Below are 136219 nucleotides of genomic sequence, written 5' to 3'. Positions count from 1 at the left end.
CCCATGTAACTATGAAACATCGCTACTACCGCCAACATCAACAAAGCAAACAAAATATTTGTCGACAGAAGGAACAGAGTTTTCACACACATAGTGCTACACAGGTATTACATCGATTTTTGATGTGTCTTCGCATCTCAGAACAATGCCATCAAGGCTCGCGGGAAATATACATCGCGCCCATTGGCATCCAGTGGTAAATGGTTCAGGGGGAGGCACGATCATGAGCATGTTATCATTCCTCTGGACGATACCCATCACGCTGACTGTACTGCCTTCTTTGATGTACCTGCAATAACAGCAAAATCAAATTCGACGTCATCACATAGAGCATTACATATGTTCATGTCCACATGGTAGCTGGAACTACTGGGATGATTAAAAACAAAGTCTAAGAAGCATGCCAAATGACAATATACAGGTCATATCTAGCATAGATAACCCACAATTCACTTCAAATTCATCTTTACATCCTTGCATGCACCAGAGACATGCTTGTTTATTTGGAAAAAAATGTGGACAGATCTTATTCTCTCTTTAGCCTAAGTATGCTCGACAACTACCGCAATTCAAATAGATAGACAATGACTAGGGTGCATAAGAGATAACAATAAGTGGCAATTATAGGTTACATCAAAACCTCCATGTGCTTTCTTTACTTAATATTCCAATATATATTATCCATTAAAGGTTCAGAGGAACTTTTACCAAAATATTCGCGGCCACCAAATGCTATCCTTTCAGATAACATCTGTCAAATGGGAATGCTATAAAACGAAAAATTTCAGTGTCAAATGCTGGCCAGATAGCTCTAAAGCTAGAGTACTTACATGCCTGAGACACAAGGCCTGCTACCACTGGAGACAATGCTCATAGCTGAGGCAGAGCAATTAAAAACATATGGCAAAACAATTCCAAGGCAGAATTTTACAAGTAAGGAAATCAGTTTACATGTTGAATACGTGTTCTTTACGGCTAGTAGAGAAGGGAAACAAAGATATGCACTCTCCTACACAGATGATCATGATACAGATTACATTAGGCTATAAGACGAATATTCAGGAACTCTTTACCCTTCTTTCAGTCGCATCACACGATCATCACTTGAGAGGTTCCTCTCCCCCAGCCACCTGATGAACTCGGGAGACATATCCTTATTTGATGGATTAACATCAATGATAATGGAATCATCCACGTAAGGAGTAACCCGCGCACCATAGCCAGTCTTGACCAAAGCTCTCAATCCAGACTGGAAATCCGAGATGTAGAAGTCCACAACATGTCTCTGTCATTAAGCAAGAAGAAATATAGCATTTAGAAATGCCAAAACCCTTAAAAATCTGTGAGAGCATGCTGCTTTACAGCCCCAAAGATTGTCGTAGCAAAACTCAAAAGAACCAAACTTGGTCGAGGGTGTGAGATCCAATCAAGATGATGATCGATTTTTTGTAAGTCTATTGAAAGAATAAGCCATAAGCCAGGAAGTGATGCATCAAATATTTTGATGAAGAACGGTGTCAAGAATTACATTCAGAAAGAACAGGTTTCCTACGTGGATTATAATTCGAAGAAATGAATCAACCATGGGAACAAATTAAAACATGACAATACGATCAAACATACAATGATAATTAACCTACTTATAAAAACAAATTAATGATGCTTAACTTACTTCTGCTGATCTAAGTCCCCATGTAAAACGACGATGTTTAGGATTGGCTGCTTTCGAATCCCAACCTCTATACTCATACAAACTTGTAGATGTATAGACACATCTAGGCACTTTATGGAAAGATGACTGAAGGGGCACATTACCACATGTGATCACCTGTAAGAATTACACATGATTATAAGGTGAAATCGAGGGAATCCCTACTTAAGGGAGAACAAATGAGACGGACCCAAAATTAACTTCCTTCAATAATGAGATGAACACACAAATTACTGAATACAGCTTCCAAACTTGACTGAAATCCACATACATCAAAATGCCAAATTCACCAAAGCTTTGATTCATACGCTCTCTCTCTCTCTCTCTCTCTCTTCCATTTCGTACTTAGTATGTACCCACATCATCCACTCTCTCTCTCTCTCTCTCTCTCTCTCTCGCGCGCGCGCACCATTTCGTGCTTAGTATTGCAAGTATATACCCACATCATCCATGAGACATGCCTAGGTGTCTACATTCCTCATCCCTCATCGAAGTATAGGTCCATTTTACCAACATAGGCTTCCAAAGCTTCATATAAAGGACACGTAACTTCTCCCTCCTTTCTTCCACCTATGTATATACCGTAAATGTATTGCCATTTCTCTTAAAAGCTAATAGAGCAAACATATCTCATGTCCATATTGTTAAAGAACTGTTCTGACCACCTTCCAAATAGAAAGTCTTAACACAACATTCCAAGAATGTCAGCCATCCGCACATCAGAGTGCACCTGGGTTTCACTCTTTAATGGTTAGGCTCAACAACCAATGTCCAGATAGAAAATTTCAGGAAAATACATCCACATCATCAGAGGGCACCTGGGTTTCACTCTTTAATGGTTAGGCTCAACTACCAATGTCCAGATAGAAAATTTCAGGAAAATACATCCACATAATTCCAGCATAGAACATGCAAATAAAGATCCTACTTGACCCATAAGGGCTTTGAAAGTGGCATACCCCTGAGACCTTCACAAACTGGCCGTTTTTTGCAGTTCTGAGATCGCTATCAGGATAACGCGCGATATAGTCTGTGATAGCCTTTCGTCCCCTGCAAGTGTTCCATGTGAACAATGTGGCAACCAAGGCAAAGAGGACCACGACCACAATTAGAAGAATGGCATTGTGAACAGCTCCAAGTATAAAACCACCAGCAATAAATCCCATCACGAATATTAGAATCACCGACCAGATTATCGACTTCGGCAGGTTCCTCAAGAAAGATGATTCATTATCTTGGGTTAGAGTAGTAACGGCTTGAAGGTGAGCAACAGAGCTTTGAAGTTTCACTGACCCAACAGATTCAAGTGGTCCAGACACTTTTCGAGGGGCCCCGGATGAGTTCAGTGGACCTGAGGAAATAGGACCTGATGTGATGAGACCTGTGGTTGGAAGAACTGGAGGGATAGGGCCAGAGTTTTGGCGCGTAACTCCACCAGATTGAGGACCAGAAGACTTTTTTATAGGTTCTCCATGTTTATTTAGTGGCCCGGAATTCGTCTTCTTCATTGAAGAAGAACCGGACATCTGACCAGAAGTTACAGGACCAGATGCAGTGTAGCTTGCCCGACCAGAAGTATTATGCATAATAGGACCGGAGTGTGAAGCAGCTCCACCAAAAGATCCAGTCCTCGAAGGGGCACCTGCAATAGGCCCTGATTTCCTAGATTTGGAGCCATCTGTAGGGATGTCAAACATTTTACCCAGTTCTCCAGATTTTTTTATGTCACCACCTGTATAGGGCATGGCAACGGAACTCATGGTCGGAGTCTTTTCCTTCGGCTGCTCTGGCCGCCCTGATACGTATAGGCCATTGCTTAGCTGATGAGATGGAAATCTAGAACCCATCCAGCCTATCTAGAGAGGCCACGAAGAAACCAAAGTATATGCTACAGATCAATAGGAGTTCAAGTATCAGCAAAACGCCTGCAGATAAGAATGAAAAAAACATGCTGTTTAGTAGACTTAGGGGAGACAAAAGTAGAAGTAATAACAGGCAAACCTAGTCCTGAGAATAAAAATGTCAAAGGTAAACACCAACTCGACAAGCAACTGATGACAAGAGAATTTGAACAATGAAGAATCATCAGCTGAAGAACATCTGCGAACTACCATTTGAAGTCACAATTATAAAACTACCAGTCTGGGCGATACAATTTTGGAAGACAGAAAAAAACAGAACGAGGAAAATGATATCTAAAAGCTTCAAAAAGCACAAAGCAACTAAGTACGGCGACATATGAAGCCTGTTGTAATATTAAAAGTACATATATAGGAAAGTATTAGTTGGTAAAGCTTTTGGAAGAGGCAAAAAGCATGTAAAATCAAGTTTATCACGAGATCCTATTTTCAAACCAGTTCAGCAGAAAACAAAAGATAACTGAAATAGTGAAGTGTGGAATAGCAGCATTAAAAACCTATGACCAGATCAAGCACACGATTTGACAAATCCAAATACACAAGATTAAACAATAATCACGGAAGAGGACTAAGCGCCCACCAAACATAATATAAGAGGCAACCAGTACGATATCCGGGAAATAAAGGATAAACGTGCCATGTGCTTGACAGTATCACCTCCAGGATAGCCAAGTGTTTCTCACAAAAACGAAAAGGCCAAAGAGAAAAAGAACCATATCCAGGAATAGTACATGGTATACTAGCCAAACCAAAAAACTATAGTAAATACTAGATAGTACATTTTTTATGAGATGGAACCACCTCGGCTCATAAGGTACTTACTTCTTCACAAGTAAAAAGCCCGCAATAAAAACTCATTTTGGCCACTTCTCTTCCAAATCTTAGCAAGCAATAAGAGTAATATGTTACTTGCGATTCCAGAGTGGAAGAATACGGTCCCCTTATAAGATTCCTACAGAAGAATTTCCCGAACCAAAATACCAGAAGCATTCCACCCCACTCCCCCTCTCCCCCAAAAAAATTGCAAGAAGCTTGCTCAAACAAAGCAGATCTGAAGCGAGATTACAGACTGAACTTGTAAGCGTACCGTTTGGATCGAGAGAGGTTTCGAGCAATACGTAAAGGAAAAATCCCCAAAAGAATATGCTCAAGAATGCGTCATCTCTCCGTTCTATACCCGAGATCCAATCATTGAGTTGAAGCATTCAACATTTTTCAACGCTGAGAATGTCGCATTCGCTATACTATTTTTCTTTTGCCATTTCCAGCAACACCAACTAAACAGGAGCTCAGATGGGGAAACGAGAACGAAAAGAAGTGGCCACAGTAAAAGTCAAAGAGATAGAGACCAGAATGCTAGATAAGAGAACTAAGTCCAAAAAGTTAAAAAGGATGGCTCTGAAAGGACTCACTACCCAACTCAAGCCAAAACAAAAATCAACCAATGACCAGATCTGCATTTTGAACACACCCAGTAAAGGGAAACAACATTAAAGAAGATGGGGATGGACAAATGCGCCAGAAGCAGCCATAACCCGGCGAAAGGGAAGACCTTTTTCCCTTGGGGAATTCAAGACTTCGAAATGCAACGAGCCCAGGAAAGGAAACAAGAAAGCGAACGGACCATACCTGCGAAAGAAGAAGAAGACGACAAAGAACGGCGAGTATCCTCAAAGGAAGACGGCGGGGGGGGATCAGAGACAAGGGAAGTGGGTGGAGCCGGAGTGAAGGAACTGAGATCTCGTCGACGACGCCACCACACTCGCACTCACAGTCGCCATCTCCATTCTGTTTTCCTCTCTTTCTCTCTCTTGCGAGAGCCGCAACAACTGGTGGTTGTCTTGTCCGGCAAAAACCACCAAATAACCCCCCCAGGTTCTCCCCTTTTCCTTAAATTTTTAAAAACAGAGAGAGAAAACACCTTAAATTATTTTGGAGTGAGGAGCTGTTTCTCCTGAAAACACACCCTTCCACCTTCTCTGTCTCATCATGTTCTGTCCTCTCTCTCTCTCTCTCTCTCTCTGATCCTTTTCTGCTCTCCAAGGACCAAAGTGACCTGATCGTGCTGTTGAATTGTCGTGACTGCCCCTGCTCGGTGGCATGACCGGGGGTTTCTTGGAACATTCCTCGTGGAAAAATGATGAAGTCGACAGCTTAAAAAACTTGGCTTGATGATCGGTTCCAGCTAAAGAACATGAGGTTGGCAAATTGCATACTTTTACCAACGCCATATAAAATGACGGTGGTCATATATATCAAAACTGATTCGTTAAACGGGTAAATAACGCAATAAACATATATCGAATGCGACGTATTACTTTACAAACTCGTTCATAAAATATTATCATATCGCCTAATGTGCGCGGACATAACTTTTCTTATCTTATTATCTAGCATTTACTCATGAGATTATCACAGATGGTTCTGATATTACTGTACACAATTCACTGTTTCAATGGGAATTTTTCGGGTCAAATTTCGAGTTGTTTGATTAGGGGCGCCCCTAATTTATCAGATGATGGTGTGCCTTGCTCAGTATCGAAAGATTTGACCATACATTACGGCATGGAAGGAGCCCAGACTCCCCCACCTCATATATTTAGTTGCTGACATCACGTGGCTCTGGCAATTATATAGATCTTGAAATGTACATTTTTCCCCCGGGTTGTAGGAGACGATGTAACCGTCGTGTGTTGTGTTATGTGGGTCGATTGCAAAAACAAAGCTTTCGAAGCAAAGAACCGAGGAGGTGGGCTTCATTGGTGTGTGCAAAAATTAGACAAAATGTCACTTTTTCAACACAATAAAAAGGAAGAGAGTAAAACCCTTTGAAAACAGCAGACTCACACGGTCACTGCACATGAGAGAAGAACAGATCAGTCAAAGCTAATTTGATAATTTGAAACTCGAGAGGCAAGATGACATACTCAGTAAATACCAAGACTTTCTTGACTGACAACATGGAGACAGTCTAGTCTGTCTTCAAAGCGCGAAATCTACATGAAATCCCCCACCCATTACAGAGGCAATAGCCTTATAAAACATGAAAATAACGAATTATCTCCAAGCTATACACAAAAAAAGTCAAAAACGAGAGGGAGAAAACGCACTTCTCCATGTTAAATCACCAAACTCATTGCACCATATTATCACTATGAAACATTGATATTACCTTCTCACATTAAAAAAGCGAACTGTGTATTTGCCTGAGAACAGGAGGACGAGTTCGTGCCGAGTCTGTTACACAGGGATTACATCGATCTTGGATGTGTCTTCGCATCTCAAAACAATGCCATCGAGAGTTGCTGGAAATATAAATTGTGACCATTGGCATCCAGTGGTAAATGGCTCAGGTGGAGGCACGATCATCACCATGTTGTCGTTCCTCTGGACAATACCCATCACACTAACTGTACTGCCTTCTTTAATATACCTACAGTAGCACCAAGAGTAGAACTATATTCAGAGCTGATTATGTGCGTATGAGCAACAAATCCTTCATAGCATCAGCTTAAGAACCGAGTCAATAGGGGTATCACTTCAAAAGGATATGCTTTCTGACAATATATGCGTGTCAAGTATATAATGAAGTGTAATCTGTTACTTATGGCCTGACGAAACCAAAACCCATAAGTATATCCTTACCCTTCTTTCAGTCGCATCATACGATCGTCGCATGAAAGATTCCTCTCCCCCAACCACCTGAGGAACTCGCGAGACATATCCTTGTTTGATGGATTGATGTCAATGACACTGGAGTCGTCGACATAAGGAGTAACCCGTGCACCATAGCCAGTTTTAACTAGAGCTCTCAGTCCAGACTGAAAATCCGAGATGTAGAAATCCACGACATGCCTCTAACATTAAACAAATAAGATGGTGCCATTAGAAATGCAGAAATATCCACACAACAGAGAAGTGACAGCATGTTCCAGATTCCAGTCCATTGGGACTAGAAATAGGCATATGTGGCTATTGTAAAGACAAAAGAAATTGTCAAACTTAAATCAAACTTATTTATGATGAATGAAACTTGGTTTTAAATTCATCATATATGAGAATCGTTGCAAGCTGTTTCAACCACACCATTAAGGCCACCACAATGGTGATCATATTGACTCCTTGCCTCGTCAGAACATTGCTCTGTAGAATGAGTAAAATGTATAGCCAAAAAGCCAAATGACCAAGAAAGATGTTCGAGACTTGAGACATATGCACACATTTTACGGAGAAAAAACATCAAGCCATGGACACATTTTGAACAAACTATTCAATCACGAAAAGGATTCAAAAGAATGCAATGAAATACACAAGGAACATATAGAAACTCACTTCTGCTGATCTAAGTCCCCATGTAAAACGACGATGTGTAGGATTGGCTGCCTTAGAATCCCAACCTCTATACTCATACAGAGCCGTAGATGTATAGACACATCTAGGAACTTTATTGAAAGATGACTGAAGAGGCACATTACCACATGTAATAACCTGAATGAATTATGCATGGTTAAACAGTGTGAGAGTATACATCAAAGTCATCTAACAGAAGAAGTGAAAGAGCACCCTAAAGATGAACTTCTACAATAAACTTGATTGTGAATGCACAAAATACTGAACACAGTTGAGTAACTCAATTGCTAAATATCATCATCGATAAAACCACTAAACTGACTGAGAGTTTAACTTGAACGTCCATGAACTCTCTCTCTCTCTCTCTCTCTCTCTCTCTCTCTCTCTCTCTCTCTCTCTCTCTCTCTCTCTCTCTCTCATATCCATTCTGAGCTACTTGCCTACACCAGGCATAATCGCATTACCCACCGGACTTGCGTACGTCTATTTACTCCCTTGTCCCCTCATCAAGGCAGTCACGAGAACAATGCAAGTCCCCAGAAGCTATTAGATAAGGTTCTTACCCATTGTCTATATTCTTAAAGTCCTCATATGTAAGTTTAAACACTCAGATTTGACCATGTTTCCAGCTAAATGGTCTAAATACAATCATCAGAATGCGCCCTGCATCTTTACACCAAAGTGCTTAAACATTCCCAGCTCCAGTGGTTAGGTCAGTGATGCTGTTATTCCATCTTTACCACCCTCCCCACACATTTAACTTCCGACCTTTCTTCTGCTCAGGGTAAAACTGTCAATTTGGTGCATATAAAGGTACCTCCGATTTTTGCTTCTACAAGCATACAAGGATTGCTTAGCACTATCCACAAGGAGAGAGAATTGCCCATGTCAAAAAACCAAAAATGATTTGCAGAAGACTGGCTTGTAGAAAAATCAAGGTACATGCCATGGTACAAAAAAATTATCAGAAAATCAAAGAACCGCAGGAAAACTCCGTACTTTACAGAGATATGAGATAACCATTCGGGTAAATGAAGACCAAAATGAAACGGCACAAATTAATGAAAAACTGTGCCCATCCCAATATGAAAAGTTAATTAGCACTCTAGCATAGCAAGAGTAATGCATACCCCGGAGACTTTCACGTATTGACCATTTTTCGCGGTTCTGAGATCACTGTCAGGATATTGTGCAATGTATCCTGTGATAGCTTTTCTTGCCCAGCAAGTATTCCAAGTGAACATTGTAGCCACCAAGGCAAAGAGGACCACGACTACGATCAGAAGAATGGGATTGTGGACGGCTCCAAGAATAAACCCACCGGCAATGAATCCCATCACAAATATTAGAATCACTGACCACATAATTGACTTTGGCAGGGTCCTCATGAAAGAAGATTCATCCTCTTGGCTTAGAGTGGTTACGGATTGAAGATGAGCAACAGAACTCTGAAGTTTTACTGATCCAACAGAGTCCAATGGACCAGATACTTTTCGAGGGGCTCCAGATGAATTTAATGGCCCCGAAGAAATAGGTCCAGATGTGATCAGACCTGTTGTTGGAAGATTAGGAGGAATAGGACCAGAGTTTTGACGCGTGACTCCCCCAGCTTGAGGACCAGATGACTTTTTTATAGGCTCCCCATGTTTATTCAGAGGACCGGAATTTGTCTTCTTCAATGAAGCAGAACTAGGTATCTGACCAGAAGTTACAGGGCCAGATGTGGTATAGCTTGCTCGACTGGAAACATTATGCATGATAGGGCCGGAGTGTGACGCAGCGCCCCCAAAAGATCCAGTCCTCGAAGGAGCGCCGGTAATTGGCCCTGATTTCCGCGATTTAGACCCATCTGTAATATCAAACATTTTACCGAGTTCACCTGATTTTTTTATGTCGCCCCCAGTATAGGGCATGGCAACCGAACTCATTGTCGGAGTCTTTTCCTTTGGCTGCTCTTTTCGGCCTGACACATATAGGCCATTGCTTAGCTGATGAGAAGGAAACCTGGAACCCATCCAGCCTTTCTAAAAGAGCCTAGGAAGAATTTCCACAGTCACGCACAGCTCAATCCAAGTTGAAGTGCTACAGAAATTTCTTCTGAAAATGTGGAAATATGCAGCCTTTAGGAGCACTTCCAGAAGATTGAAGCCGAAGTATCTTTGAAGAGATCACAAGCTAGACCTAGTCAACCATACATATGTGAGGATGAGAATGTTGAGAGCAAACTCAAAGGAGTATCAAGTAAGCTCGACATGAGACTGCAGATGGGGGAATGCAAAAGAAGCATCAGAACAAGAAAAATTTGGAAAATACAATCTCAAGCTACAATTCAAGCTAAATGAAGAAGCATGTGCCCCGGCAAAGCTAAAGGATCGGTAAATCATAGCACTATCCTATCCTCGAACTATCCAGAAGATAGACAAAGGTAAAATGAAACAAACAAAAGTTAGATAGGAACATAAGAATAACGTTTTAAGCAGAAAACTTACCACCCATAAAATGAAAGATCAAAAACTTGAACAGACACCGAACAAACTTAAGCAATCAAGAAGCAGAATAACAGGCGAAAATCATTATTTCCAGGAGGCCAAGGGCGAATTATCAAATCACGTGGAATTCATCACTAAACAACTGACCAAGCAAGCAGAAGCTAAACAGAACGAGAAGAGCAGATCTGGAATTGGCATCACTCCCCATGATTTAGACTTGAAAAAATCGTTTGGGTCGAGCAAAAAAAAAAAGTCTCCTTTAAACAGAAAAAGAAAAGGGCACATAAAAGGAAGAAAAAAAAAGGCATAGGGATACATCATCGCCAAAAAGATATGCATTCTCCTTCAAGTCTCATTCTCGAGATCCAAGCGCACAGTAAGAATTAAGCCGAAGCAATGAAAGATAGAAGGGTGAGACTGGTCGCATTCCCTGCATTCACCCATTACCAGAAACCCAACCGGAGCTCAGATTCAACTACCCCAAAAAACCATGGAATCAAGAACAAGTCGCCGAGCTAGTCAAGAGGCACAGCCACTAAGATGGGCACTCACTGAAACCAAGAAAAGAGAGGCAGAGCTCCGGACTCGACGAATTGGGCGTCACCCAGATCTGCAAACGGGGCAACAAATGTGACAAAGAATCTGATCAGCTGTGGCGGGCAAATTCCGCGCGACAGCAGCAACCGATTTGTAGACCCAGAGAGCCAATCAGAGCCGCGCAGAAAATGGAGGACACCCAACAGCAACAGCAATGGCTGCTAACTAACCCGCAATGAGAGAAGGTCGAAACGGATTCGTACCTGTAAAAAAAGCAAACCTTTGCGGTCGGGTGAAGTGGAAGTAGGAGCGAACTTTTGGATTCGCAGCGAGTGGGAGTAAGAGAGAGTGCACAGAGAGAGAGAGAGGGGGAGAGACAGACACTGATGAATCCGACGAATCGCAGTCACAAGTCGCTCTCTCTCTCCTTCAAACAGCCGCAACAGCTGGTGGGTTGTCTCGTCCGGGGGCTATATAGCGACCCTGAGCAAAAACCACCCCACCAAACTCCCTTAAAAAAATTCATTTTTACTCACAACCATAGTCATTACAACACATGCAGACACTCGTTTCTCCTTGTCCGGAAAGTTGCTCTAAGTATGGACACGTTCGCACATTGGAGGGTACGTGCAAGTTGCCTCGTTCACATGTATCGGAAATGAGCCGACATATGTAGCCCCTAAAGTTACACCGGTCTTGAGACACCGCAATTTGTCCCGATTTGATTCGTTTCGAGCAAATTGCTTGCGAAAGAACAGAAACCAAAGTTCTGGGCGACTTGGTTTGGTCCCCCGAGCATTCACAAGACAAAGGCACATGTTTTTTAGGGATATGTTGTCACTTATCTTGATGAAACGGCAGGCTTTTCAAATTCAAAGTCGAGGCTCCTCGATCGCTTCTCTTTGGCAGTTTTGTCATGCTTTTGTCGTTTCTATAATTTTTTTTTCCACCGTGCAACAACCGAAATGTGATGTGATAACTAATGATAAGCCCGTTAATGAAAGGCAATGTGTAACTGGAACTATAACAATGTTAAGAGATTACGACATGGTATCACTCGCTTTCAAGTCTTGCCAATTGCTTTGAATCGAGGCATTTCGAAAGAGAAAGAAAATTCAATCCAAAATCACATCGAATTGAAATCTAGGGCTCCGTTTGTTTTGTGAGAAATAAGTAATTTGAAAAATATTTTCCTAAAAATTATTGTCTGTATCGCTTAAATAATGGGCCAATAAAAAATATTTTTATTATTGACGATAATTTATGTCTATATATTATTGCTGATAATAAAAATATTTTTCGTTCATTTATTTTTGCAAGCGATATCAGTAATTATTTTTTATAAAAATATTTTCAGAATCATTCATTTTTTGCGAAAAAATAGACCTTTAAAAAAAGAAGTTTAGAAGTCTAGACAAACGGAAGCTTGAAATCATGCCCATCATGATTAGGTGCTAAGTAGGAGTAGGAGCACAAGTTACGCAAAGAGTGGAAAGCCAACCTAACGTGCTACCGCCTGCATCATTATTAAAGCTTTTTCACTTCGACTATGCATATGCAATCTTGCTCATTTTCCTACTACTAAATACCAACAAAAAAAAAAAAAAAATACCAACAGCAACAAGCGTTTACCCAAGACAGCTGGATGATGGGGGGGAAGCAGCAAAGCAAAGTCAATTCCTCATGATTCATTCACACTACATTGATCGACTAACCACCGATCATGTCACGACTCTCTCAAAACGATTCCAAGGTCGTTTCTGAATTGAAAAATTCCACGCAGTAAGTGCCTTGAACGCTTTCGCACCAATACCCACATCTGATGCGGACCGGCGATCCGCCGGTCTTTTTATTAGTTACCTCGGCAGCAGAGAGTGACTCAGCGTAATCCCAGAACCTGTTCAGCATGAGAGAGCCGATCCAAATATTCACATACTAGAGATGGACAGAACGTTTGTTTACATGATTTTCATTTCGGACGCAACATGATGATTCAGCATTCCTGCATGATTTTCCATTTCGCCTCGCTTAATTCGTTGCATCGCGAGACTGGAGAGAAGCAGATACATGCAGGAATGCTGCATCGATCTTCCCATCTTGCGTCATATCTCACAGGAAAACAAACACTGGAATGAGATAAACCCACACGAACATGAGCATTGCGTATAAATTAAACTTATGGGTTTACACTGGAAGAAAAGATTTCAAGTTATGTACAAACCATGCAAAACAAACATCTTACATGACTATAAAGCAGTACAAAGAAGAACGACACATTTCGCTCGGCCGGCGAGCATCATGAAGAACACCAGAGTCTTGAAAAAACTACGCTGCCTTCTCCTAGCAATTAACCAGGTCATCTGTACAAGCTCCCTTCTGACCACTTCGCCTGTCAGTCAGTTGATACATCGGCATCCTTTCGACTTCGTCTAGTTCCTGTGTAAAAATGTATGGATTAGTTTCATGACTCCGCAACAGACGGTTACCTAAAACATTAGCAGTCCAAAAAAGAATCGGTTTTAGTGAGATGAAGAAATGAGCGATATCACAAACTAAACATTTTCAATTCGGTACACAAGAATTGCAAGCGCATACATATTGGAAAAGGAGTTTGTGTCTGCTTGGAGAGCTTAAACATTCAACAGCATATCTCAAGAGCGTACGTATCCGAATCTGAAGACAACAAACGTGCAGCTAGTCGATCAACCTGCCATATCACCACCACCACACACACAGTGGACTCCCCCCCAAGAGGACAATTACACCCTTCCAAAACCAGTAGGCATAGTGGAAAACAGCAGATCTTTCGACGAAAACACACTGCTATACTGATCATATCCAGGGAGCAGGGTGAGCATCTAAAAACCACACATTTGGTCCTCTTAAGATCTGTCTTAGCATAAAGACATCCTAATTATCATCATCGACAACCTGGGACTTCGAACCATAGTCCAAAACTCAACCCCCCCCCCCCCCCCCCCAAAGTTCCTAGATCATCGGAAAACCCAACTCAACCGTTAAGCACCCTATCGAGCAGAGAACGGAACCCGTCCTCCAGCGCAATTAAAGACCCAGAAAGTTGACTTGATTGAGATTCAGTTGAGCAACGCAGAGAAGAAAACCCATTCGACACAATGAAGTCACATCCAAAAGCCGCATCAATTCTAATAGACTAGATTTCGCCAAAGATTAATAGAACACATTTGAACACATTTCAAATGTCGCTCCGAATAGGTTGCTAATCATCACAAGGTCACCGAGACACGAACCCGACCCAGAGAAAGGAGAGGCCGCGTCACCTCCCGATGCGAGCTCCGAAGCAGGGGTGCAGTAGCTTCATCCTTCCTCATCCTCGGATTGAGATTCGGTATCCGACGTCTGCGCAGCTTCCTCAGGATAAGCAGACGGAAGCGCGCCTGCAACAAAACATTCGATCAGCTCAAGCAAACGAAACAAGAGGGAATCACCGATTGCACATCCCAGATTCACGAAGACAAGCAACTAATCAAATCCAAATCGGAAAAAAGACCTAGAGGGGGCGGGTGCGGAAGGAAGGAGGTGGGGGGGGAACTACCGTGGATGAAGAAGGAAGAGGAGGGCCAGCCGTGGGGACCGGCGGCGGAGGCGGCGGAGGAGGAGGAGAGGAAGGGGTCGGCGAGAGGGTGGGGGTGGGAGTGGGAGGAGTGGGAGGAGGCGAGCTTGCCGATGAGCTGGGCGATGCCGCGGGACTTGGAGCGGGGGGGGACCCAGTAGGAGGAGCCGGGGCGGAAGGGGAGCCAGTCGGGCTCGGAGCGGCGGACGATGAGGTGGTGGATGACGTCCTCCAGCTTGCGGAGGAGGGGGTCGGAGGGGTCGCCGCCGACGTCCGCCGGGGAGGAGGAGGACGAGGAGGACGAGGAGGAGTGGGGGCGGTGGGCGAGGAGGCGGGAGGAGGACGAGGACGAGGAGGAGGAGGCCTTCATGGAGAAGGCGAGGGTGGGGGAGGAGGAGGAGGAGGAAGGGGAGAGGGAGCGAGCCATCATCATCGTCGTCGTCGAGCTTCACAGAAAGAGAGAGAGAGAGAGAGACAGAGAGAATCTTGGAATTTGCTGGAATGAGAGGAGAGAGAGAGAGATAGTCGGTCGCTTTTTAAGGCAGAGTTGGGTTGGGAGGATGACAGTGGATCCTCGGAGAAGTCGCGAGATTCCGGAGGAAATTGTCCCCAAAATTTTTTTTATAAATTTATTGTATTTTTACCAATTCAGTTCGACATCTTTTAATTATGCCAGTTGAGTTATAAATATTTTTATATTTTGTTTAATTAAGTTCATTCGGCCAATTTTAGTTGGAAATCTCTGACATAAATATCAGCATTGGCCTACTTACATGGCGCCACCGACATTAATGTAGACTAGTTATTCTTTTTCTTTTCTTTTCTTTCTCTTTCCTTTTTCTTCTTGTCCTTCTTCCTCTCGCCTGCGAGGTCGGCCTCTGGCGAAGCTCGTCCTCGAGTGAGCCTTGCGAGGGGCAAACAAAGCTCGTCCTCGCCAGTGGCCAACGAGGCAAGCTTCACCAGATGTTGGTGGCGGCAATGACTAACTAGAGGAAGAAGGGCAAAAAAAAAAAAGTAAGAAAAAGAAAAGAAAAAAGAATAAATAAATGCAAAAATCGAAAAAAAAATTTATTAAAAATTGTCTATGCTAGTACCGACAGCGACACGTAGGACGACTGCACGTCCACATTAGTGATTTCCAGTCAAAATTGGCCGAATAGACTCAATTAGCAAAAAGTGAAAAAGTGTAGGACCCAATTGGCAAAATTAAAATGTTTGTGACTGAATTGGCAAAAATGTAATAAGTTTATGATTTTTTGGACAATTTTACTATTTATTTCTCGGAAAAAAACTTTTGAAAATCCTTATGAATGGGTCTATTTCTCGAAATTCTCCTAAATCTTAGATTTTAATTTAAGATATGTCTAAACTTGATCTCTCCTATTCAATAATTGGGAAAATGACACAAACAGTTTCTGAACTTTGGCTAAATGTGCAATGTAATTCCTAAATTTTTAATTTGTTCAAATGTGATTCTTGAACTTTAACCCAACGTGCAATGTGAAACTTTTAATTTGTTTGATATCGTCTATGAATTTTTGGTACATGATCAATGTAGTCCCTGAATTATATAAAAAAAATATTTCAAACATTTGTTTTTCGGATAAAAAAGCCTTTTTCCCGATTATCATGATGTATTATTAGTCACAGAATTAAGATGCCTAAAATTTTTACATATTCACTTACCAAAGTGCACCAGATTACCATGTGACGATGCTCGTGTAACTCGGCATAACAAATTGTAACTTTATTTGGACCGTTAAAATCGGAGGTGATTGTACCTGTTTCCGTGATCACAGGATAGCACGCCTTCGCACATGGCATATGCCAAAATCAAAGCTTCGTTTTAATCTGTGGGCACGGTGGAGCTCGGACCGTGGGCGATCGCATACAACGCTTTGAAGAGGCCGAGGTCGATCGACAGTATTCTTCATCAGGGTCTTTCTAGATGTCGCACGGCCTCACGATTTATCACCCCATTCGATCCGCGACCGAGTTTAACAGCCACCGATGAGAACATGCCAGTGTGGCAAAACTCGCAATCCGAAATTGGGGGAACATTGTCATCGGTGGTAGCTGAAGCGACACCTCTATAGTCATGATCATCGAATTCGTATAGGGCATTGCTAAGAACATGTCTCTGTTTTATCTCCGACTTGCTCAGCACTCGAATCGAACCAAAGTGTTTGCTAACTTTCGTTTCATGGTGTTTGATCTTTCTGTGAGCAATGTCTGAATTATTCGGTTGCCATCATGACTTGTGTTTCGACAATCTTAATCCGTTCGACGTCAATGGTTATTACACAAATTCTTTGCGCGTTTTTCTTGTTATTGTTCTTGTTCTTTTATTTTTTCTTCAAAAGAGCAGTTCTGAATTCTTGGTGGTTGAATTGAATAGGCGATTGAATTGAAGAGGGTCTTCAAGAATGGTGGAGAAGACAACAGGGAAAAAAGAGGAGGTGGTCGCCGGAGAGTACACCATCAATCTCCACAAGCGCCTTCATTACTGTGGCGGGCTTGCTTGGTTTTTCATTTGGGACAAGAAAGAGAGATACATGCTCAAAGATTGTACAGAATGACAGAAACAGAAAACAAGAAAGACAGAAGGAAAGAAGAAAACGCTTGAAGCACTAGCCAAGGGAAAGTGTAAAAAAGCACAAAGAGTCTATAAACATTTCCTTTTTACAATGATCCTGGCCGAGGAGCACAAGCGCAAGCTCCACGTTCAAAAAAGTCCCGATACAAAATGAGTTATTTTTTACTCCTGCCCTCTCATCACCATATGTTTGTATCGGTTTATATAATCAGATTTGCCAAAGCATCAACAAATTACGAAAATCTGTACTGTGACCAACTCTCTTTTACAGCTGTTAAGTTTTTGGAACCTTACAGTGTGTCGCGCGTTCAAAGAGGATAACAATTTTTGCTTCCAAAGTTCAAGCACATGTACAAACCAACCGACCAAAGGAGCAAATTAGACCTGGGATGAAGAAAGGAACATAATGAGATTTAAGCAAAACAAACCATAACAGTTGAAAGATCACCGACAACTCAAAGAAAGAATCGGTGTGTCTTGTATGGCAACATGAACATAAATTGGAAGGATTCAACAGCAGAACAGCAAGAGGACCCGAGCACAAGACTATAAGTAACCTTTGGTTATATGACTGCCCCAGTCCCCAGAGATTTGACGCTAGATCTCTAGATTCTACAAGACCACAACTACATAGATTACTGTGCGCATGCATGTCCTCAAGTCAACTAAAAAGTCCACGTCTAAGAATTTAGAAGATGAGAATGCATTCTTACACGATATTATTACCAGATTTATTCAAATCGAGAACCGTATATGTTTCTCTCATGACATGGAATCATCTCTATTCCATTTTATAAGGTCCAGACGATGCCTACTTCACTTGGAAATAAAGCTAATGAGAATCAGTTCGGATACATGTCACCCTCAACTCAATAAGGCACTTTTCATGTTATTGCACTTTTCTTTTTGCTATCAGCAACTTCGTGAAAGCAGTTCAAATGTCTTTGATGGAGACATCCATCCACCCTGGCCCTAACACCCTTCCCCCCTTTTATCTTCCTTTGTTTCTCCATCACTTCTCTCATATGCAAAGGTAAAGTCAAGTCTCATGAAGTAATTAAGGTCTTATAAAAAACTTACACATCAACGAACCAAAATAAATTAAGACAGTTTCTGTTCATTAATTTAAAACTGAAGACACAATTAGACCTTCAAGCACCAGTGAAAGATAGAATACTCACATATCAACATGAACAATATACTCACAATTATCTTTGAGCTAATAAAGGCCCAACATTCGTAACTCCGTCACATGGCTATGATCGAGTTCAGGGACATCCTTCATTTTTTCACGGTCTTCCACTACGTATTCCTGACATATAGAATGAAGGTCATTCATGAACACGCTCAATAATTTACAATGGGCACTGCCACAAAGGTTTAATATGTGATATGTGCACGTGTGGAATATGGACTTAACCGGCAAAAAGCCAAGCACATATTGATTCAGCTCCCACAGAAACGTGAGAGAACCAGAGACCGCTGAATTTGGCTAATCAAGGTTAAAGATGTTTTATGTTTCTTCCGCCCTTCAACATGTACTTAATTGGCAAAAGGGCAAGCATTTACTGATTCAGCTACCATAGGAAATGATAGAAAACTATAGATTGCTGAATTTAATTGAGAACAATTTTATGTATTCACAAAACAATAGAAAACCCAATTTGAAACTAAGAGGAATTCATTGTTCAAATGGTAACATGGTAGGTCATTTGTAAAATTCTTGTTATGGCATGATATGCATTACTTTGCATTTACATGATAGAGACTAAATACTGCCTCTCAATCCAATGATAAACGCTCTCATATCATGATTATGACATGCTCTGCTTCTGTATCAGTGAACACCACTATCTATCTTTACTATCATCTCTGAAAGAGGTTTGATAACTAAAAGAGCAATGAATGCTACCCTGCTGCGACAATCAATATGTAATTCATCAGCAAATTCAATGTTACTCCGAAAAATTTAGTAGACCTTTGTCAGTTCTTGTTTGGCAAGAACATGATAATGGCGTTCATTGATCCTCTGTCCACATATTATCGCTATAAAGAAGCCATAGAGCAAACCCACCAAAACAATAGCCAACACTGCACAATTAAACCAAATGTGTACATTAGAAGATTCTGGACCTCAAAAGTGATGCTTAAAGAAAAAATGACAATAAGATATCCCAAAGATCAGATGAAGCAAATTTATTTTTCGGATTACTCTACCCATGCCAGTTAAACTTTTCCCACAAAAGGCAACAATTTATAATTTTGAGATGCATTTATATGTCTGCAACATTGTCCTTTTAGACTAAACACAGTGACATGAAACCCGTATCTCTTCTAGAGAATGTCCTACTTTTGGCTACAAAAAGATTCTTTTAACTAGAAAGAATTCAACTTAGATGTAGGGTGTGGAAAATTAAGTCGCAATGTAGCACACAACAAGGCGTAATTCCAATATTTTATACAATTAAAGTAATATCACAATTAATTGCAGATAACTAACCCATACGAATTTACGTTGGTTCAGAACATTGCATGCAATAATGCCATATTCCAATCATACTCAATGATGTATGGATGCTTATTTTTCTATGAGAGATGGAAGGAGGGAGAAAAATGTTCATTGGTAGAGGTGCCGTTACCAGCCATTGTGTAGAAGCCATATGGGTGTTCTTCGTAACCAAACATTTCCCTTAATTCCTCCCCATAGAACTTGTATACCAGCACACCCAAGGATGCAACAATCTGCCATGAAAATGCTATTATAGTTCACTTTTGACCTTTATAAATCACTAAGGATGGTAAACATCTGATACAGGTAGAGAAACACAAAATTCTACTCAAACATCTTATAGTTCAACATGTGATGTGTCAAAGCATTAATTGCATTCCTATGGAGTCAGGTTAACATAAGCAAAATAAAATCAGCTCTCCTTACGTGACGAAAAGGATAGCAGATCGTTTCAACTTTCAAAATTATCAAAATCTGAACTGAGCATATTTTACCTTGCTGTAGCCATCTTTACAGAAATTGTCTGACTTTATGTCATAGTTGAAAATTCGCTAGTCTTTCTAGTCTATCCAGAATCAGCAGCATCAAAACCACGAATTTCTACCTACTAGACGATAAGGCTTAGGAGTATGGTATTTTCAGACTACATAGACCAAATTGCTTCCTGAAAAGTTGTGCATGACTGATTGACAGTGCTTCAAAAGAAAGCAGCAAGTGGTTAAATTCAGTTGCAGCATTCAATGTTTTTTTAAGGAAGAAGGGATGAAAGAGAATAAGCAGACTGTGCACCTGCCCTATCAATGTTTGGATTAAGGCCAACTGCAATCTACAATTAAATGATTACTTATACAGGAAATATATGCCAAAACTAAGTATAAGATCAAAGTTCAACTTAAAAGTGAAAGATGAAATTCTATTTAGGCAGTTGAATGCTGAAAAATTAGTATGAGAGCTTCGTTGTTGTAAATATATTTATCCACGCATGGAATTAACTGAGAAGTAAAGTAAAATGCAACGCTTGTTGCCACTGCTTTCAACGGAAAATCCAAAGCATTAATATACCTTAAAAGCATATTAGTCCCAATAGATGAAATAAGATTGATACACAGAAAGTTAACAGAAACGAATGATCATTTATTCTCTTCATATCGTTCTTGAATAGAAAGATTCGGTTCATGTTGCTAGTATAGAAGGTTTTGCATGCACATGCCCTCGGATGATGTTCAGCAGGCTACCTTCCAACCATTTACTTTCAAATGCATAACCATCAGACGTAATGCAAAACGCATGTGTCGTCCAGCTCAAACCCTTTAGTCGTACAGCATAAACCCATTCAAGAATCAACCTTTAAAGTTCAAGTTCGTTACCTCTGGAGCAGACTTTCAATGCGTTTAATAATGTTATAATACATGCATATGGATTGATCCACTTGTTCAAATTCGAAGCTGGCAAATTTTGCCTAACAAGTACCCAAACTGGACAAAGCCCTTAAAAGTTTGGACAAGTACATTAACTTTATGGGTCTTCACTGTCTAACAGCAATGTTAGGTCTGTCCACCTTGCAAATCATACATCATAAATAAGGTACATCAGAATCAGTTCTCAATCGATGTGCTCCCCAAAAATCATTGATGTATGGTCAAGTTTGCAAAAATGCAGAAGCATCAATTCAAAACCAGCAATGAACAATATACCTTCTCTAGACTTTACAGTACACAATAATAGACTCACAATAGAGCGAGTAACAGTGTGAAATTCACACCATTCAAATGTATGGAGACAACGCCATAATTCAGAAAAGTAGCAGGATAACTAGCCTAAGAGGTTCCGCTTTCTTTCATTTTAACAAACATATCAAGTTCATTTGGCAAAAATTATTATACCAGCTGAACGACTATAAATATGAGCGCATGATCCCGAGCGACGAGGAATTGGAATTTCAATCTCAGCCACCAGCGATCGGCTGGAACATTTGCGCGAAGCAGGAAAACTGCCCTGCACTCTGTACAGTGAGAAAAAGCAAAACCCTCCTGGCATGGTGGACAAACAACTCATAAGTAAAACCACTCCACACGAGATTTACAGAAATTACACTAATTGAATACATCCAAAAAACCAATCTACAGAAATGGCATTTTATAGAAGCTAAACAAAATCTAATCTATAACTCTCATCTCCAAGAGCAGAAAATTGCATATCATCCCCTTGGCAATCACACCGAGGAGATTTCAGCAAAGGAACAAAAAAAATCACCTTAGTGGCCCTCCAATTATCAAGACATGATCTATGGACATACTTTTGGGTTCCTTTGCAATGGCATGGAGCAATCAAGTCCTCTCCTGAAAAATTAAGAAAAAAATAGCTTCAACAATTTGTAGCAAAATGAAGATGGTCACACAAACTTCAGCAATCAACTTCTTTTTTTATTTGCCACTAACAAGTCCCCTCCACAACTGTACCACAAATCTACATGCTCACAGAGAGAGAGAGAGAGAGAGAGAGAGAGGTGCTTTCCCACCCTGGTGACAAGAAAAGACTAAGAATATAAAAGGATATTAATAAAGGTAGCAAATAGGGACCTCCATTTTCAAGGCATATGCGACACTGTGGTTGGTCTGTATGAACCAAACAACAGGTTTCATCGACATCAAGATTTTCTAAATCATCAACAGCTACAGCAAATTCCCCTCCAACAGTTGTTATTTCGGATGAAAATGAAGATCCTTCAGATCTCTCCACAACATCAGACCGCTGCAAAATGGGTTCATTTTCTGTAGCATCTTCCCTATGACTATCATTAGCTGCTAATTGCATCGCGAAGAATAAAGAATCAGGACTGGACAGCAACTATCATTGCGAGCCCTATGGTTCCCGCTGACCATTTCAACAGCAACTCAACTACCTGGAAGTCAAAAGGAAAAGTTACAGCATCAGCGAAAGAGGATCGATTATAAGTGTCAAAATTTAATTGTACTAATTCATCACTTCATCTGCGGATCAAGATTCACTATTCGCCCCCACTGAACATCAGACAGTTGATGTCTCAGTTGATTCGACCCTGCTTTGACGTGACTTATCATGAAAAACTGAAAGACATGCCAGTGAAAACTCAAGGCTACTCTCGAACGACCGATTATTACTAGAGAAAGAAATATCTCCAGCTTTTTTGCCAGACTTCTTGAATGCCGATTTCGCAGCACTCAGCCTAGAACTCAAAGAAACCGTCGGGCCTCAGACGTAGTTCTCTACGCCCTGATACGGTGAATACGCAACTAATATCTACAAATGCATGCGGCACGAAGAGCTTCGTGAGCCGCCTAAAACCATGAAGGCCTTTCACCGAGAAGGGAAGAAATCCCTGCCCATCAATGGTTGGCCATCCGTCCCTAACAAGAGGAAATTGGATGGATCAATAGGCGTCGCCACCCGCCACTCCCGCCCCAGAAAAATTAACCCTCATTAGGATCAATCCCATCGCTAGCTTGTCCGCATATAAACAACCTTCGTAGCTAGGAGAATACGCACGGGGTATATACACAGGCCACCTCCAGGCATGGACGATGATCCATTGAAGAGGAAAAAACTCGAAAGAAAAACGAAAACAAAACAAGAAACCAAGGCCAGCCGCGTTGCTCTCGATCGGACAAAAAAACCGAGCAACAACGACATCGGAAATTCCCCCGATCACCGAACCGCGGAGGAAGGCCCGCGAGCACGTCGAGGCGGGCGGGAACGCAATGCAGCACGGAGTCAACGCAGAAACCGAAGCTCGGCGCCCCCCCCCAAAGCACAACCAGAATTCAGCTCGGGAAAGCAGTGGAGAACGCGAGAACGCGGGAGGCTCACCGGGGGCTGACCTGCTGGGGGTCAACATTCGGGGGACCTTGACGGGGTTGCACCGACATGGACGGATCGCCTCGCGGGTGATTCGGAGGACAATCTCGCGGCTGCGCCGCGGGGGAGGGAGTTGAATCCTAGGGTTTCGAGATCGACGCGAACGAGAGAGGGAGAGATTCAACGACGCGACAAGGAAGAGAGAGGGAGCTGGACTTCGGACAAACCGAAATGGGAAGGATATATATGGTAACGATGGAAAAATCGGGAAGGTCGTCGCCGTCGTTCTCTCTCGAGGATGACTAAACTAATAATAATAGCAAGGGCGGTCGTAAAGTTACGCGGCGTGTGGCGAGTGATCAGATGACGGACCAATGGATGGCAGGCAAGCAAAGAAAACGTAAAATTGAGGAAAAAAAAAATTTGGAAAAAATAAGGAAAACACCACCAAAAACCCCAAACTATGCCACTCGTGATAAATTTACCCTGAATTTTTTTTTGTGACACGAAAAACCCAAAACTATGCCATTTATAATATATTTACCCCATATTACTTTGACCTTTGACCCAAAGGCATTTTCGTCTTTTTCCTTTTTTTTTTTCTTTCTTTCTTCTCTTTTCCCTCCGCCATGGCCAGCGGAGGGAAGTCGGCAAGGGCGGCCCTCACCGGCGTTGGGGTTGGGCAAGGGCGACTCTTGCCCGACGCCGGCAAGGGTTGCCCTCGCTAGATCCGGCGAGTGCAGCCCTCGCCCAACCCCAACGCCGGTGAGAGCCGCCCTCGCCGGCTTCCCTTCGCCATGGCTGGCGGAGGGAAGAGAGAAGAAAAAAAAAAGGAAATAAAAAACATAAAAAGAAAAAAAGACGAAAATGCATTTGGGCCAAAGTATTGTGGGGTAAATACATCACAATTGGCATAGTTTTTGGTTTTTCGTATCATAAAAAGAATGCAGGCTAAATTTGTCACAAGTGGTATAGTTTGGGGTTTTTGGTGGTATTTTCCCAAAAAATAACAAACATGATTTTCCCAATTTTTGCATTAAACATAGAAACTCTCGCTTTTTGGTTCTTGTCGTTTCTTGGAAAACACCCGCTTTTGCCGACATACATGCAACCCTACTAGTAAAAGAATCGAGACATGGGGACGAAGAATATCAAGTCCGAAGTTTGATCTGCGTGAGCATGGCACACATTTATACATAAAAGAGAGTAGTGAGATATAAAAAAAACTATTTAGACGTGAATAAATCCTAGTATGGATAACCTATGCCACATTAGCCAACTTCGCACGAACTGTCAGGGCGGGTCTCGTGCGATCCGACAACTCGTGTGAAGTGAATTGACATGAGCCGGAAGTATCTAATAATTCTTTCTTCCCGATCAATCTCTCGAAAATATAAATATTTGTTTGGGTAATAACACAAATGATTCGTGAACTTTAAACCCAATGTGCAATGTCGTTCCCGAAATGTATCCCTAAACTTTCGGTAAATGTTCAATCTAGTCCATAAACTAAAATATCCAATGTTATCCTGCCATTAATTCAAGTTTAGAGATGACAAGGGATTAAATTGAATAAAAATTTATGGATCACATTGAATAATTTAAATTTAGAAACGATATTGCACATTAGAGCAAGATTCATGGACCGCGTTGCATAAATTAAAATTCAGAGATGACATCGCAAAATGAGGCCAAAGTTCATAAACAGGTTGCGCTATTTTCCCATATTTTATTTTTGGTCGCTGTTATTTTTCGGTGTTTGTTTATGGGTATAACAGGACATATTGGACTTTATTTTAATTTATTTTTCGTAGCGTAAGCCGTTGAGTCCAGATTCATTAAATTTTGGACGTGTATGCCCTTGAGATCTTCTCTGTTTCCGTTGTTGCCCTCCTTTGGCCGTTCGAGTTTGAGCGACCGCTAAAGTAATAGGGGTGAGTAAGATGGACCGCTCAAACCGGGATCGGATCGATCGGTTTGGTCCAGTTCTCGGGATAGGTCCGGTTCCCGGTTCTTAAAAGTGGAACCGGTTTCCAAGCGGTCCGGTTCCCGGTTCTAGGATGGGAACCGGATCGGACCGATAAATATATATTTTTCTAATTTTTTCATATATACAATATTTAATATATATATATGAAAAATGTTTAATATTGATCCCATTGGAACCGATTGTTCAAGTTTTTCATATATTATAGATATTTTTCCAATTTTTTCCATGACCTTATGAGATCAAATCAGAACTATAAAGGAAAAAATGAAGCAATCGATTCCCAATTCACAAATAATATTTAATATTTGTCCCTTCAGTCCGGTCCACGGTCCCAAGACTAGCCGGTCCGATCTCCGATCCTAGAAATTGGGAACCAGTCATCTCGGTCCAGTTCTCGATTCTTGAGTTGGACCAGATCAGGCCCGGAACCACTCACCCCTATAAAGTACAAGGTTAAATGGGCGAAGCGTACTACTTATGCTAAGCTGGCCCAAGGTGCCGTATACAAACAATTTGTCTTTAAGAATTCACTTGAAATTTAAGTTTAGGACAAAATTCACAAAAAAACCCTTAAACTATACATTTATCCTAAACTTTCTTACGTGACACTAAACATTTTGGAAACTGGGGATCGAACCGGTTGGTCTTAGGAAATAGAACCGGTCACTTAGGGTTTAGTTTACATTTTACTAATTTTTGTTAATGAATTTATGTCAATGAAGTTTACTTAAGGTTTAGTTCATATTTTATTAATTTTTTTGAACAAATAAAAAAAAACAGTATATGTAGTCGGTTCGGTCTAGTTTCCCCTTGGAACCGGGAACCGAACCGGCTGGTCACCGATTCCACTTTTAGGGAATAGGAACCGGATTGACACTCCTGGAAAGCGGATCCAACCAACCGGTTCGGTCCCGTCCAAATGATTCCTAGTTTGGGCGGTCCGTTTTGCACACCCCGACTAAAAATCTCAAATTTGTGTCCGTGTGAAAATTTTGTTGATGAGAAGCGTTAAAAATCCACTTACATGGACATTAGAAAGCAAACGGTGTTGACATGGAGCACACGTGGCTTAAGTAAAATAAAAATCAATGTTGTTTTTGCTGAAAAATCATTCAATGAAATTTTGATGAAAGGTAAATGTGTCACATATATGCAAGTTTGGTTTACGGTGGTGGGTATGGTTTGGAGTTTTTGATGTCGAAAAAAAAGTTTAGGGTTAAATGTGCTATACTAAGTATTATTTAGGGTTTTTTTGTGGCTTTTTACTTTAAGTTTAAATAGACAAATTTTGTTGACTCGGCAGCTTTGATGAGATATTTTTATTCACTTAACTCTCTTCAGCTCTTATTTTTACGGGATATAAATTTTGTTGACACAACGACACTCGGTCTAGGGAACTACTTGAAAGCTGAGGGACATATATAACATCGAACAAAAATCTGGGTAGCTAATTCCGATAACATTGCACATCAAACAAAAGTACGAGGCTTACAGTATCGTTATCCAAAATCGGAACGGTGAGGTTAATAAGTTAAAACATGTTGTGATGAACCCTAGAGTTGCATTAGAAGCTAGATTAGCACTTTAGATTCTTAATTACAGCAAAGCCTTGCTCGATCGTGCATTAGGATCGAGGCCGACCAACTCACTCACAAGTCACTTGCTCGACAATGGGCTCGCAAGGACTCAAACTTGCTCTGTTAGAAATATATTACTAATTTTGTGTATATCTCGTATCGTAATCTCGTTATCCTAATTAACTGTAATTTCTGTTGTAATATTACATTACTATAAATAGACATCTTGTAAAGCCCATAACAGGTTGGTGTATAATTCATTAATACATATAGAAATTCAATATTTTTATTTTCCACTTTATTCTTATCATGGTATTAGAGCCATTATAGATTGAGAAAACGCTCATTTAAGTCTATTACGAGATGGTGGTCGCAGCAACATTATTTCAGCCGCATCGTTATTCGTGTTTGGTCAAACCCGCTATTCTTGAGTTCTGTTACGTCACTTTCTGTTTCTTCTTTCGCAAGACTGACACCACCGTCAGACTCACCGTCATCACCGTTCGCCATCGCTCGCGCCTCCATGTCTTGGATTCATTGACCCCGACGACTTTTGATGCTATTTCGACACTTTGTGTATCCTATTTTGCAATATCAACACCACCATCCGCTTCTTCATCCTCTTGCGAGATAGGATCTAGGAAGATCGTCAATGTTTGATGTTGTACATGCCCCCACGCGCCAGCAGCCCCCTCCACAAAGTGAAATCTATGCGTCACGTCCCTCTCACGTGAATCGTTGCGCTCACTGGGCAAAGGGACGTCATTTGCCACGTTAGTGCCACTATAGCCACGTCGTCGACACGTGTTTGCCACGCCAGCCTCCAACCATGACTATTGATTGCATTAACTCGCCGTTGACCTTCATCGATCGGGTGTTGACTCCCATTGACCGGTATCGACCAAAACGATTTGCCTACTTTTTCAACCGGTGCGACTCGTTTCTGACCGATCTTGGCGTTTTCCAACCGGTTTGCAAGGTATTGCGACGTCTTGAATCTATTTTTGGTCTTATTTTCTACGTATCAGCTCTGTAAAGTACCGATTTTTTATGAACTCATTATAGAATCTACCGGGTTTATACTAATATATTGCATATTATGGAAAATTTTTGAAGTTTCAATACCCATTCAAACCATTTTGAATGGATCCAATTATATTTTATTGGCTCAAGAAATATCTATTTTTTTGGAGTCATTGGTGCTATTCGTGCACCTACTCATATTACTGGTGAAGTTGAGGAGAAATTTAATGAACGCTTGGAGGCTTAGTGGACTGTGATAATAAGAATCATCAGATCCGTTTCCAAACACTTCTATTTATTCTATCAGACTTCAGTTTGGTCGTCTTATTACGACAAAGGTAGCATGGGATCTACTTTACTGCTTTCAGGATCTCGTTATGTTGTGATTTTTATTGATGATCATTCTCGTTATGCATGGCTTTATCCTATAAAGAATCGCCTTGAACTTACTGATATCTACGTGATTTTGTTGCCATGATTAAAACACAATTTTCTCAAGATATCAAAATTTTTCATTCAGATAATGCCATGGAATGTAGAGATACAGAGTTTCTTCGAATTATTTCTTAAAATGGTATCATCATTCATCGTTCGTGTCCAGGAACTTCCCAACAAAATGATCAAATAAAGCGCAAACATAGGCATATCTTAGATGTTGTACGCACTCTTCTCGTCTCACCTTTTGTCCACAATAGTGTTATAGAGTAGTTTCCATATTGCTATATGCACTATCAATCGTATTCCATCACCTACTGTAGGTAACATATCTCCTTACAAGCACTAGTATGGCAGTGTTCCAAATTACAATCTTCTTTGAGTCTTTGGCAGTGCTTGTCATCTTTAGAAAATAGTGCCGGTTTTGGACCTTGCTCTAATCGTCCACGAGTGTCTCCTCATATTACTTTTTGGGAAAACATGATGTTTTTATCTCTCAGTCTTTTTAAGTCTTCTCCAACTGTTCGCTTTTCACGAATTCTAGAGATGACACACTTGCATCTTCCTCTTCATAGTTGTTTTCTTCTAATTTTGATGTAGGTACATCTGGCGATACCATTTCAGTAACTCCTGACATGTCTACGCCATTCGTGGGATCTCCACCCTTAGTGATACATTCTTCTCATGTTCATCGTTCTACTCGTGTAAGTGAACCTTCTATTCGGCTTCGTGATTTTAATTAATATTCTACTGTTGCTTCTTCCACAGGCCTCGAACCTTGGATTAAATCCAGCCCTTATGACAATGCTCTCTTTGTTCAACAAACATCTCGTGGATATGTTTTGCTACTTTTAAATGTAGACGACATAGTTTGGTTATCACTAACAATAATCATACTGGCATTACAAAACTCCAGCGATATCTTGGTCAACAGTTTGAAATGAAAGATCTCCAGCAACTCAATTATTTCTAGGCTTGGAGGTTACTTCAAATTTGCCGGGCTATTATCTTTATCGAGCTAAATATACCACTCATCTTCTTTCTCGAGTAAGGCTCATTGATAACAAGACCATTGAGGCTAATGCCAAATTCAATGACAAATATGAGACTCTTATTCTGATGTTGACTGGGCTAGAGACCTTCGCTCCACTACCGGCTACTGCTTCTTTTTACGTAACTCACTTATCTCGTGGTGTAGAAGGAAACAGATTATTGTCGCTCGATCTAATACAGAAACAGAATATCGAGCTCAACATGGTACGATAGCATAATTATTATGATTACAATGGTTATTAGAGGACATGGTGTCTCCGTCATAATGATGGAACGGTACTTTATTGCGACAATTGGAGTTCTATCCAAATAACACATAATGATATTTTTCATGAGTGTGCCAAGCATATTGCAATATACTGCTGTTTCATATGCTCTCACATGCTTCATGGCACCATTCATCTCGTTTCCACTTCGTTAGTTAATCAAATTGCCGGTGTATTCACTAAGGCACATCCGTCGCGCATTTTCAAAATCTTTTCTCCCAACCCTAATTAACTTCTTCTATGTCACATTGAGTTTGAGGGGAATGTTAAAAATATATTGTCTGATTCTACATGTCTCTCGTATCGTAATTTTGTATTTCTGATTAATTGTGATTTCTATTGTAATATTATGTTACTATATATGGCTATCCTATAAGTATGAAGCCTATAAATAGGGCTACATATAATTTATCAATATATAAAGAATTTCACAACTTTATTTTCCGCTTTATTCTTATTACATGCCACATTTCCATATGGCGTCAATCAAAACAATTTTTCTTTTCCTCGCAAGTGGAAAAATTAGGAAACAAATCCCTGGGCTACTTCAATCATCTAGACAATCCATCAGCCACCAGATCACGGAACGATACATCCTCAGCTGTTGATCGATACAATTTTTCGAGACTTCTTTTTTATATGGAAAGACGCTTTATACGGAAACTCGAAAATGCACGGGATTATGACTGAGTTACAGCTAGGGGTGAGCGGTTCCCAGTCCGGTCAGGTCCAATCCAAAAAAGGGGAACCGAGCTGAGAGGACCGGTTCCCAGTTTCTAGGACCGAGGATGGATCGGCTAGTTTTGGGACTGTGAGTTAGACCGGACCGATGGTCCGGTCCGGTCCGATTTCAATAGGACCAATCACTTATTGGTAAAGGTAAGAGGGAATTAGGAAAATTATATAAGGCTTTCTATTTTTTTCAAAAAATTTTAAAAGTAAATAAATATATATGAAAAAATTAGAAAAATATATATATTTATCGGTCCAATCCGATTCGGTCCGGTTTCCACCCTATAACCGGGAACCGGACCATCCAAAAACCGATTCCACTTTTAGGAATCGAGAACTAGACCAAATCAGTCGATCCGGTCCGGTCCGATCCCGAGAGAGTTCCATCTTGCTCACCCCTAGTTACAGCCAAAGGGGATCGGGATCGATGCGTCAAGATACCATAGAAGCCCCCCGACGGGACGGGACGACGGGGTCACGTGGTGGCGGTCACGTGGGTCGCCACTTAAGTCCAACCAAATAAAAATCCAAATACAAAGGGAAATGGGAAAAATATCCGAGCAAACTGCTTGACTGCACCACATGGCACGGCATGACTTCTTTATATTAATTTGGTGAGATCTACGCGGCCGGCGGGCACAATGAGAAATAACATTCTCTCTCGGTCGCCGTGTCGCCGTCGTCATCAGTTGCTTCGCAGTCGTCTGCTGGTCTCCGCCGCCGGAACTTCTCCGCATCGCTCCGGCGAAGTCCACTCTAGCAAGTCAAGCAAACTAGGAGTGTCCAAAAAGCCCGCGCCGGCCCGGCTCGACCCGTGCCGGCCCGGCTCGACCCGCGCCGGCCCGGCCCGACCCTAAAATTTGGGTTATTCTGGGGTTGGGGCTTGTCTTTTACGAATAGGGCTTTTTAGTTGTGGGTATTATTAGAGTTGGGTTAGGGTCAGGCCCGACCCATGACACCTTGGTACCACCCACAAATCCCCCTCTCTTTCCCCTTCTCTCTCCTCTCTGTCTCTACACGACGAAACCCTAAGAACATTAAGGCTGCGCATGACAACGATTCTGTGCCCGGGAACAGATTCTGTGCCCGGAATTGATTCTGAGCATTTTAAGGCGTTTGTTTAACGGCCCAAAATTCCATCCCTGGAATAGAAAAAGAACAGAAATGCGTTTGGTAACGCTACAAAATTTCTTTTTATTAATAATATTTTTAAATATTTTAATATTTCTTTCTTTTTTTTCTTTTCTTTTTTTCTTTTCCTCCTTCTTGGCCATAGCCTGCTCGCTGGCCATGACCGGTAAAATATTTTTTTATTAATAATATTTTTATTAAAAGTATTTTTTTCTTTTTTTTTTGCCATGGCCTGGTCGCCGGCCATGACCGGTAAAATATTTTTTTTATTAATAATATTTTTTATTAATATATTTTTATTTTTTTGGCCATGGTCTGGTTGCCGGCCATGGCCGGTAAAATAATTTTTTTATTAATAATATTTTTTTATTAAAATATTTTTATTTTTTTTGGCCATGGCCTGGTCGCCGGCCATGGCTCGTAAAATATTTTTTTTATTAAAATATTTTTATTAAAAATATATTTTTTTCTTTTTTTTGGCCATGGCCTGATCGCCGGCCATGGCCTAAAAATATTTTTTTTATTAATAAATTTTTTTATTAAAAATATACATTTTTATTTTTTTGGGCCATGGCCTGGTCGCCGGCCATGGCCGATAAAGTATTTTTTTTATTAATAATATTTTTTATTAAAATATTTTTATTTTTTTTGGCCAAGGCCTGGTCGCCGGCCATGGCTCGTAAAATATTTTTTTTATTAAAATATTTTTATTAAAAATATATTTTTTTCTTTTTTTGGCCATGGCCTGATCGCCGGTCATGGCCTGTAAAATATTTTTTTTATTAATAAATTTTTTTATTAAAAATATACATTTTGCTTTTTTATGGCCATGGCCTGGTCACTGGCCATGGCCGTTAAAATATTTTTTATTAAAATATTTTATTCTCGTTAGATCCGGCGAGGGCGGTCCTCGGGCCGGACATTAGAAGCTAAATTAAAAACCAAGAAAAGGAAGAAGAAAAAAAAATTGATTCTCAAAATTGTTCCCAATCAAGCTACTTTTTTTTATTCTTGATTCTCGCTTCCAAAATCGATTCCGGGAACAATTTTTGACAAAATTGTGCCCAGAATCAAAAAATTAAACAAACGCATTTCTGTTCCCAAACTGATTCTGGGAACAAAAGAACAGAATCAAACACTGTTTGGCAAGTTGTCATGCGCAGCCTAACCATCGAAGCTCACGGCGCTAGCAATCGCGGCCCACCACGCGGCCCCCCACCATGCCACTCCAATCTCGGTCATCCGCTGCCGTCATCGCCGCCGCCGCCTCTGCCTCCGCCTCCGCCTCCGCCTTCGCCTCGTGGCCCGGCGACGATGGGACGTCCGCGTCCTCCAACTTCGGCGAGCTGCACCGGGAGCTGCAGGTGCTGCGTCACCGGACGAAGTCCTCACTGGCTACGAACTCCGAGCCCGACACCCTGAACATCTAAGAATAAAGATTGGTATCGCCAGAATGACCGCACGCACCGCGGCCGATGGACTACTGCTTCGCGGCACGGGGGCTTCGGACCCTAACCCGATCCGTAAATCTACATCCCCATTATTCATACAGACGTCATCATCCCCATCAATGACCCCAAAATCCAACCTATTTACCTCTTCCGACACCGAATCCGCGTCCCCCACGAACTGAGACGCTCGGCGAACATATCCACACCAGAGCCGCTCCCGCCGTCGAGCTTCCGAAGCATATCGTCGGAGTAGGGATCGGAAGCGACGTCGCCGCTCGGGGCTCCAGTTTGATCGGCAGCAGCGATCGGATCGCGGACGGGCAGCGTCAGGTTGTTGTCGAAATCGAAGAGATCGATCGCACGGCGGCTGCTGCGGCGGAGATCGGGGCGGCGGAGGCGGGAGGTCTAGGCCTCCGCTGACATGACCTTGGGGTATATGCTGATCAAACCCGAAATCCGACCCGGACCGGACCAGCCAGACCCGATCCTTGGGGTATATGCTGAAGAGAGTCTTGGGCCGGGTCTGGGCGGGTCAAGCACGACCCTGTTAGTTTTGGGTCAGGTAGGGTATCATGAAAGCCCAACCCGACCCGACCATTTACACCCCTAAAGCAAACCACTTCTCTCTCTCACTCTCACTCTCTCTCTCTCTCTCTCTCTTTCTCTATCTCTCTCTCGTCGATCGAGTTCGCTCTACGCAGAGAGAGGCGGAGCCGAGGAAGGAGGAGATGGCGGAAGCGAAGACCGTGCACTCGCCGCTCCTCACCTACTTCTCCATGCTGTCGCTCCTCACCCTCTGCCCTCCCTTCGTCATCTTGCTGTAAGACCCTCTCTCTCTCTCTCTCTCTCTGTCCGAGGAACTGTCGCGCTCTCTGTTTTTTTTTGCCGGAAATCCAGCCGTTTTGGTTGATTTCGAGGATCCGCATGTTTTCTGGTTCTTTCTCGAGTGGAGCGAGGATTAGCAGCGGTGGCGAACGCTCCCCAGTCCCAGATCTCGCTGCACGTGCTGGTTTTTGCCGCCGCGACGTTCTCGATTGCGTAGCGTTTCACGATTCCGATCTCCACATGGAATGAACGTCCATCTAACCTAGATTCCAGTCGAGTTGGTTGGTTTTTTAATTCCCTCGCAGCATCGAACACCGAGCCTTGTTCCTTAGACAATGCCAATCTCTCTGTCGGACTGTCCGAGGTCCCACTTGATTATCTCCTCGGCATTTGAGATTTTAGTCCGTCAGATACTTGATTTAAGTCCGTACCCTTCATACCCTTCATTTGGAGTTGCAAGAAAGATTTGATGCATTAGCGGTTGACTAGCTCAGATGGAAAGAAGTCATAGACTTTGCTCTGTCGTAATATACGGAATTTTTTCTATGCAAAAACATACTGCGACTATCTGAGTGGAATTTTATCCTCGCAGATGGTACACAATGGTGCATGCTGATGGGTCCATCACCCAGACTTTTGATTACCTGAGGCAGCATGGACTGCAAGGATTCCTAGACATATGGCCCAGGCCAACTGCCGTCGCTTGGAAGATCATCTTCGTTTATGCTGCATTTGAGGCGGCGCTGCAGCTCCTTCTTCCTGGAAAGACTGTCAAGGGCCCTATATCTCCGGCGGGGAATCAGCCAGTGTATAAGGTACTCTTTTTCTTGTTGACATACCCTTAGTGGCACACCTTGTGGACCATTTGACTACGAGTTGTCTTCTCTCTTCGCATGGGATGGACGCATGGACAATGTTGACTTAAACGATTGGTTCTTGCAGGCAAATGGAATGGCAGCGTATTTTGTGACCTTGATCACCTATCTTGGCCTTTGGTGGTGAGTACTTTTCGATAAAACATAATTTTATGTACTTCAGATGCAACGTGGGTTTAGTTCAAGAAATCAATGTACTTATAACATTCTGTACTGTTTCTTTTCTATTTTTCAAAATTCCATAAGAGGTCTTCGTACTTTCTAATTATTGAATTTCGGGCAGGGCAGCGCAGGGGAGCACTTTTCAACCGATTTATATTGTAGAGAGCCAGTTTTAGTCAATAATTAGCTCATCCATACATTAGTAATTTTGTGGAAAGGTTTCAATTCACAGTATCTACCAACATATCATTTTCCCCTTCTAGGATACAATGAGCTTTCCTATTTTGTCTCAAGTGGTTTATTGGGTGCTGGACATATCCTACTGACAATCTGATGTGTAAAATAAGTGACATGGTATCAAAACTGTCTTCATCTTTCCTATGCTTTCTGCAGTTCTTGAGTCGCTTTCTCAGTCTGAGCATATGACTACTTGGATCTATTTCTATAGTCTGAATGTGACCTTATTCACTATCAGCAGGACGTCCTCTTCATCTTTGATTCTTGCACTAAATGCCCTCTCGCGGAGGACTAATTCTCTGGCTATCATGCTTTTAGGTATTTGGAAGAATCTAAGTAGTTTGCCCGGCTTTTTAAGGCTTTCTGTTACAGATTTTATGCTATGCTGTGGAATTCTTTTTGCCGTGTTTCATTCATAGTATAATTATTGTTTGGTTTCTTGTGTTGTTTGATGTCGTCATCAAATAACGTTTAGATTAACTTATCATTTTCCATGTTATTCTTTCAGGTTTGGGATTTTTAACCCCACGATTGTTTATGATCACTTGGGCGAAATATACTCCGCACTCATTCTTGGAAGCTTCATCTTTTGTATTTTCTTGTACATTAAAGTGAGAATGCAACCCCCAAAGAAAAGTTGACATCTATTTCCCTTGGGAAAGTTCAAAATAATGTCTGATGTTTGACACATTTTCTTGTATTGAAGGGTCACCTGGCACCATCGTCTACCGACTCTGGTTCTACGGGGAATATAATAATCGACTTCTATTGGGTGAGTCTTTTTTGAGAAAAGTTTAGTGTTTTTTGCTGAACTACATGTGGAAAAGCTCAAGTTAGTTGTTCTGATGTCAAAATGTGGCAATTTTAGAAAAAGCCAGATGATTTTTTCTGATTTTTTGACACGTCACGATGTCTGAAAGCTAAAACAGAATTTTCTGAACCGTATTGTTGGGTTTTGTGTGAAATTAAGCCTCACAAACTTATCTGTTGTAGGTTTCCTTGAAAAGATTTCACCGTTTTACTCCTGTTCGATGTGTTCATCTGTCCATCTTGAGGCAATTCTAGATCCTCTTTTCTGACATATGTGGAAATGCACATATAACTAGTTTTGAGGATGCTAATTGATTACAGTTGTACAAATCATTTCGCAGATATTTATTTGACCTGGAGATGATGCTGATTATTTTCTACGATGAGCGGTCTTCAAAAATGATACCTTCTTTTGACATAATAGATGACAAATGTCTATGCGCAAAAAATACTTCAAATTTGGCTTCATAATACTAAATAATCTAATATGGTGTAGTTTGAGGTATATGTACATGTGCATTTTTTTTTTCATAATATTGAGCCAAATGTATCTTTTGAGTGAAATAGCAAGAATGGCTTTACGGCTTTGCTTCTTGCTGCTTTTTCCTGGAAGCAGCTTTCTGTTTTCAGTGACATTTTGACCTTGTTGCAGGGTATGGAGCTCTATCCTCGGATTGGCCAGAACTTTGATATTAAAGTTTTCACAAATTGCAGGTTCGGAATGATGTCTTGGGCAGTTCTTGCTCTAACCTATTGCATAAAGCAGGTAACCAAGACTTTTTTTGGTGACTTGGCAAGAATATATTGATACCAATGATCTCTGTATTACAATACTCCATTTGGCAATGAACGATGCATGTAGAGTTTTTGAAGAACATATAATTGAAGCTTAATTTCTGACAACCATCTAATGGATGATATCTTGGAATGATCCTATTAAAGAAATAGAACAAAGGGTGAAAACAATTGAAACACCAATTTTGTTTTCTTAAGATGCCTACCTTTTATTTTTACTATGGTTCTCAGAAAAAAAATTTCTGGACCAGCGCTTAGAACATAGTCTCAGAGTTTGTCACTTTAAAGAGCGGAAATAGCTTTTGCAAGTGTTAAGTGATGTCATCAATTCTGATTCCTGTTAGACTAATCTCTTTCTTCTGGGAGTGGAGGTTGATGATTTCTTTGCATCATCTGCTAATAATCATGCTAATAATCTTACATACATGTTTACAGTATGAACAGAACGGAAAAGTTGCTGATGCAATGCTCGTGAACACCATATTGATGCTAGTGTACGTCACCAAGTTCTTTTGGTGGGAAGTAGGATATTGGAACACAATGGATATCGCACACGATCGAGGTTGACATTTGAGTTATTCATTCTGTTTTACATGCTGATATCTGTTTGTCCATTCAATCATTCAAAATAAGCAACTGAAATCCAATCATCAAGTCTGACCAAAAAAAAGATCCTATCATCAAGAGACGAGACACTAGCATATACAGTATTTCATTCTTGGTCTAATTACTAGTGAATTAGCCACTTGGCACTTTGTTTGTGCACTCTTATTGCTTGGGCAGATGTAGAACACCAATCATAATTTTAACGCCTTCCATTTTTTACTGATGTTCAACTTTATTTTCAAAATGACTTTGGCAGCTGGCTTCTATATCTGTTGGGGATGCTTGGTATGGGTCCCATCCATCTATACTTCTCCTGGCATGTACCTTGTCAATCATCCTGTTAACCTGGGAACTCAGGTGCGGAATTGCCACTTTAATTATTTTTACCATTTAGTGGACTTTATGTTATTATGAAGGCGTGCAAAGGGACAGAAATTTACTGTAATTATTGGTCTGGTGTTTAGATTAAGTCGGCAATTTGGTTTGGCTTTTCACTTTTGACTTTACGTTAAAAGTTAAAAAGTGTGACATTTTTTAGATGAAGAACCCAAATTTTTTAAAGACATATGAAACATTAGCATTTAAAGGCACCGAATATTTTAAATAGTTTTTCAAATTAATGTTAATTTTTTTACGGGAAATTCAAACGTTGATTGGAAGGGCTTTAACATCTAAACAGGAGTTTGTTCCTTACAGTTGATTCTCGGAAACACGTGTGTGTGAACCATCAAACCATGGTTTTCTTAGCAAGGTCTTCAAATGTGCTCTTAGTTTCAATCAGTATGGTTGCAGAGATTTTTTGGCTTCTCTGGCTTTTTGTTTAGTGGAACCCCTTGCTTGATTTGAAGTGATAGTCCCATATCAGTGGTGTACAATTTGGTTGATTGGGTCAATATATGCTAACGACAAAATCTGGAATAGGGCTGGAAGATTTTTTGTGGCATGCACACACTGATAAATTTAAATTTGAAGGCTCCAATTGTTTCCTATGAAAAACTGGTGTTGATATAAATTAGCATGAGCACAATTATCTTGGGATAAACTTGGGGCAGTCTAATCTGTGTTCAACTCATTAACTGGCGTATCTGAAAGGAGAGGCAATAATGAAAGTTACAGACCATTTGCTATCAGATGATTATTACAATTATCTTTCGTTGGAAATTTTAATTTTCCGTCACGTAAGTCCAATAGGCCTAAACACAGGCTTGAGAGGACAAATGTATCTTCTTTTATATTAGGTGAGTCTGACAGTCCTTGTTGTCCAGCTCGCACTTTATATTTTGGCAGCAGGCATTCTGTGCATATATATCAATTATGATTGCGACAGACAGAGGCAAGAATTTCGCAGAACAAATGGCAAGTGCTTGGTATGGGGGAAGGCTCCATCGAAGGTGCTTACCACTAATATCGTTTTAATGTTTTCTTATGCTTTCAATTGGGTACAATCTGTCAACTGGAACTGAGAGCTTTGATCTCTTTGACAGATAGTGGCTACGTACACGACCACATCCGGAGAGACCAAAAACAGCCTCCTCTTGACTTCAGGATGGTCAGTTTGCCTTTTAATTCTTCTGTATCGTCAGCATGAAGATTTTAAAAAGCTACTATAAGAGTCCTATCGTTAACTCCGTTATTAGGTTTACTGCATATATTTGCTTTTCGAGAGAAGTAGTTCTTTCTGCTTTTCGAGGTGAGCTGCTTACATCTTTCCTAGAACATAACGAATTTGCCGATAGACCATTGGGTAAATGGTATAAAATGTAGTCATCGGTTAAGTTATGGGTTCAATGGATCTACATGGTGATATACATGCTTCTGCTTACAACTGATTGAATGGTCTATGATGTGGTCTCTCACTCATTCCTTCCACAGGTGGGGCTTATCACGTCACTTTCATTATGTGCCCGAGATTCTTGGAGCCTTTTTCTGGACTGTCCCTGCACTGTTTAATCATGTAAACTTCGTTTTAACTGTTTCATTTACTCTTAGGTTGTGATTTCATGATGACAGTCTCGGTGAAAGTCCTACTTACCTTTTTTCCCCTCGTTAATCTCCTGCAGTTTCTGCCTTACTTTTATGTGATCTTTCTCACAATCCTATTGTTTGACCGGGCAAAAAGGGACGACGATCGTTGTCGATCAAAGTAAGTAAATCATCTACATATTTCTCTTGGTCATTCTTGAGGACATATTAAATGGAAGCAATGTCTCTCAATCAGCTTTTATACATTTTGGTTTCTCTGCATACTTTGTGATTTAGGACAAACCCCATGCTCTAGGGGTCTTGACAGAATAGAAACCAATCTTCAGACCCTTTGCATCATTAAATGAGCTGTATCTTCGTTGGAGCGACTTTCCTGATGCTGAAACATGCAGTAATCTAGAATGAGGAAGAGTACCGTGCTAATGTGAAATCGGGGGTGGGGTGACTTTTGGTCCTATATCTTTAACATGTTTATCTTCGTCATGATTTTACCAATAGAACGCGTGAGCATGTACACCATGTTAATAGACAATCTTCGTGATTGGCCCCAATTGTCTCATGTGTTCCCACAATTGTGCTTATGAAGGTCCACAACTATTTCTAGTAGCTACGAACTTTTGGAAAGCGAACAATAAGTCCCCAGTCTCGTCCTTGTGCATCGTCCGATTTTACCATTACTCGCTGCCTTTCTCAGTGAAGCAGAGTGAGCAGCTTCTTCTGATAATGTTTTTGTTACAGGTACGGCAAGTACTGGAAGTTATATTGTGAGAAGGTACCGAACCAAATTATTCCTGGTATTTATTGAGGTTCAGCGAGAAGTCATGTATGGGGAGATATGGCTGGCGAAAGGAGCTCCCCTGGATTGGCTTTGGCTCATTCTCATGTACTTTGGAACATGTCCCTGTACTTGAATTTTATAGGAGACGCCGGCAGTAGAGTTACTTTCCGAGTTTTCTTACATGCAGCAGCAATTAACATTGCGTTTATCTTTGACTACTCTATGGTCCCGAATGACCTTGTATCGAACATGGAGTATGGGCACTCGGTAACTGTAGCTTTAGTTTGAACCAGTTGCCTTGAACATTAAGGTTTTCAGACGCAGTCGTCTATTTCTGCTTGTATGTTGATTTTGACATGGAAATTGCATGGTGGAGTTAATATCGAAGGTTTTTCAGACGCAGCAGTCGTCTATTTCTGCTTGCATCTCTCGTTCGTTCCTCACAGAAAAAAGCTCTAGGACTTTCGTCTCTCCCAAAAGTTTGAACTGGATAGAGAAATCTACTCGGAAGTTCGAACTTTCATTGATCGGAAACCGGATACGATTTTGATCTTAAACGTGAAGCGCGAGTCGTAAATTGGACCAGAGGAGTGCATACGGCAGCCGCTTATCGGAGATTAAATATACCGGAGACAGAGAGAGATTGTAAATCAATCTTCAATACGATAACACCTATATTTTACCTTTACTTATTTATATACACACACGGTTTGAGGGATTAAATTCTTGCGAAGTAAATTTGTTAAGACACTCATTGACCAAAACAGAAATGGTGGGGCTACTACCACCTCATATATGACTAAATCCACTCCGCTTTTACTAAGTAGACGAAATTGGTCACGAAAATTATTAGTACACTAAACACATTGATACGAAAATAATGTTGCCCAAAAGAAATTATTTTTTTTGTCATAAAAAATAAAGTATAAATGCACCGGAAGTCCTCAAACTTGCGACGAAAGTGCAATCGAGTCCTAAAACTGTTAACAAGTACAATCAATAGAATGACTTAACTATACCAATTTGACAAGTTTTATAACGTGACTGCACTCTTTGAAAGTTTTAGGAGTCGATTGCACTTTCGTCATCAATTTTAGGACTTGATTGCACTTTCTAAAAAAATTAGGTCTCAATTGCACTTTCGTCGCGACTTTTAAAACGTCTATTGCATTTATCCCCAAAAAAAAAAAATATTTGAGACGCTCGAATTCACGAGGCCCATAATAAAATGGGCCAACGAACCGATCCACCTGGACCCGCCTCATGACCCATCGGAGCCTCTGCAAATTTTACACGCGAGAGAGAGAGAGAGAGACGTAAAAGCAGAGGGGGAAATTCAGGTGTCCCGGTCGTTTCAGGTATGGTTCTAGGGTTCACGTGCCGTTGATTTTTACACCGGTACGAGGTAGCGCATATGCTCGTTCGTCCTTCATCCCTCGTTTGCTGATCCTCCTGTCGTCGTCGTCGTCGTCGTCGTGGGTGGCCTCGATTTCCGTCTCCCTCCGATCAAGGAATCGGTTGTGAACTTTTGATCTGTGAGGGGGAGGGCGTCTGGTCGGAACTGGATTTGCTCGTTTACCCGTTCGAAGATTCGATCTTGCTGTTGTTGTTGCTGTTGTTTGGGCAACGTTCGGATTATTTTTCTCGTTAAACGACAGGGGGGCGGCGGGAGATGTCGGGTTACGAGAATGTCGTCGGAGGGAAGCTGAAGCTGAAAGGGAAGGCCTTGGACGTGAAGGCCGGAGGGGTGAAGAAGAAGAAGAAGAAGCAGCAGCAGCAGCAGCAGCAGCAGGACCCCCCCGTCTCCGAGGTCATCGAATCCGAGCTCTCCGCCGGTCTGTTACTCTGATTTCCCAAACTCCTGCGGTTCTCTCTCTTTTTCTTTTTTTTTTATTGGATTTGGCAGCGGTCCGGCCTGAACCGCCGCCGCGTAAGAGTAGTTAATTTCGTTTGAATTAGAGCTTTAGTCGGCTTGATTTCCCGCCGGCAATCTTTATCGCCGTCCCGAGATGATTTCTTGCGCGATGCGCAAACTGGTCGTGTTGGGGTTAGCTGCCATTTCTCTTCCTGTATATTGCTGTAGCAAAGTTTACGCATTTGTCGAAACTAATGCGATGTGTGATGGGCAGTTGGACATTCTTATACGGGTTTGAGGCTACTTCCTGTTTCAGCTTTATTGTTTGAAATCAGTTTTACTATGCCAAGAAATCGATGGTGAATGAATGTTTTGGGTGATTTATCTGCCTGACTCTATATGTTCCGATACCCAGAACACTCTCGTGGCGCGAGTCTATCTGATATCTGAGATTTTTGGCTACTTACTTGCGTAGGCGATGGTGCGGGGCTGTCGAACGAACCTAATGAAGAGGAGGATATAAATGATGAGAGCAAGTTGGGTGAGGAAGGCAAGGCTGCTCCCTACGACCATCAGCTGACAGCTGCCGAAAGGCGATACATAGAGCAGAGGGAGCAGATCGATGTCAAGAGACTGGCGAAGACGGCTAACAAATCTCACCGCGACAGGATACAGGATTTCAACCAGTACCTCGCCAACATGAGCGAACACTACGACATCCCGAAAGTTGGCCCGGGATAAACTGAGGATCGGTTCCATGAGCAGGAAGGTTGTTGCCAGATCAAATGTCATGTATGTTACTGAGATTTCACAACTTTCTGTGCATTATGTCATTGTTGAACCTTGGTGTAGTTTGGCAATGTGTGAGGGAGCAGCTGTGAAACCTTTTCCTGCTTCTTTTTCTTAATTTCTTACTGATAGGTAATTGCGATTAACTCTTGAAACTCAGTTTATCCTTTTTTGGCTTTCTTTTGAGTTTTGTGTCGGAAATGATTAGGATTAAATACCGGTGATTCTCAAGAAAGTTTATTTGAAGCCGTCGAAATTGTAAAAACTTTAATGGGTTACGCATCACCAGAACCATAATGATCCGAGAAAATCTCTTGCATTCATAAAACATTGATAAGAACTCAATTAGCACTCACAGATTTAAGGGTATTCTTTCTATGAAACTTAGATGTACAGCGAGGAAGATACAAGTAACGATGCCAACACACTGAACCTTGGATTAGGAAGCAGCCGATGCTTGATTTGCCTTTCTTACAAAGTTTCTCGCGCTTTTCTCTGTTTTCCTGAGAATCGTCTGGATTATGTCCTTACCTTCTTATCGGCAAACCGAGATTATAGATACAAATGGTTCATGGAAGGTTCAGTTAGAAACACAAGACAAGAGACATTCCCCATATTTATTAAGAACACCACTGCTTTCCATATCTGTTAAGCCTCGTCTCAAGCTCACACCAAACCTATTATCTTTCGTAAACACAAGGAAACATTGGTCAAACCACATTAAATAAGCACAGACCATTCAGCATCTTTTTCTCACCAGATGTCCCAGAAGAGACAGAATGGCTTGCATCTTATTGTGTACATCCGACCATAATAAAAATGATAGCCTAAGGCTGGGGCTGGCAATCTTTATCTATGGACACTCTTGATTCTGATGCAGAACCAAGAGGGGCAAGTGAGCTTCATCAGCGCAGCCGCCAGAACCATTGGCCTGATGATCGATGAAAATCTTCAGCATTGAACTTTTGGCTCAGCGTGTTTCATCCTCTAGATTGCGGAAACCAGCAGTTAGATCCTCATGAAGCTTCTTGAATTTTGCAACCAGAGCTTCTTCTCCTTCAGCTGGATCCTCAAATTTCTGGGACCTACATATGTAAACCACCAAATTAGAAGATCCAATGAGCCCATCTAAGTTCTCTTTCTCATTAGTGCAATTAGTGTACTTACACCAAACGGTAGAAGAGATCTCCCAGCCGATGCTTGATGAGGGTGTAAGTTATCTTCTGACCATCCATACCAGCAGCTCTCTCCACAGCCTGCATAAACGATCGAGTCTCAAACTCTCACAGAGGAATCCCCACACAATTCCACTTAAATTGGTCTGAACAGATACATATGAAACTTGCAAGTTCCCAGTGAATTTTACATCTCTTTTGACAAAGTTAAGAAAGCATATCCAAAACTGTGATTTTCACAAGTGATCCAACATATATTGAATTTGGTCATCAAAACCATAGAGAGGGTGATCTTGCACTCTCACAAATACTCTAACTAGCACACGCCAAGCTAAATTTATTACCGATTTAAAAGTGCTGTTCAGTGTTCACTGCTTATTCTGATTATTTTGAAAAGCAAAACAAACATAGATATATGAGAAATCAACTACATGCAACATGTCTATCCTCCCAAAAGGGAAAAGGAGACGAAACATAAGATCAAGAAGCGTGCTAACAGCCTGAGAGAGCACGCAAAATGTTGGAAGAAAAAACTCTACCTGGTTGGCCAGATTATAGAAATGGATGATATTGCGCATCATCCAAACGGACTTGTAAAAGGGGCAAAATTTATCATATCTGTCAAATTTCATGGAGAACAATGTTCCTCTCAGAAAAGACCACCAGAGGATGTAATATGAAAATGATACAATATGCAAGCTCCACCAATGGCGAGCAATGTAATCTTGTACTTACGGAGTAAAAGCATTCTGAGCAAGATAATCTTCCCTCAAGAGCTTCGCAGTTTCCAGTGTAATTTTATCTGCTTCTGCTAAAGCATCTTTGCCCACGAGCTGCAGTAAAAAAGAAAGCCAAATATCCATACCAACAGTTGCTTCAAATGTCAGGCGATATGCTAACAAGGAATACTGTACATGATGCATGTGAATAGAGTCGGTTGTAATCATCAAAAAAGAACATACCTGCACAATTTCGTTCAAATCATCTTCTCTCTGAAGCACCTCACGAGCCTTTGTCCTGATGTTGATAAAATCTGGATCAAATTGCTCGTAGAATGATTCCAATGCCTGCGTAGCATAAATAAAGGGTCTAAGTTGAATATGCTTGAAAACGGCGCTCGTGGTGTATTTTTTTCATTTGAGGACAGCTTAAGGTATTTCACGAAAGAACTTATAAGCCTTGCACATATGTATGCCCAGTTTGGAGCTCACCGTTGAATACTTTGAGTAAGAAATGAGCCAATTCACAGAAGGAAAATGTTTTCTCTGGGCAAGTTTCTTATCCAGACCCCAGAAGACCTGAGAATTACGAGAATACAAATTATATTAAGGCTATGCAGATAAGCTTTTACTAAGGATAAAGTAAAGATGCATGCGAATGGAGACTGGAAAGATTTAATGTTCTAAACTGCCCAACTTTGCTTTCGTGTGTCATAATGGATAATCTGTAGATCATAGCCTAAGCTGCTTGTCAAGCAAGATAGGAGACTTAACCAATCGACCCAAAAAGTAAACATAAAGCTTCAAAAGTTGAAGAGTTTATAACCAACACATTCCTATCTCGTGCTGCTTTTCCAAAATATCTAAAGATAATTATTTTCACATGTGATTTAACACTGATCGCTACACATGACATCTGCATGGCTCAAAGTTCCAAAAATAAGTTAAAGAAGTACCTGGACAATGCTAAGGGTTGCAGATGTTACGGGATCTGAAAAATCTCCTCCAGGAGGAGAAACGGCTCCAACAATAGTGACACTGCCTGTCCGCTCTGGCCCACCCAAACATTTCACCTTCCCAGCTCGTTCATAAAAGGATGCTAAACGTGCCGCTAGATAAGCAGGATACCCGCTATCGGCAGGCATTTCAGCCTGTAGGATTTCAGGAATGAGAATTCCATGCACAAGAGATTTTCATTTCTGATTTACGCGACAACAAATTATGGAAGAAAACACAATTGAATCCAGCACAAATAGCACGGGATATGGGAAAACGATTTTGCAGAGGCTGTCAGGCACAAAGATATACTGAGAGCAACTTACCAGCCGTCCAGAGATTTCACGCAGTGCTTCTGCCCAACGAGATGTTGAATCTGCCATCATGCTGACATTGTAGCCCATATCCCTGAAGTATTCGGCAATAGTAATACCTGATAGAAATACCAAAGTCAAACAGTGCTCCCATGTCCTTGTCAAGTTTCCAATCCCTTCTCTTAAAAATGACTGCCCGATTAAGACAATGGGAAAATACACATAGATTCAACACAAGATAAAAGTATATTGTTCTCAAGTCGTTCTTGTCGCTCCTCCCAACTGATCCAAATTGATAAGCTGTCATCCCTTATTCCGTAGTATCAATATACCAATGCAGACAAGAACCTCAACCAGTAGACACCTTATAGCCACACGATGAACCAAAATAAACTAGCAGAGATAGACTATACCAGTATAAATTGACGCCTCGCGAGCTGCCACTGGCATATTAGATGTATTGGCTACCAGTGTAGTACGCTTCATGACAGATTCTTCGCGACCATCAGGCAATGTCATTGTTAGTTGAGGAAAATCCATAAGAACCTAAAATATGGGACTTAAATATGTTATCTCCAGCAGACAATAAGCAAAATATGAAATGATCAATCTCAACATGCACATACCTCTGCCATTTCATTTCCACGTTCTCCACAACCAACATATACCACAGCTTCAGAGTTAGAATACTGCAAATAAGACAAAATCCAGCATTTTAATTAACTTATATATGGGAATAAAAAGAAAAACTTCTATGGGAGTATCATTGATATATGGGGAAGATGCCTAATCAACCTCAAACTGATGGTAGCAAGTACCTTTGAAAGAGCTTGACTAATCACAGTTTTCCCACAGCCAAATGCTCCAGGAATGGCACAAGTCCCACCAAGAACAGAAGGAAAAAGTGCATCAAGCACACGCTGTCATGAGAAAAAGCTTCATTCACTAAACTTTTACAAACAAAAGCAATAATGAAAGTACTTTGGAGTTATTTTTTTGCATAGTCATTACCTGACCAGTAAGCAAAGGAGTATCAGCAGCCAGCTTTGATGCAACTGGTCTAGGTGTACGAACTGGCCAAGTCTGAAAAGGTTTACAGAAGATGGCTCAAGATTTAAGAAGTAATCAAGGTCTCAACAAAGGCAGATGCAAAATGCATCCATGAAACAAAAGTTGAAACCTGTAGCATGGTGAATTGCTTTTTGACACCTTGGAACTCAAGTTCTAGCACTGTATCCTGCAATTACAAACAGATCAAGAAATCACCCCACGATTGCGCATGGATACTTTTACTGATGAGTTCAACAATCATGAGCTGCCTATAGAGGACAAAGGTCCATATAACAGCAATGAAATTCTTTAATTAGGTAATGGCAATGGATTTTTTGTTGGAAAGAGAGTAAACTTTGAAAAACTGTCAATGACAAATTGAAATACAGAGATTTGCATCTATAGGACGTCAATGGGAATAAGTTTTGATCAACAAGATTTCTCATGGTCACTTCTGTGTCATCTTAGAACAAAATATCCAGAAGTCCAAGGTTGCTGCAGATCGTGCTTCATTCAACAACAGAACAGGATAAGAATATAGCAATCAAAAGTTGGTACATAGAATCCCTTATCAGCGAATTGTTCATCAAGTGAACAGTCAAATAATATACAAGCATGCCCACAAGTACATATGAAGATCATCAAAAGACCAAGATAATATGACATATCATCATGCATCTTTAAAATATTAAACATATGCAACAAAAATCCCAAGCGCCTTGGTGTTTCAACACTGAATTTAAGAACTGAAGATTTAAAACCAGTTATAGCTACAACCTCAGCGGCCAGGCGAAGTATTAACAAGAAGCGGACCAACCTTCAATGAATATTGACCAGGCGGTGCAATGTAAGTGATTTTTCCCATGGAGTCAGGAGGCAGAGCAACATGATGTTGCATTAAACTATTCTCGAAGACATTCTGCCATAACACATACCCACATGGAAACTTGATTAAAGCAGAACGAAAAGCAAATGAAAGTAGTCTGGACCCTAATAAGGTACTAACTTCCGCAAACATACTAAATGAACAAACTTACAGCATATAGGTCTCCTCCGGTTAAAAGATCACCTTCACCTGCATCCAACAATTGCAAGTGGATCGATGAATGAACATCCATACCGGGTCAGTCTATCAGTGGAAACAATATCAATTGGATTTAAAAGTTACCGATTTTTTTAGGCTGAAACTCCCAGAGTATGTCTTTGTCTAATGCGGGAACAGATACACCACGAGGAATATAGACGTCACCAGATCTTTTGGCAATAGTTTTCAAGGGTCTCTAAAATTGTGACAGCACGTTTAAGAGCCACGAAACAAAGACTGGTAAGCCACAACTAATAGAAAGGCATCAGGGTAGACCTGAATTCCGTCAAAAATGTTTCCCAAGATTCCAGGACCCAATTCCACTGACAGAGGCTGTAAATGTACATGACATTGTCATTTACAAATGGACAATAATATGTACTAACAAAAGCAAAGGATGACAAATGAGACAGTGAATCACCTTATGCGTCCTCAGAACAGGGTCATTGACCATCAAACCAGCTGTTTCTTCATAAACTGAAATTACATGAAACAATTTATCTCCATCAAAACTGCTCCATACACACAGACACATAAGTGCTCAAGGCACACACAAATGTAACATCTGATGGTAAATGAGTTAGGGAAGGAGGATGAACCTTGGATAGTCGCAGAATCTCCCTCCAGACGAATGATTTCACCAATGAGATTATCATGACCGACACGAACTAACTCATACATGGCCGCCCCAGCCATGCCATCGGCCACCACCACAGGACCCGATACCTGAGATGTAATAGTTCTTTGAGTACCGACTGAAGGGTGCAACTCAAAGCACATAGCAAATACAAAGTGAGGCAGGCAGACAGAAAGTTTGCCGCCTTCTTTAATTGCAGCAAATCCGTCCCATTCGGTTCGAGGAAAGATCCTTACAATCCCAGTTAACGGGAGATAGAACGAGGCAACATTATTCTTCCTGTGCATCAGACTATCATCACATCTACCTCTCAGTACTATCAAACAGACAAATCTTGAATTATACTTCACCCAAAAGCGCGCTCCATCCAAGGTAGGCGCGCTGAATGCAGTCCAACTGAGCCAGAGCTACTGACCAAGTCAAAAAGTCGACTCCTCACCACACAATCGGATACGCTAAAAAGATAACTTACCAACCCAGAACGCAAGATCACAAAACACGGAAAGAGATCGAGCACGGGTCATCCCACGTCCCCGTCAACCCAAAAACGGATACCAAATGAAGGAGCTTCGAAACAGAAGGAAGGAATCCCCCCTGGGGAGCGACAACGGAGGAACCGGAGACGGAGAAAAGGCCGAACCTTTCGGACATATCCGTACTCGCAAGATCACAAAACATAGAATGAGATCGAGCACGGGTCGACCCACGTCCCCGTCAACCCAAAAACAGACACCAAACGAAGGAGCATCGACCCAGAAGGAAGGAATCCCATCTGGGGAGCAGCAGCGGAGGAACCGGCGACGGGGAAAAGGCCGAACCTTTCGGACGTATCCGTACTCGCTCTCCTTCTCGGAGTCCTCGAACGTGGTGAGACGAGATCCGTAGGCGGGCGGCATTCTCGGCCTCGCAGGAAGAACCGCAGCGGGGCGTGAAGCTTTCTGGGCAATCCGAAGGCGACCCAGATGGACGAAACGAACTGATGAGATTCAAGGAAAAGGCAAGTGACTTTTAGCTCACGGGAAATAGCGAGTGTGAACTGCAGGAAGCTCGCTCGCTGGCTCTGCTGCAGAGATCCTCGTCGTTATGTTGATGATGATGATGACGACGCGGTGGCATGTTGTCGATGGTTGATTTTCTTTTTTCGTTATTATTATTATTTTTTAATATATATATATATTTTTTTTTAACTTTTTGCTAATAATTAGCAACCTCGTCCTTTGTCTGCTTTCTCGTTCCTCACCCGCATAAATACAAACTACGGCCGCTAAATAAATAAATAAATTTAAAAAAAAATCCATCAATGTTGATGAGTCTTGCAGTTGCAAATTAACAGTTATTGAATTTTTTATTATTTTATTAGTGGCTCTTCTTATTGAGTGTTTCCTCGGAGGATTTTTAGCGTATTTCTCTCGATATCACGTTAATGTTGTGACCATATGCAGAGTCTCCCTATATCTTACGATGAAGAAAGTCGATAATTTTTTTTTATGGTGATAGTCTCTCTATATATTACACTAATATATAATGCGAGTTACGGATTTACCTTTCATTTTATTTGAAAGACGAAGGTTTAAATTAACCGGATTCAATTTAACAAATAGCTTATACCAAAATATAGATAAAGCACTTTTTCTTTGAATATTCATATTTCGTCACTGTTTATTGCAAACTACCAAATACCCTTGAGAAAGGAAAACGGGACGTCATTCCCATTCCTTATGCTTTTATTCCTAGTAATGAAACATGCCTTAACAATCCCATTCCCGATTCTACATATAGAATCAGATCGACTTGATCGACAGGCCGACCAAAATGTCTTAACTCTTTTTTTATCTTTTCTTCCAAGGCAAACCCTAGTTAGTAGATATTTTTTTCTTTCGGTGTTGGAAAACTCTCATTTGTAAAAATAGAAGAAACAAAGAGAAGAAGGAGAAGAAGTCACCGGTTTCAGGATCGACTCTGAAAACGAACCGGGTGGGCCGGTTCTCGATTCCACAAACAGAAAACCCGACATTGTCCGGTCCGCTTCCAGATCCCAGGGTAGGAATCGACCCACCCCAAAATCGATCGCTCCTAATTTATGACTCGGTTTCACGGCTCTTAAGATCGTGACCCTTTTGTATTCTATCAGCTCCAACCCGTTCGAGTACATTTCCACCAATAAACCTGCTTACACCTCCTCCCGCGCCGTCTTATCTCTAATTAACTTCGCGATTACCATGAGCTTAAAAAAAAATTAAATCTCCACCGCACCAAAAAAAAAAAAAAACACAAAACGTGTGTAAGAGAGAGGAGGCCAGAAGATAGAGAGGCGGGCCCCCCTTTTGGGATGGCAAAAGGAATCCCAGGCGAACACCATTGCAGAGTCGTCCTCGGCCCATGAAAGTCCCAGCCACGAAAAAACAGACATCCTACGCAACTACGCACGCCGTACTGAAATACTCAGGAGACCACGACGCGCCCGACCGGCCCACCACCGCCGTAACCTCCGCCGGAGCCTTCTCGACCCGCCGCCCTCGGCCTGCCGCCCGTCTCTCTCTCCACCCGCGCTTCTTGAACTCGGAGCCGACAGCAACGCTCCCCCGCGCTCGCCACCCGCTTCTTCCATCTTCTTCCTCCTCATCTTCTTCAGGTGGGTTGCTGTTTTCGTTTGGAGCAGTAGCGTGCAGCGGTCGTTTTGGAGCTGCTCTTTTCTTGGGAGCTTCAGCTCGAATCCGGGGGATCCCCTGGGCTTTGAGAATGATGGGTTCTTCTTGGTTTCGGGTGTTCTTGATCTGTCCCGTTGGCAGCGGGGCTTGCCCTGATCGAGCTTGACTCCCTACTCCCCTTTCCATGTCTTTCGTTTCTCTTTTCGCTTTTCTTCTTTCGTTGGGAGTAATCGCTGGATAACGTGATTCGAGACTCTGATGCTCGTGGGCTTTGGGACTTTGGGGTCGGTTCATTTCTTGTACGATCATACGACCTGAAGCTCGGTTTTGTTTCGTTTGTCATTTCTTTCGGTACTGTTGGAGTCGACTGGGACTGTTGGCCTGTTCCTCAATGGCACTGGATGACAAAGTGGAGTGGATTACCAGACTGGTTCTTTTCCCCCGTCGATTGCTGAGGATGAGACTGCTTTGATCATCTTTTGCGGTTTTTTTGCTTGCTCTTCTTGCCTTCAAAATGGTTGGGCTGTCTGAATTATCCACTATGATCGAATGAAGACATCATCATCTGCATGCCTTTGTCGGCTCTAATGTTCTTGCATTTCTTGCTGGAATTTCTTTCCCCAGACTTCATCATCAATTCCATCTCTGAAGTAACAGATGTCCATTCCCGTATCTTTACACGTTTTTTTTCTTTTGTGGCAGCTCATCCTCTCTGTTCACTGACCATTCGTTCATTCCTCAACCCCTCAGTAGATCTTTAGGTGCTGAAGTATATTGTATGCGTTCAACTGGGGCTTTGTCTTTCAGAACTTGCCGAGTTGAAATTTTTCACTTTGGTAGATGCCTATGCATGTTGCTTCATGTGATCTCTGTGTGTGTTAATGCCCGTGCCCGACTTGGTGATTGTACATGCACATTGTGTCGTATGTGAGCATAAAGAGAAGAATGTTATGGATTGAAACTAGAAGGTTTCATTTCGATGCGGTTGCTACTCGCAAAGTAAGTCTCTTGGATTAGATGCCTTAGTTAACTTTATGAAGTGACCCTGCTACTATCCTTTGAATTTTTTCCTTCTCTTCATATTCGATCCCTGTTGTCCAAATTGTCACTTACACAGCCCATTTGAAAATCATCTTTTCCATCATTCGTCCCAACATCTGTGATAATTTTTCTCGAAACTCCCTGCTGGCCAGTTATCTTTTTCTCTAGTTCAATTTGTGCGAATAGTACTAGGAAGTCACTTATGGTTTTTTGCTGATTTTGATCCCTTAAATCTTATTTCAGAATATCAATGACAAATGGCAGCGACGATGATGGTTTAGTCTCGGTGGATAACTTTATTGGGAAGCTTCCTGACCATCTCTTGATAGAAATTTTCGTCAGGGTCCCTGTCACAGAGTGGGCACAGATATCTTGTGTTAGAAAGCATTGGGCAAACCTATTCCGTGGGGAATGTTTGTGGCAAGCTGCTCTTGTGAAGTCTTATCCTTTGGCTAGCCAAGCAAAACGGTGGCCAGGTCCAATTCCGCGAGGGTTGAGCAGACGGTAAAGTTTCCTTTTCTGTTTTTACCTAACCCCCTAACACACTTCTGCGTGCGCACACATACACTAGAAAAGGAAAAGACAAGCGTGGGATGTAAATTTATACAGAGAGAGGGGGAGGGAGGGAGGGAGGGAGAGGGTTCAGTTGATTACTTTCTTTTTTTTTTCTGCCTTTTAAAAATTAGAATCGCCCAAACGATGAGTGAAACAAAATATGTGATTTCCACGACATTCGCAGCTCAACTTTAGATACACTGTCAGAGAACCTTTTTTGTAGGGAGGGAGGGAGGGAGGGAGAGGGTTCAGTTGATTACTTTCTTTTTTTTTCTGCCTTTTAAAAATTAGAATCGCCCAAACGATGAGTGAAACAAAATATGTGATTTCCACGACATTCGCAGCTCGACTTTAGATACACTGTCAGAGAACCTTTTTTGTAATATTTCTGAACTTTTCCGGCAAGAATAGATAAATGCATGCTGCAAGAATATATTGGGGTTAAGCATTGAAGTATTCTTCTTGTTGAAACATGCATGACAATTTGCAGGAGTCTAACGCCACGTGAATACATGCTCAAAGTATTATTAAATAGACTATTCTTTGTAGCACTTCTCGCCTTTTTCTAATTGCCCACATACTTATGACTGTCTTGTTATGGATATGTATGCACCTTTTTGAACAGCTTTATAGTACTTATCCTTTTGGTCAATGCATCCCATCTCCTTCGACTTCAATAATCGTGCTGAAAAGGTGAAATGTCTTTTTAGTTACATAGTTGGTGTGCTAGCAATATTTCACGGTTCATAGTGTACTTTCCAACATGCACTCTGATAAGAAAATAGGCTACCCATGTAAGCTTGTTCAGACTCCTCACACCAAATCTCGTGATTCCTGAGTGTTCGTCTTAACTTAGCTGTTTTTGAAGAGAAAATTCAATTTGCAAGCATAGTCATGTTTTAACATACTGCCCAATGATCTCAGGAGATATGCGGCTTTGTATATTAGTAAACAGATTTTTTCTCTTGATGGAGATATGGATGAAATAGTGGGCCATGCTTATCTATTTTTGAAAGAGCAGCTTGAACTTTCAACAATGCCACCTCCTTCTGGTGTTCTTCATGGAACAATGATTGGTATGGCATTTTTTTACTCCAGGTCCTCTTTCTGGTGAGGCTAATGTGGTCAGGTTAGCTATTGGATTACATAAGATAAGCCTTCCAGTGACATCGATCATCTTTGATAATATATTTGATGCTAGTATTCTGCAAAGTTTGATGGTAAACAAAAACTTACTATCTAGAAAAAAGGACTAATAGAGCATGGCTTATGTGCTGAATATCAAGTTTGGCCCTATCTATATTTTAAAGGATAGTGGTGTGTGCATGAGATGCATCTGTTGCTGGAAGTGATATTTCTATCTCATTCTTTCTGGTAGGCGCCTGACCTTGAAAGTTCCCCTATTAGCAGATCAGTTCATAGCTTGTGGAAAGTCAAGAGACGTGGCAAATGAGCTTGCTTCACAGATTTGGATTGCTGTTCTTGACAATTTAGAGGAAAATGAGCACACCTTTCTCTTGCTAAAACGTCTCGCTCAAGAAGCTGATGTGAGTTACTGCTGGACAACTATTCTTTTGCCTGGTAATGCGCATTCTCGTTTGCATAATTGTCGACTGGGCATGTGTACGTATGCTTTGCTTTTCTCGGTGAGTACGGGGTTATAGGGAAGGGTACACCCATGGCATTCAAGGAGTCCATTTAGAGTTCATGCGAGGGAAGTTTTGATTGCAGTCGGCAAGCACGTATAAACATATTGACTGATGTTTACTGGCATCTATTGGTAATTAATTCCAAGTTAAGATGTCTTCAGAGTGTGTAATAGCTTTCTTAGGTTGCTTATCACTTGTCAATTATCCAAGATCCGACTCTGAACTGCTTTCACTTTAAGAAGCGTGCCAAATATACTGAGGGCTTCTTGCTATGTCGTATGAAATGATCTGCTGAATATAACGTTGATGATGAATAACATGGTGTCCAGTGTGATTTGCTTCAAAATGAAGTTAGTAGAATTCCATTCTGGCAATTGCATTGGAAGCAAAGAAAATTGTGCTCTTTTCCAAGTGCCTCATGAGTACCTGAACTGTGATCATAGTATCTTGCATTTAATAACGATGGATTACTTCCTGATGGGAACACAAGTTCTCTCGAAACTCGGGAATCTTTTCCTTCCTGAAGTAGTCTTTCCGACAAGGAACAGACGCGGTAATGCTTATGAAATGTCGAATGCGCTCTTCCTTGTGCCCACTTGAGACTCATCCAACGCTGGGTGCAGGTTTTTCTTCCATACCCTTATTCGAGATCGATCAAGGTCCAGTGGAGAGTGTTCGAGAAGCTGTTCACCGATTTCCGCGACTGCTTCAATCACGTGGACTACTACGACGTATTGTCGTGCGCCAAGAATAGGTTCCAACCGATCCCGTCGGCTTGGTTAGGTTATTAGCCATGTTTACTTACACCCAAAATTTACAGAACTAAAAGGCTCATACCGGTTCTTGCTATCGAAGGTGTGGATATGCACGTGTAACTGTAACATATTACATATTCTTTGGCAGCCAAACGTAAGAGCTCTAAAGAATCTGCAAGTGTCAGATTGATTTGAGGTAAACTCATTTCTGCACCAGAGCGTGCAATGCTTATTCAGAAATCTGGAACTCTTTAGCTTGAGCATTTCATCTGTATTGCATCAGACTTTCTTGGTTATTTTGGGATGTCAATGAGATTTTCAACGGCAGTCGGGACCCGGCTTGTCGTCCATCGGTGCGGCAGTTCTCCTGTCCCTTCATTTCCGGATCGTCGAGGAACGAGTTCCCGACACGATCGATGAGCGGGCCGAGTCTATCGCCGGGCCTAAAAATCCTTATCAAGACCCGTCGTCCACGGTTAAAAGATCATCAAATGTTCTAACTAAAATGGATTATCAGACACGAGGGAGGTGTCCAAGTTGGGAATTGCTCGCCTCTGCTCGATCATTTCACCTTTCGGGCCCGACCCGACCCGACCCAACTGGGTTCGAGCCCGATGGGTAGTTAGGATGATGGCCATCTTCACTGGATGCCCCCAAAAGAATGCGCAAAATGCGACGATTCGAATCCATACACCGTAGTACCGATTGCTTCGGCTTTTTATATTGCATCAGCTTATAGCTCGAGCAAAGAAACTAATAACAAAACCAAATCATCTATCCACAGTTAATCTACAATTCGGCGCTGCTCCTCCCAGGCGCTTTGCTCGTCCGGGATTGAAGGCGACATGTCGGCTTCCTCCTGCAACGTCCGCCGTTGATTCCGAGGAAAGAGGGGACGATCAGCCACATCCCGGGGAGAGTTGACTTGCGCAAGCTGCTGGGGCCAATGGCGATGGAGGTGTTTCCCCTTTAGCTTAATTCGCACGTCTCCATTGCTTTGTACGCCAAATCGATTTAATTAATCCTTAATATCATGCAGCCATGATTAAACTAATCTGATTCTCTTTTTTTGGGGCTGGTAATATTAATTGCTCAATGAGTCGTTACTTTTGCTTCTTTTTTTCTTTTTTTACGATTTGTCCGGGATTCGATTCCAAGTAATCGTCGTGTCCGGCCAAACCCCCACCCGCGAATTGCACTAGGCCGCTTGCCCGGTGGCGACGGCGTCACGTAAGATACGTGAAATACCGTGTGATCAATCGCTCGATTTGGTTCACCGGTCGTTATGATCAAATATTACGAAATCAATGTCCAATTTAGGATTGCGTTTCGGTCGAATCCATGCGTATATTACTCATCGGGTGCTGAACGCATCTCTCGCCAAGTTAATACGGCAAAACCATACAAAAAATGGGTAAGAGAGGAAGACGACTGTCAAATGCAACGGGAGCACGAAATGCATGATCGACTTAACACCACTCTCGGCATTTGCTCGTTCTCTTCTCTCGCAGGCGCCGTGACTATTCGGGAAGAAGTCACGAGCCACCGTATTCACGGAAGCTTCTCGAACGCCGCCGTCATAAAAAGGCTTTGAATGCTCGGGGGGGAAAAGAAATGGTTTCTTGTTTCTTCGATTATTCGTAGAATTGGGCGATCAAATTCTCGGTACGTTGGCACGAAATTACTTAGATTTTGTTAATAATAGAAGGAAAGGGACATCTTCAGGTACATGCCAATTTGGAAGTTTGGGTGATCGATCATGCGATGAATCTCACGTGACCTACTGTGGGGGCGGGCAACCTTGGCGACAAAAAAAACAAGGAAAAAAGGCACATGTAATTCGTGTAATTATCTATTAAATAAATTTAATTTTTATTCGCATTTGGTCATTTTCCTTGCATTTTCTCGGTGCGGACGAATTTTCGCCAGCTCGCACGTGGGGGAGATTCCACGTGTCAGCACGTCGCCTATTTCTCCGGAAACCGGGAGGCCGACGCGTGTCCCAGAAGCCAACAAGGGGGTTGTCCCGCGTTCCCAAAAATGTCCATGCTGGTTTGGCGTATTTACGGAATTGCCCCCGCCGCGCGGAAATATCCAAAGCCCCAGTGCCCTGCTGCTGTGTCGCTCGGGCCCCGAAAAAGTGCACGGCCGATGGCAACGCCGTCATTTCACGCCGTCTTTATCGACCCCTCCTTTTTCCTTTTTCCGTCTTTTTTTTTTGTTCTTTTGTTTCCGATAAAATTTTCTGTTTTATCCATTCTCTCGTGTACGTCAAGAGGCGTTTTCATCAGGAGGGGCACGAAAAAGGAGGAAATTGCAGTTTGGTCCCTGCAACTATAAAAACTGCTCCATCTCGTCCTCTTCTGATAGAATGGACTCCCTCCTATCCTTTTTTCTCAAATCTACTACTGCTCAAGTTGTCTCCATGGCTTCGTCGGTAAAGGAAGTTCAACCCGTTGAGGTTCCAGCCGCTGAATTACGCGCCTCGTGTTGCAAAGTTACGTCGAACGAAATTCACTTGGCCACTCACCATTTCTTAATTTGTCAATTTTACCGGCCTCTCGGAGGAGAAACTGACGTCCGCCTCTTCACGTAGACTTGTTACGTATAGTACTCGTCCACGGTGCAAAAGCGAATGAGCTCATGCGAATCCTTTCGAATTAGCACACGAGAAAAAGAAGGGAGAGATGAGGAATGCTATAAAGGTTTCAGCTCGACACGGAATTTTCCTTTCGTACGAAACCCACGACGTCACAAACGGTAACGGTACTGAAACATATTGCGACTGCTCTAAATAAAGCGGGGCAGATCGCGCATTTAAAAACGACCCAGGAGCGCCATGGCTCAATCCAAATTCGACACGCGCCACGTTACGGGTCGGTCTTGATACGCCGGACATCACTCTCCTTGAACAAGCTTTGGGCCGTCTAGAGATGGGTAAAAAAAGGGCAGGGGGGGGGGGGGGTCCCGCACGAGGGGCCGGCGGCGAAATCACAAGTTTTCGGGGGACCGAAGGAGAAAATCGGGCTCGAAGAAACGCCCCTCGTGGGAGGGAGTGGGGTTACAGCGCGCGGTGGTTTTCGGAAGCCACATCTGTTTCTTCGAACCCCCGCGAGGAAAAAATAAAAAAGAAAAGAAAGAAAGAAAGAAAAGGAAAAGAAAAGAAAAAAAAACAACATCATCGACATCGCGGTCTCTCTCCTCTCTCCTCTCTCTCTCTCTCTCTCTCTCTCTTCTGCGCAGTGTTTTTGCCAGGACTCTTCGGGGAACTTCCAAGCTAAGGAGCTCGCGTCCCCTTCTTCGTCGTCCTCCTCCTCGTCGCGATCACCCCTCCATAAGAAGAAGAAGAAGAAGAAGAAGAAGAAGCCCCTTCTCTTCCATCGCGCGCTAGGGTTTCTCCCGCAGGTACGGACCTCGCCCCCATTTCCGATTCGCCACCCCCCCCAACCGGTCGGAGCTTCTTCTCGTTCCTTCGAGAGGCGGCCCGCTTTGCGTCTCGGTCGATTCGCGCGGGAAAGGACCCTCCCCCCCCTCGCGGGGGGCCTCGACCGGCTCCTCTGCCGTGGCCCTGTTCTCCGGCAGGTTTGTTTTGTGCTTGTTGTTTGCTTTGGTGTTTTGTCCGCGGGCGGTTTTTTTTTTTTTTTTTTGTGCGCGCGCGCGCGCGGGGTTTTAGGTCGGTGGCCTTCTTGGTCTAGTCGCGATTGCCCCTTCGATTCTGCTGAGATGGCTCGGGGTTCGGTGAGTCTTGATACCCTGTCGCGGTGGGAGTCCCTCCGGAGCTTGGTTCCGGTGGGGAAACGTTGCGAGGCGCCGTGGCTTTCTGCCGGTTCCCTGTGTGCTCGTCCCTCTTCTCGGGGTTTCGATTTCCAAAGGCCGAGGAGGTAGAAGGAGCTGATTTTTTTTGATCGGCTGCGGCTCGAGTTTTGCATCCAAAGACTGGATATTTCCGGTTTCCGTGTGTGAACCTGTCGAGAGCGTGGTTCTGTTATGCCGAATTACTTGACCCCGTTTCGCGAAAGAAAAGTCGACCTTGTCATATGCTATCAGCAATGCAGTTTATACAAAATTCATTTTTTTTTTGGGATGGGAATTCTGATGGTTAAGCAGGTTGCCAGTTTTGGCCTAATTCTCAACGTCATGATACTATCGTCACGATTCAATAACGGAGTTCTTTCTTGATATCAGGTTTGGACGGGCGGTACCCAACACCTTGACGCTGTGCGTGTTGAGTCTGTCGGATTGCTGTACTACTTTTGGTTTGTCACATTAGAAAACTGAACCCGGATTTGGAACTACAGTGCCTTGCGTAGATGTGATCTTGAAAATGCGGAAGTCATTATAATTCCTTTTTATAGAAAAATGGCTACTGAAATCCCTATTAGGATGGTGGAAAATGGTGGGGCTAGAAATTGCCCTTCTTCTAGGGATCATGCGACTTTCAGACCTCCATTGAAGACCACGGCAGCGGAGGAGTTAGGTTCTATTTTACGCGGGCATAGAGTACACGGAAGCGAGACGGGAACTGTGCCTAATCGAAGTGGTAGTGCACCACCTAGTATGGAGGGTTCATTTGCAGCAATTGCTAATCTTTTGGCCCGAAACAATGTAAACATGGACGAGACTTTGGCCAATCTTGGCAGCACCATTGAAGATTCTGAGATTGAGGAAAAATTACGCTCTGACCCGGCATATGTTGCTTACTATTGCTCCCATGTTAATCTTAACCCGAGGCTCCCTCCACCTCTCATTTCAAGGGAAAACCTGCGCCTGGTAAGCCATATTGGTGGCCTTGGAAATAGTCGGAGATTAACTTCCTTTGATGACAGCGGCAATGAATCTTTGCATCTGCCTAGAGTTTCCCTGTTTACTCATAATGAGGAGCCTGAAGATGAAAAATCACTCTCACAAAATATTGAATTCGGGATAGAAAGTAGTATTCATATGCCCATACACAATGCGGTTTCTTCAGCAGGTCGTCACAAGAGTCTGGTTGATTTAATACAGGTAATTGTTACTGTTTTGCATCGTATCGTTTCTTGATTCATGAGCCATATATAAGCAGCCAAATTTTGGGAATCTCTCAGTTTATTTCGTCTGTATCTTTTGATTAGTCTGGCAAGCTGTGGAAGGAAGCCTTTATTATTTTTTGAATTCTCTTTACTTTACAGTACAATGATTAAGCGAAGGGAACTGAAAAGCTGATGCTTGGGATGTCCTTTTGAGTCAGTCACTTTCTTATCTTCTCCAAAGGGAAATCTTTCTTATTGATACCATTCTGTGTAGAAAAAAGACCTTTCAAGTCAAGTTCTTGTAAATGGAGTGTCTAGTCCAGGTAAGTGCACCTTAATGGGTATATTCTAGCTCAACCAAGGATTGAGCGTCCAAGTAGTACCATCCAGAGCCTTCTAATACTAATAGGATCTTGAAGTGGGAGTAAAAAGGCACTGGTTTTATGCCTTCTCTCAGGGAACCTGACCTTAGGTACATCTGTGCAGCAGATATTTTTGTTTATTCACAAGATTTGGCTCAAGAAAATGTCGTTTTTTTTTTTTTGGTTATAAGTAGAAAATTAGTTAGGTTTACATCCTCCTTTTAATGTTTTCCAAAGTTGGAAATTTGGAGAGTTCTTTTGAACTCTCATTGTCCTTTTCAGTTGCCTATGTCAGGGTTATAAACTGATGTTCCTCTATGAAGCCGCTACTGAGATTGGATTTGCACCAATCTTAATTCAGTGGAGTCATCCTAGTTAGCATTCACTGGGGTAATCTATATGTTCTTTTATTGTAATCGTAATGGGCGCATGACGCTTGTCATTAACTCTACCATTTATCAAGCCAGAGAAAGCAGAATGTTTCTTTTATGCATTCAGTGAAAATATTGCATCCAGAGCCGTTGGCTCTATGGTGGTTGTTTAACCATTCTTTTAGTGACTGAGAGCTCCCTTAGCTCTTCTTGTTATCAACATTGGTGCTTTTTGTTGCTGTAGATGTTGATACAAAATTGTTGTCATCAAGTGGTATTCTAATGTTTAGTGGTGATTAGTAAAATCAATGTCCTATATGTAACCGACGAGCGACTTAACTTTCCTCTGTGGAAATAAATTTCCCTGATTTCTTGTTTTAAGTATCAGGTGAAGTTAAAAGAAACTTGTAAATATATGAATTGGAACTACTAGAAGGATATGAAAAGGCTAGAACGACTGGAGCTGCAAAAGTATTGCTAGGATACATCTTCAAAATCAGTTTCTTAATGCTCAAGCTTCCACTTGTTTTTGCTTTCACATTTGGCTAAACCACTCTACTGAATTTGCTACAGCTCGCTAGCAGATTTAGATGTCCAGTGCACTTCTAATTATGCAAGAAGCCTTACTAGACTCCTGAATTAAACCGAATGTAATTCTCTTGGGTCTTACTCTTAACACTACATTCCTTTTGCTAATATGTAGGAAGATTTCCCTCGCACGCCTTCTCCTGTCTATAATCAGACTCGTTCGTTGAGCCATGTGAACGAGCAATCAATAGATCGTGATGTCCATGGAATTGCACTGGATGTTTCTTCTATTAATATTACCGAAGCATCAAAATCGAATTCAGGCTCCATTGATGTAAATGCTGAGACTTCTAAACTGAATGCACAGGATATTGGGTTGATATCCAACGGTGAGACTTTACATACTCCTTTTGCAAGTTCACCAAATGTTGGAGAGAAATTATCGACTATACATGAAGATGCAAGGGCGAATAAAGAAATAAATGTAGGAAATGAGGCGTCCATTAATGGGTTGGATATTTCTGGAGCGGATGAGAGTAATGTTAAGAACGCAGAAGAACATGCCTATAGGAGGAGCACTCCTTTGCAGCCTGCATCCATACTAAATGGCGCTCAGCATCGTGGTCCAGTTGTTCATGGACAGGGGAATTATCAACATCCACAGGGCCGGATGGAGAGATTTGCTTTTGGGCACCCTAGGTCCGCTCTTGTTGAGGCACAGTCAACGATGCACTCACCTGGGCTCGCACCTCCGTTATATACGGCAGCATCCTATATTAATTCCAATACATTTTATCCTAATCTTCAGATGCCAGGTATGTTTGCTCCACAGTATAATATGGGTGGGTATGCTCTGGGTTCTGCAGTTCTTCCTCCATATATGGCTACATTCTCTCCGCATAGTGGCTTTTCCATGTCGGCTCCAGCCTTAAATGGTCGAACAAGTGGGGTGTCTACTGGACAAGGAATCTCAAATGTGGGCGATGCACCGCATATGAACAAGATGTATGGACAATATGGTTTGACATTTCAACCACCCTTTGTGGATCCTCTCCAAATGTCTTATTTTCATCATCCTATTGAAGATGCTTACGGTGCTCCATCGCACTTTGGTCATTTGTCTAGAGGTGGTGTTGGGGGTTCTATGGATTCATTTGCATCTCAAAATGACGTAGCCTTTGCTACGCATATAGCAGATCAGAAGCTAGAGTTTCAAGCTAATGGGAGTTTGAACATTCCAAGTCCTAGAAGCAGCAATTACTATGGAAGCCCCAGAAGCGTTGTTGCAATATCACAGTTTCCAGGCTCACCTCTTGCAAGTCCAATCTTGCCATCATCTCCAATTGGTGGAATGAGCCACCTGGGTCGGCGAAATGACTTGAGATTTTCTCAGGGTTCCAGTAGAAATGGAGGGATATATTCTGGATGGCAAGGTCAGAGAGGAGTAAATGGCTTTGATGATGCTAAAAGAAATACATTTCTGGAAGAGCTAAAATCCAGCAATGCCAGGAAATTCGACCTTTCTGATATTGTGGGACGAATAGTTGAATTCAGGTAGTGCTCTTATCCAGTTTGCTTTCTTATGCATTCATGTTATGAGACTTCTACACAGAACCAATTTTTATTGTACTTTTCGTTTCAGTGTGGATCAACATGGGAGTCGGTTCATTCAGCAGAAACTAGAAAATTGCAGTTTGGAAGACAAGGCAGCTGTTTTCAGTGAAGTTCTTCCTCATGCTGCGAGATTAATGACTGATGTTTTTGGGAACTATGTTATACAAAAGGTGTGTGTTTTATGTTGTATGTGTTAGTCTGCAAAGAGACTCCTGCAATTGTGTTTATGTAAGTGTTGTCCTGGGTGTGATATTATGGTGCCTGTGTCTCAGTTCTTTGAACATGGTAGCCCCGGGCAGAGGAAGGAGCTTGCAGATCAACTCACTGGACAGATGTTGCAATTAAGTTTGCAAATGTATGGATGCCGCGTGATTCAGAAGGTTTGGTTACCCATTTGAAACTGAAATTTCTATCTAGTTACTTTAGTGTTCTATTATGTGGTTTAAGGAACTGTTCTAGGGTTGACCTCAAGGTTATTCTGGACTTCCTAAAGCATGGGAGACCTTACATCCTCAGTGTGGTTAAAACAAAGATATGAAGGGATTGTCATATGCATTTAAAATCAGAAGGTTTGGTTACCCATTTGAAACTGAAATTTCTATCTAGTTACTTTAGTGTTCTATTATGTGGTTTAAGGAACTGTTCTAGGGTTGACCTCAAGGTTATTCTGGACTTCCTAAAGCATGGGAGACCTTACATCCTCAGTGTGGTTAAAACAAAGATATGAAGGGATTGTCATATGCATTTAAAATCGGGGCTGTATATGAAGCTATTGGCCCTTAGCATGTATAACCTACGGACAGAAGTTTTAGGTTCTGGCCTCTCCCTAGTGGCCTAACCTTTTCACTTTTGGCTGCCGGATCTTGCAACAATGAAGCCTGAGAAAAGCACCTGAGATTGCATATGGTTACACTTAAAAGGATGACGTACAGTTTGCTACCCTAAGAGTCATGAAAACTTGATGAAGCTGATCAAAATCCTCCTGTTTTGACCTGCTATTGACTGGCACACGATCGCGCTTTACTTTACTGAAATTGTCATGCTCAATATAGGATTGAATTCGTGTGCTTGTTTTATGTTGTGGACTGCAGTGCTTATTCTCAGTGGTTGTTTTTAGGCACTCGAGGTTATTGAGCTTGACCAAAAAACGATACTTGTTCAAGAGCTAGATGGACATGTTATGAGATGTGTACGAGACCAAAATGGAAACCACGTAATACAGAAGTGTATCGAATGTGTACCAACTGAAAGAATTGGGTTCATCATATCAGCATTTCGTGGTCAAGTGGCCACTCTTTCAACTCATCCCTATGGCTGTCGTGTTATCCAGGTGCGTTTTTTGTTCCTATGCCTTGCATGTTGCCGATGGTATTAATCAAAATTTATTTGACCAAAAACATTAGCTGTTCGATTTTTCAATAGAGAGTTTTGGAGCATTGCTGTGACGAAGGGCAAAGCCAGTGTATAGTGGATGAGATATTGGATTCAGCTTATCTACTTGCTCAAGACCAGTATGGCAATTATGTTACCCAGGTCTGTATTTACTTTAAAGTTCTTGTCTCTTGTTTTTATTTAAGTTTACTTGTAACCCCTTCATTCAATTTCTTATCATTTATGAATTAACTCTTCTTTTGATTAAACCTACAGAAATATTCATTTGGATCTTGTGTGTAAGAGTGCTGACTGATATATCTGTTTCACTGGGCACAAGCTAAACTTCAATAAGATTTAGGGGGGTTTTACTTCGCTGTACTACTAATCAGGTACCTAATAGAATACAAGTCCAATTACAGAGTAAAAGCTTTAATATCCTTCTCTAACAAACATAACAATGTGGATGGCGGATTAATCACCCAATCTAAGGACACATCCTCATCCTCTTTCCATTAGTTGCAAAGGATAAATATAGGATTTGTTGTCAAAATAATCTTAGCGGCTGGTGGGTCTAGGTGGTTTCTATTTCCATCTCTGCTACCGGATAATAGTCATCGAGTCTTATTCAGCTTTCATACCTTTTTTTTTTTAATTCGATCATTGGAGACTTGGCGCTTCATCGTGTTCTTTGTACAAAGATCATAGAAAAGTTGACAGCAACACACGAGAAGAGAGCAGTGGAAATATTTTTCTCTCCTTTTCAGGTGGGTGGGAGGGCCATGGTAGGTAGTATAATTCCTAAAATTGCAATTTTTTGTCTTTGGGCATTGATGGGTTAAGTTTGTTTTATAGAGCAGAGTGAAGTTGCAAATTTATATAGTCTAAAGAAGTTTTGAGCTCCAGTGTCGGTTTTTGTATGATATTGCCATGTTGAGGCAGCTTGTCTGAAGCATTAATTGATGGGGAGGGGATGGCATCTCTAGTGGACGTAAGTTAGTGGACTTAAATATTTGCCGAGGTCTTATATCTGGGTACTCGGTACTGATGACATCTTGTTTTCCGAGTTTCTGGACATGTAAATTTTTTGGCAGTAGGTGTTAGTGGTTACATCAATTGCAACTTTTGTTCTTTATTCCCCCGTGCCGTTGGGGTGGTTCCATTTGATTGACAGGGATTGAATATTTCTCAGCACTTGAAGAAGTATGGTGCTTTACGTCCCTATTTTGGTGACTCATCTATGGAACAAGGGATGTAATCTCAGCGTGATGCGTTCTTAATTCTCAAAGAAAAGCTTTGGATTGTTGAACTTTCCAAACAAGTTTTGTCATTGTTTATATGTATTGCAGTGTCGATAGTTGTGGTTCACCATTTTGGTGTTCAGATTTACTTTATGACAGACCCTGAAGTGAGTCCTTTTTGCTGGGGTCCTCTTTTGGAATTGATTAGAAATCAGCTTTGTAGGTTCTCCTGTGGTCTCCTTTTCCATGTTGTGACTAGCATCGAAGTTATAATTTTGGCTACAAGTTAAGATAGTTCACTTTTTAGCCAGAAAAGGTTCTACTGATTTTCTGTAGTGGTTAGTTTGAATGGCACGGTTCTTTTTCTGCAAGCTTGAAGTCCCTGCAGATTTCATTGCCTATCCATGGTTTTTTTAAACCTGAAATTGAGATTGCTCATTATTTTTTCCTTGTAAGTGTTTAGAATTCATATTTCTTCTTTTCACTGTTCAACATTTCCTATATTTACGGCTTACAGACTAGGTTCCTTCTACTGTTTACAGCATGTTTTGGAGAGGGGGAAACCCCAAGAGAGAAGCCGAATTATCAGCAAGTTGACTGGTAACGTTGTCCCACTGAGTCAGCACAAATATGCATCAAATGTGGTTGAGAAGTGCTTAGAACACGGTGATGCTGCTGAAAGGGAACTGTTAGTTGAGGAAATCATTGGACAATCTGAGGAAAATGACAATCTGTTGGTACGTAAACTTTGGTATTTTCGTTAAAATGCTGTGAGAACTCATCTTATATTTGCAGTGGCACTTCATTAAAGCAAATTTTATATTTGCAATGGCACTTCATTGACAAAATTTTATATTTGCTATGGCAGCGCTAAACCTGTTTCAACTTTGCATCTTTCAATCCTATTTCATTCTCCATTTTCGAAACTGTTGGGGTCTTTTTTTTCATTTTTATGGGGGTGTATACTTCATGTACTGTGGTAAACTTCGAGGAATAGTAATAGTCTTCTGTGCATCCCCAGTCAAAGGTGGGTGATCAACCAATTTTCAAGAGGGGTACCCCCTAATTGATTCCTTAGCAAAACGGGTCAGCCTAATCAAAAGGATCAGCTCATCTTACTTGAAGGTGCCAATTCTAGGTCTTTGGGGATCAGTGCCTTTAGGGTTGACCCCCTCAACATGGTTCAACCCCTTCTTGGAGTTCCTAATTCAATAGGGGTCAACCCTCTACCTATGATAGGACAAAAGACATTTTAAAACAGGGATGACCATCAAAGTTTTTTGGTAGTTGACAATCCAATTTCATAAAAGTGCAAGCAGTGTCATTGAAGTTTTATTGTGCTTTTTAATATCTGTTGCAATCAATATTTCTGAAACCCTGTGTTTCATTATTGTAAACATTATTTTTTCTTAATACGCATGTGAAAATATTTGACAACTAGGATGAGATTTGTTTTACTTCACAAGATTTGCAGAAAGTTGATGTCATTATTCCAAATGTGAAGCTTTTAAAGTATATTTAAATGTTAAATCATGCCTTAATCTAATAGCTAAAGTTTTTTGGAACATTTGGATGTGATACCACAAAATTTCCTATTGTTTCAGAATAGGAGGTCTTGAGTTCAAATCTTTTCATGTGAAAATTTTGCCCCCCGATTATATATTTCCAGGCTTTACTCTTAAGGTCAAATTCCAGTCTTGAGGGGGAGTGTAAAAATTATTTTCATATTAAGCTACGCCTTTGTCTAATAGCTCAAACAATCCACACAAAATTTCACGAAAGCGTATGATCTTCTCTAAGTCCTTGACAAGTAACTTATGTTCAGGCAATGATGAAGGACCAGTATGCAAATTATGTGGTTCAGAAGATTCTTGAAGTTAGCAATGATAAGCATCGGGAAATTCTGCTTAGTCGGATAAAGGTTCATCTTCATGCCTTGAAGAAATATACTTATGGGAAGCACATAGTTGCTCGATTCGAGCAGCTATCAGGCGAAGGTACGTTAATTTTTTTTTTGATGTTCCTACTGGCAATCGGCCAATTTGTGCATAAATCACCGTGACAAATATTGTTCTTCTATGTAATGGGGTCTTTGAAAAGTAGGTGATCTGCTCCTTAATATGATTTATAGGCTGTGGGTTTCTTTACTACGCGACCTTATGATGTTTGATTTGCATTGTGGGCAGTTGCCCTCTCCAGTGGCAGTTATGGTCCCTTATTTTTTAAGGTGAACTGGGGCCAGTAGGATAAGGAACTTATCCCAAGCAGAGAGGCTAGGGTGGGGATGGAACCATCCCTTGGCCACTGTCCCTCATTTGTAGAAGCACTCTTGCTCATGTTATCTTTACCAGTCTTGCTCTTTATTTTTTATGATAGTGTTTTCATTCCCCCTCTAGAAAAATTTCTCTTTAAACGTTGTCTGCTCCATGCAACCTCCCCCCTCTTCCAGAATTCGCTCTTTGTTCCAGTCTCATGCCAATAAAGAAAATGCCGATGAATATTTTTTCTTTACTAAACTAAAAAGATAAGATATTGTTCATTAGAAATAATTACTTGGAGGAAGGGATTGATGGTCAAGAATATTTAGTGTGTTCAAGTTCAACCGTTAGTTTGTAGTACTCTGTGGTTGTGATTCTGCGTTGGGAAAATGAATCTTTGCCTTTATTAGCTCTTTCCTGGAGTGTGCATTACATAAATGGAAATTTGAGCTGTCGAACGGTTGCTTGTCTGTTTGGAGTCTGATGGTGCCATATTGGCATATCATATTGTCAGAACTCTCTTTCTGTGTAGGCATTGGATAAACCGACATCCTAGGAAATTTCTGTTAAAAGGAAACATGGTCAGAAGGCGTAATCTGTCTTTGAGCTTTCGCATGCAAGTGTGAACTCATAAGCATCTAGGCAGCTGTATATGTAGTGTAATGTGGATTATTAACCTCGCAGATGGCCTAGCCTTGGAGCCAAGCAGTTCCTGATGAAGCGTTCAAAACTTTGTTCCGCTCTAGGGTTCTGTACCCTTTGCGTGAAGATATCTGAATGCAGGTTGGGCTTTGAAACTCGGGAGGTGGATTGCGAGCGTGTTCTTTGCTAGATGTTCCGGCAGATGAACTTATTGACGTATAAGCCCAAAAGACAACCGAGGAACAATTTAACGAGGAAAAGCAGAGTTCCAGGCTTTAGAATGCTTTCGATTGTTATGGATTGTAGGACTAACTGTATTTATGTGCATATGTACATAGGTCAAAGCATGGTGTGCTGTAATTAGGATTCGAATAATGGTACCACTTGGAAATGGGTAATTATGAAGAATCTCTCTTCAGGTGTATATATTGGCATATATGATGATTGTGCTTCTGGTATAGCGCCAAGTTTAATGATCTTTCTTCTCCGTCCTCTCTTCCCGAAACGGTTTGATTCGACTACTTTGTCGGTATGCGATGCAATTGTCCTTCCTTCCACGCATTCCTCTGTTCGATGTCCAACTGTGTCTCAACCAACATCCGATCTTTAGACATACTCTTATCTATTGTATCTTAGTTCATTTTCTTGGACAATCGAGTTCAGCACTGGGGATGTTGCGTCTCTTGATGTGTCATGGAAAGCGTGCGAAATCTTTCTTGCTTTCTCTATTGGCGACGAGCCTCGGCCGCTCTGCGAATTTGTTGTCCGGGAAGCAGGGGGAGTGTCTTGGCTCATTGCTCATAATATTTGGTATGGTATCATCAGCAGAATGACGTTTTGACTCTAGAACTCACCGTTGAATGATGAACCTAAGTTTATTTCCTTAAAACGTAGTGTTTAGAACATATTCTTTTCAGTTTTATTTTTCAGTTTTACAAAGTTCTTAAAGAGTTAATTTCCAAGGGAAATCTCATTTAAAGAACTCCGAGAGAGACTCTCCTCGTGCCCTCTGTAGGAATTTTCTTTTTTTTTTTTTGGATCGGAAACCCTCTCTAGGAGTTAGAAGTTAATTTCCGCCAATTCGATCTGAACCGGTGTGAACCTTTTTTCGATAGATCATTTCAAAGATAGTATGGCAAATCGCATTTTCATTACCAATTATATTACGCTTAATTTAATTTGGACATTCGATCCTTCGCAGGAGACATATAAATTATCTCGAATGCACTAAATTCTTCGCGCGAGACATATAAATTACTCGAATGCACTAGTAATATCAGCTTCCAACTAGCTTGTAAGCAAATCGGGTCAGTTCCGACGAGACGCTGACGTGGCAGAGACAAGGCAGGGCGACGACAACTTTTCGAGGAGGCCTTCGTTGGGAGTCTCGACGCCGGCTTAGCGTCTCCTCGCCCTCCCAAAACTGCTCCGACGCCGGCGCTCGCGGACGGGCTGCGGGGCCCTCGTCTTGCGCTGCTAGCCGTGTCCCCTATGTGGAACCACCCCTCGCCGCGACGGCGGTCGGCGGCGTGTTTGGCGGCGGCGGCGGCGGCGGCGAGGAGGCGCTACTCGAGGGCGTCGCCGCCGCAGGCGACGGCGATAAGGTTGAAGAACCACGTAGCGAGCGTGGGCCATGGGGAGCCGAAGGAGGGGCCGAAGCCACGCCAGCTGCTGTCGCTTCCCCCTTTCCCTTCTCGCCCTCTGCCCGCCTTCTCTTTCAATGAAGCCTCTCCTTCTTCTTCTTCTTCTTCTTCTTCTTCTTCTTCATTGCGAGTGACTGCAATCAGCTGGGTCAAGTATTACTTCCATGGCGTTCACAACTCCGTCGTTCAATCCCATTTCAACAAGGGCCTTGTCTGTTCTCTCCCCCACTTTCGAAGTTACCCATTTTTTCATGTCAGACGAATTTTCTCGTTCTTTTCGTTTCTCTGTTTTCCATGGATAAAGTTTGCTTCTTTTGCCATTTTCAGGTTCAGATGGGATGCGCCAACTTGGATGACTCATGCCTGGGACCGCAAGGAAAAAGAAAATCCTTGAGAAAGGTATTTTCCACAATGTAACTTCTCTATTGTAGCATCCTACTCAGCCAAGTTACATTTTTTTTTTTTTGAATTCTTTTGTTGCTTTGGAGTCTTCTTTGTGAAGTCAAATATCTGGTGTGCTTTGTGTGGAACATTATTTTGTGCATGTTAACTGTGCGTGTGGCATCGACAGTTTTTATGCGAGTTTTGAAGTTTTATCTACTACAATCATACAGCTGACTTGCAGATCAAGCCAAATGAAGTGATGGAAGCAGGGGCCAGATTGTATATACCTGTATCAGTTGCCGAATCAAGGATCTCCAGGCGATTCAACACGATACCTAGTGGGACTCTCTATCCTAATGCCGATGAGATAGAGTACTTGCAGAGGCTCGTCATGTACAAGGCAAGTCTTTCAAGTCCTTCCCCTTTTGCAGTGTCTGATCTCCACAGGGGGCGTCTGTCATATTCAACCAAGCTTTTGATCCCCAATAGACAGCATTTGGACATCTCCTGTTTGCTGCTTCTAGCTGGTCTGGTAGAAAGTTTGTTTAGCTGTTTAGCGGTTTACTGCATATCTAACCGTGAATTAGACTTGGGGATGTTCTAATTTCTTTTGTTGTTGTCTTCTCAAAGATTTTTGCAATTTTCATTTGGTAGCTGCTAATTTTCAGGACTCCGCGGTTATTGTGCTTAATAAGCCCCCAAAATTGCCAGTCAAGGTTAGTACTTTGTCGGTGGTTGTTATTCTTTTCTTTTTCCCTAATAATTTTTGTCATGTTTAGTGCAATATTTTATCTCCATGATTTCTTCGTTTATAGGGGAATTTGCCAGTTCATAACAGCATGGATGCTTTGGCAGCGGCAGCTTTGTCTTATGACTATGATGAGGGTCCTAAATTGGTAACTAAGTTTTCGGTTGTTTTCGATCTTTTAGGCGTGTGCGCTTGTTTATGCCAAGTTTTATCAGTATCTTCTGCATGATACTTCTCAGTTCTTCCCTTTCTGTCATCTATATGTTTTTCACGCCTGGACTCTGAAGTACATTTTGGCCAACAGCTTTTCTTTCCCTCCTTTGATAAGTTGAAAGTGGATACATTCAAAACTCCAAAAGCTGATTGCTAAAAAGAAAATCTTCAACAGCTGATGGGTTACTACACTTTTACACTTTTACATCTCAAAACTAAGGTTAGACACCCCATCAAAGACATATAATTGACTTTTTTTGCTGTCCTGCAAAACCTTAGAGCCCAATATTTCTGTTTTCATGAAATCGTGTTTAATTTTCATTTTTCTGTTTACTTGAAATCGTGTTTGGTACCTAAAATTGAGAATGTTTTGTAGAAATGAAAATTCTGAAAATACATTTGGTTCTTACTAATCCTTCATATAAAAGAAACTAATTACATCATATCTACTCTCTATATAAATCATACTGAGTTGGCAATGAATTATCATATTATACTGAACATATTTATTGAATAGAACTTCCTATTAGTCATGACCTTCACTATGCTAAAATTTTTATGAGCCTCAGTTGAAAAACCTGACCAAAACTAACGATATACAAATTTTGTATTGAAAATATGTTAAATGAATTATTTCTCCTTGTATGAAGTTGGTCTTTCCTTGTATTTAATGTTTTAAGAGAATAAGAGGAAGCTTCCTTGAATCTTCAAAAACGCTGCTCCATTGTAACAGAGGAGAGACCATTAGACATTTGAAGCTTCAGTATCGCTCAATTCACTTTTAATCCTTCCTCTGTGAACCAACTTGTATTCGTGCTCTCACCAATTTATGCTTTCTCCTTGCTTTTGAGTGAGAAAAACGGAGTTGGTGAAAACTCTTCTTCAACTTAGTTTAGTTGAACAACGAAGATGAAGAGTTGTAGGTGGACTGCAATGATCTGAGAAGAAATGAATTGGTGTTTGAGGAAAGATGTCCAAAGTTGATGTTACTTCCCGTGTTTCAAGATGAAGAGAAAACACTGAAAAAGGATTTTGGCAGTTTTCAGTTGTTATCATTTCTAAGGCTAAAATCTTTGAGAATAATTCTAACCAAACAGTTTTTTAGTGAGAATTTTTAAATGAAAACAGAAAATTGAAATTTTTCACATACCAAATGTGGCCTTTAGGTGCACCTGCGGACAGTGGAACTTTTAGCCTAGCATTTTACTGCTATTCCATTGTGTTGAATTCAGGAGGGTATATTCTGTTACTCGAGGAAGTTACCTACTGTTACAGATTAAACAGATCATCCTTCTTGAGAGCCTTGATTATACTGTCAGAAGTGGTGCTTATCGAATGAGATTTTGAATGCAGTGCATGTGGCATTACAGAATGTCCATCTTACTTTCCTCAGGGGCCAATCTTTTCTTGTTCTCATGTAAAAAAATCTTCATCAGGTGCATCGCCTTGACAGAGAGACCAGTGGTCTTCTCTTGATGGGAAGAACAAAGGAAAGTGTGGCTCATCTTCAATGGCTGTTTACCGACATAAACAAAAAAGATTCCTCCTTTAAGGTAAAGGCTTGTGGTGTTACCTTATGCAAGAGAAGTTTGATGTTGGCGGGTAAATGGTGGATCTTCCATGGAACAGATTATACCCATATCATATTTTTTGTTGACATCTGATTTTATGAGGTCTTCTAGGCCTGGAATGATGCATGTAAAGCTACTTATCAAAGATATTGGGCGCTTGTCATAGGCTCTCCTAAGGAAAAAGAAGGTCTTATTTGTGCTCCCCTTTCAAAGGTCTCTCTCTCTCTCTCTCTCTCTCTCTCTCTCTCTCTCTCTATTAGGATATGCAGTTTTTCAGGTGGCGTGTACTGATGCAGATATCTTATCTGTTTTGAACTTAAGGTGCTCCTTGATGATGGGAAAACCGAGAGAGTTATTTTGGCTCATAACTCAGGCTTAGAAGCTTTTCAAGAAGCAGTGACAGAATACAGGGTATTGGGTCCTACAGTAAATGGATGTTCCTGGATAGAATTATGTCCTCATACGAGCCGCAAGCATCAGGTAAAACTAATGTCATTGTTTAGAGGATTCCATTTGATTCCTGGTCTGCGCATATCTGTCAGCCTTTATAGTTCGGCTCGACAGAACTTCCCCTTATTTGGGAAATAAATTTGCCTTTTTTGAAAGATATAATAAAACATTTGTCCGAGACTTTATTGGACCATATCGCCCTTGTCCAAGAACGCCTATATTTCGTTTTTGGGAAAATATATAATTGGTGTCTTCACTGCACTTGTTTATAGACTGTTCTATTTATTGTTCCCAGTTGAAAGGCACAAATACAAGGACAGATTAGCTTACTTCCTAATTAACTGTTGAAGGCGAAAGATTGCACTTCAGAAAAATAGTTACACCATGAACTCAGTAACATCATGCCAAATGTTTCCTCGCAGATTCGCGTTCACTGTGCCGAAGCACTTGGTACTCCGATAGTGGGCGACTACAAGTATGGGTGGTTTGTGCACCAGAGATGGAAGCAAATGCCGAGAGTCGATATCGAGCCTTCCACGGGGAAACCATACAAGATGCGGAGGCCTGAAGGGTTGGACGTTCAGAAGGGAAGTGTCCTGTCAAAGGTTCCCTTGCTGCATCTGCACTGCAGAGAGCTCGTGCTTCCCAACATAGTCAAGTTCCAGGAGTTTCTGGATCAGAAGTCGGAAGCCCCCCATCCCGTGCTCAGCTCCAAGTCCCACATGCTGCGATTCGTGGCGCCAATGCCTTCGCACATGAAAATCAGTTGGAATCTCATGTCCTCTTATCTAGTGTGAGGAGGTGCTAGGATACCGATTGGGGCGTATAGACACACGACGCAAGCTAGGTGCAAGCTTCGCTCGTGCTCCTAGCCCCATCTGTAAAATAAGCCGGCGTTTTGGACTGCCCGGTGCAATGGGATTGTATGAAGGCATTTCGGTTATTCATTCATTTCAGAGTTTTGATCATGTTAGAATAGGCTTGATGAGCAGCACTACATGGCATCTCAAATAACAGGGAAAGGAGATGCGCTATCTCTTGTCAGCAACCCGAAAATTTGGTAATATGCATGTAGGAACCAAAAGATTCTAAGTCTCGACGGATCGCGATCGAGCTCATTGAAGTGAAACAACACATATAACACCAACTTCATTTAGTGCGATAACATAACGATCAGGCTACCGCACGGGTCTCAAATGTAAAAAAGGCGGCGTCGGGATCGAGATTCAAAATCGAGCATGCAATCTTGGAGACTAAAAGCAATCTTATGCTGTCGATTCGGACATGTAAGTGAAAGGCCACGACTTTCTCGCGCCAGCCCAAGAGGGACAAGGAAAGGTCGGTCCTTGCAGCGAGCGGGAGTGCGTCTCATATAAAAAGGAGCTCTCTTTGGCGGGCAATTCATAGAGTCCTCTTGGGATCAAGCTCGGTCCATTTTGGCGCGATTCTTGAAGCAGGAACAGAGAGAGAGAGAGAGAGAGAGGGAGACAGAGAGAGAGAGAGAGAGAGAGAGAGAGTTGAATCGCAAAACCCTAGCGTTCCTCTGTCCTGCCATCGATAAGAGGGAGTGGAGGAAGGAATCAGGCGCATTGCTGCGGTCGCCGCCGTCGTGTCGCCGGAAGAGCGGGAACCATTAGAGGGATGTCTCGGAGGATCGGGGGTCGGCGGGATTTGTTGGAGCGATGGCGGAACATCGAGGAACAGGAAGAGGAAGAAGGAGAGAGGGAGGGAGAGAATGGGGCTTCCGGCTTCGACCAACTTCGCGTTCACCAGTTGAAAGAGCAATGGTGGGTTCTTCACCTTCTCCCAATCCCACATCAACCTCGCACTCCCTATATTACGATTCGTTCTATTTGGTCCTCCGTCTGAACGATTAGCTCAATCGACGATCGCAACCGCCCTCGCGATTAAATGCATGCGCGATCAGTGTTGGACTCCCACTTACGACGTTTGATTCCGTTTCTAGGGGTGAAGAAATTATAAAGAATAATCACTTCAATGTGCAGGAAGATCATTATTTGTTTGTGTTGTTATCCTCCATGAATCACGGCCATCATCCGGCTGATTATGCTGATTTTTTTGGGCTTTCATTGTCGAAAGGATTTTCGGTGTTTGTGCTTAGAATCAAGGTGGGGAAGAAGATAAAGAATCGATTCTTTGTAGCTGATTTAGCGGGTAAAAATGAAGTTGACCGTAAGAACATGTCGCGTCTTCAAACTTCCGTTAGCCTACTGTAGTGATGCTGATCATTGTCAAACTAAGTTCTTATTCTTGTTTCGCTTGTTTTTGAGTGCGTCAAACTCAGTGAGATGTCGAACTTAATGAGATGTTTTGCCTGGTAAGACGTTGACATTTGCCCATTAAGGCTTGGAAGAACTGCAGTATATCATTACTGTACAGGGGGTAACTTCTCGGGAAAAATCTCTAACTTTTTGATGATGCCAGGTTTGTGGATGCATTTAACTTTTTGATCTGTTTGCCAAAAGAAACTCACATTTGGTGCGATTCGTGGGATCTAATGGGGCCTTTGCTGGAGACGTTCTACAATTACTTTAAGGATGAGCGCCAAGATTCTCCTCTCAGACTTCTATGGAAAAGAATCTCTGAGGAGATGAAGACATGCATCCGTTGCATTTCTCAGCATCATCAAGCCCTCGAGATGTATAGAACGGAGTATGAGCCAAGTTCAATTGGTCCACTTCTTGATGTGTTGCAGAGTCTGGATGAAGAACGAGTGACTCAACACTTGAGAGAGATTAATGAAAGAATGGCAAAGAAAGACTGCTTCCCTGCACATGATAATGCAGAAGTTGTTAGCGTCATGTATGAGGTATGTAATGGCATGCTGCATGGGGATGACTAATCTTCCAATCAGAATTTACAGCTTTGGGTGCTTTGTTGTTATTCGGTAATATTGTGGCAGTTATGTTTGGTTTAGATAAGTTAAACAATTGATTGCTGGTGGTGGACAAGCACCATTTGGTAGTCTTCCTAAAATTGGGTTTGATCAAGTCAATATCCTTTGTGCATTCATCTTCCTTAAACTTCCAAGTGAACATATCTTCATGTCATGTCTTTCCTGTTAATGACATTTCAGGTTCTAATGTATCCTGTTCTGCTCGATGATAAGTCATTGTTCTCTGAATTTGAAGCTTTCATTGAAGCTATTGACAATGTCCATGAATTGGCGTTGGATAGAAACCAACAGTTTCCGGTACATTTTACTCCACTTGTCTTCTCCTTCCTGGCAATTTATCGGTGTTATGATGGCTTTTTATACATTTTAAAATGACTGCTCTGTTAGGGCGTGTACGCGTTGTTCTTTTTCAAGCGAAGAGTGCGTTTTGTCGCTCATCGATTAGCTGAATCCATGGGTAAACTGAGGTATATTTGCTGTCTTCCAATCTGCCTTTTCGTATCATTATTTAACTTAAGTCGAGGCTTAGTGCTTTGCAATTTTCTTTTGGTGATATGATTAGCATGTATCTGTTAATTTGTTCTTTCCGAATGAAGGTTGAGGTCCTTTGTTCACTCTGATTTTCAGAAAGAAGGTTGAATGTTCTGAATTGTTGGCTTTTGCTTTGTCATCTTGTTTGTTTCAATGTTCCGATGATCGGCTTTCTACTTCTTTTGTGAAGTCGACCTCTCAAGGCTGCTGATTGTTGCTTAGAGTATGATTCTTGTTGCTGTTAAATTCTTGTGGAACTTAGTAATGCCTCGAAGAGTTTTGCTAAAAATTGCTTTACTTGTGAAGGCTTGCCTGTTATACAACGGTTGACATGATCGTTTGTTTTTCTTCATTTTATTTGACGTTCACTATTGTGGCAATTCGCATGATCGTTTAAACTTAGGTTCATCGTTCCTTTCTTTTTATTACTTGGAGCCTTCGCTACAGTTAAAAAGTATACAAGCTCTATACGGGTTATTAAGATGAGTTTTGTCAACACTGCAAAGCAGTGAACTATCTTCTGAAAATATACTCAACCTATCAGTTACATATTGATTTACTACTGATAAGAATACTTGACTCTGAAAGTGTTCCATCTATAAATGGTTCTTTGTTTGTGAATAGGAGAGCTGCGGACTTGGAACCTTTGCAGCAGTTGCTTAAGAAATTCATTGGGTTCTTGGAAACTGAAGTGGTGCCATCGACCAGTGAAAATTTAAGGCCAAGATCGGAGCTTGACCGTTCTGCTGCATGGATTGGGATTAAATCATTGTAGGTTGGGGTGCTGAAGTTTTATATAGTTAGGCATTTTAAGTCTCTTTGTTTGCTCTCTGATTTTTTATTTCTAATTTTGAAGGATGGGTTGTCTAGAGCCTCCAGCATTGGAAGAAGGGATATTGGAGTCCTATCCTATTTTTCTTGATGTTGTTCTTAACCAAGTCTCCAGTGATTCTCCTGTATTCTCTCATGCGGTCACTTGCTTGAAGCTTCTCTTTGAAATGCTTGGTTTGTTGCTTTCTTTTGATTTGTCCTTTTAAGGTACAAAAGCAACATTGTTGCCGTTATAGGAGTCTCATAGTTCTCCACCTTTGCACATTTGGTGTTGCTTTAAGGTTGTAGGCTTTGGTTGAGGTCTGCTTTATCTCCAAGCATCATGCGAAGCACACTTGTTGGGCAGTGTTTCCATTCTCGTAATGAGAAAATTCATAAGGATATCTTTGAACTTTTCCAGCCGCTTTTACAGGCATGCATATATCTCTTGTTCTTTCTTTCATTACTTTTTTTTACTTTCAAGTGCTGATGTCTGTGATGGGTAAACTATGACTTCTCCAGTCTCTTGAAGCTTGGCAAGATGGTGAGCTTGAAAAGCAAAGAAGGAATTTTCTTTATTTTCTTCTCCATCAAGTGCCAGTTAGCAGCAACTTCAGTGTTCTCACTAGACAGAAAGCTCGCCAGGTACATATTCTTCTATAAGTTCAGGCGCACTTGTTTGGTTTTATCTATTGCTGTTTAATGGGCCGATCTTTCTTGTTACTTATACAATCTCGTGTTTTTCAGATAGCTTTTCTCATCATACACAGAGGTTACAAGATGAATCCACCTTCTCCCCCTTTTGAATGTTCACATATGTGGTAAGTACGACTATCTACCTATATCTGTGCTCTTTTCCCTTTTCTTATTGATTTTCTTATGCATTTTGCTCTATGCACACTAAGAGAAAATGATGAGGACTGCATCTTGAGAGATAATTGGCTGTCGAGTTTAGGCATTCTTACCAGAGATTGAGCTTTTATTTCACAAATGATCGTTTAGTAGATTCAAATATTTCATCATGGAGGTGTATTGGCTTTACTCATCCCTCGTTTTTTGCCCAATGAACTCTATTTACTGTGAATGGACCTTTAGTGTTCAATCTCATAGTTTGGAATTTTTGACATGTACAAGGAAGAAGGATAATATTGCTCATTTCTGAAACTACTGAACTGGACAGGGGTCCCTCTCTTTTGTCGTCTTTAAAGGATTCTTCTCTTCATCCTTCTCTGCGGCAACCTGCCCTTGATCTCATTCAAACTATCATGGTCTCTGATGCTGCTGCCTTAATATCATCAGCCTTAAGTTTTAACACACGTCCAAGTATTCGTAGCAGTGCAATCACGTTGAATGATGCTGAAGATGATGACGGGCTGGCATTTATTCCATGTGGTGTAGAGGAGGAGGAATTTGGTGCATGGGGTGCTTTCAGTTCACAAAATATGGTTGTTTCTCGGGAATATAGAGGATGGATGTGCATCCCCATGTTATGGACTGATGTTTTGGTTGAAATTGATCCCACCGTTCTTCCATTGTCATTTTCCAAAGCTGTCTTTTGGGCCAGATCTCGCTTGTTGTTTGTAGAACCTGATATTAGTGGAAAAACATATCTTCCAATTCAATCTTGGATTTTATCAGTTGCCGCAGAAATGTCATCTGCATTTGGATGGAAGGTTCCTACTGGCTCTGATGATGGTGGAGATGGAAAGGTGTCAAAGAACTCAGTGGAAGCTTCATCTATGTGTTTCCCTCTGATCAAAACATTTAACAGGTTAGAATTGTATCACATTGTTTACAGTATTTCCTCTGTCCTGTGGGGTATATCTACATGATAAAACTAGTAATATGAGCATATGAGGTGCTTCTTAAGGTGGATGAGCACTGCTTGAAAGCTCCTGAAAAGAGGAAGTCTGTTATGAGGGAATATGGGAGAATGCAATTGCAACTCCGGCTTGCATTCTCATTCCTTTCTTTGGAAGCAAACATTTGTGCAGTGATAAGCATATAGAAGGGGTTTGAGCTATTACTTTTCTCTTCCATAGGTTGTTCTGATGGTTTGTTCTTTTGGTGTTAATAACTCTTCAAGTCTAACACCAGAACGAGTCTTGATATTCCTGTGATACTTAAGATTCTTGCCCTACTGTAGGTTTCAATTATGACTGACCTCAATTTCATCATATCATATATGAGATGAAGTGGCTTGTGATTCCAGAAAATATTGAGATGAAGGTTGTTGCAGGTTGACTGGACATTTTCTAGTTCAAATGGCACAAGGACAACTGCTGAAGCAGTGGACGTGGGAACCAAGGATGAGTGGAAGCTTGATTCTTTTGCTTGCTGATCCCAATGATGTATGTTGTGTCATTTTTTTAAGTAAAAAATTCCCCTCGCTTGATTGACCTTTTATCTTGATTTAAAATGGGTTTCTCATGTTACAGAATGTGAGACACTCTGCGAAAAGTATCTTGGAACAAGTTTCAAGTACACAAGGTCTCACAGGTGGATTGAAATTTCTTTGCTCATTCAACCTCTCTTTGTCTGCAGTCCTTTCAGGGCTAAATCATGCACTTCTGGTGAGTCTCGAGGGATTTATTTCTTATTCAGGCTTCCTCCTCCTATGTTATCTTGCATCTTATTTTTTTCGATGGAAAGGGGTTTCTAGATGGGAAGGGATTTCTTGTGTGTGCCAGATCATTAGCTGAGTCCATATTTAGTTCATATAACTTTTTATGCCACCATTGCTTTTTGCTTTTGTTTGTATAATCTTGCCGAAAATTAGCTTTCTTAGAAACTTGACCTGGGTCTGTTATCCTCCTCTCCATTTGGTGTCAACTTTCCCTATATCATCAGGATTTTTCGAATATATGGTCTGCGACATTATATGAAGCTGTTACCTAAGGCGGTGTAGCATAAAAGTAATGGGGTGATGCTTGATGAAAAATATAATCTTCGCAAGATTATACTAGAATTGGTCCCTGTTTGGTGGATTTGTGTTTAGTTGTTTCTTCTGTTTGCAGATACTCCAAGTCCAGATAGATTCTGTGGGACTGAACTTCCACACTTTGCAACATTTCTTTTTCGTTCTCCGAAAATTGTTGAATGAAGGAAATCCTCCTACTTTAGATATGCGAGGAGAAATGTCCAGTGAATTGACTGCTGGCAAGCTATCTTCTCATGGGGGATTTTTGCGGCAGCCTGTTTTTGATCCTTCGACTGTTGATGCAAGTGCTCATTCTTCAAATGCTGGTTATGTCTTGCTTGAGAAATTTAACATTTTACTATCTGAAGCTGCTTGGCCTTCCATAGAGAAGTGCTTGATGGTGGGGAAAACATTTATAGACCATAGTATCTGTCAGGTATTGATCTATATTCTATTTTTGTCGATCATCGGTGAAGACTTTTTCTTATTATAACTGCGATCATTCCTTCTCACCCTGCTGTAGGATTGGCTACATGTTTATATTAATATTGGTAATTGGCATTCCTCATGTTTCTTATTTCTTTTTGCCAACTAAATTATACAAATTTTGAAATCACTCCATTATCGGGACATAACACATCTTGAGAATCAATATTTTCTTCAGGTACAGCTTTATTTGCAGAGTGAAAAATTTCCTCTTCTAATTCTTTGCCTTTGCAGATGACTTGTGTCCGTATACTTGAGCTCCTCCCAGTGGTTTTTGAAAAGAATTGTCAATCAGTTGTTGCCACTGGGAATTCTGGAATGTCGATGGAAAAGGTAATGGACTATCGATGGCTTCAGCATTTGATGGAATGGGGAAAATCGTCACTGAATGTCATTGTCGTTTATTGGAAAAAAGCAGTAATATCTTTGCTGAAATTGCTCAAAGGAGCATTTAGTGACGCATCTTCATCCCTAATCAGGTCTATCGAAAATCTTATCACATCTGGTGAGCTCTGTTGATAAGAGTTATATTGTCGCAACAATCTGCTTGCGCATATTTTCTTTTAGGTTGGACTAATACATATATTTCCTTCTCAGATTCCATCGCATTGGATGAACTAATGAAGCAAGTATCATGCCTCTCTGTTTCTTTATCCACGGAAGCTTCCACTGTTGATGGAAAGACAAATTTCAGTTCACATTTTTCATTTTCTCCGGATTTATCTGCAGAAAAAGAGTACCCCACTTTAGCCGTCCGACCATCTTCTGGTGGAGTTTTGGGTAAGCAAATCTTGGAGACAGCAGTTGTGTCAAGTAAGAAAGATCCAAATTATGTTGTTATTTCAGATGATGAAACAGAAAAGCACATTTCACCCAGTTTTCTATCCAAAAGTAAGTCAGAGGATGAAGCCAAGGTGTCCTTGACTAAATCAAATAACTGCATGGTTGGTCAGAAAGCTGCTTTAGAAATAAATTCTGCACAAATTTACCATGCAAAGAAGACTTCTGGAACTCGTTCCTCTAAAGGTTCACCAGTTGTATGTCATTTAAGAGAGACTATTGAGAGTCCTAATCTGTCTTTTCGGAGGCAAGAAGTAGATAGCTTGATTATTGTGGATTCTAAGAGTCGGAAGATAACCTCGGACTGCAGTTTAAAAGACACCTCTTCTTTCCAAGATGAAGTTCCTGTGCAAACCATATCCGCTAAAGCTGTTGTGAATGAAAGGAAAAATCAAAGTTCAAGTAATGAAATTTCCGAAGCTGGTGATAAGATATTGAAAGAGATGGTAAGTGATACAAAAGATGATGCTCAGAAATCAGTCAGTAGATCTGTAAAGTTGCATCATTCTTCTCTCACGAATCCCAGCACTACTGCTCCTAAACGTCAACTAATTCAACTGAAGTCGCCTATTCAGAATAGATGCGGGTATTTGCACAGGCGGCAGGCTGGAAACAAAAGGTTTCAGCCACCGAGGCTTGACGAATGGTACAGACCTATCCTAGAAATAGATTACTTTGCCACAGTGGGTTCGTCACCTACGAGTATTGAAGATGATAAAAATCTTAGCCAATTAAAGGAAGTTCCTCTGTGCTTTGAGTTTGATGAACAATATGTTAATATTTTTCGACCACTGGTTCTTGAGGAGTTTAAAGCACAATTACGCAGTTCCTATCTTGAGATGTCATCTTTGGAAGATGTGTACTGTGGAAGGCTATCTGTGTTGTCTGTTGATAGAGTAGACGACTTTCATCTTGTCCGCTTTGTCCATGATGACACTTGTTCTGCATCTGGAAAAAGTTTCTCGGAGAATGACCTTGTTTTGTTGACTAAAGAACCTGTGCAAAGTCCTTCCCACGAAATTCATATGGTTGGAAAGGTTAGTAATTTTGGATTATCTTGCCGAGATATTTTTGGTGAGAGACAAGTGCTTGGTGAAATTCATATTAATGCTAATCACTCTATAGTCAGTCGTGCATGCCATGGATGATTTGTATAAATCTAATAAACTGTCCAGACTTTGATTATCTGGAGTCTTAGCACAATCTAAGTAATTGTATAAGCTTTCAGACATTGTACTGCCATATCTGTTACTTTTTTATATGATTGTATATGCTTCGGTTTATCTGATTTGCAGGTAGAGAGGCGTGAGAGAGACCACCAAAGGAAGTCAAGCACCCTGGTTATTAGATTCTATCTCCAAAATGCTTCTTCCCGTTTAAATCAAGCTAGAAGGCTCCTCATTGACCGCAGTAAATGGCATGGAAGTCGAATTATGAGCATCACACCTCAACTTCGTGAATTTCAAGCATTATCTTCAATGAAGAATATCCCAATCCTTCAGATTATTCTGGACCCTACCAATAATTCTCAGGGTATGAGTGAACCTAAACCATCACATTTGGGTAAGCTGCCCAGATCTCTGCGGCAAAACTTGGAGGCAACTTTTAATGACGGTCAACTTCAAGCTATCAGTGCATCCATCGGTTCATTGAATTCATGTAAAGATTGCCAGTTGTCTCTCATTCAGGGTCCTCCAGGTATATAATTTACCCGTTCTGTTTAAGCTGTTGAGAATGATGCCAAATCTGAAGTTGATTTCTTCCATGCAGGTACAGGGAAGACTCGAACTATAGTTGCCATTGTTAGTGCATTGCTTGCCTCTCTGCGAAGAACAGATGAGACAAAGAGTTCTCAGCTTGAGAGCTTGAAGGAGAGCAGTACTTCATTTGCCAAGTTCAGGCCAAAAATCAGGGAGTCTGTTGCAATTGCTAGGGCATGGCAAGATGCAGCCTTAGCTAGGCAATTAAATAAAGATGTGGAGAATTCTACAAACCCCATGGAGCGTTCCGTTAGAGGAAGGGTACTTATTTGTGCTCAATCTAATGCCGCAGTGGATGAGTTGGTATCAAGAATATCCAGTGAAGGTCTGTACGGCTGTGATGGGAAGATGTACAAACCTTTTCTAGTAAGGGTCGGAAATGCTAAGACCGTACACTCAAATTCCTTACCGTACTTCATCGACACACTTGTTGATCGACGGTTGGCTGAAGAAAAGAATTCGACTGATGCCAGAAATAATGTCTCCACTGTGCAGCTGCGTGCAAATTTAGAAAAATTAGTTGATTGTATTAGGTACTATGAGGCAAAGCGTGCTAACATAAGAGATGAAAATACAGATCTTGCATGTTCTCTGAAGGATGAGAGTAAGAAGGTGGTTGATCGTAAGGAAATGTCTGATGGAGAACTTGAGATGAAGCTGAAAGAACTTTACGAGCAAAAAAGGCAAATATACAAAGAACTTAGCCTCGTTCAGGCACAAGAGAAGAAAGCTAATGAAGAAATAAGAGCACTTAAGCATAAATTGCGAAAATCCATGCTAAGGGAAGCTGAAATTATCGTAACTACATTAAGTGGTTCCGGTGGAGACCTCTATGAAGTTTGCTCTGAGTCTATGTCAAATCCTAAATTTGGAAGTCCATCTGAGAATGCTCTTTTCGATGCTGTTGTTATTGATGAAGCGGCTCAAGTAAACACTACTTTCAGCCTATTTCCTCTATTAGCATTAGCATTTTGATCAGTAAGAAGCTTCTTAACTTCAATGGCATTTTTTTTTCTCACTGCAGGCACTTGAACCGGCTACTCTAATTCCTCTTCAACTTTTGAAGTCAATGGGGACCAACTGTATCATGGTGAGAAGAATGAAACTGATTATTTCTTGAATTAAATGTTGGTCTCAAGTTATTGCTGAAGCTTGTATTTCCTTATTGAAGGTTGGTGATCCAAAGCAGCTCCCGGCTACTGTAATCTCTAACATTGCTAGCAAATTCATGTATGAATGCAGCATGTTTGAACGTCTGCAGAGGGCGGGTTATCCTGTCACAATGCTTACCAAACAGGTGGATTAAACTGTGTTTTCTTGAACTTCAGAACTAGATTTTTCTTGTGCTTCATTTAGGATGAAATCAACCCCTATTGTGATATTTTCCGGATAAATGAATAAAGATGCAATTTTGTATGATATTCATATTCTAGGTTTGCTGGCCCTTTTGGCTTTTGATTCGAAATGTTGAGCAGGAAATGTGAGTTGTTTTTAAAGTTGCATATATTAGCAAATTCTATCCAAAAGCTTTAGCTATAAGGTAGAGGACATAAATTTTATATTAGGAAACCCGCAAGGGCAATTATAGATAATAGATTTACTTGCTGATGTATATTACAAAAATCTTCCGTTAGAGAATAAGATTTATCTGTGGCCGTGGGATTTTTCTTGTTTGGAATGAGGTCATTGTATCTGTGGTTCTCTCGCTTTTCTGAATTCGTTGAAGTGCTAAGTATCTAGCTTTATGATCCCTCATTTATTACCATGTCTGTTGCATTCCTTTTTCTTGTACATTGGATAGAAGAGTATAGCTTCATAGTTCCTTGAATCACATAATCCCATGTTTTTGTCCACTACTTTTTGTGGGACATCATTATGTATTAAGTTCTTTGTTCTTTTGTTTTTCCCATAGTAGAAGCGTATTTTGGAATAGGGGCATGACTGGATAACATAACACATTCATAACTAGTGATTTCATGCATCTTGTGTCACCCCGAAGGTAGATACAAATGTGGTGCTATGTCCATAGGGCAAAGTTCAATAGTATCTGCTGCTATGGTATTTTAGGAGCAATAGACTAACATGGTTGTGCTAAGCACCTTTGTGCTTCTCAACTTCCTTTGATGTCTTCTTTTCTTCATTATTTGGTTGGCTGCTGATTCTTAGCTTGTCCCATCAGTCTATATACTCTGCTATCACTCCCAGATTGCGTCTTTTGCCATTGTGGAAGAGAATAACCCTGCTTTACCAGAACCATGTCGTGAAGAAGCTTGTATCTTTTGCAGTATAGGATGCACCCCGAGATATGCCAGTTTCCTTCTACTTATTTTTATGATGGGAAGCTGTTGAATGGGGATATAACAGATGGAAGATCTGCGTCCTTTCATCAGACTAAAGGTCTTGGTCCATATATATTTTATGACATTGTTGATGGCATGGAGATGCATGGTGAAAATTCTGGTGCGTTGTCTCTTTGTAATGAGCGGGAGGCGGATGCTGCCATTGAACTCTTAAGGTTTTTCGAGAGGAGGTGCGTCCTCTCAATTAAAATTCGTTTGTCAGGAATTCCCTTGTATGACATTATTAATCATTTTCGCAGAAACTTGTCTGCATAATGCTAAGCACTAACCCCTTTTTTTCATGTTTTTTTTTTCACTCTTCAAAGGTACCCATCGGAATTTGTCGGTGGGAGAATTGGTCTAATCACTCCATACAAGCGTCAACTTTCCTTGTTGCGTTCACGGTTCTACAGCGCATTTGGATCTCCTGCTGCTGCCGAAATGGAATTCAATACTGTGGACGGTTTTCAGGGCCGGGAGGTTGATATACTGATACTTTCCACTGTCAGGGCAGCTAAAGCAGGCTCTGCAATGCGTGGCATATCATCAAGCACTATTGGATTTGTTGCTGATGTGCGGCGCATGAATGTTGCTTTAACAAGAGCTAAACTCTCTCTTTGGATATTGGGCAATTCAAGGACATTAAAGACAAATCGCAGCTGGGCTGCTCTTCTGGAGGATGCTAAGGCCAGGAGCTTATTTGTATCTGTTAAAACTCCCTACAGATCTATGTTTGAATCAGCTTTGGGAAGTGAATCTGCACGCTGTTCAGTTGAGCTGGACCATAACAAAAAGATAGAAATTAACAGTCATGGTGCTCAGGGAACTGAGAACAATACAAAGGGGTCCACTAGAAAGAAAGCAGAATATGTAGGTCATGCAGTTCCCAGTAGTAAAAAGGAAACTGGAGAGAGGTGTGATGCTTCAATTCGAGAAGATGCTCCAAGTAAGAAGGGAGGTTTGAAGAGAAAAGCTTATCCATTACAAAGGGCTAATGCTCATTCCATAGTTGCAAATGAAGACATCAGGTTAACTCATGATGCAACTTTTGCTTCTGAAGAACATGCCATGGATGGCAGAAGGAGGGCCAGAGAGCGTAATAAAGAGAAATACAATAATACTCCAAGGAACAATGTGCACAATAAGTCCAACAAGAGTGGCCGTGCTGGAAAGGATACGGATGCGGGTGATACTGATAAGCATTTGGATCCCTGTGCTTCTAAAAAACGAACCAAATCATCTGAGCTAGATAGAAGTCAGAGAAATCTCAATGATTCTCTGCCCCCGGCTGTGGATGGACTTGAAGATAAGGTTGGCAATGACTGCAGCAAAGGTGCTGCTCTTGATGGAATGCGGAATGACTTAATTGTTAAAAGGAAACAACAGCGTGAGGCTGTTGATGCTCTTCTGTCATCTTCTCTTATACCTTCAAAGAAGTCTGAAGCCTCTGGAAAAGCTTTCCCTGCCAAAAGGCCCAGTTCTGGGAATTTAAGTGCAGGTCCTGGCATTAAACCATCTAAGAGGAGAGGTAATTTTCCATTTGACGCTTTTTTGGAGCAGAGAATACAGTTACAGAGCTCATATATCCACCTTCATTAGAGGCATATTGATTTGCAAGTTAGTATGTAGAACCGTCATAAGTTTAGGTGATTATATTATGGGATTGTTTCCATGCTTGATTCTGACCTTCTTAGCTGCTTAGATGGAACATCTCGGTTTTCTTCCCTTGCAGGTATGTCGTAGTCATTCAGAGTGGATCACCTTCATACTCTGGTTTGGATTTTGTGAAATTATCCATAATGATTGACTGAGTGGAGCACATTCGAACCGGTTCATCCTCGTGCTTGCTTGTGTTTTGTGTCAAATTGGAAGTGAAGTGCAAGAATGAATTTCAGGTATATTCTCATTAGCATATGAGAGCTGTATTTTTGTGCTGAATCATCACCAATGGATAATACATAGGGATTTCTTTGTAAAGAAGAAAACATCTGTTTTGACATCAAAGCTCATCTTCACTTATCTATTTGCTCAGAAATTTGCGTTCAAACTCATTACAGCCATGCAAGAACAATCGAGCTGGTGATCACACATGTTATGCAGTGTCTTATTTGAGGTTGTTTTGATTCAAACATTAGTTATTTGGGTAGCTTCGAGTTTACCTTTGTTCTTCTTGGCCCTTATCGTGCGATTTCATGCTGGACTAGACTTTGTATTACCATTCTAGTAGTTGCACTCTGTACCTGTATTTGCTAGGATGTTGCTGGAATCTTTTGAACCTAACAGTAGTTGGAAGTTGAAAATCTGCTAATCCCATATTAAGTGTTATGCAATATTTCACTTGACTGTTTTAGTGTCACTAGTCGAGTTTAATTAGTGAATAGTCAAATTGGTTATGACTACTGTTGGAGAGTGGCTGTTTGAATTTATTGAATCCTTTAGCTGGTTTTAATACAGTTTATTTGGTTTCGCCGAACGTATCAGGCATCTGCCGTGATGTTATTTCACTCTGTCCACTCGTGCCAGTGCCATCAAAGACTCATTGTGAGTTGGCTTCACACCGATGATGCTTCAGCCACCAAGGCAGTGGTTGGAGCTTGGACTCTATTATTAAGGGGATGATGTATTCTCCATTGATGAGCTGGGGATGAGGGCAATGGAGATCCAACAAGTGATTTGGAAGACCTACACAGAGGGGTCTCCATGGACTCTGCTTTCTCTCATAACACACGGCATGAACGGCGAGGTTTGTAATGCCATCTCATGAATTTCCTTTTCCCCATCTTTTGGCTTACTAAAAAGTTGCAGGCACGGGTAATTATCTCCTGGCCTTGTCAATACGCTACCCCTTACATTAAGTATAGTAGTGCTTGTCTTCTAAAGTGTCGGGTTAACTGTATTATTAGTTGGGAAAGAAATTCCCTTTTGGTGTACATAGTGCAGATAAAAGCGGCGGTGCTCCTCATAATAAAATGCGGGCAGCAAAATTCATCCAAAGGCCTCCCTTGTATAGTATTTTGGTCTCTTTTTTCACATGGCAACCTTCTGCACAATCTTTCTCAGCATGTACTGAATGGGTTTCCGCAAATATGCCTTCAGATATGCTAGATTAGCCAAACTCGAGCAACCATTTTATTGTCAAATGGTCTTCTTGGGCAGATTTTGCGTGCAAAATGACCTTTTCTCTGTTTTCTTTTGCAAATAAGGTACCTACTATGAAAGAGTTGACTCTCTTTGTCTCACGGGACTCGATTGTTTTCCTATTTTTAATATATTCTCTAATTTTTCCACTTCGTCGTCTTCCAGCTTGCTCATTTTTTTCCCTCATTTGGTTATATTTTTCATGTCCATCAATCTATTTAGCAGCAACTTTACATCATTGTTTTGTAACCACTTTTAGGGTGAAAAGATAGACTGTTTTTGCGCCTATGGATGCCTTCCCTTAATAGATATGAACTGAACTTGAGGAAAGGCCTTTTTACTAAAGCCGTACTTTTCTTTAGTGGTTTTGACAGCTTTAGACAAGGGGTGCAGAGTACTTTTCGTCTATATTGAAATCGTTTATAGAATTCACATTCCACCTGGATACTGCGATGTTATAGTTTGGGGAGCTACCTTGAATTGGAAAAATGTTTTCTGAAATCTGACGTGAACCTTTTCAACGCATGAGAATGTCATTACATGATTTTTATCTCCATACTTTGAGGCTATGTTTAGTAGCTAGGACAAGGACCGGGATATGATAGGGTTAGGTGTGATAAGAAATTCTCTGATTGTAGATATGGACAAATTTTAATCTCATTAAGTGTTTATTCCATCTAAGATAGAATTGAAGAAAATTACAAATAATTCAATTAAAATTTCTGAAAAGGCCAAGAACACCCTAGATCTAACTGTGGTTGGCAAACGTAATGACCGCCTGTCTCCTCGAAAAGAATAAAAAGAGATAAGGGTTCGTTTGGCGACTGTAGGTGGTTGCTAGTCGAACCACCATTGCGGTGATGGTGGCATCAAGTTGTGACCGGAATCTCACGGTTCCTTTGCTTCTTTTCCATTAGTCTTTTTTCATCTAATCCGGGTACTCTCTCAGCCTTTAGTCCTGCATTTTTCTATCAAACTTTTTGTCTGGACATATTTCGGTATCTTCCATCCGATGGAAGTTGCCAAACATGATCACTATAAAAATTATCCTAACTGGGCTGGCAAACGCAGCCTAAGTGTTTGCGACACGAGAATAGTAATTGGTACACTTCGACCCATTTATAAAATCGATCTACAGACTAATTGGTTGGGTATTGAATGTCTATTTGCAGTTTGTCATATTATTTAGCACGTCAATTTTGTGAATGCATCATCATTTTGCGGAGGGCGAAAATCAATACATCATCCCAAGAGCAGAACAAACTAATTGATGAAGCTGATCAATATGTATGTTCAATTCAGCGTCCGATATGGACATAACCCTTGAAATTCTTGTGTTTTTAGGCACATAGAGGGCAACAAGGACGAAAGAAAGAAACTACCAAGCTAAGTCCTTACTCGTATGTTTTTTGGGCTTGGATGTCATTTGGTTGAATCCCACACACCTGGCCAGGATTTCCTCAAAATCTTCTTCCTCACAACAAGGAATCTGAAGCCCGCCCTCCTGCTCGAACCCGACCTCCTCGGCCACCCGTTCCATCAAAGTCCTGAACTCCGGCGCCGACAAGTAGCTTGCCGGGATCACGAACCTCCTGAGCTTTGGCCCTACGTACACCGCCAGGTACCCCTTCGGCACTCTTCCCGGTGGCCTCCTGTCGTCCCAGAACTCCATGGTGAGCAACGACTCTCTTGAAGTGTCTCCTTGCAATTTTCTGGATGCATGAGGAGGCTGGTGGCGGCGATGCTGTGGAGGTGACCGTAGCCATTGCTTGAACATGTTCTTGGGCCACACGCCAACTCGATGGTTCTTCATTCTGTCAAAAATTGCCACAATCCAGAACAGTCACGCAAATCTCGTCCTAAGAAAGAAAATGTCCATGCCACACCGCGAAATGTATTCTCGAAGTATCACGCAACCCGAAGAGGACTACCGCCACAGGGAAAACAACCGTGCCATCTATACGAAAACATGGGCACTCTGTCTTCGGTAAATATGAAAGGGTCATCAGAATGGGGAGAGGTTAGAGAGGAGCCGGTGTTTCGGTCCAATCCTAAGGGAAGAACGAGAAGTAGTGTAGAAAATTGTTCGATTAACCATCGACTCCGGCGTTTCTGCTTTGTCCGTGAAGAAAAGAACGGTTAGCGGACAACCAAATCCAGCCCGTAAATGGCCAAAAAAAGTGTTGGAAACTACGTCCCTGAAAATTCTCACTCTTCATACTGTCCTGAAAACGAACAGCAGCGACAAGTATAATAACAACGTGTGGCAACCTACGTTTGGCGCGCCATTGTTGGCGGCACGCAAGCTATTTTGACGCATGGTGCCCTCTTTTAGGCTGCTTTGTTGGACACACTCCAACGTTCTTTGAGCTCGTTTTTCTGTTGTTTGTCTTTGGCTTGCTATTTTCGGCTGGGGTTTTGAGCTGTTTTCTCTTCATTTTACGTAGCGACAATACAGACGACATGTCGATGCGGGTTCATCGAAAGGTGCATCGAAAGGTGCATGAATTCTCTTTCGCGTTCATATTTCCTCAACCGGCATATTCTGGCCTAGGATGATCCGGGTGTTTTCGATTTTCGGCTGGTGGACTGCGTTGTTGGTACTTTATTGTCTCTCCCAACATTCAGACAGTATGAAGCATGACACAGCAACTGTTTCTTTTAATATGAATTTCTACATACCATAAGCCACGGAGCAAACTGTAAAAGCTTCTTTATACTAAATACAGACATTCAAAGACCTTTGAAAACTCTTAGGGGAGCAATCCTCTTAGAACCGTTTATAGTTTTTGGAACTAGCAACCTATCCTGTTTGTCTTGGAACTGACCCTGTTTTTTTGATATGATTTCAGGGTCTACTCGAGAACCTGTTTTTCTTTTGTTACTTTTATTGGTTTCATTTTTTTACGGCAAAATAATATGAGCAACAAAATTGTTCAAAGTAAAAGATGAACGACAGTGAGCAAGCAAAGGCAAGTCAGGAACGAGCGAGGGTGCAAGGCTTGAACGATCAAGAAGGAGGGTGAGTTGCTCGCTAGAGAGAGAGAGAGAGAGCGTAGTGAAGTGTATGAGTGAGGTTAGAGAGAACAGAAAAAAGAAAGAGAGAGAGAAAGATGCCAAGAAAAAAACTAGAATTTTGAAGCTTTATGAAACTGGTTCCAAATTCGGTACCCAGTGGTTCTTCACTTGGAATTAATTTCCACCGGTTCCAAAATCGGGAGCCTGGAATGGGACCGATTTTTAGGGCGGTTCGGTCCGATGCCCAAGTAGAACATGTTTGGTTGCAAAGCCCTATACACGCCTACTACCACACTCATTTAGGTAATAGATTAACAGTCGATGCGTAAATTGTACATCATAACCTCCACCGCGGTCGATGTAGATAGTTATAATGTTTTGCGATGGCGAAGTTAGAGGTGACATGTTGATATAGCATGTTTATTCCATACATATCCATAAAAGTAACCAACTATGAGGCCCCAAAGCAAAAAAAGAAGGAAAACATGCGTAACCAACCGATAGGAATAAACAAAGAAACCCTTTCAGGAGTCATTTACAGCTGAGAAAACCATCAGTACGACCCCGACAAAATCCGAAATGTTCAATTCAGGGTTATAATATATGCAACTTGGGCCAACCAGAGCAGGATTGAACAATCTCTTGTTAGACGTCGCGAAACTTGTCTTCAGCTGAATGAAGTTGAAATACCTCCAGTTTTCAAACATTCTTTGATGAGGCTTTAAGTACAACTGCATTTTTGGATTTGGAAGTAGAAGCCAAGAGAAAACTTCATATCTGGACAATTACGTATATTCCAAGACTGGTTGAGCCTCCTGTCTCTTTTGGATACCTTTTCTTTGTACAGATTGGGATTATGCACCGGTACTAATTCTGTCTTTTGAACGAAAAAAAATTAATCTGAAGGATTAGTTGGCTGCAAAGGATGACTCGGGTTGTGTTTAACGAATTTGGCACAAAGAAAGAAAAAAAACAAAAGAAAATTAAAACGGGAGTTCAGCGGAAGTAACTTCCACGATAACCGACAATTTTTCGATGAATATCTTGTGAATTTTGTCCCAGAATTTGATTGTCGCATCTGAAACAGGCTTTAGGAGAGCACATAGAAAGCGTACACGAGAACAATAAGTAGCAACTCACCTGTACTGTTGTTTGACAAACATGATTTCCATTTGAGTACTTTAACTGTGCTGCTTACCCCTTGCAAATCGTGAAATTTATCTATCTTATATTCATCGTATCATGTCATTTTTCTTTCTATTTTGCGACCCTTTTGCACTTGATTGCCACAAACATCGTAAAACAAACAATATCCCATTTGGCGATATATTGTAATTTATTACGTTGAGATGTCAAGGTGACGTTTAGTGGCCCAATTTTGTAGCATATAAAGTCCGGCAAACCATTTGAATGAAGTCTTCTCCTTACCAATGGAACGGCGCGATCTTTTTAGCTTGATGGTGGTCAGTCTGATTTGCTTGATTGAACCTAACATCAAAACTCACTGCAGGTAATCCTTTTAAAGGAGAAAAGGAAATTTTCATGAGATATAACTTGGAGAATTTCAACCTTTCGAATCTGGAACGGAGCAGTTGCAAACACTTGCTGTGATCAAGCATACTAAGCGCATGATTCGCTCATTAAAATTCTTCGAGCCAATGTGTTGGGGTCTTGGCACAAAAAACCATTCAAAATGCTTGAGATCATTTTGACAGGTCCATTTCTTTTCTTTTTCGGTCAGCATTTCAACAGTAGAATTGATCACTAATTCATGCACTCTTTCTACTGGAGTATCTGCAGTTACTTTGAAAAGAAAAACAACATATGAATACTATTACTGCTGAGAAAAGAATAAATGATGGTTATCAGCAGTAGCAGCGAGTTAACTTGGTCAGGTTGTGTTAGATCATTCAGAACAATTAGCTTAGCAAGCACCTCAGTTAAACAATTCAATTCTCCTTCTAGCTTCAAACTCTAATAAGCTTATCATCAGTCTGAGGTTCTTCATTATGCATCTATCCTTTTCATGTGTCTTGACATTCTCATCTTCGAGATGACCCTTTAGTAGAGGTGGCTATTATTACTCCGTGTACACTAATTCTTTCAATTATGGCACCGTGCTGCTGCTGACAGTGTTTTTTTTTTCCTGAGGTAAATAGCACAATCAATCTATCACCAAGGACTCAATATGGCAAACTCACTCTCATATCCCGCAACAGGGGAGTGAACGGCAAAGCCTACAACATAAAGGCGGAGAAGACTTTTGAAGGTAATTTGTGTCCTAAAAACTAAAATCCATCAATATCCTTGCTTCTAGTCTCATGAAAGATAATCATCAGCAGCCAAATCCTTAGCATTTGCCTATAAGCTCCCACATATTTCCTCCGGTAGGTGCCAGGGTTTAGAATTCTCCCCTAGCTAAGCTGAAATACATCATCTGTTTATCCCACAGAGCAGGACACGAGATGTTCATCCTTAAACCCTAGCTTTATGCACTAGGTCCACCAATCATTTGCCCACTTCACATATAGTTCTGGAGCATCTTCCTCTGGCAATACCCACGCCTTCACTATCCAAGTCTTCGGTGGTTTCTGAATAAATGTCACCAGCAGATCAAACATAAACTAGATAAATCCTTAAACTACAAAGTACTTTTAAAACATCACAAGCTACAGCTACAAAGTAAACGACTAAGAAACCCGATGATTGCAGTGAAAGGATGTGAAACAATATCAGCAAAGAGCCGATTCACTTCCGCTAGTATACTATAGGGTATAACTCAAGTCAGTTGTATCTTACAAGGCCTCATAAATTTTAGCAATGGACCAGATTTGGGAAAAAGTAAAGAGGTCCAGGCAAATGCCTACAATAATCAAAGGTAACAAAGAGCATCCGTGTATGGATAGACTCCTTCCCAGCTATATACCAATCCATCTTCCCGTTCAATGCTCTTGAGCTGGGGCATCGAGTCACCAATGTCCATGGCCGTGTTCTTCTTGAGGTCATACAACACAAATTTGCTGGGGATGCGCAATACCATGAAACACTCTTCCTTCTCTCCTACTTGCCTATGAACAATGTGCAGCACAGAGAAGCTGTATGCCGCGACGATATGCACATTCCTCTGCAGGCTCCTCGCCAAATCCCTCGCCACCGCCTCAAGATCGACATGGTACTTCACGAACCAGCCGGAGTAGTCCCTCGCCATCTCCATCACATCAAAGGCAGTGGTGGACGAGCCGTAGATCTCCACCAGATAGAGATGGCCTCCCGATTCCCCGAAGTAGCCCAATTTCCTCTCGGACCACCCTTCCCGGACCGGTGGCATTGCCATCTCCATCAAAACCTCGTCTTTCACGTGGAACCGGAGAGAAGACCTCCCCCTGCCAATCCAGTGAAGTCCGCCGTTCCAAAACACGCCCCGGTTGAACAACAGCTCATCCGAAACGGGGAATGGCTTCCCGGATTTCCTCCAGCCGCCAAAGTGCGAGGAGCACACGAGAATCTGCCGGTGCCGCGCCGACACTTCGGAGTCGGCGACGCACACGAGCCGGTAAAGGGCTTTGGCGGGATCGAAGGCCACGTTGATCCCGAAAACGGTCCGGCAGTCGGGGCTGGGGAGAGGGAGGAACTGCCTGGTGGGAGGCGTGCAGATGTAGTAAATCCGATCGTCCTCGTGACACCGGAAGCTGCTGCAGAGGAGGAGCCCATTGCAGGAATGCCGGACAAACACGCCGTTCTCGTCCTCGATCAAATTCGCCAGAGAATGGTCGGCGCCGGAGCAAGGACTGGGACCACCTGTCGGGGCTTCCTCCGGGGGGTCGCAAGAAACGAACTTGAGGGAGGAGTAGAGGCGGTAAAACAGGAACCTTTGGAGGTAGAAGCCGGAGGAGCGGAGTCGGGCGTGGCGGCGGGAGTAGCCGGAGACGAAGACGGGGTCGGAGACGAGGTGGCGCCACCGCCGGCAGACGAGCTTGCACCTCAGCAGGGCCTTCAGGGGGAGGCGGACCAGGATGCTGGCCAGCACGTCGTCCACCTCCCCGATCGACGGCCGGTGCCGCTCCGGCCTGAACTCGGCGGGGCCGCACATGGGTTTTTTTCGCCGGCAGAGGTGATCTGATCGGAGAGAGAGAGAGAGAGAAAGGGAGACGAAGCGCGCACGTCAGTACCCGCGCGGGCAGGAAGGAAGAGACAGCGACATGGCTTCGACGAAGAAGAAGAAGACGAAGACGACGACGTCGTCTTCGTCAACCTATCTCCTTCATTCTCGTCACGATGGTCTACCCCACGACCCGACCCACCTCGTACTACGTTATTTTTCTCTGATTGAGAAAAATCTTTTCCCACGTTAGAAAAACGAGAACGAACGAACGAACTTTGCTTTTTTTTTTTTTTTTGGATGGAACGGTTTGGATCTATATTAGTCTTGTAAATTTTTTGTTTTTTGGAACGTGAGTTGTTTTACGGCCCGGCAACGGCAGACGGCAATTGATTGGAAGGATTGTATTGAAAAATCACACAAAGGGTCGGGACTGTACTGGTAAAATCGAAAAGTTTAAGATCGAATTGACACTGCTAAAATGAATTTAGGGCCGATTGAGTAATTACCTAATATTTTCGTCTTGTAAGTTTACTTATTAAAGATTGGGTTGATCTACATACCTGATGTGATTGGGATGGGGTAATCTTAATCTAGTCTGGTAATCACATAAGAGAGAGGACTAATCTTTCATGCCAAACTATTTATTTGAGATTATTAATATTTTCATGGAGTTTTTTTTAATATTATTTTCATGGATTGTTTTTTTGGTTGTCATACTCTAACTCTCAATTCACTATCAGATTTTTGCCTTGCCTTTTGCAGTGCGTGAGAGTCGAAACCCACATTTGAAACTATACGTCCCTACTCCTAAACCCCCCGAGAAGGTGGGGATTTGAACTCCTCATCCCCCTTCCAAAGGAGTTGATGTAACATTTTTTATTATTTTTTCAAAGAGAGGGGCACCGATGTGGTATCTTCTTCTTCCTCTTAGCTCAAATGGCCATGGAGGCCACAAGCTTTGGAACTTTAATACCTTTCAAGGTAGTAAAAATAAAGGGTTAATACCACGAAAAACCCAAAATTGATACACCTGTGACAATTTTATCCCAAACTAATTTTTTGATCATGAATTTTTCCAAATACTTTTCCTTGGCACGTAGTTCTTTCAATCATCCGTAAAGTCCACACCAATTTGTTAGAGAATTAATGTTACGTTGGTCATGGTCAGTGGATGTGTTGATGAGGGACGAATTTATCTCGATGATCGTTACCATCCATGTTGGTTGTTCGATGTATCCAATATGTCCATAGATAATAGTATCAGGTATTCATGTGAATATCATATTTTTTTTATTCTAGCATATTCTCTGACTCTGACAAAATGTATTTAAAATTGCTAATGCGTTAAGATATTAATAATTAGAGATGTTGAAAAAGGGGATTTAAAAGCCTTCATTTATCCCCGGATTGTAAAAATATTCTATCATATGTTTGGTACAACTTAAAATAGGATTTGGAATATTTGAAAATAATCTTTGAAAGTTTTTGAGAATATGTAACTGAAGATAAGATTGAAAATCTTTGTAAATCATTCTCATATGAAAATCTTTAAAAATATTTGAAAACCCATCTTTGACTTTGCTCCTCCTCCTGTACATAAGTCATTCTAGGGAGCATGACGTTTCTCAATTGACACGAGTTCACCGACACGAGTTTATGTAATTTTGGGACGGCTTCGTGAAGAACGAGGGGCACTTCCCGTGGGTCGTACGGTCGGACTCCATTGCCAAAGAAAGCTGCTAAAAGAGGCGACACCGGAGAAGGTGTGCGTCGTGGGATGGGCCCGCAGGAGGAGGTTTTGAACCACAATGCAGATGGAACTCGACGCTTGAGAGCGTGGTCGCCAAGAAGCCGATGATGTGTTGACCATTCGTTGTTGACTAGTAGGTGAACAATCGGCTCAAGAGTCATGCGTGCTAAGAGAGGTGACATCATAGAAGGTGTGTGTTGTGGGATGGGCCTGCAGGAGGACGTTTTGCACCACGGTGCAGGAGCTGATCGTTTGTCGTCGATTAGTAGGTGAATAACCGGCTCAAGAATCATGTGTGAAAGGTCGGCTCGACGTGAAGGACGTATGTGACTGGGATGGAAAGGATGATTTATGCAAACCCTGCACAACCATTGTCTTTAGACCACTTTTCACTCGCCGGCCAACCGGCGGTGATGACGGGCATGGTTGGAGGTGACAACGATTATGCACTCATCGGAAGTGATGATGTTCGGTAATTTTTTGATGGTCCTAGTGTTGGGAAGTAATATGCGAAGCGTCACTATATCACTTTTTTAAACGATAAAATATGAATTTTTAGTTATTTTTAAATTTTATACCCAATTCGGTCTTATCCCACCCCCTAGGCCGGATTGTTACCTGGAAAAGGGTCTATGTTCAGAACAAGAATTTAGCAAATGCAGGTATTCATGTTAAAATAAAAGTCACATGATTCATAAGAAAACAAATAGAGGAGGAAACGAATGCTTTATTGCCCTTAACGACCTACTTCATCTGATACAAGCTCTTTATATAAACAGAGCAACAACGGAAACAGCTAAAACATGGCCTAAAAAATAGCAACAGAAGAGACTCACTAATGTGCAGCAACGTGCTGCAACAAACCCCTGAAGAATAGCAACAGAAACATTCTCCAACTTATTAACCACGTAGAACATTAACAAATTCAAACATTGACTCATTCAACATCCCTCTCTTAAACTGATGTTGTAGATAAATAGTTTAAAGGAACAGGCTAACCCTCCCTTAATCTGGAGCATCCAATGAACAAACACCAAGAAGCTTCCTTAACTTCTTAAATGTGGTAATTTTGAGAGGTTTTGTGAACAAATCAGCAACTTGATCTTCACTTCTGCAGAAAACAGGATCAATCACACCATCTTTTGTAAGATCCCTCAAGAAATGATACTTCACATCTATATGCTTGCTCCTCTCATGTAGAACTGGATTCTTTGACAATTTAATGGCTGAATTGTTGTCAAAAAAAATTATTGTTGCTTCATGATATTCGAATTGAAGTTGTCCAAGAATCTTCCTCAACCAAATAGCATGACAAGCACTTGATGTGGCAGCCACAAATTCGGCTTCTGTTGTTGAAAGAGTGACTAAGGGTTGTTTCTTTGAAGACCACGAGACAGCTGCTGGACCAAGCGTAAATACATAGCCTGAGGTGCTTTTTCGGTTCTCAATATCGCTTGCATAATCACTATTAGTAAAACCAAATAAATCTGAACTTTCTCCTTTCTTGTAAAACAACCCAAGAGATGCAGTCCCTTTCAAATAGCATAAAATACGCTTAGCAGCCTGAAGGTGTTTTTCGGTGGGACTCTCCATGTATCTACTAATGAGACTAACACCATACATGATGTCTGGTCTTGTTGCTGTTAAGTACATGAGACTCCCCATAATTTGCTTGTACATGGTGTTGTTCACTTTCCTTCCACCAGGATCTTTGGTGAGCTTTAATCCAACCTCTATTGGTGTGGCAACTGAATTGCAATCCTTCAATTGAAACTTCTCCAAAATCTCCTGCACATATTATTTTTGGCAAATAAAGGTACCAACAACAGACTGATTAACTTCAATGCCTAAGAAATGGTGCATTAACTCGAGATCTGTCATTTAAAATTCATGCATCATGGATTGCTTAAATGGCTCCATCATGGCACCATGATTCCTTGTGTAAATGAGATCATCTACATACATGCATAGGAAAAGTAGTTTTCCACCATGACCAATCTTAATAAACAAAATATGTTCATAAGGACACTTGGTAAACCCTTTCTTCAAAAAATAAGCTTCAATCCTACTATACCAAGCTCGAGGAGCTTGCTTTAATCCATATAATACCTTCTTCAGGTTGTATACTTTATCCGCACAATCAGGCTTCACATATCCAGAAGGTTGGTCAATAATTACTTGTTCTTGGAGATCACCATGTAAAAAGGTGGACTTCGCATCTAACTGATGGATAGGCCAAGATTTCTGTGTTGCTAATGCAATCACCAACCGAATTGTGTCAAGTCTCGCAACTGATGCGAACATCTCTTTGCAGTTCACTCCAAATTCTTACTTGTAGCCTTTTGTCACCAAACGCGCCTTGTATTTGTCAATGCCACCATCCTTGTTTAGCTTTGTCTTGTAGACCCACTTGACACCAATAGTGTTGTGGCCTTTGGGAAGATTTGTTAATTCCCAAGTGTTGTTTTTCTCAATTGCTTCAATTTCAGCATCCATTGCATCTCTCCACTTTTGATGTTTAACTGCTTCGTCAAAAGTAGTTGGATCACTATATGCAAACAAAGCAAAATGAGTTAATGGGTATTCACTTTGATAAACTCCGGACACCTCATAATCTCTCATCCATGCTGGCCTTTGTAGGTGACGTTGGGGGCGTGCACCATGTGTTGCAGTAGCTTCGGAATTGGGCTGCTGGTCCTTCTCTTCAATAGGGTCAGAATTGTTACTAGTTGAGGCCGAATTGCGTTGTTGGTCTTCCTTGCCAATTTCTTCAAAATCAACTGCAATTGGTGCAACACCTTTAGCTTGATCATTCCAAGGCCAGAACATTTCTTCATCAAACACTACATCATGGCTGATTATAATCTTCTTGGTCATAGGATCACAGAGTTTGTAAGCTTTTGTTTGATCACTTACACCAAGAAAGACACATCTTACTTCCTTATCGTCATGCTTTTTCCTTTTCTGATCTGGAACGTGGGCATATGCAATACACCCAAAAATTTTGAAGTAATCAACCGTTGGCCTTCGACCATTCCAAGCTTCTTTATGAGTCATGAACAGCAAGTGTGGGGCTTCTGTTCAAGAGATGGACACTCCAATTTATTGCCTCTGGCCACAACTTCTTTGGAATTCCACTTCTTCGCAGTAGACTTCGAACCATGTTCAGGATGGTTCGATTCTTCCTCTCACATACACCATTTTGTTGTGGTGTATATGCTGCAGTAAGTTGCCTACGAATTCCATGCTTCGTACAAAAATCATCAAACTCAAGAGACTTGTACTCTCCTCCACGATCAGTATGAAGAACTTTGATTTGATTGCCACTTTCCTTTTCGACAAGACTTTTGAAATTCTTGAATGCTTCAAAAGCTTCAGATTTTTCTTGCAAGAAATATGCCCACACCTTTCGACTGAAAATCATCAATGAATGTGATCAGATATCGTTTACCTCCATTAGAAATTGGTGAGATTGGACCGCAAAGATTTGAATGAATCAGCTCAAGCTGCTTCTTAGCCCTCCACGCCTTGCCTTGTGGAAACTGAGCTCAATGTTGTTTGCTGACAACACAATCTTCCCAAACTCCTGATGGGATTGTGATTGGAGGAAGTCCCTTCACCGTCTGCTTTTGGTGTAGTGTTCGCAAGCCACCAAAATTAAGATGCCCATATCTGAAATGCCAAATCCATGCTTCCTCCTTTAATTTTGCCGTGTAGCAAGCAGGAGCAGAATCATGAAGATGAAGAGGAAACATTTTGTTTGGTGTCATATCAACTTGAACAAGCAAGTTCTGCTGCTGATCATAAATCTTGCAAACTCCACCTTTAAATACAATTTCATACCCCTTCTCAAGTAATTGGCCGGCACTCATGAGGTTTGTCTTCAATTTATGAACATAGAAAACATCATTCATGGTTTGCGTTTTCCTTTTTGAAGAGATTTGAACAGCACCTTTTCCCATGACTGAAATGGTAGAATCATCCCCAAGCTTCACTTTGGTGCGGTGGGTATCATCGATTGAAGAAAATGCCTCCTTTTTGCCACACATATGATTGCTACAGCCAGGGTCAAGGTACCATAAATTTGGTGAAGACATCTCTTTCTCTCAACATGCCATTAGGAGCGTCTCTCCTTCTTCTTCATTTGCTGCAGCAAAATTTGTTTCTTCCACATGTCGACTGAGATTGGTTCTACATTCAGACTTGTAGTGTCCATACTTGTGGCATCTAAAGCATTCAACTTTAGATTTGTCTGTTGGTTTTGGCTTGAAGCTAGTTGGATACCATCCTCGACCTCTACTTCGTGCATCATCAGAGGAGGAGCCTTCAATTCTTGGATTGATGGTGCTGCTGCGTTGGTGGAATCCTCTGCCTCTCCCTCTACCATTTCATTCTTATTGCTGAAGAATGACGAAAATTAGTAGAGGTCTTCAAGGCTTGTTCTTCTATATCTTGGTGTCGGAGTTTCTGTTCATGAACCAATAAAGAACCTTGCAGTTCATCAATTGAAAGTTCTTCAATATCCTTAGCTTCTTCTATGGCACAGACAGCAAAATTGAATTTTGGTGTCAAGGATCGAAGAATTTTTTCAACAATGGTGACGTCCTCCGTCTTGTCACCGTGGATTTGTATCTTATTGACGATTGCCATCGTTCTTGAAAAATAATCTGTGACTAACTCCCCTGACTTCATTCGTAGTGTTTCGAAGTCCGTACAAAAAGCTTGTAGTTGTTGCCTCTTTGCCCTTGCAGAGCCTTGATACTTCTTCTTCATGGAATCCCATATTTGCTTGGAAGTATCATTGCAAAGGATTGTCTCCATGATGGACCTGTCTATTGCTTGAAACAAGTAGTTCTCTGCTTTGAGGTCCTTCAGCTTTGCCATTTCAAGAGCTGTTCGTTATGCTACTATCAAAGTTGCTCCTTCTAGTTCTGCAATTCCAGAAGAAACAACGTCCCAATACTCCTTAGACTTGAGGAAATTCTCCATCAACATACTCCAATGGTCATAATGACCATCAAAACGAGGTGTAGAGTGTTGTACAAAATTCTCTGTCGCCATCACTTCTGCTGCAAAGAAGAACCACTGCTACTGCTGTAAGCAAAAAATAATCTACTCACTCACGGGTTGCTGCTACAACTGAAGCTACTGTCCAAGACTCTCTTTCCTCACGTGTTTGAACACTCAAGACTCTCCTTTTGAACACTCAACACACTCACGTTTCTTTTGTGGCTCTGATACCACTGTTAAATAAAAGTCACATGACTCAGAAGAAAATAAACATAGGAGAAAACGAATGCTTTATTGCCCGTAACCACCTACTTCATCTGACACAAGCTCTTTATATAAACAGAGCAACAATGGAAACAACTAAAACATAGCCTAAAAATAGCAACAGAAGAGACTCACTAGTGTGCAGCAACGTGCTGCAACAAACTCCTGAAGAATAGCAACAGAAACATTCTCCAGCTTATCGACCATGTAGAACATTGACAAATTCAAACATTGACTCATTCAACAATTCAGTCACCTCGCGCGTCTCTATTAGCCTTACCCTGTCCGAGACTGACTTTTAGCATCCAGTTAAACCCTCATTCCAAACATAAGATCTTCCGGCCTCAGTTTTTGATGCATAAGATCCTCATCAAGGCGAGTGCAGAGGATACTACGAAGATAAGATGCTATCTTACCATTCTAAAATCTCTAATACTAGACATAACTTTGAAGAGAAGAAAAGAGATTTAGCTTTGCATGCGCTCAAACACACAATTTTGTTTCTGGAGGCTAGTCTTGCCCATTCTATTATAAACGATGCCTTTTATAGGTATAAGGGAAAAGAAAAGACAAGCAAAGTAATATCATCCGTGACATGGGCATATTAATGCCTAATAAAACACATGGTTCACACTATGACATCTACTGGCGGAGCAGAAATTTTTACTTGGCTATTTTCACTCATGGTGTAGTAAGATGTTCTCTTCAAACTCTCTTGGTATCCGGGTTTATCCGGTCCGGAGAACGTCACCAAACACTGAATTAAATAATTTGTTATTTTATCCGGATTCAAATCCGGGTTATCAAACGCAGCCCTATATCATAGTAGTTATCGTTGGACTTGCATTGATAGAAAAGTTTAGCGGGTCTCTCTTTGCTAGGAAAGAGAAAAATCCAATTCTCCCTAGCTAGACCAGACAACGTATATACAAGGAAAACTAGAGTGAAAGCACCTAAAGGCAGCCTCTCTGACAGGGATTGTTTGGATTTACTTGTACTTAGAACTGTAAAAAGGGTGGATCGGATCGAAAATAGTCTGATCTAAATTGACCCACTTAATCCGTTTTCACTCATTTTTATGTAATGCAAATCTATCGACTGATACCTGACTCAACCAGATCCATATTACTAAAATGCTTCTATATTTAACTAAATCTAGGAAAACTCATATCAAAACTGAAATGAGAGCGAGGAGCGAGCGCGAGATCAAGTGAAAGCAAAAGAGAGTTATAGAGATGGATTGAGTCTAAGCAATTTATTTACCCATTTAACACTCATATTATTTTAGGCTTTATCATTTTAAACCCATTTATGGCCCATTTAGTGATTATATCTGACCCCTATAACAACCCAACCCATTAAATATGGATTAAGAAATGAATTTATGATCCAATTTGACAGGTCTACTTGTACTTTATACTTTTTACTACGCATTTTGACATCTCAAACAGATTTCCGGGGGTCTTGCTATTGTACCAAAACATATATTTTTTTGGCCGAAACGAGCAAACCAGAGGAGCATGAAATCTAAAGATAGATCAAACTTTCATTGTTGGTTTGGAAAGTGAGAGCATTATAAGATACCCTTATTCGAAGCTTTACGAGCATTATTTCTAGCGCAGATCCGGTAAAAATTGGCCCTAGGCATGTCATCCACCATTCCTGAGGCCTATATCCAATGTTAGTTGATGCGACGACGCAACCATAAGATCCAAAAAAAAATATAAGTTGTAGTTGAAAGATCTCCCGGACCCCGTGGTAGCCGGAAGTGTAAGGGGTACGAGGAGACGACGGTGAAGAAGGGGCGGATCAATGATCAAGACCTGGTACACGCGCGGTGGGTCGTGGGGTCTTTTTTCATCAGCGCCGGTTTACACCATTGGCGGTTGATTCATCGCAGTCTTCTTAGTCTATGCTATGAAGGATTCGATGGGCTTTTGTATTCGCTCAATTCGCCCCCACTTGTTGAGATTCTTGGTCTACCATGTACTATGTGCAAGCGCAAGCTCTTTCTCTTTCCCTCCAAATGAATGATTGTTTGCTTTCTTCAGAGAAGAAAAATGAGGGGAGACCAAAATCAGGAACAATCACAGTTCTGTATATTAGTTTGTCAGTCATTTGTACGGTGGAAATTGCTGGACCAAAATTGGAATTTTTTCTTAAGTTCGCCGACTTCCTAACTCCTAATTTTCTCATGTCCTAAATTCAACATTTTGCGTTCCCCAAAGTTGATTCTTCTAAAATATGGACTTGTGGATGTGCACACCTACTGCAACAAGGCAATGTAGTAAACTGGTCTGGCTCCGCCTGTGCTAATAAACCGCAAAGCGAATAGATTACTTGCATTTCTCGAATCAGGTGGTTGTTTTGGCTGAAGTGCTGGAGTAGCTCCTTGAGCTCCCCGACTGTACTACTAGCGGGTCGCTCATCACCTCCTGCACCACGAACATCCAACAAAAACTTATGACTCCGTCTCGATTCACGATCACATAATTCTGATACTTATAGCTGTAGCTGATCAACTGTTTCTTTGTTAGATTAACAGGATGATTTGAGTGAAGACTGAAAAGGGGTTTATATTCCAAGTTCCAGATGTTAGTGAAGAGACTTTGGCTTACCTGAGCTGTGGAAATGTGAGAGTGATGAGGGGATGGCAGTGCACTGCCACCCAATATCGAGCAGTGCTGCAAGTTCTCTTCAGCAAAATCTCTCAACTTGTTGAGCTCTGGCAAAACAACCTTGCCGAGATCCGGCCGGTCCTTCCGTCTCATCTCAGCACATTGGAGAGCTATCTGTGCGAGGGACAAGGCCTCCTCAACGGGCCAGTCAGGTACTTCGGGGTCTAGCATCTCTGAGAAGTTTCCTTTCTCTATGGACTTGCTGATGTGGTGAGTGATGCCCATCGGTGATTTTGCCGTGATTAGTTGCAGAAGCACGATTCCGAAAGAATATACGTCAGATTTCACGCCTAGCATCCCTGTTTGCTGATACTCCGGATCGATGTAGCAGAAAGTGCCTGCGGTCGATGTCATTCGGTACTGTGTTACAGTTTCAGCAACTGAAGGAGGAACCAGCCTAGCCAATCCAACGTCGCTAATTTTGCTGATATAGTTGTAATCGAGCAAAATGTTGCCGGGTTTGAGGTCACGATGGACTAGAGGCTCTGGCTTTGTCTGATGGAGGAACAGGAGGCCTGTGGCTATCTCTGCAGCAATTTTGAATCTAATTTGCCAAGACAGAACGGGTGACTTGCGTCGCTGGAAAAGACGTTCCTCTAAGCTTCCGTTGGCCATGTACTCGTACACTAGACACCCGTACTCTGGGCAGGCTCCCAAGAGAAGCACCATGTTGGGATGCCTTATGCGGCTAAGTACTTCCACCTGCATCACCATGATTAAGGGACAGATTATGTTCGCTATTCTTTGCAATCATTATACGTATATATGTCAACAATATGTCTGTCCATGTCTTAGATCATTTAATTAACACCTAAAGATGGGCCACATGACTCATGCTTTAACTGTGTTTTACTTTGTCTTATGGAACTATTGCTTTGGCTTTGCTCAGATCTCTTTAGTTCTTTGACTGATAGATTTGCTGTGAAGAGAAGACAGATGCAAGCAATAGTAAGCTTTTTGTTGAATTAAAAAGGCCACCAAGAAGGAAGATGTGCAAGAATCTAAATGTAAAATCCTCGTCTCTCCCATACCTCTTGTTGAAACTGCGACCTTCCTTGAGCTGCATCTGGACGTAAAACTTTAACTGCAACCGGTGTATGATCTAGGTAACACTTGAACACTGGGCCGTAACCTCCCTCGCCAACCTTGTGAGACTCAGCAAAGAAATTGGTTGCAGCTTCAATCTCTTCAATTGTGTATCGCCTGTATCTTGCATCGCTGTGCTGCAGTTCATCCAATACCTTCTTTATCTCTTCTGCCTCTCTGAGGGCTTTCATTTCTGCATTCAGTCTCCTTTGTGCTTCCAGCTCTGCAATTCTTTGTGCTGACTCTGCTTGTTCAAGGGCTGCTTTGTACTTAACTCTTTCCTTCTCTGCAATTGACAGTGCATTTTCCTTAGCATGTTGCGCCTCATCCAGTCTCCGCTCTTCTTCGTATCTCCAGCGTTGCAGTTCCATTGCCTGAAGTTAACTCAATTTAAACAATCGCTGTTTACATATGTATAATTGAAGTACATGGTGATCATCCATACCTTCTGTTTTGCCACCAGTGCCTCCTTGCATGCTGTACTGTACATCTCCATTGTTTGCTTCAATTCTAACTTTAACCTCCTCATTTCAACTTCTGCATCATCCTGTGTATTTTGTACAGAGAACGTGGAAGTCTGAAGTCATTTATTAATTCTTGATATTTCACTCATGCAATTAGTATTCTTGTGTGTGAGTAAAAAAAAAAATCTAGTATTCTTTCAGGCAATGCGTACATACTTTAAACTTTTTGGAAACATTCTGATGACAAATATGAGGTAAGATAGTGATGCTGGTAGGTCTCAAGCACTTTCCAGACCGCAGGAAATATCTCTTGGTTAGTTTTAGAACATTGAAACTGCTGTTTGTACGTTGAAGAAATGTCTTAGAAAAAGAAAACATTACCAGGTTCTGTGATGAGAACGAGCACGATGTTCGTCCACTCTCTTGTGAGATCGGTGACAATTCATATGATGAACCGAAATCAATAAATCTCTGCAGTGAATGAATGGATGACCTATCTGGGCTGGTGGAGAGCCGCGCGGGGTAGATGGAGTCCATTCGGTCATAGAGCATAGAGGATGATTGATCTGTGCTTGATCTTCCAGAGCTGATGAACGATATGTCAGTGTCTACTTCTGGCATCATCCCTGCTGCATATGCTGATGAACCTCTTCCTTTGTCCAATGCCGACCTGTTTCATTTTTTTGCATTGAACTCATTGAATGAGTCTAAACTTATAAAACCAGCAGCGTGACATGACCACAATGAGAGTACTCGACCTATCCTCCCTCTTCCCCTGCTCTCACAAGTCACGAGACTCGCAACGATATGTACCTAATATCCGACTTGACATGCATCTAGGATAGACTGGATAGGCACTTATCGGGAAAAAAAGGCACTTCTTCTTGCCAAACATTCGTCTCTTCATAAATTGAACTGTCTATAGACTATAAGCATTTGAAACCCCCATATGCATTCGACCAAAAAAAAGAAAAATATGCACTCTTTCTGGAAATAGTCTAAGATTTCACGACTTACCTGATGGACTCATTGGGCATGGCAAGAGCAGACTTGATTGAAGTTTGATCTGCAACTAATAGAAGGCTCCAACAGTTTAACATTTTTGCCATACTGAAGCAATAACGGAAGTGGTTGGTGAGATAAACGAACCTTTTAAACTGTTCTGCAAGTGTTTTTCAGAACCGGCGGTCTGTTTGTTAAGGTTCTGTATTTGTTCGAGAAGAGGGGAGGCATAAGGAGACGGACGAGAAGCATTCCGCACGGAAGAGACCTTTCCTTTGGAGACAACATAAACCGTGCAGAAATCTGGTGCCCCTTTTGAAACACTGCTTGGGATGTTTGAATGCTTTAATCTATTCAAGAAAAGCCAAGAAGTTTAGGCCTGTTTGAAGTACTCATATTGCAGAGTGCAAGTTTGATTGTCCTCTTTATAATGTTTTTTCGTAGAGCCAGGTTCACACACAGTGTAAAGCACGCATATCTTCCCGAGTTGTTGTCCTTGGGAGTTGGCGTGAAGATCATTCCGCTTAATGTTTGTAAACTATTATTTTTGACTATCTTTGTTTGATTGAGTGAAGAGCTTTTCGATTCTTCAGTAGTGCCTTATTTCATTTCTGTTTTATTCCTCATATCATGTGATTCGCTTCTGAGGTTTTGTCACAGGAATGTTGTGTTGAATAGTTTGAAATCTTTGTAGAGCTAGTGCAAAAAAATAGGAACAAGACATGACTAGCGAATTTGAAAGCGAAAAAGATGCTCTATGACCGACTTCAAAGGACGTATCACGGATGGTTCGGTCTCACGTACAGCTTCATTTGTAATGAGATGCCCAAGACGTAAGAGAAAAATTAGAAAAGGAAAAAAGGCAGAATTTTAGAGGATAGAAGATGCCACCTGATGAATCCATGACGATGCGAAGCACCGAGAACCAAGAGCTCTATCCCGGCGTAAGAGACGTATTCTGTAATTGCTCTGGCCACATCCAGGTCCTCCAGTATGACATCTAGGCAATGTATCTGATCCAAGTTACTGAATTTGTGAATGTAAGTAATAAATGAGGCAAAGAATGTTGCATCATGCATGTTTTGCTTATGAAAGATGGTGGGAAAATTGCAGTATTGAAGGGCATAGACTTCATCATTAGATGCATACATCTTTTCGAGTGCAATAACAATGGAAGGTGAGGAACAGGTCCTTGTTTAACTTTTGCAACTCCTGCTTGTGTGGCGCCGGGCCTTCAATACTGGAATTCGTGTGGTGGTCATAATTGCGATGGTGTCGTGGTGCTGCATCCACCGAAGAGTGGGAGAGAAAGTTAAATGTATGGGTTACCTATTTCCACGAGGCATCATGACATATCATAGCTTCGAAAATGGCAATCGGCAAGCTACTTAGAAAGAGAGAGATCTGCAGAATATAATATGGCAACGTACAGGAAGCGGAGGCGGAGTTGTGGTGCACATGGATGAGGATGACGGTTTGGCCTTTGGAGAGGATATTATCGGCAGCCCACCGGATGGCGTATTGGCTGCCTTTGTCGCTGTCGATGGCGACGGCGACCAATCCATTCCTCATCGCGGCTTTCTTCTCCACATGACTCTTTCCAACCCACATTCTCTCTCTCTTTCTCTCTTCTCTTCTCTGTGGCAATGTAGGATCAAGCAGATTGATTCTTGGGTGGGTGACAACAAAACCTGGGACTGTGTTTGATGATCGGAGCTCCCTCCTAAAAAGGTGTACCCGCTATTTTCTCTTCTTCAGATGTCAAAGGTTGTTTGTTTGCTTTCCTGTTTTGTTCCCTCGTCTTGTGCACGAAAGCATCGAGCATCAGTCATTAAAAATAGCTAAGAGGAGACCGAAATATGAGACTCTCCTGTAATCTCTCTCTCTCTCTCTCTCTCTGATTTTCTTCTCTTGATATGTAGCCCAAGTTGGAAGTTCAGCTCAGGCCGAAGGAAAGAAAAACGTTGGAAGTTAAACCATGATTTGCTTTGCTTTGCATTGCATATTTTGACAGTAGGATTATGTGCCTTGAATTTCTATATAAAAATTATTATGGAAGTGACGACAGACTTTGAACTTTTGCTTGTTATTCAATATCATCCCCGAACTTCTTTTTGTTCGATGCCGTTTTTGTACTTTTGAAAATTCAGTTCAATGCGATCTTTTCATTATAATCGTTGGTGAAATCTGCTAATGTTGATGGATATTCCGTTTACTTTAGGACTTGTCATTAATTTTTATTCAATTTCGTCCCTATACTCTATTTATTTGTTCAATTTGGTCTGCCGAACGGTTGTTTTTCTCCCTCATTTGCGTCGTGTCAAATTTAGGTTTAGTCCCTATACAAATTCTCATTGATTATATCATTATGTTAAAGCCTAAACAGATAGGTTGACAACATGAAACATTTAAGATGTGATCTCTTCTATATAAAAGGCTCATCTGTGTAGTTACATGTTGCAATTACTTTTAAATGTACCCAACATATGTTTCATGCCGGTACAAGGATCGTTTTGAATTGTCAATTCAGACCTGACTTTTTATTGTCCGAGAATAAATTGATTGACCAGCTTATGACGCAAACGCGATTAAGTCTAATATGAACACATCAATACGTACCGTGTGTACGTTTTGCCAAGGGTTTGTACGAAAAATTATTAGTTCTAATGACAGCCATCTAGGCTTATCGTGCGAAACGTTTGATGACCATCGCGATGCTCAAGCGAAATTTGTTAGAAAGAGGACCAAAAATGATATGTTGAGGACTAAACTCAACTGACAAACAAGTCCATGTACGCAACTGAACAAAAAATGAAAAGTCGGTAACTTCAACGACCCCGTCAGCAAACTTCTTTAAGTTATGATAGAAGGACTACATTTAGGAAAAATTAAAAAGTTCAGGGACGAAATTGAATGAAGAAAACTCTTAAGGACAGCATTGAATATCGAGTGAAAGCTTAGGACTACATATTAAAGCAAATAAAACTTGATTTTTTTGTATGGTTTTAAGATATGTGATTAATTAATCATCTCATTGCATCTTTTTTCGAACTGTTTGAGACATATATATATTTTTTATTTGTGGTTTCAATCTTGAAAAAGTTTGACCTAACTTATCGAGATGAAACCAACATAAAAATTTACAAACATTAAAGTTGGGATTTTGTTACCTCTGCGTGGCTCAACCTTTTCTTTTTTGCTCACAGAAAAAAGGATTTCCAACTTCGGTAAACTATAGATTAACCATATGATTAAGTAATTGGTTACTTATAATTTACTTATTTCATCACTCAAGAAATATACTTCTTGGTTTTTGTCATAAAAAACTTTTTGAAGGCGAATTTGTTCTTTCTTGGGAAATTTTGCATCTTTTTCTCCCGGAGGAATTAACAGGGTTAATTTAAAAAAAAAAGCACAAACTTTACTTTAAGTGACAATTCTGATCCGAACTTTTTTTTGTATGATAAAAAATCAGAAACTTTCACTTAAATTCTAAATTTGGCCCGAACAATTAGAAAATTTCGCATCACGAGAGCCGGATTTGAGACTCGAGTAAAAGTTAGCGCTCTTTATTGAGATAAAAAAAGTTCGGGCCGGAATTGTCACTCAAGGTAATGCAAGTGCGTTTTTTTGGAATTAGCCCATACTTTACGTGGTTACATATCTTGATAGTATTTTCATTTGCCAATTTAAGTCCTTCAGTTCAATTTCCATTCAATATCTGCTCGAAATTGCCGAGTTGGTACCGAGTTATCGACGCGTGGCTCGTACATGTACAAACCTCTAAAGCAAATTACACTTTTTGGTCCCCATACTACATGGAAATGATCTATCTTTGCTTCGACTTTCTTTTAGTGACAAAAACTAAGCCCTATATTACTTTTCAACGACAATGTAATTATTTGCATCACATTTCTATCCAAAAATCTTACGAAAATGTCAAATCAAGACCAATTAATAAGTGAATGATACCTAGATTTCCGAATCTAACCATACCAACAAAATAGGGTAACTTAAATATGGAATTGTTTTGTACTTAGTTGCGCAGAGAATCGAACCAGCATCGTGTGTTTTAATCCACACACCAATCCGTGAACTTTAAATACAATGGGTACAAGACAGGTCCTTCTGATCATCAAATATATACAGTGACAGTATACACAAGACTATGTACTCTGTTGCATCAGAAGGTCCTTGGTGATGGATGAACCCGCCTACAACACTCCGGGAAGCCCACGAGTATCCGCCCCCCAGTAAACAGCACTATGCGACACACACTTTATGAAAGCTCATCGATATCCTGCAGGCAAAGCGTAATTAAGTATATTGGGGAGCAAAGTTCAAGCTTAGAAGACAGGATATGTTTCGTTGTAAGGTAATGCTTTTGGGTTCCCGATTAGGCACCAAATGATCAAATTCGTCCTATGTTCTACAGTACAGGAAATTACATTCATATGAAAAGCAGGAGAAAAAGTTACAGAAAGTTCCAAACCTGCTGGGAATAATCACTGTTTTCTATTTGTCAATTGATTAGCACCTTCCTGACATGGAGCAATGTAGAATTGAGAAAACTTAAAATGGTGTCTATGATGAAGACGGTAATAACAAAGTTATACTCTGACCGAACTAGCTGTTTTTGTGGAGAGTGTTGGAGTGGCTCCTTGAGGTTCCTGAATGCACGAGCTAAGTACCGGTTATCACCTCCTGCCACACCATTTTATAAAACAAGTAAAGCCTTCTTATTATGTTAGAAGTGTGCTTTAAGGAAAGATCTTAGTGGGAGGGGCATGTTTTGGGCCAGTTTCCAGATTTTAGTAAAGAGAATTTGTTTTTACCTGGGCATTGGAAATGTGAGAGTGATCGGGAGATGGGGTGGTGGCGCCACCTAATAATGAGCCATTCTGTATATTCTCAGCGAAATCTCTCAATCTGTTAAGCTCTGGCAAAATCACCGTGCCAAGATCAGGCCGATCCTTTCGTCTTAACTCTGCACACTGCAGAGCTAGCTGTGCTATGCACAAGGCCTCCTCAACAGGCCAATTAGGCACGTCAGGGTCTAATATCTCCGAAAAGTTCCCGTTTTCTATAAATGTGCTGACGTGATGAGTGATACCCATCGGTGGTTTTGCCGTGATTAATTGTAGAAGCACGATTCCGAGAGAATATACATCAGATTTTACGGCAAGCATTCCAGTTTGTTGATATTCAGGATCGATATAGCAGAAGGTTCCTGCAGTCGACGTCATTCGGTACTGAGTCACGTTTTCAGCAACAGAAGGAGGAACTAGCCTTGCCAATCCAACATCGCTGATCTTGCTGACGTAGTTGTTACTGAGCAAAATGTTGCCCGGTTTTAGGTCTCGATGGACTAGAGGCTCTGGTTTTGTCTGATGGAGAAACATAAGGCCTGTGGCTACCTCTGCAGCAATTTGGAATCGAAGTTGCCAAGAAAGAACTGGAGATTTGCCTCGCCTGAAAAGACGGTCATCTAAGCTTCCGTTGGCCATGAACTCGTACACAAGACACCCGTGCTCAGGGCAGGCTCCTAAGAGGAGAACCATGTTGGGATGCCTTATGCGGCTAAGTACTTCCACCTGCATCATCATGGTCAATGGACAGATTAAATATGATTATGTGATTTAAGTCACTGCAATTTTGCTTCCTCTTTTCAAGAAAATAATTGTGAAAAAGAAAAATCTCTTGAATAATTGTGCCTCACTAGTGAAAGAATGGGAAGAATCCTGAATTGCATACCCTATTCTTCATCCCCAGTGACTTAGATAGATTCATTGGCGGTATTCAATTTCTATAAGGTCTAATTCAACTTGTTTGTGGCAGGACATATATGCAAATAATGAATTTTTGAGGTATCTCAATCATGTTTCAGCTGTAATTAAACAGAAGTTAGATGTCCAACGTTTGCTTCGACTGCCATTTACTTAGCGGCACTTCCATGACGTTCTCAGTTCCTCAATTGATGATAAACAGTGACATTTGTGAGCTACAAAGTCAGCAAGAAAGTCTGCTGTGCAAGGCTTCAGAAAACGTTTCAATTCTTTTCTCTCACCTCTTGCTGAAACTGTGATTTTCCATGAGCTGCATCTGGACGTAAAACTTTAACTGCGACTGGTGTATGATCAAGGTAACACTTGAAGACTGGCCCATAACCTCCCTCCCCAATCTTGTAGGACTCATCAAAGGAATTTGTCGCAGCCTCAATCTCTTCGATGGTGTACATCCTACATCTTGCATGACTGTGATTTAATGAATCCAAGACCTTCTTCATCTCTTCTGCATCTTTGAGGGCTTTCATTTCCACATTGGCTCTCCTCAGCGCTTCCAATTCTGCTATCTTCTGTGATGCGTCGCCTGCTTCAATGGCTGCTTTGCATTTAGCTCTCTCCTTTTCTACAATTGAGAATGCAGCTTCCTGAGCAAATCGTGCCTCTTCAAGACGTCGCTCTTCTTCCAGTCTCCAGCAATGCATCTCCATTTCCTGAAGTTAGTTCGGTTTAAGCAAGAACCCTATTTTCACATGAAATACTTACTTCTCTTCTCAGTACCTTCTGTTTTGCTGTGAGTGCTTCTTTGCATGCTGTACCATACAGTTCCATTGTTTGCTTAAGTTCTAACTTCAGCCTCCTCATTTCAGCTTCGACTTCATCCTGCATGATTTTAACATGGAAAAAAAGGTTGAAAGTCATGATGTAAGAATTTCACTTGTAGTACGATGATTATCTTTCATGGAAACATGCCATTACTTTGATAGATCTGGGTTTTTCAAGAAACCATAAAACCGTGACAGAATATATATATATACCTGTGGAGAACAGACATTATTCTAATCATCTTTTACTCGGCTATGGGCAACTAACACTTGCCATTTGTTTACCTTGTGTGAATGCAATTTGAGATTTGGTCATTGAATTCTCTTGCCTTGTTTTATACTATTAATAATTGCATGCTGAACACATACACACCAATGTGAATGGCCTTCTAATATAAGGCACTTCCTTGTTCACAATAGAAGATGATTCTTGTTCGGCCTAATTAACAGTTATGACTGTTTCTGCAACTGAAGAGCACAGGAAAATTGCCTATTACGTCAAAAACTAGTTTGAGATATGCACGAAAGGAACCAAGATATGATATCTCAATTTCCTATGCTTTAAACTTTTTGGAATAATATATCCGAAAGAAGACTGCGTACTCATCATGCTGATAACTCTTGAACCCATCTCAGGGTAGGTGGACATCTCTTTACTTAGTCGTATTAGATAAAATTACTTCCAACTTGTCATGGAAAAGCATTTAATTACCCTGTATTATGGAAGATGCTTGTAAGTCTGAGAATGAGAAAAGATTACCATGTTATGTGATGTACTTGATGTCCGTCCACTGTCATATGAAGCTGATGAAAATTCATGCAGAGAATTGAGGTCGGCGAACTTGTGCAGTGAATGAACAGAGAACCTATCAGGACTGGTGGAAAGCCTTGGACTATGGTCATAGAACATGGAAGACGAGCATTCTGTACTTGGCCTTCCCGAGCTGACAAATGATATGTCAGAATCCGGTTCTGACATTATTCCCGCTACATATCCAGTTGACCTTCCTCTATCCCATGTTGACCTGTTTCATTATCGCTTGCCAAGTGAGTGCACATTCGAAGAAACTGAAGCTGTGACAATTGCAGGGACAATGCTCAACCAATCCTCTGCCTCTCGTCTCTCATCATTACTACCCCTAATCATATTCATGCATGCGCATCCAAAATAGTCAAGAATATATATATATATATATATATATATATATATCATGCTTCTAACTAATCATTTTTCTTCTTTGAACTGCACTTGCTTAGGATATATATTGTCTACAACCCCATATTCCTTGGAGTAGTTCGATCTTTCTCGCTGGCATTAAATAAAGATTTAATATTTTTGAAACTTACTTGATGGACTGGTGTTGCCTGCTGAGAGGTCTAGGTAGGGGTCTTTCTGCAGCCATTAGAACACTTCAACAGTTTAACATTCTTGTAACGCTGAAGCATATCTGAAGTGATCGGGGAGAGAAATGAACCTCTTAAACTGTTCTGCAAGTGGTTTTCAGAACCGGCTGTTTTCTCTTTGTGGGTCTGTATTTGATCAAGAAGAGGGGAGGCATGAGGGGCTGGACGAGAAGCTCGCTGCACAGAAGAGACCTTTCCCTTGGAGATGACATAAACGGTGCAGAAATCCGGTACCCCTTTTGAGACGCTGCTTGGGATATGAGAAGACTTTAATCTGTTGTAAAAAATCACCAATTTAGGTAGATCTACACAAACTCTAGTGTTTGTAGCATGTATGCTGTGGATGATGTGCAAATCTCATTCTCTTGTTCCTATATATTACAATCTTTCATAGAGGAAGGTTGTGTATCACTGTGTGAAGCACCCATTTCTTCCTTGAGTATTTTTTGAGTCGTGAGGAGTTGGTGTCACAAACACTTCCTGAATGTTGTTTGTACGAGTGGACTTGCCATCTCTGTTTGGTAAATCCAATACTTAAATAAAAGGTCAAATACCTCAATTAGTTTATATGCGAGTGTTAGTCTTGCTATATGAGTTTATAAGTGAAACTATTCGCAGAGCTTAAGAAAAGTATGTACGTTTGCTTTTAAAAAAGTAAGAAAGGAGACAAAGCAAGACATGACCTGCAAAATTTCTATTTGAAACAAGTGGAGGTTGTTACCTGATGAAGCCATGCCGCGATGAAGCACCAAGAACCAAGGATTCAATTGCAGCATAAGAGACATAGTCAGTAAGTGCTCTGACCACGTCTGTGTCTTCCAGTACAACATCTAGGCTATGTATCTGATTCAAGTAACTAAATCTGTAAATAATCAGAAAGAAAGGGAGGAATGTGGAAACTGAATTCTACATATACGTTGAAGGAGTGAAACAACACTATATGAAAGATGGTGGAAAAACATAAGGATTTTGTTAGAAATTGTCCACAAAAAAGTACTCGTTGAGAATCCAACTAAAATTTTTTTAATTTCCAAACAACTAACTTTTTGGGGTAATGGGCGTAACTAGTGCCTTGAAATTGAAACTTTCCTTGTCAGGCAAGCATAGCAAGTCCTTAAGGGGCACTTGTCAACATGATCTGAAATATTGATAATTGAAAGGACATTGAGCTTTTTGACTTACATCTTTTCGAGTGCAATAACAATGGAAGGTGAGAAACAGGTCCTTGGTTGGCTTGTCAAGGTTCTGCTTCTGTTGGGGGGATGAAACTACATGAGCAATGTCGGAAGTGGAATGGTGATGGTGACGATGATGTTGGTGGTGGTGGTGGTGGCGGCGGTGGTGATGTTGGTCTGCGACTGCAACCAATCAAAAAGAGAAATAGTCAAGTCACATGTATGGCTTCTTCACTTTTTGGAATCTGCAGGGTGATACATAACATCACATTGCTAGCATTTCATGTAATAGTTTGCTTTGCTCGGTCAAATTCCTCGTGTTTGCCTATCTGGATATGATGTACCGTGATGATGAGCTTATGAAGTATTTGCGACGGGCTGGAAACCGAGGATGCGAAGCGTGTTCAAGACTGAAACATGATCTTGATCTCTATGTATATATAGGTCATGAAGGAAATAGATGCGAATGAAAATAATATACATACGAGAGGAGTCGCCATGAACATGAATGAGGATGACAGTTTGGCCCCTGGAGAGGAGATTATCGCCAGCCCATCGGATGGCACATTGGCTGCCTTTGTCCTTGTCGACGGCAACGGCGACTAATCCGTTCCTGGCACTGGTTCTCTTCTCCACATGACTCTTTCCGACCCACATTCTTTCTTCTCTGTGACAAGAGCTCAATGCTTCTTTCCTTTTGCTTTTTGGTTGTAGGAAACAATAACTGCGGAAATGTGTTTGACCAAAGCTTCTGAACAATATAATCTGGTGGTTCTCTCTTCTACAAGTGAAAAACATTCAGTAGCTGTTTTGTTCCTCCCATATCAGTGAAGAATTTGTACCAGACGTTAATGTGGCTAAAAATAGGGGAGAAAATAAAGATGAGACTCCCCTCTAATCTCTCACCCTCTCTCTCTCTCTCTCAGATATCTTAAATTGAGGAGGACCTTTCCTGTTTTGAAGCTAGTCAAACCAAATGCCAATGAGAGAAAACTTAATCACTAAGTTGGTTCATCAGGATAAGAATATACAATATTGTGTATGTGTGCAAGTTAATGGATCTAAGAACAGTTATTTAGCCGTCCTGCTATCTTAATCGACAACACCCTTTGTACTTCTAGGTTAGCACATAATGCAGCACCTTAACTCAATTTCTGGATTATCCCGCATCGCCAGTTCCGCTTACAGAAAATGACCCAGTTGGAGCTCACGATTCCATTGACGTGGCTCGACAAATCAGCCGCACCGTCCAACATATTATACAGATCAAATGGGCTACATTTGCATATGATAAATCGAAGAATTGTCTTGCCTCGTGTATCGTCAAGAGGGCAATGAAATCAAAATGAACAAATTTCCGCGAAATATAGTCTCAGTCCCTGTTTTAATGAAAGGGGAAAATGACGCAATTTTTACTCAACACCAGAAGAAAAAGGAATAGAAAAAGTATAAATGCACCAATGCGCCCCATAAAGTGTAGATAGAACGTGTAAAAACTTGTATTTGATCATTTACATTATTTCAAATAATAGTTTATATTACATTACAATGAACTATGGATACACCGTCATCATAGCTTGGATCTTCTGCTCTAGGATCGCAAGTCCTTCGGATCTATCATACCAGAAAAACCACATACATGGGTTTTGAATTCTGTTATGCTGATGAAATCTACGTTTCCTCAATAAGGAAGCTGTGCTGGTATGCCTTGTTTCTTCAAAGGCCTTTTGACGGTAAAGGAACCCGCCTACGATACTCCGCGAGAGCCCACAATGGGTATATGTTCCTGTAAGCGGCATAGTGTAACATGCAGTTCTTCATGAAAACCCCGGTGATTTCCTGCAATGCAAAATTATTGACTATTAACAATAATGGCAAGCATAGTTCATGCTTCGATCATGTTGTTTTGTTGTACAGCAATTCTTAACGATTGAGTTCTCTCTCTCTAGTTCAGTTTTTTATTATTTGAACCAGTTCCCGACGTTGTTTCGAGTAATTAAACAAACTGTCTGTAAGATAATATGCGTGGAAAAATCATCTCTGGGTTCTACTAGTTGTATGGATTGGTTCTTTCCAAGGATATTGGCGGCTCTCACTCTTTTATTTCCTGAGATATTAACCTTATATGAGATCAAGTCATAGAAAGGTACAAACCTGTTGGGGATAATCACCGTCTTCCATTTGTGAATTGATAAGCAGCTTTGCGGCACGGTGCAGGGGAGTCGGATCCCTCTCCGCCTGATAGTAGACGAAGGACCAAAGTCAGAAACATCACATAGTATATTGATTTTTACTATCACCAAAGTATGGTTAATGTGATGGAGACCCAAACGACTATATCATCCACTGACCTGCCCCGCGTGAATTAGACCCATCATAGCCCAAGCAGTGTGCACCAAATTTGATCTGTTTCCTTCAAGCGGTACGTATTCCTACATTGACCGATTTGACCATTAGAAAATTCAAGATTTTCCATGTTGCCAGAAAAGAATGCAACAAATACAGCTAAAGCCGAACATGCTGTAGAAGGTCCATCTAGAAATTACCTTCTTTGGGCAAGAAAGATAGCTCTCTCCCCACCCGCCATCCTGCAACTGTGTTTGTAGAAGAAAAGCGACTCCTTTGCGCATAGCTGCACAATTGCTGTACGTCTTGCCTGCAGCTGCTAGTCCTCCAAGAGCAAACCATGAGCCGTATGTAAAACAGACTCCCCAGTTCCCATACCTGCAAAAATTGCTCAATTAGTTAGTTGTTTCCTTAATTTATCCGAAATATTCAGAAATACCTAATGGAAAATGAACATACCACGAGCCATCTAGATTTTGTATATTCTCCAGATACGGTACGGCATTTAATATGAAATTCTCAATCTCCTTCTTCCTGTGCCCGGGATACAACTTCCGGAACAAAACTAAAGCATGGATAGCTGAGGATGTGCATTCAACATATTCATGCTCAACGACGATGTCCGCAAAGAACTCTGTCGGATTTAGGAGCTGCAAGCGACAAATGATGAGAAATAATGTCCTCATTTAGTAATGTATTGACAAAGAAACATGTCTTGGTCTGTCCAGGAATTCCTACAAATTTATTATATACTTACTTCTAGCCATTCCTGGGCTCCTGCAGGTTCCCATGCTGCCAATCCGCCATTTTTACTCTGGAACAAGTGACATTAATGGTTGATGTGATGATACTATAATATATAATCATACTTGGGAATCTGAAAAAAGTTACGAAACTCAAAGAAAGACTTAAATAGCAACATGAATTTGGGATGCATGGAGCATACAGAGTTTAGCCAATATTTCTTATATAGCTCAAATATTTTCTCAAGTCTTGCTCAGGAAAGAAAAAAAATGGTGTACTCACTTGTAGAGAAAGTAAGACATTGACAGCATCGTACAATCTTTCTGGCTCCATCTTCTCACCAACAATTTCAGGTGGCATCATTGAGAAAAGCAAGCAACACTGAATACACCGGAGAAGAGATTCGGTGAGAAACTGAGCAATTTAAGAATGGATTGAACCTGTGGATGCAGTGTAGGTATTCACAGCGGTATTACCTTCAGACCCTCTGCAGTGCAATCAGAGACTTGCCAGCCATGATCTTGATCCGAAAATGTCCAAGATCCTTTAGAAATATGACGGTGCATGCTTTTGAAATCACCAGAAGGATTGTCCTTGACCTGGAATGTTGTTGACAGATCGATGCAGTTCAGCTTATGGGAGGAAGCAAAAGAAACTAGGAAAAGGTTTGGAGGTAAGCAGATGCTCGCAAGAATAAAAAATCAAACCTGAGATTTTTTAATGAAGTCGTGTCCTCTAGCTAGTACTGGTGCTAACTCCTCAGTCATATTACTGGCAAGCAAAGCTTGGATGGCGAAGCCCGTATCCCACTCTTGGCTACCAAAACTCTGCGTATGAATGAGCCAAACACCATACTAAGCTTTCCTCTAGATGGTCTCACTTTACTAAATCAATCTTATCATTATGACAATACTTCCATCTTTCAAACATGCAGATAAGTATTTATCAGTTCAAATTTGAGCCCAATTCTGTTATAGTTCGGTGACACTACTACTAACCTGCATCTTCATTCCGTCTTCAGCCACCCAAAGGTAATCCGGAATCCTAGCAAGATGCTTCTTGAAATAGTCACCTTCTGGGTCTTCTACCCAGCAAGCAAGCATGCATAACACCTGTCCAGGTCCAAAGCAAAAATATATATTCTCAGTGTTGTTTCCCATGATGTGTAAATTTTGGGATTTATGTATTTCTCTCTCCTGTTTAAATGTATGTATTCATTACCTTTTCTACACATCCAATTGTGATATATCGACTGTTCTCATCTTCGTAGTGAATGTGCTTCATCGTCACTTGAAGAGCCTTTTCTCTAAGTTTATTAAATGGCCAACGGTTGAGAAAAGGCTCTGTGAATATGTAAAGACTGTCCCACATCAGATCCTGTACTAAAGGATGGGGATAGTAGAGATCCTCCTGCAGCAACAATTCCAATCATTCCATTAAAAATTTGCTTACTTGCAAACTATCTGATTCTGAATCCATATTTTGGACCAGCTAGTGATACTTGCCTTGGCACAAAGATGGCGGACTTTTCTCCAGCAAATTGTGTCGTAGGGTTGAGTATGAAGTTCTTCTCTCAACTGTTGAACAAGAGGCGTGATCGGGCCGACGAATTTTTTCCCATACAAGTATGACATGGGCATGTAGACCATCCGACAGTAGCACCACATTTTAGCTACATCATTCAATATGGGACAATTCAGTCAACAGATCCATGAAACGAAGGAGAAACGCAATTACACAAAACAGAAGTTGAAACTTTCTATCTTTCAAGAGGAATTCTTGAAAAGTGGCGACTTCATTAAAAAGCCAATGCCATATTCTTGTTGGTGCAGCAAAAATTCCACACGGTTCCAACGTGAAAATTAGTCCAACAAATTTGTCTTAATACCTGTGTGAAATTATATGTACAGGACTACTATAGAATACCATCAAGGACAAGACCAAGAAAATCTGGGAAAACAAACCTGGATACATGGGGAGGAATGAAGGCAAGATCCAGAACTCGGGGGGCATTGGGTTGCTTCCAGACCAATCGAAAACGCCGAGAATCTACAGAGCGTGCATGATAAAACAACACACAAGCACAAGCACAATGTCACACAAATGATTCCCTCAAACACAGAAAAATTCTTGAGAACTTTTTATTGACGATTAATGAAGGAAAAGTGAGAAAGTACCGAGAGCCAAGTCTTGCCCCAGGAGGGTATGTAGGTGACCCCGCCATGGTCATGAATCCACTTCCTGGCCCGAGTACAAGCATTATCCAGGCCACCATCAGGCCCTTCCCCAAGTATGCGCATGCATATGTAGCTCAGGACGGTGCAGAACATGGTGCTGTGACCTTCAATGTGCAAGCCCCACCCACCGTCTTCATTCTGCAACAAAATTAATGCAAGACATAAACAGAGAGTTTCAAGTCGAAGTGTTTCGAAGTTCCTCTGCTATTTCTCCATCCGGGTGTCCTTTTTGCGAGAAAAGCGTACCTGGTGGTTGTAGACGTAGCGGAGAATCTCTTTGCGGTGCTCAGCGGGGAAGACGGTGTCGAGGTGGCCGGTGATGTAGACGCACATGACCAGGGGAGGGAGGAAGAAGAGAGGACCGGCATTCTCGGCGGGCCAGTGGCCGTCGCTGGCCTGCAGGGCGGAGAAGAAGTGGACGGCCCGGCTCAGCGCGGTGGACGCCTTGTCGTAGGTGATCTCCTCGCCATCCTCCACCCTCACCGGCGGGATCGTCTGCTCGAACTGCTTCTCCCTCAGGAACTGCCCAGAAATCATGCACCATACGTCAGCTTAAGATTGCCCCTCGCTTGGTATTACCACACGTTAACAAGTTCTTAACTATACGACAAGCAACAAGGGTAAATGCTGTACTAAACAATGCGCGAGTGGGGCGATATTCCAATGGGTGTTTGAGAGCGCGTGTTTTTCTCATTTTCAAAACGCGATTAAAACACAAAGAGGAAACGACATAGCCATGGTGGTCGGGCGTGCGGTGGCCGGGCGAAGGTTGGGTTGAATTTTTTGACCCGAGATAGATGTCTGGCTGCTACTTGTCTCTCCTCGCTGACCTCCCTCCAAAAGTTCAAACCTCCCTTTTCAATCCGTGTGGACCAACCTCGTATCCTTCACACCCATTATTCAAGCCCACCACGACAGCCTCAGCAGCATCGACATATATAATATATATCGCACGTGTTTCAATTCTTGTTCGAAACGTGGCCATGGATCTTCTCCCTCAAACGTAGAGACCCTGCAGCAACCGAATATCAGGCTATCTACGTCGCTGGAACTAGATGCACGATGAGCTAACGGGATCGAAAACTGATTCTGCGTATCCGTGTCGAGTCCAACACGTACGTACTTGTATGCAATGTACGGTACCTCTTTGCATGCCTGGGTCTCAATGCCGTCCTCATTTCTAAAGTCGACAGAAAAAAATGTAGAAGACAATTCTTTCCCCCACGCACACGGAAACAAGGAAGTGGAGGAGTGTGTTGGGTGTGTGTTTAGGTGCGTGTGATATTATGTTATGTACCTGCATGCGCCAGAGGAGGTCACCGCAGGGCTTGACTTGGTGGCGGTTGTCGTAGAAGTGCTGGCGAGCAGCCTCGACCTCTGCGCGCTCCTCGGCGGTGCCGGCCTCGGGGTCGAACTCCCAAATCTGCCTCCCCACGTAGTTGTTGGTGCTGTACAAGTAGGGACCGTCTTCTCCTTCTGCTATCTTCAGCCTCCACATTCTGATCCTCCTCTTTTTCTCTCTTCCTTCAACTGTTTATACCGCGACTCTCTGTATTCGGACACCCGTGAATTGTCCTTCCTGATGATTATGCAAACAGAAAGAGAAAATTAATGAGTTGCTGCACATCGAATTTCCTCAGTGAACATGTTCATTATATATTTATGAACTCTGTTCGTTTTCTGAGACTATAACACCATCTGCATGCATGGAGATATCGAAACTCATCGCGCAGTGATCTTAATCCAGCATAGGGAAAGCATGAACCAGTTACACAGAGAGACATCTACCTCTTCTGTGCGTGAGAGATTTGAGAGAGCTGATGAGAAAAGAATAGAGCTTTCTCTCCGAAACCAAAGGGCTGGTGTGTTCTCCAGGAGAAGAAAGGGGACCTCCATTTATACCCGCGTCTTGGGTCGGCTAGCTCCTTCCTCTTTCTTTCTCTCATTTAATATAATTTCGGGTTTTCCGAACAAAAGCAAAATAACGCTAGATCTGCCCAACAAAATTAAATAATGTTACATATGCTACTCGCGGAAAGAGCCGTACTTTCTCTCGTCCCTGATTAAGTGATATATCATATTCGAACACCACATGTGACGAATTAATCCGACGAGGGCGAGGAGTGGTCGCCGGGGCCGGAAAGGACCTGGACAAGAAGTGACTCATAGCAGGCTTTAGGATAATGAAGTGGGCAGGAATAAATCAAACTGTGCAACGAATAGGCAGATAACGATTTTAAGATATATATATGTGAAAAATGAAATTAACTCTTGGAGGTGCATTTTAACGTAACCGCAATACTTAGCTTTTGAATTTCAAAGTTAACCGTGCTGGAACATTATCATGATGAGTGACCTCTTGAAAAGGTGCCCACTTGTACGTTGAAAGACACAATCGTGAGGTTCGCTATAAGACGGACCAAAGCGGATAATACCTCGGTGAATTAATCTGGGAATACCATATCACCTTCCTTTTCATTTAATTAAATTCGCGACCTTGTGATATCTATAACTTGCCACTTGCCTATCGAAAGCATGGTCGGAGGAAAAAAAAAAATACCCCCGTACAAGATTTTAATGGGCCACAGGTGATGCGGGACGAACATGGCCAATACGACCCTGTCCAATCACTTTGCATATCGATATCGTATAGTCGACGAACAAGACATGTGTACAAAGTAACACGTTCGATCACAGACGGGTGATTTGACTAAACGTGTAATCACTATAAAGCTTCCCTCAGCGACTAGGTGTGTGGGAACGAAGCAACTTTCGTTCTGTCATCCTGTCCCGTGACTCGCCCCCACTCATTTAAAGCACGTACCAGAAAAAAAAGTTAGGCGATTCCTCGAGAATGTTTCCTTTTTTTGACTTGCGAAGACGCCCGTGTCGAACACTATAATAACCTAGGCATTGAATATTTTGGTTGGACCCTAGAAGAGTTCGGTTAGCGATTCCTTCCTACCGCGCGACGCGTCGAGCTAGTCACTTCCCGGCCCCCTGCGTGCGACGGATCATGCCCCGATTGTTTAAAAGACGATTTACACGGACTAATCTTAACTTGCTCGGCATCGTTCTCAACACTAATAACGTCGAGATGGGTCGTAAGCGGAGCGATCCGTCCAATGAGAAATTGTTCATGCAAACAATTCCGCAACCCAGAAGCTGATCAGGGAATTCTGCTTCCTAAATGAATCAACAAATAGATAAAGCAGGGCTTACAAAGAAAATAACAAGAAAGAGATTGGAGGAGGTCGAGATTCCGAAAAGGAATTCATTTGAAATCAAGGAACGACGCTTGAACGAGGACAAGATAGAGGCTGATGAATCATAGAGCTCCAAGCAGACGGCATATTAGAGGCAACTACTAAAAAAATTTTGAACTTTGTGGCAATATAGTCCTAAACTTTTTAATTTGGCCAATTGAGTCTTAAATATTTTGACGATTTACCAATGCAGTCCATTTGGCCAACTTTGGCAGGAAATCTCTAACGTGGACACCGGCTGTCCTACGTGACACGATCGGAATTGACGTGGATAATTTTTACAAGTTTTCAATAATTTTTTTGATTTTTTTTCTTTCTTTGTTTTTCCCTTTTCTTTTTGTCAGTGGCCGGTCGCTGGCCACCGGTCATAGGCGATGGCCAGCGAGGGCTGGCCTTGTCTGGGGGAGGATTGCCCTCGTCCGTCACAAGCGAGGCCCGATGAGCCTCGTCATGGCCTAGGCAAGGGTCGGCTTGGCCAGATCTGGTGTGGGGGGTCCTTGCCGACACTTGCCCTCGCCCAGGCCAGGGCGGCCTTGACGGGCCTCGCCCTCGCTGGCCTTATTTGGTGGTCAATGATCGACCACTGACAAAAAGAAAAGAGAAGGAAAAAGAAATAAAAAAAGGAAAAGAATAAAAAAAATCAGAAAAAATTTAAATTTTTTTTAAAAATTATCTACGTTAGCACCGGCCGTGCCGCATAGCACGGTCGATATCCATGTCAGCGATTTATAGCTAAAATTGGCCTGATAGGTTATATTGGTAAATCATAAAAAGGTTTCCGACTAAATTGATCAAATTGAAATGTTTATGATTGAATTGGCATAAATACAATAAATTTAAGATTTTTTTGGTAATTTTCCCTAGAATATTACTAAGGGTTCCGAGCGATTGATGTAGGTATATTACTAAAGGATTCAAAGGACCAATCCTTTGTGTTATCACGCATAGCCATCATATCATCTCCCCTTACTCTTCTAATTCAAAGAAAAGCGCCAGGATCCTAGCTCGCCAAACCCTCCAGTAGACCATACCGCGCTTTAGGGGGTGGAGTACCCCTCCCTCGCTTCACGCTATTCCTTCGATTGCTTCAAAAATTCTTCGAGTCTGATGTGACCGACAGGGTCCAATCGATAGTTCGAGTCAATAAGAGTCAGAGGCCCTACATTGTAAATGACTAATGCTTGGTCGATTCTGTCCCTCCCCTCTCATTTTCCTTGGCTTATTTGGTTCACTGTTTACTTTTTCTTGCTTTCTTCTCGTTTGGGGAGCTTTTATCTTCCAATCTAATCTAGATCCGAAACTTCACTCTCTCATTTCAGAGAGGCTTTTTATCCCGATTTAATCTAAATTTGAGGATCTTTGCGTGTATGATTTTGGGGTCTTGCTTCTCTCGGATTCTGTTGGTGTAGAAGTCCAGTTTTGAAGGGAATCGAAGGAGCTTCGTGAAGGTTTCTCTCTTACAGGCATCATATCAATGCTCGTTCAACCGTTTTTACTTTGAATGTCGATGATGTCGGGGATGTCAAGCCTAGGTGCACATCACAGAAAGACAAAGCCGTAGTAAAAGTTGGAGATCTCGCTGTATGCTCATTGACGGATTCGATGAATGGCCGCCAATTTTGATTTGAAGAAGCGATAAATCTGTGATTTGAACGTGTAACTCCTAACTTTATTATGATGATTCATCTTGTTATATGAAGTTTTCTTATATTTCTATATCAATGAATGAAATATTACTTTGATCCAAAAAATTTTTTTGTATCTTCCCCCGCGGGGGAACTAATGAGCTCCCACATAAAAAAAAAAAAAGAGGATATAGAAGGATTGAAAACAGAAAAATAACTGATGATTTTACATTGTCATGGAAAGTAACGTACGAGAGTATAAGTGCGATGTAACTGCTGCAAGTGCTGCCCACGTGCTGCATGTGGTCGGTACAACCTAAACCAGGTACTGGATTACCGCTCCAATGTTGATTTGACTTGACCAATTACTAATGAGTAAAACTTACGCACAAACTGAGGATCATTCAAATTGCAAGATTTTATAAAAATGTCGGACCAAATAATTGAATTATATTGCTGATATTGATCACCGATCATTGTTGTTACTGTCTCAGTCCCTTGTGAAGCTCTTGATTGCTATCATGTCGATTTCGGGCTACAATAATGACATACCTATCACTATTGGTATGTGCCCGATTGTATGGACGTTGTGGGGCACTCACTTTGTGTGCCTTTCCACCTCGCCTCGCATTCATTTTAGAGGATCTCCAATTAACTCTTGCCAGTGACTTTATTTGTGCTCGACCTTTCCACGGTGGTTATGTTGGGGTTTCTCAAACGGAGCCTTGTTAGGGCTTTACTCTTCGAAACAAGAAAATGACACCCTTGATTTCCTCTTTCCTCTTGGAGCAATTGATAGTTGGCGCTCTTCCTGAGTGACCATAGGGAGTGGTTCAAGTTTGAGAATTTGAGAATGAGGATTCACATAGGCCTCAGGGTTGAGGCCCTTAAGAATCTGGTGTATCTTCTCAACCTCCTCCTTTTTTGCATACTTCATTATTGCAACACAAGTACATTTTGAGATATCATCATAGTCATTAAGTTCATCCCACAAGACCTTCAACTTGGTGTAATTTTCCACTACTGATAGTCCTTGCCGTAATAGCCCAATCTCAATTTTGATCTCGTGGATGCGGGATCTGTTCCCTTGGGCGAATCTCACCTTCAGCTCGTTCCGCATTACATTTGCTTCCTTCACGTGTGTCCATTTCCTCGAAGATTCTTGTCGAGATAATTGAAAATCCATTAAACTATCATGGAATTACAGATTCCCCTAGCATTGATTCATGTTATCGAATTCGACTTCTCTAGTGATCTGACAATATACTCGAGTTTGTTTTTTCGCTCGCAATGCACATCTTTTTGCCTTTGGCCATGTTGCCTAGTTATCCACAATCAGCACACATGAAACGGGTACGCTTCTGGAATTGTCGGACATGTTAAGATAATATGATAAGAAGGGTTAATCACCGGTCGAATTGTCCGATGGGTTTTGATCTCTTCGCTCTTAACCATATGAAAATTCGCAATTGGCTTGTGTTATTCATAGTACAGTGCTGAAACGCATGCAAGGCATTGCTCAATAAAAGCAGTAAAAGCAGTAAGTAAATCTTCCCTGATATTCCCTAACTAATTATAAGAGAACCACCAAGTATTATACTAACTTAAAAAACAGAACATAAATCCTCTACAGTAGTCCCTAGCTAATTCTAGGGCTAATTCCAAAAAAAAAAAAAACACCACATTTACCTTAAGTGATAATTTTAGCCCGAACTTTTTTTTTGTCTAAATAAAAAGAACAAAATTTTACTCTAGTCCCAAATTTGGCCCCCGTGATGTGAAATTTTCAAATTATTTGGGCTATATTTGGAATTTAAGTGAAAGTTAGTGATTTTTTATGAGACAAAAGACAGTTGGGGCTAGAATTATAACTCAAGGTAAATTTAGTGTTTTTTTTTGTGTGGAATTAGACCGCTAATTATAAGAGATACACCAAATATTATGCCCAGTATAAGACAGAAAGTGTAAAATCTTCACTAATATTCCCAAAACAATTGTAAAAGAAAGACATCAAATACTATGCTGACTAAGAAAACACAAATCCTCATTGCATTGGATTTTTGTTTTTAAAGTGTATTAAGTCATCGACAGATTAATTAATTTGAGGATTCGATTGAGTAGGCGGCGCTAAGCGCATGCGTCAAGATTGATCCACCCATTCACATGGTTCTTCTTTTTTTATTTATTTAAAATTTAATCATCGAGGCTTATTAAAAAAAAGACCCTCTTTATTTTCCTCCTTTTTAAAATCCCCTGCTTGATTCTTCTTTTTTTTTTTTTGTTTGGGTCAAAACATTGTCATTCTATTTGACGCCGCAAGATAATTTGCCAAACACGTGAGAGACAAGAACGTCAACCGTGGCGGGCGGGGCGAGAGATCTAACGTCGGTACGGGGAGGTGCGCAGTTGGTCCTGTGATTCCACCCGAACCTGATCCCACCCAAAAAAGAAGAAGAAAAAAATGTTTCGTCAAAGATACGAGGTTGTTGTCCCTTCTGGGATTGTATTTTCTTTTTCTTTTTCTTTTTCGGTTCTAGCGTTGTCGCTATAGAAATAAAATTGGCAGTTCCCACAATTATAAGAAATCCCTGCTAGGCTATGTACGTATTCGTATTTGTTGCTGGTCGGATGTGGATCGATCTGTATACTCTGATGTTCGAGCTATCAAGCTCGATTGGTTGATCGCTTGATGATACTGCTCAATGTTATGTTCAGATGCATGAATCGCCGGTATCTTCGGAATTCCCTTTTCAGACGTGAGCTCAATTACACCGCCTTTTCTTTGCCGTTGAAACCTTCGTCACGCATTAAAGTGATAGGTTTTTACGTTCTATGGAAGCACTTACCGTACAAAGCGTTAAATATAGTTTCCCTCGTTTTTCTTAAAGAATCTAGTTTAACAGTGGTAACGATTTCCCTTACTCTCCACAACTAGAGACGGAGGAAAGTATATCCCAATTTAGAGGGCGAATTGCGAATATAATCTTCAATCAGTGTTTGTTCGACGACAACAAATACATGAAGGCCGAGGAAAAGAAGTCCTCTGATTTCGTTTTCAATGAAGTCAAAACTGGAAATTGTTTGCTGGTACGGTGGTACCCATCGTTTTTGTGATTTGCAAGGAATGTAAAGATGACAATGCAAAGTATGACTTCTCCTTCCACCAAAAAACAAAAAAATCATGACTTCCTCAATTATGTCATCCTCCTCTTGAAGTGAAACATAGTTAGTGCCATCCAATCATGATGTGTGACCACTTCGTCTTTCCTGCACAGAATGCTTATCCCATATTTTGTTTTTTGTGACTTATTTCCCGTTTTCTTATTAGCTTCGTGTGTGCTGACTCTCGCGTTTGGTGGATCCAACGCCTAATTTATGCCTTTTCACACTCATGCTCATGGAATTACTAATCGCCTTCATATTGGGAAGGGGAGATGCCATCTTGGGTCGATGTCGTGTTATGTTTTCAGTGAACGGCGGAGATGCCATTTTAGGTCAATGTGGTGTTCTGCTTTTATTGAAGCGCACCCTCCCTTCTCGTACTCATGCGCATGGCATCAGCGTTTGTCTTCGTTTTGGGAAAGTGGAGATGCTGGCCATTGTTATGTTCTGCTGCCATTGGAGCATGGAGATCTCATGTCTGACCATTGCTATGTTTTGTTTTCATCAATGTTGTGTGGAGATGCATTAAGGATATGCGCTCTCTTTCTCTCTGATTTGGTATTTTGTTTTTATTGTAGAGTATCACTAGTTCTGTAATGACTCGGTCCAACGAGAGCGAGAAGTGATTGTTGGGGCTAGAGGGCCTGGATAAGGAGTGGCTATTGGCAGGCTTCTAAGACGGTGAATGAGGTAGTTATAAACCGAATTGCGCACCGAACATTAAAATATCACGAAGAAACTTTTTGATGTAACGATAACGCTTAACATTAGAACTCCAAAGTTAAGTGTCCTTAAGTTAGAGTTCTACCAAGATGGGTGACCTGATGGAAAGTGTCCACCTGTATATCAAAGGACAAAACTGTAAGGCTCGTTATGGAGCAGGCTCAAGCGGACAATACCTTGACTGAGTTAATACATAGATGTCACAAGATTTGTGTTGCATCAACAGCATACATGCATCGAAAAAAGGTAACTTGAGCATTTAGCTGGAAATTTTAATAGCTTAATCAGCACAGGAAAAATGTATTCACCCTTATATGTATTGTATTGGTGAGAGGTTTGGTCCACTTTCGAAGGAGATGTAAAGGTGGGCACAAATCTAAGATTTGGAGTGACTTTTGAGGAGGCTGCTCTTGATGGGCTTGTAATATATTAAAAGTTGCTCCTCTAGATGCTTGCCAAATCTGAAAAAAAAAAAACGTGAGGTTATTTATTGATCTACTCTATCTCAATTCACCATTTCGAATTGATCCTATTTGATTGTTGTACATTGCTAACCTCCTAGAATGGTTAGAATGTCAGTTCCTGATCCTTAGGAGGTGGTGGGGCTGGTCCATTCAATGGACACCACATGGCGCTCTGGGTCCCGCTCTCTCTCTCTCTCTCTCTCATTCACTCCTTGTGATCTCTCTCTCGTCCTTCTCTCTTCTCTCTGTGCTACAAGGCTCAGGCTGCCATGGCCACGGAGCTTGACCTCGAGCCTAGAGCTTGTGGTAGCCATGGCCGCTCGAGTTTCGAAGACACATACATGGCCGTTCTCGTTTTTTTTTCTCTATTGTGCTAGATAGCCACATCCATGATTTTTCTCTCTTCTATTCTCTCTATAAGCATCTAGCTTTGTATCTCGTCTATTGCCACCTCAAACTCCTAGCCGTGGCCACTTGAGTTTTGAGCTTGTGGTCATGGTGGCCCAAGCTTCAAACTCCTGTTTGTGTGATTTGGTGGGATCACTATCAACTATTCTAAAAGCTTAAGTTGTTAGACGAAGGCATAGTTTAATATTAATTATTCTAATACTCCCTTTCACACTTAGTCTGATTTTTTCTTTTCCTAGTACTAAGCATAAACATATTTAATTGGGGAGGCAGATGGGCCTGGAAAGATTTGAACTTAGGTCTTCCAGCTTTGGTATCATGTGAGATTTTGGTGGCACCACTGTTAATTGTTCTAAAAACTTAAGCTGTTAGATGAAAGCGTTGTTTAATATTTAATTATTCTAACATTGTCCATGACTGCTAAATCCAAAGACTCGTGGCCATGGACAATTAATCTGCAGTCTTGTAGTTGCAACGGTTGTGGAGCTTGGGCTTGACCCTAGAGCTCAAGAGCAAATCAGCCAAGGTCATTTGAGCACGAGCTTGAGGTCGAGCTCTGTGGTCATGGAGACGATGAACCTTGGGATTGAGCTCCGTGGTCCTGGCGGTGCGAGAAAAAAGAAGAGAAGCAAGTGTAGCATAGAGAGGAGAGAGAAGAAAGAGATAAGAGAGAGAAAGTGGGACTCGGGGTGTCATGTGTCGTCCATTGAATGGATTGGCCCCATGAATACGTGGAGGGCCAGCCTACACAATATTTTCTACTAATTTCTTGGGACCCCTTCACAAAAGTGTGGGCTATCTAGGGGTGAGCATGGTTCGGGTGGGCGATTTCCACCCTAGAATCGGAAACCGCCCACTAAAGACCGGTTTCAAAAAATTGGAATAGAGAATCATTCGTTGGTTCCATGGACCCACCCGAGAATCGGACCGAACCGGCAGTCCAGTTCTCGGGTGGGTCCATGGAACCGGTCCCACCAACTAAGGACAGAGACGGAGATGGAGACTCGGAGACAGTATGGTAAGCATCGATTGAGAAGAGTGAGAGTGAGCGTGAGGTGAAAACGAAAGAAGGTGTCTCTCGGCTCAATGTGAGGTTGTGAGCGTTAAGCGAGTTAGGTTTAATTTAGGGATTTAGGATTTTTCTTTTTAAAAAAAATAAAAAAATAAAAAATAATATTTATTATTATATTATCGGTCCGATCCAGTCCGGATGGGTGGGCGGGTGGTTCCACACATAAAACTGGGAATCGGATCGGTATCCACCGGTTTCCAAAAATTGGAACTGGGAATCACCGGTTTCGATTCAGTTTTGGGCAGTTTCCGATTTTTTTTTCCACACCCCTAATGTCTATGCCAAAGCTTCGGGAAATCAATGACACGTCATCTCCATGTTTCGTTTTCAACTCAAAATTCGAAGATCTTTCACGGTCATTTTCGAGCAATTTTCAATCCACCCACGGGACTCTCGTTCTTGTAGCATCATTGGAAAGAGATTGCAGAGGGCTTGCTTTTGGCTTAAGCTCAACTCCGCAAGCCTATCACATCAAAACAATTATTGCGTTCCGGATTGTCCAAAGATTTAAGGTAAATTTTTCAAACGGCGACGTTTCTTGTGTTGAAAGTTTGAGGTTGTTGACATTGTATAAAAGTTCCAGTTGAAGAGGTTCAAAATCAGAAGTATGTAAAAATCATAAAATTATTCAACTACGTTAGGACATGCCGTTGTAATTTATCATAAATTTTTTCATAATAAGCAAGCTATATGGAACACCATTATTGTAACGACCTAACATATTCTACATGATCTAAACCCTCAAAACGAGTATTTTGAGTAACCACACAAGTTGGTGACCATTTAGCTATTCAATGTATGCTCTGGTCCAACCCGGCTCCATCCTCTACACTAGAAGCCTGTTAGAAGTCGCACCTTGTCCAAGCCCTCTCGTTTCAAACGTTACTCCCACCCTCGTCATATTGGGGACAAGCCTAGTCTGTCTACGAACCACACTCTTATTAGGGATTCCGCTTTAGTATTATGTAAAACGATCCGGTCTAGTCCATGTGGACTAAGCCTTCAAAAGGAGCACTTTGAGTGATCATACATGGTGGTGACCGTGTAGGGTTGGGCATTGACTTAAAAATCATTTGATATAGAACTTGAAATGTCCAAAATATACCTTAGAAATTCCTTGTCCCCATCTCTTGGACAGGGGTAGGGGAGATGGGGAAGGACGTTTCCTTTAGCTGCCATCAGGAGCTTGATGTACCTTACGAATAGCAAATTCAGAAATTCTGCTCGATTTTAAGTTTAGTCAACTATATGGGTGGTGCTTTTGGGGATTGATTTTTCTTTTTTTCACTTCTACCATTTTGACTGTAAAGTAAACTAGCAATAATTATAAGAAATTCTGCTTCATTCGTCATGTGAAATATATTATGCACATACTGTATCTCTCACTAATTAGACGCGGGGTCAATTTGTTTACTCAAATGCCCAAGCTATCAAACTCGATTGGTCCACCTCTTGATAATCTTGCTTAAGTTGGAGAAATTATCACATGAGTGTTGTATACGTACTCAATTTAATAAATTCGAAATATTGAAAATGGTGAAAATCATATGGATCTCACACCAGATCTAATATTGTTCAGATTCGAGTTAGTATATGTAGTAAGTTCACCGAATAATTTCACTATGCTTTGAGGCTTGTATAGAAAGTAAGTATCTATGTATTCTACGTGCAAAGAAAAAGCATCTACACATTCGCATCTCAAATGTGAACTCAAAATCACATTGAAGGCGAGAGATTTTAGTTTTTCTCAAAGTACGTAGGCATGGAGCACTATGTGATATGAACTTTGTTATTTTTCTTCAAAAATCTATCAACACCAACACCGATGTTTCTTGATTAGTTCACACTTGATATTAGTGAAGCACTCGAAATACTTTGCATTGTACTAGTCATTGGGATTAATTGAGCAGTTAGACGTTTGGTTTCGATCCGG

General features: G+C 41.4%; 15 protein-coding genes and 1 long non-coding RNA gene across 44 annotated transcripts in view; 7 read left to right on the top strand and 9 right to left on the bottom strand.

The window, feature by feature from the left end:
• Window positions 1–5653, bottom strand: part of LOC115681702 (uncharacterized membrane protein At1g16860-like) — a 5854-nt gene extending 201 nt beyond the window's left edge. Inside the window, exons 1-6 of one of the 4 annotated variants that reach the window (XM_030605735.2) lie at window positions 5260–5653; window positions 2900–3636; window positions 2671–2761; window positions 1673–1828; window positions 1074–1285; window positions 1–289 (exon numbers count right to left, since the gene is read on the bottom strand). The exon at window positions 1–289 is cut by the window's left edge and continues 201 nt beyond it. In XM_030605735.2, the coding sequence (XP_030461595.1) occupies window positions 97–289; window positions 1074–1285; window positions 1673–1828; window positions 2671–2761; window positions 2900–3558 (1311 nt within the window). In that variant the 5' untranslated portion in view covers window positions 3559–3636; window positions 5260–5653 and the 3' untranslated portion in view covers window positions 1–96. Of the gene's footprint in view, window positions 290–1073; window positions 1286–1672; window positions 1829–2670; window positions 3637–4452; window positions 4612–4717; window positions 5082–5259 lie in introns of those variants that run through there. The other 3 variants (XM_030605732.2, XM_056311792.1, XM_056311793.1) reach the window with 3 other exon arrangements.
• A 901-nt stretch (window positions 5654–6554) lies between these two features.
• Window positions 6555–11534, bottom strand: LOC115681703 (uncharacterized membrane protein At1g16860-like). 4 transcript variants are annotated; one of them, XM_056311794.1, is made up of 6 exons: window positions 11389–11534; window positions 11022–11269; window positions 9111–10238; window positions 7963–8118; window positions 7276–7487; window positions 6555–7063 (listed from the first exon to the last, which is right to left on the bottom strand). In XM_056311794.1, the coding sequence occupies exons 3-6, from the start codon at window positions 9993–9995 to the stop codon at window positions 6871–6873; spliced, it is 1446 nt and encodes a 481-aa protein (XP_056167769.1). In that variant the 5' UTR covers window positions 9996–10238; window positions 11022–11269; window positions 11389–11534; the 3' UTR covers window positions 6555–6870. The 4 variants fall into 4 exon arrangements, with proteins under 4 accessions (XP_056167769.1, XP_056167771.1, XP_056167770.1 ...); XM_056311796.1 differs by having other exon boundaries at window positions 11022–11079; window positions 11270–11457; XM_056311795.1 differs by having other exon boundaries at window positions 9111–10161; window positions 11022–11079; window positions 11270–11457.
• A 1604-nt stretch (window positions 11535–13138) lies between these two features.
• On the bottom strand, window positions 13139–15092 carry LOC115681635 (cell wall integrity and stress response component 1-like). Of its 6 annotated transcripts, none has more exons than XR_008816514.1 (3): window positions 14581–15092; window positions 14276–14422; window positions 13139–13492 (listed from the first exon to the last, which is right to left on the bottom strand). XR_008816514.1 is itself a non-coding variant. In XM_056311143.1 (3 exons), the coding sequence occupies exons 1-2, from the start codon at window positions 15029–15031 to the stop codon at window positions 14343–14345; spliced, it is 531 nt and encodes a 176-aa protein (XP_056167118.1). In that variant the 5' UTR covers window positions 15032–15092; the 3' UTR covers window positions 13139–13492; window positions 14306–14342. The 6 variants fall into 6 exon arrangements, 2 of the variants coding, with proteins under 2 accessions (XP_056167118.1, XP_056167119.1); XR_008816517.1 differs by having other exon boundaries at window positions 14281–14422; XR_008816516.1 differs by having other exon boundaries at window positions 13139–13442; window positions 14281–14422.
• Window positions 15093–17205: 2113 nt separating this feature from the next.
• Window positions 17206–23788, bottom strand: LOC115681745 (uncharacterized). 4 transcript variants are annotated; one of them, XM_030605801.2, is made up of 8 exons: window positions 23550–23785; window positions 22283–22605; window positions 21957–22042; window positions 21587–21733; window positions 19834–19936; window positions 19173–19285; window positions 18376–18506; window positions 17206–17578 (listed from the first exon to the last, which is right to left on the bottom strand). In XM_030605801.2, the coding sequence occupies exons 2-7, from the start codon at window positions 22515–22517 to the stop codon at window positions 18414–18416; spliced, it is 777 nt and encodes a 258-aa protein (XP_030461661.1). In that variant the 5' UTR covers window positions 22518–22605; window positions 23550–23785; the 3' UTR covers window positions 17206–17578; window positions 18376–18413. The 4 variants fall into 4 exon arrangements, with proteins under 4 accessions (XP_030461661.1, XP_030461658.1, XP_030461659.1 ...); XM_030605798.2 differs by having other exon boundaries at window positions 18401–18506; XM_030605799.2 differs by having other exon boundaries at window positions 18401–18506; window positions 23561–23785.
• Window positions 23789–33815: 10027 nt separating this feature from the next.
• Window positions 33816–40653, top strand: LOC115681644 (7-dehydrocholesterol reductase). The gene is made up of 13 exons (XM_030605640.2): window positions 33816–34015; window positions 34613–34835; window positions 34963–35018; window positions 35803–35905; window positions 36001–36066; window positions 36757–36870; window positions 37335–37461; window positions 37762–37862; window positions 38771–38896; window positions 38990–39054; window positions 39378–39459; window positions 39566–39648; window positions 40227–40653. Exons 1-13 carry the CDS (start codon window positions 33924–33926, stop codon window positions 40291–40293), a joined length of 1305 nt encoding a protein of 434 aa, XP_030461500.1. The 5' UTR covers window positions 33816–33923; the 3' UTR covers window positions 40294–40653.
• A 1196-nt stretch (window positions 40654–41849) lies between these two features.
• On the top strand, window positions 41850–43065 carry LOC115681645 (uncharacterized). The gene is made up of 2 exons (XM_030605642.2): window positions 41850–42101; window positions 42597–43065. Exons 1-2 carry the CDS (start codon window positions 41939–41941, stop codon window positions 42860–42862), a joined length of 429 nt encoding a protein of 142 aa, XP_030461502.1. The 5' UTR covers window positions 41850–41938; the 3' UTR covers window positions 42863–43065.
• A 429-nt stretch (window positions 43066–43494) lies between these two features.
• On the bottom strand, window positions 43495–49868 carry LOC115681643 (V-type proton ATPase catalytic subunit A). Its single transcript, XM_030605639.2, has 20 exons — window positions 49704–49868; window positions 48848–48974; window positions 48670–48725; window positions 48525–48581; window positions 48333–48444; window positions 48202–48239; window positions 47982–48083; window positions 47295–47351; window positions 47126–47197; window positions 46933–47034; window positions 46741–46803; window positions 46528–46660; window positions 46127–46233; window positions 45761–45955; window positions 45297–45383; window positions 45048–45152; window positions 44821–44918; window positions 44625–44703; window positions 44078–44166; window positions 43495–43995 (listed from the first exon to the last, which is right to left on the bottom strand). Exons 1-20 carry the CDS (start codon window positions 49779–49781, stop codon window positions 43881–43883), a joined length of 1872 nt encoding a protein of 623 aa, XP_030461499.1. The 5' UTR covers window positions 49782–49868; the 3' UTR covers window positions 43495–43880.
• Window positions 49869–51235: 1367 nt separating this feature from the next.
• On the top strand, window positions 51236–55796 carry LOC115681757 (uncharacterized). Its single transcript, XM_030605820.2, has 5 exons — window positions 51236–51517; window positions 52818–53078; window positions 54054–54205; window positions 54540–54676; window positions 55402–55796. The coding sequence occupies exons 2-5, from the start codon at window positions 52825–52827 to the stop codon at window positions 55567–55569; spliced, it is 711 nt and encodes a 236-aa protein (XP_030461680.1). The 5' UTR covers window positions 51236–51517; window positions 52818–52824; the 3' UTR covers window positions 55570–55796.
• A 3021-nt stretch (window positions 55797–58817) lies between these two features.
• LOC115681612 (pumilio homolog 5) lies at window positions 58818–69387 on the top strand. 5 transcript variants are annotated; one of them, XM_056311287.1, is made up of 11 exons: window positions 58818–58938; window positions 59719–60537; window positions 61979–62035; window positions 62171–63357; window positions 63446–63587; window positions 63690–63797; window positions 64535–64747; window positions 64840–64950; window positions 66572–66766; window positions 67855–68026; window positions 69034–69387. In XM_056311287.1, the coding sequence occupies exons 2-11, from the start codon at window positions 59893–59895 to the stop codon at window positions 69117–69119; spliced, it is 2916 nt and encodes a 971-aa protein (XP_056167262.1). In that variant the 5' UTR covers window positions 58818–58938; window positions 59719–59892; the 3' UTR covers window positions 69120–69387. The 5 variants fall into 5 exon arrangements, 4 of the variants coding, with proteins under 4 accessions (XP_056167262.1, XP_056167263.1, XP_056167261.1 ...); XM_056311288.1 differs by lacking the exon at window positions 61979–62035; XM_056311286.1 differs by having other exon boundaries at window positions 61979–63357.
• Window positions 69388–70240: 853 nt separating this feature from the next.
• Window positions 70241–74901, top strand: LOC115681613 (RNA pseudouridine synthase 3, mitochondrial). Of its 2 annotated transcripts, none has more exons than XM_030605609.2 (9): window positions 70241–70783; window positions 70900–70971; window positions 71198–71356; window positions 71625–71672; window positions 71772–71852; window positions 73354–73470; window positions 73600–73701; window positions 73810–73968; window positions 74361–74901. In XM_030605609.2, exons 1-9 carry the CDS (start codon window positions 70421–70423, stop codon window positions 74733–74735), a joined length of 1476 nt encoding a protein of 491 aa, XP_030461469.1. In that variant the 5' UTR covers window positions 70241–70420; the 3' UTR covers window positions 74736–74901. The 2 variants fall into 2 exon arrangements, with proteins under 2 accessions (XP_030461469.1, XP_030461470.1); XM_030605610.2 differs by having other exon boundaries at window positions 70639–70783; window positions 71187–71356.
• A 132-nt stretch (window positions 74902–75033) lies between these two features.
• LOC115681659 (uncharacterized) lies at window positions 75034–92032 on the top strand. Of its 7 annotated transcripts, XM_056311138.1 has the most exons (25): window positions 75034–75725; window positions 76384–76768; window positions 77036–77152; window positions 77243–77322; window positions 78011–78157; window positions 78243–78391; window positions 78499–78629; window positions 78719–78841; window positions 78944–79017; window positions 79377–79967; window positions 80436–80547; window positions 80635–80769; window positions 81214–81552; window positions 81837–82107; window positions 82200–83479; window positions 83738–84140; window positions 84213–85129; window positions 85227–85292; window positions 85374–85499; window positions 86488–86732; window positions 86868–88069; window positions 88274–88436; window positions 89023–89284; window positions 91024–91083; window positions 91165–92032. In XM_056311138.1, exons 1-22 carry the CDS (start codon window positions 75580–75582, stop codon window positions 88282–88284), a joined length of 7050 nt encoding a protein of 2349 aa, XP_056167113.1. In that variant the 5' UTR covers window positions 75034–75579; the 3' UTR covers window positions 88285–88436; window positions 89023–89284; window positions 91024–91083; window positions 91165–92032. The 7 variants fall into 7 exon arrangements, with proteins under 7 accessions (XP_056167113.1, XP_056167112.1, XP_056167114.1 ...); XM_056311137.1 differs by having other exon boundaries at window positions 91024–92032; XM_056311139.1 differs by lacking the exons at window positions 91024–91083; window positions 91165–92032 and having other exon boundaries at window positions 89065–89535.
• A 3160-nt stretch (window positions 92033–95192) lies between these two features.
• Window positions 95193–96787, bottom strand: LOC115681634 (F-box protein At5g07610-like). Its single transcript, XM_030605630.1, has 2 exons — window positions 95624–96787; window positions 95193–95288 (listed from the first exon to the last, which is right to left on the bottom strand). Exons 1-2 carry the CDS (start codon window positions 96785–96787, stop codon window positions 95193–95195), a joined length of 1260 nt encoding a protein of 419 aa, XP_030461490.1.
• An 8675-nt stretch (window positions 96788–105462) lies between these two features.
• Window positions 105463–106877, top strand: LOC130138123 (uncharacterized). The gene is made up of 3 exons (XR_008816532.1): window positions 105463–105660; window positions 106369–106653; window positions 106748–106877. It is a non-coding gene; the product is annotated as an uncharacterized LOC130138123 (long non-coding RNA).
• Window positions 105901–111143, bottom strand: LOC115681633 (U-box domain-containing protein 34-like). 4 transcript variants are annotated; one of them, XM_056311224.1, is made up of 9 exons: window positions 110484–111143; window positions 110203–110336; window positions 109945–110066; window positions 109201–109403; window positions 109069–109123; window positions 108433–108721; window positions 108033–108134; window positions 107533–107961; window positions 105901–107203 (listed from the first exon to the last, which is right to left on the bottom strand). In XM_056311224.1, the coding sequence occupies exons 1-9, from the start codon at window positions 110662–110664 to the stop codon at window positions 106178–106180; spliced, it is 2541 nt and encodes an 846-aa protein (XP_056167199.1). In that variant the 5' UTR covers window positions 110665–111143; the 3' UTR covers window positions 105901–106177. The 4 variants fall into 4 exon arrangements, with proteins under 4 accessions (XP_056167199.1, XP_056167200.1, XP_056167201.1 ...); XM_056311225.1 differs by having other exon boundaries at window positions 109069–109117; XM_056311226.1 differs by lacking the exon at window positions 109201–109403 and having other exon boundaries at window positions 109069–109161.
• A 2620-nt stretch (window positions 111144–113763) lies between these two features.
• LOC115681755 (U-box domain-containing protein 52-like) lies at window positions 113764–119566 on the bottom strand. Its single transcript, XM_056311579.1, has 9 exons — window positions 118725–119566; window positions 118247–118332; window positions 117786–117907; window positions 117136–117338; window positions 117008–117053; window positions 116421–116685; window positions 115617–115718; window positions 115121–115549; window positions 113764–114647 (listed from the first exon to the last, which is right to left on the bottom strand). Exons 1-9 carry the CDS (start codon window positions 119035–119037, stop codon window positions 113865–113867), a joined length of 2349 nt encoding a protein of 782 aa, XP_056167554.1. The 5' UTR covers window positions 119038–119566; the 3' UTR covers window positions 113764–113864.
• A 150-nt stretch (window positions 119567–119716) lies between these two features.
• On the bottom strand, window positions 119717–125515 carry LOC115681696 (beta-amyrin synthase). Its single transcript, XM_030605723.2, has 17 exons — window positions 125355–125515; window positions 124864–125145; window positions 123813–124088; window positions 123507–123704; window positions 123294–123378; window positions 122835–123001; window positions 122551–122739; window positions 122328–122441; window positions 122037–122156; window positions 121806–121928; window positions 121612–121710; window positions 121343–121399; window positions 121045–121235; window positions 120786–120963; window positions 120591–120671; window positions 120394–120477; window positions 119717–120078 (listed from the first exon to the last, which is right to left on the bottom strand). The coding sequence occupies exons 2-17, from the start codon at window positions 125062–125064 to the stop codon at window positions 119956–119958; spliced, it is 2286 nt and encodes a 761-aa protein (XP_030461583.1). The 5' UTR covers window positions 125065–125145; window positions 125355–125515; the 3' UTR covers window positions 119717–119955.
• Between the last annotated feature and the right edge of the window lie 10704 nt (window positions 125516–136219).

The sequence above is a fragment of the Syzygium oleosum genome, unplaced genomic scaffold (assembly GCF_021117445.2).
Source record: "Syzygium oleosum isolate NSW1041296 unplaced genomic scaffold, Sole_v2.1 Sole_v2.05, whole genome shotgun sequence".
Classification (NCBI taxonomy): domain Eukaryota; kingdom Viridiplantae; phylum Streptophyta; class Magnoliopsida; order Myrtales; family Myrtaceae; genus Syzygium; species Syzygium oleosum.
The sequence above is the reverse complement of the archived record's forward strand: the minus strand, read 5'-3'. Positions and strand labels throughout refer to the sequence as shown.

Bases quoted from the DNA above. Each gene is read 5' to 3' on its own strand.
- LOC115681703 (XM_056311794.1), bottom strand. From the start codon at position 9,995: ATGGGTTCCAGGTTTCCTTCTCATCAGCTAAGCAATGGCCTATATGTG. The intron at 8,119-9,110 runs GTATGCATTACT...TAATTCATTCAG, and splicing joins AATACGTGAAAGTCTCCGGG to GTTATTACATGTGGTAATGT. The intron at 7,064-7,275 runs GTAAGGATATAC...GTGCTACTGTAG, and splicing joins ATGATGCGACTGAAAGAAGG to GTATATTAAAGAAGGCAGTA.
- LOC115681635 (XM_056311143.1), bottom strand. From the start codon at position 15,031: ATGATGATGGCTCGCTCCCTCTCCCCTTCCTCCTCCTCCTCCTCCCCC. The intron at 14,423-14,580 runs GTAGTTCCCCCC...GTTTTGTTGCAG, and splicing joins CTCTTCCTTCTTCATCCACG to GCGCGCTTCCGTCTGCTTAT.
- LOC115681745 (XM_030605801.2), bottom strand. From the start codon at position 22,517: ATGCAATTAGCAGCTAATGATAGTCATAGGGAAGATGCTACAGAAAAT. The intron at 21,734-21,956 runs GTGATTTTTTTT...CCACCATGCCAG, and splicing joins ATAATTGGAGGGCCACTAAG to GAGGGTTTTGCTTTTTCTCA. The intron at 18,507-19,172 runs GTCTACTAAATT...TCTATATGTCAG, and splicing joins CCAAACAAGAACTGACAAAG to GAATACGTAGTGGAAGACCG.
- LOC115681644 (XM_030605640.2), top strand. From the start codon at position 33,924: ATGGCGGAAGCGAAGACCGTGCACTCGCCGCTCCTCACCTACTTCTCC. The intron at 36,871-37,334 runs GTAACCAAGACT...ACATGTTTACAG, and splicing joins TAACCTATTGCATAAAGCAG to TATGAACAGAACGGAAAAGT. The intron at 39,649-40,226 runs GTAAGTAAATCA...TTTTTGTTACAG, and splicing joins GACGATCGTTGTCGATCAAA to GTACGGCAAGTACTGGAAGT.
- LOC115681645 (XM_030605642.2), top strand. From the start codon at position 41,939: ATGTCGGGTTACGAGAATGTCGTCGGAGGGAAGCTGAAGCTGAAAGGG. The intron at 42,102-42,596 runs GTCTGTTACTCT...TTACTTGCGTAG, and splicing joins CGAATCCGAGCTCTCCGCCG to GCGATGGTGCGGGGCTGTCG.
- LOC115681643 (XM_030605639.2), bottom strand. From the start codon at position 49,781: ATGCCGCCCGCCTACGGATCTCGTCTCACCACGTTCGAGGACTCCGAG. The intron at 48,240-48,332 runs GTAACTTTTAAA...TGTTGGATGCAG, and splicing joins GTTTCAGCCTAAAAAAATCG to GTGAAGGTGATCTTTTAACC. The intron at 44,167-44,624 runs GTAGAGTTTTTT...TCGTTTATGCAG, and splicing joins TCTATAATCTGGCCAACCAG to GCTGTGGAGAGAGCTGCTGG.
- LOC115681757 (XM_030605820.2), top strand. From the start codon at position 52,825: ATGACAAATGGCAGCGACGATGATGGTTTAGTCTCGGTGGATAACTTT. The intron at 53,079-54,053 runs GTAAAGTTTCCT...CAATGATCTCAG, and splicing joins CCGCGAGGGTTGAGCAGACG to GAGATATGCGGCTTTGTATA. The intron at 54,677-55,401 runs GTGAGTTACTGC...CGCTGGGTGCAG, and splicing joins GTCTCGCTCAAGAAGCTGAT to GTTTTTCTTCCATACCCTTA.
- LOC115681612 (XM_056311286.1), top strand. From the start codon at position 59,893: ATGGCTACTGAAATCCCTATTAGGATGGTGGAAAATGGTGGGGCTAGA. The intron at 63,358-63,445 runs GTAGTGCTCTTA...TTTTCGTTTCAG, and splicing joins GGACGAATAGTTGAATTCAG to TGTGGATCAACATGGGAGTC. The intron at 66,767-67,854 runs GTACGTAAACTT...ACTTATGTTCAG, and splicing joins AGGAAAATGACAATCTGTTG to GCAATGATGAAGGACCAGTA.
- LOC115681613 (XM_030605609.2), top strand. From the start codon at position 70,421: ATGTGGAACCACCCCTCGCCGCGACGGCGGTCGGCGGCGTGTTTGGCG. The intron at 71,673-71,771 runs GTTAGTACTTTG...CTTCGTTTATAG, and splicing joins CCCCAAAATTGCCAGTCAAG to GGGAATTTGCCAGTTCATAA. The intron at 73,702-73,809 runs GTCTCTCTCTCT...TTTGAACTTAAG, and splicing joins TTTGTGCTCCCCTTTCAAAG to GTGCTCCTTGATGATGGGAA.
- LOC115681659 (XM_056311138.1), top strand. From the start codon at position 75,580: ATGTCTCGGAGGATCGGGGGTCGGCGGGATTTGTTGGAGCGATGGCGG. The intron at 78,158-78,242 runs GTAGGTTGGGGT...CTAATTTTGAAG, and splicing joins TGGATTGGGATTAAATCATT to GATGGGTTGTCTAGAGCCTC. The intron at 78,630-78,718 runs GCATGCATATAT...TGACTTCTCCAG, and splicing joins TTTTCCAGCCGCTTTTACAG to TCTCTTGAAGCTTGGCAAGA.
- LOC115681634 (XM_030605630.1), bottom strand. From the start codon at position 96,787: ATGTGCGGCCCCGCCGAGTTCAGGCCGGAGCGGCACCGGCCGTCGATC. The intron at 95,289-95,623 runs GTATATAGCTGG...ACATTTATTCAG, and splicing joins TTGAACGGGAAGATGGATTG to AAACCACCGAAGACTTGGAT.
- LOC115681633 (XM_056311224.1), bottom strand. From the start codon at position 110,664: ATGTGGGTTGGAAAGAGTCATGTGGAGAAGAAAGCCGCGATGAGGAAT. The intron at 110,337-110,483 runs GTACGTTGCCAT...CGGTGGATGCAG, and splicing joins CAACTCCGCCTCCGCTTCCT to CACCACGACACCATCGCAAT. The intron at 109,124-109,200 runs GTTCGTTTATCT...GCCTTCTATTAG, and splicing joins CTTGCAGAACAGTTTAAAAG to TTGCAGATCAAACTTCAATC.
- LOC115681755 (XM_056311579.1), bottom strand. From the start codon at position 119,037: ATGTTTTTCACTTGTAGAAGAGAGAACCACCAGATTATATTGTTCAGA. The intron at 117,339-117,785 runs GTAACAACCTCC...TTTTTACAACAG, and splicing joins TCGCGGCATGGCTTCATCAG to ATTAAAGTCTTCTCATATCC. The intron at 117,054-117,135 runs GTTCATTTCTCT...TAATGGCTGCAG, and splicing joins CTTGCAGAACAGTTTAAGAG to AAAGACCCCTACCTAGACCT.
- LOC115681696 (XM_030605723.2), bottom strand. From the start codon at position 125,064: ATGTGGAGGCTGAAGATAGCAGAAGGAGAAGACGGTCCCTACTTGTAC. The intron at 124,089-124,863 runs GTACATAACATA...ATTTCTGGGCAG, and splicing joins ACCTCCTCTGGCGCATGCAG to TTCCTGAGGGAGAAGCAGTT. The intron at 120,478-120,590 runs GTCAGTGGATGA...GTCTACTATCAG, and splicing joins GTCTAATTCACGCGGGGCAG to GCGGAGAGGGATCCGACTCC.